The sequence below is a fragment of the Haliotis rufescens genome, unplaced genomic scaffold (assembly GCF_023055435.1).
Source record: "Haliotis rufescens isolate VD_foot unplaced genomic scaffold, xgHalRufe1.0.p SCAF_4, whole genome shotgun sequence".
Classification (NCBI taxonomy): domain Eukaryota; kingdom Metazoa; phylum Mollusca; class Gastropoda; order Lepetellida; family Haliotidae; genus Haliotis; species Haliotis rufescens.
In genome coordinates this window covers 44952148-45067051 of record NW_025964112.1, presented here as the reverse complement: position 1 = coordinate 45067051, position 114904 = coordinate 44952148, and the positions used below count along the sequence as shown (strand labels likewise).

The 114904-nt window shown below is 40.1% G+C and overlaps 6 protein-coding genes across 9 annotated transcripts; 2 read left to right on the top strand and 4 right to left on the bottom strand.

The window, feature by feature from the left end:
* Positions 1 to 26418: 26418 nt before the first annotated feature.
* On the top strand, positions 26419 to 40380 carry LOC124152237. The gene is made up of 8 exons (XM_046525108.2): positions 26419 to 26559; positions 30616 to 30887; positions 33494 to 33710; positions 34253 to 34707; positions 36392 to 36531; positions 38225 to 38388; positions 38552 to 39034; positions 40073 to 40380. The coding sequence occupies exons 1-8, from the start codon at positions 26449 to 26451 to the stop codon at positions 40319 to 40321; spliced, it is 2091 nt and encodes a 696-aa protein (XP_046381064.2). The 5' UTR covers positions 26419 to 26448; the 3' UTR covers positions 40322 to 40380.
* Positions 40381 to 41670: 1290 nt separating this feature from the next.
* On the bottom strand, positions 41671 to 42762 carry LOC124152634 (S-antigen protein-like). Its single transcript, XM_046525629.2, has one exon. It carries the CDS (start codon positions 42760 to 42762, stop codon positions 41671 to 41673), a length of 1092 nt encoding a protein of 363 aa, XP_046381585.2.
* Positions 42763 to 42765: 3 nt separating this feature from the next.
* Positions 42766 to 43500, bottom strand: LOC125372267 (S-antigen protein-like). Its single transcript, XM_048381580.1, has one exon. It carries the CDS (start codon positions 43498 to 43500, stop codon positions 42766 to 42768), a length of 735 nt encoding a protein of 244 aa, XP_048237537.1.
* A 4539-nt stretch (positions 43501 to 48039) lies between these two features.
* Positions 48040 to 72511, bottom strand: LOC124152246 (glycoprotein-N-acetylgalactosamine 3-beta-galactosyltransferase 1-like). 4 transcript variants are annotated; one of them, XM_046525119.2, is made up of 7 exons: positions 72363 to 72511; positions 57024 to 57080; positions 54727 to 54804; positions 53614 to 53676; positions 52817 to 52879; positions 49477 to 50135; positions 48040 to 48935 (listed from the first exon to the last, which is right to left on the bottom strand). In XM_046525119.2, exons 2-7 carry the CDS (start codon positions 57055 to 57057, stop codon positions 48738 to 48740), a joined length of 1095 nt encoding a protein of 364 aa, XP_046381075.2. In that variant the 5' UTR covers positions 57058 to 57080; positions 72363 to 72511; the 3' UTR covers positions 48040 to 48737. The 4 variants fall into 4 exon arrangements, with proteins under 4 accessions (XP_046381075.2, XP_046381088.2, XP_046381081.2 ...); XM_046525132.2 differs by having other exon boundaries at positions 52817 to 52858; XM_046525125.2 differs by having other exon boundaries at positions 72350 to 72502.
* A 12993-nt stretch (positions 72512 to 85504) lies between these two features.
* LOC124152272 (immunoglobulin-binding protein 1-like) lies at positions 85505 to 96764 on the bottom strand. The gene is made up of 10 exons (XM_046525151.2): positions 96578 to 96764; positions 94653 to 94765; positions 93668 to 93752; positions 92287 to 92405; positions 91358 to 91493; positions 90834 to 90903; positions 89867 to 89967; positions 88437 to 88588; positions 87588 to 87730; positions 85505 to 85938 (listed from the first exon to the last, which is right to left on the bottom strand). Exons 1-10 carry the CDS (start codon positions 96689 to 96691, stop codon positions 85898 to 85900), a joined length of 1074 nt encoding a protein of 357 aa, XP_046381107.1. The 5' UTR covers positions 96692 to 96764; the 3' UTR covers positions 85505 to 85897.
* Positions 96765 to 96959: 195 nt separating this feature from the next.
* On the top strand, positions 96960 to 101140 carry LOC124152283 (protein FMC1 homolog). The gene is made up of 3 exons (XM_046525164.2): positions 96960 to 97106; positions 98438 to 98578; positions 100780 to 101140. Exons 1-3 carry the CDS (start codon positions 97041 to 97043, stop codon positions 100894 to 100896), a joined length of 324 nt encoding a protein of 107 aa, XP_046381120.1. The 5' UTR covers positions 96960 to 97040; the 3' UTR covers positions 100897 to 101140.
* Positions 101141 to 114904: the final 13764 nt, after the last annotated feature.

The window sequence follows — 114904 nt, the reverse complement described above, 5'->3', positions numbered from 1 at the left end:
TCCCGACATGGGTACAATGTGTGAAGCCCATTTCTGGTGTCCCCCGCCATGATATTGCTGGAATATTGCTAAAAGCGGCGTAGACCATACTCACTCACTCTTCAACAACACAAAACAAATTAAAGGAAGTCAGCGAGTGATACCCAAAGGCTGGAATATCTAAAGTAACACGTGGCCTATATACGTCACAATGGAAATCCCGTTCTGCACAGGTCACCATAGTTATAACTAACAGTTTGGACATATGTGTAGAAAATACAAGTGATGCTAAACGTGGCACGATGAGGTAAGTCTCACTGTGATATTAACTAGCGCTCACTGGCTACCCGTAATACACTTTACTCTCAAGAAGTTCATTATGATATCCACTCTAGGAACCTTTAGTCAAGGGGTAGTCCATTAGCATAATCGTTGAGTGGCCATACTCACGAGCTAAAAGAAAAAGGCTAAAAGTTGAAAATGATTTGACGCTACAGGAGAACGACAGTGCGCTCCTGAGAGTGAGGTCAGTACTGTTTCCGATGGTGTATGGGACAGTGGTCAAGTTAAACTGTTACTCTGTAACAGATACATATTTCTGTCACAATCGGAGACAGGAGTGTCTCGCAGTGTCCTTAGTTTTGCAAAACAACCTTATACTTGGCCGGCGCTCATGTTCCGTAAATTCTGACTGCAATCTTATGACCACAGATTGGCTGTATGGGTGTGTGGCTGCTTTTACTAGTCCGGACTAATGTTGGTTTTAAAGTGCTGGCGCACTGAGATACCATGCCACCGTCTTCACATAACTACGCTTCTGAGACACAATCTACCCGACTAGGACACATGTAGTATAGTCCGAGCCGACCAGTCCTTGTTTAAACCCACTAACCGAGCGCCAGGCAGCGCAGTGGATTAAGCCTCAGCTTGGATAGCGAAAACTTGATTGCTCGATCCCCGTCCGCTTCATACCAGTAGAGGTTAAAAGATTTGTTGTCACCCTGGCTGGCGCTTGACTTTAAGAGTGAATGAGTATGGTTTTACGCCGTTTTTTTTCAATATTACGGCGGGGGACACAATGGGCTTCACACATTGTACCCATGTCGGGAATCGAACCCGGGTCTTCGGCATGACGAGCGAACGCTTTAACCACTAGGCTACCCGACCGCCCAATTGACATTAAGAGGTGAGCTAGGTGTCAGTGCACTGTGTCTGAGTGGGGTATTCATGATAAAATCTTACCTTTGGACCCGCGTTAATATTACACTTGAAATCATCCGCCATTTCAATATTAAAGTGCTAAATGAAAGTTATATATATAGATCAACCTTTTCGGGTGATATCATTGCAGACATATAGCGATGTGAATGCACGTGTGTGTGTGCGCGCACACTAAGATACCATGCCACAGTTTTCACATAAATACCCCACTCAGACACAGTATACCCCACTCAGACACAGTATACCCCACTCAGACACAGTATACCCCACTCAGACACAGTATACCCTCTAGGACACAGTATACCCCACTCAGACACAGTATACCCTCTAGGACACAGTGTACAACCGTCTCAGTCGAACAGTCCTTGTTTAATCCCATAAACCGATCTAGGCTAAGCGGAGTTTCATACCGGCTTTTACCTTCACACCTCCATAAACGATAAATATATTGAAGTCAATTCTTGATACTAAAGGAGTGTGTGTGTCTCCTTAAAGGGGTGTGTGCTCTATCCACAACCATGCCAACTATGATCGCACAGTTGGAATGGGCGAAGTAAAACATGGTCATCAACGGCGTTGACTTCCGAACGAGGCACAACGACAAACTGCGCATGCCCAGCACGAATGTTTCACGCCACTGTGGACATTCCGTACCACCGGAAGTGACAGCCAAGAAAACGCCTCCTGAACAGGTGACTTCAGAATATTTACTTATTTGACATTGTTTACGTGGTATTCTATCCTTCATTTAATTTTCATTAAATCCTCTTCGTTATATATGACATGCTGAAGCCAGCTTACTGCAGTGATTGCAAAGCTTGCCCAATTGTTATTTCCACATGAAGCAAAATCATTGTTATTTCATTTTTTCTATGAATGTGTTTATGTGTGTGTGTGTGTGTGTGTGTGTGTGTGTGTGTGTGTGTGTGTGTGTGTGTGTGTGTGTGTGTGTGTGTGTGTGTGTGTGCGTTTGTCTGCGTGTGTCTGCGTGTGTGCTATATTATTCTGCATTCGGATATACCCGATTACATTCGTTTTCTGGATAAGTGCAAATCAGATATGATCGTCCAAATGCTTCACCTCGACTCGACCAAATCGCTGTGTAAAGTTGCGTCCCTTGGGTATGTTATATGTGAACTAGCCTGTCTGGACTTATGTCGATCTTTTAATGCTAGCCCACTGTGATACAAAAGTTTAACATGACACCACTCAGACACAGTATACTGACTCCGAACCGGCCAGTCCTTGGCACGGTAACAACACAAGTACATCTTATAACGTATTTTGGTTTGACGTGGCCGGGGATCGAACCCCCGATCTTCCGCTCTCCGGGTAGACGCTCTACCACTGGACCACGCAGGCGGTCTCCAGTGAGTGTTCAATTTATCAGAATACACTCGGATACTGATTATTTTGCTGAGAGTGAGTTAGTTGGGTTTAACGCCGCTTTGAACAGTACTCCAGTTATATCAGGCATGTCAGCTTAATGTCGGAGGAAACAGCTGCGATGACATCAGCTCCAACACCAGTGACGACATCACCTCCGACGCCAGTGGTGACATCAACACCGACGCCTGTAATGACATTGGCTTCGACGCCAGTGAAGACATGCCCTTCGACGTCTGTGATAACAAACATTTATTCTACGACTGCAAAGATGAAAGAAATAAACATACTTTTACTCCCTCTCAGGGGGACAAGAATTTTACAGTACTTCAACCACCATTGAGGATACAGCCACACTAACAATCTCAGTTACAAGTTACACACTACTGATACTAAAAAATGGTAAATATGTACATAAATTCAATATTTATCAATCAGTTCAATTTCATTTAAGAACCTAATTATTAAATGAGGTGGAACATTATTACAAAGATCCATTAATGATGTTGCCCTGAAATATTTATCCATTTTGATGGAAAATTCAACACAGTCAAGCAGGACATGCTTGACCGTGACTCTCTAATCACAAGGGATACAAAACGGAGGATCCACACCTTTCAGTAAATACTCATGTCTATATCTCGAATAGCCAATAGGACATCGTCTGAAAATGATCTCTTCAAATCCAAGTGTAACCGATTGTTGGTTTTATTTGGTGCAATTTGTTAATATCTACTTGGGTGTGCCACTTCTTTTGCATTAGATCTCTGATGCAACATGTAATTACAGGTTTGTAATCGCTGTTGAATTAGAAGTGGTGTCACAGATTTGGTGAGTGCTGCTTTAGCAGCAGCAGCCATTGAGTTACCAATGATTCCAACATGGTTTGGCAGCCAACAAAAGACGATGGTTTTTTTAATTCTAATATTCCATGTAAAAGTGGTTGTTGATAGGAAAGAGAATCAGAAAATTGTGAACTGCTTATTTTTAGAATGAGTATTTACATACTTTAGAGCTGTTATAAAGGCGTTTGATTCTGACTTGTCATTTGGTAATAATGTTTTTGATCCAATTAAAGTGGCCCTTGCAACCACATCACCATCCTTGGATCCATTTGTAAATATAGATCTGTAAGTATTGTAGGTGTTTTGTAAGTGATTGTATTCTTTCTGATATACTCGTATTAGTTGATTAGGGTCTGGTTCTTTAATTTTGTTGATGAAAAATCTACCTGTGGCTTCACCAGATGCCACGTAGGAAACGACAGAAGTTGGGTCGGAGATATGTTATTGCAGCAGACATTTCAGGTTTTACTCTTATGCCCGGGGCTGAATAAGGGATTGTTTCTTATGATACAGATCCTCATAAGCTGGATTACATTGATTTGTGGTGTATTGTAATGATTGTTAGAGGGATGGCTCATCAGCCTCCACAGGCTATTGACAGGAGATGTTCTGAAGGCACCAAGGCAAAGCTTCAGGTTTTGATGATGAACGGTATCCACTATTTTTAAATACTTTTATAGGCTCCACCATAAACGCTTGAGCCGTAATCAAGTTTAGAGCGGATCAGTGTTCTTATTGTTTTTATATCCACACTCCACTTGGAATTGGAGACAATATTTATTCAATCAAAGGCCTTCAGACATTTGTTCATTAAGTATCTAATGTGGATCAGAAAGGTCCAATCATGATAAAACTGTTATGCCTACAAATTTAAGCTTCTTTTACAAATATAATTGGGGTGTCAATAACATTAGTTCTGGGTTTTTGTGAGGTTTATATTTTCAACAAAATTGAATATAGTTTGTATTAGAGGTTGAGAATTTAAAATCATTTATCCTTTAACGTCTAAAGACCATTTATGGATTTTTTTTTAAACATAGCTGCAGTTGCCTTTCAATAGTATTCATGTTTTTGCTGTTGATGATTCTGGTTCTTTGTTTCACGTGAAGGCTTGTTGATTGTAGATCCTCTGTCTGTGATGCTGATGTTGCTTATATTGTATCATCTAGAGATGTTTGAGCTGTTATATCTACTAGCATCTGCTGATAACGAAACCAAGAGATGGTTGTTTTACATCCCGTGGATACTGTCGGCAATAGGTGTGGAAGTACTGTTGCTAAGTAGGAATTAGAAGAAGCATTCTTTTTGCATCCTGAAAAGAGACATTGTTTGTGTGTTTTTAGTATTTTTGATTGGAGGACAGAATCTGGACAAAGTTTTGATGAGGCCAAATGGTCCCCATCACAATTTGCACATTTAATGGCATCTGTGCAATCAGTGTTCTCATGTAAGCCACTACAGTGGACACAGACTGTGCTGAAGGTGCAGGTCTTGCAGGTCACCGTGTCCAATGTTTTGACATTCGTAACATCGGAGAGGGTTTGGAAAATAAACCTCCGCTCCAATATTAAAATACCCAGCTTTGATACATTTAGGAATTTTAGAAAGTGAAAAAGTAAAGAGATATGTGTTTGTCTTGATAACATTGTCATTTTGTTTCCTCGTGAAACGTTTGACAGCTGTAACAGTGTTGCTTTTGAAATTCTGTCTCTTACAATGCCTCGACATGAGCTCAGCTTGTGAGACAGCAACCTCTACATTTGCAAATTGGCTGAGTGGTAACAAGTTTACAGATTGCAGACTACACAAGTATAAAGCTATTACGGAGACGGGTAACTTTTTTTTACTTAACCACAGCAGCCATTGATGGCCTTGAAAATGTCAAACGGATTTAATTTCATGGGCTGATGATCTGATGCTTCGATTACAATGAATCGAGCCAAGAAATCTAATAGTACTTCAGTTTCATCATCTTCAGGATCTAAGTGTTTTAACCACAGTGTTTTATAGACCTAATGAAAGAAAGTGTTTCTGCACCCCTGCTCCCCACTCACGATCGAGTGTCAACAATGATGGTGTTTTATTACATGCGATATCCACAATGCAAAACAGAAGGGATACAGGGGTATTATACTTCAGCACATATGACATGAATAGTTATATTTGTCTACCAAATTTACTGCCAGGCCGGTTGTGCCCATAACAATAATTTAGAGACATACAGAATCAAGCAGGCAACATTACCAGATTGGCCCATGAGCCACCGCCTTCTGGTATAGGACTCTAGGCAATATATTACATCAATCATTAGTGTTTTCAAAGACTAAGACCAAGCAATACATTTGTGAGAAACAAACTACAGGTATGTGCAATAAAATAAGTATTATGCACAGGGCTTGACCAGCTTATTGACAGAACCGGGCCCATTCTACCATCCGCCTAGGCGAAGATAAGGTCAAAGTAGTGAGTTGGGCAAAGGAACTCAGTTCCTGGAACCAGGGGCACAACCAACGGCAAAGGGGTCGCACATTCTACCCCGGGTCCTCAAAGGGGTTACAAAGATGTGACACCTGGATACAACGGTTCCTCGCTTGGACACTGCCTTTTGATGCCTTGAGAACAATAAGGTGATAGTCACATGACATCAAAAGTGCCTCGCTAATGCTGTTGCCTGTAGCATCCCAATGACAACAGCAGGGGCGAACCTTTCCTTTATCAGAGTCAAGTGTGGTTTTTGTTTACATGGTGACTTGTAAGGGATGGACAAGGGGGGACGCACGTATTTTTTTGCATGGGAATATCGTGCAAAAATCGTCAATCGAGACGAAAGGACTGCGTTCCTGCTACGTGCTCAAAACGAATGACGTAAAAATTGAACGGTGTCTCTTAAATGCGTTCCTTTACGTTTGCCTGCCTTTGTTTTCGCAAAATATTTTTTCATTTCACAAACAAAACTTTTGACTTGCCTTTCTTTTGCTGTAAAGTGTATGTTATTGGACATTCTTATCTACTAATTTGTAATTCTTTATTCTGATTTTCAGTTCAATCGCATAAGAACACCTTGTCATATACCAGTATATCAAACATACAACTGCATGCATGTACTCTCTTGTGCCCGGATATTTACTTTGGAAATTGTATTCTGTAAATTATATTTTTTTGTATAACTAAGTTATGTTACGTTAATACAACTAATACAACTAATACAAACTAATACAAGGCAAACAAACAATAGCCTGTTATATCAGCATATACAAGCGCACTAGAGTGCCTTTTGTAAAAATGAAATGTACTTTTGGCCATGTGGCCTCGCATTAATGAATAAAGAAATGAATCTGATAATATTCCTAATCACTCCATGCACTCCCCTGATATACCAAGCATAGTCACGAAGTTGCAAAGATTAAGACATGATACCACTAAAAAGGTAATGTAGAAAACCTGATTATCTAGATCCGGACAGGATGGGTCGGTATGCACTTCATTCGTCACCACTTGCCCCTTTCCGTATATAACACGAGTTGGTCACGAATGTATGGACTTGTGTCAGGGTCTCGGGTTATTTATGTATTTAGTTAGTTGAAGAAGATGAGGAGTAAAAGAAGGCGTTGGATTTTGCATTTTTTTTACGATAAACATGCTCTCAAATTGAATAAAAAAGGCAACAGTTTTATTGTTAAAATGGCATGGTACTTGTCATAATATCGCAACCACACGGCAAGGAGTGATGGATATATTACAATAAGATGTTACTGCCATCTGCTTGCCCCGCGACACATGTGGGGGCCAATTTCATGAAAGTCTGATCTTTTACTCCGATCCCATACCTGTCTGAATGAAGATCTGAGGACATCACGATGGAAAGTCGTGTCAGGTGAAGTCTGAGCGAACTATGACCGTCCAATCAAAACATTTGTGTAGATAAATTCTGGCGTGACCATCATCCAATGACTTATACGTTATAGTCGCCTTGCCTTAATATTTCGACTGAACGAGAATATACCATTAAGTCTCAGGCCATGTCTCTGACGCTATTCTTTCAAACTGCCTGAAGAAACCTTGTACTTCAGACTCATCAAAGACAGATAACAACCATTTATCTTAAACACTATACTGACTTATAAGTGCCTCAGCTTGAGATCATCTTACATCCTTCTTTCCTCTCTTTGAGCCTCTTACTTACTTTCCTCTAATTCTAGTTTCATCAACTCTAACTGCTCTGCAAAGGAGATACCTACGCTATTTGCCAAAGAACAATAAATATCTTCTAATGATAATTAAAACTAGAGGTATCTCGGACGAGCCCTCAAATAACATTTGTCCTGTCACGGAGCTGTGTTCCAGAGAACAGGGTGTCATTAAACAAGAAAAAAAGTAATAATGAAAACGTGGTGATAGGTTCACAGGTTTATCAATATCACCTAGTTATTATTATACAAATCTATTTTTATATTTGTGGGTTAATTGGTGCATGTTGTATAAAACGATTTTATGGATGAATTGGGACTGCTTGATGCCAGATACTACTATGATTATATTTCCATGTGATAAATAAAAGATATGTATTATTATAGCCTTTTTTAAAGTTTAAAACTTAGAATATAATGTTCCTGCAGACACAGAAGACCCTTTATATTAGTTTTAATACATAGCCAGGGGTACTTAAACCAACTACAATTTTTCATCTTATAAATTAAAACAATATATTCATACTAATTTTCAATCTCTATAATGATGATTATATTAACATTGCACTGTCTATATCCAGTTTGCTTTGACAATCATTAGATGATTGCAATACAGATCAAACGTATTCTTAATTTCATTAGGACATGCTTTTTATGTTTCCTCATTCTAAACGCATGTTTCAAATTCCCACATAAACAAATTATTAATGTTATTCCTTTTTCTCTTTACACCAACAGATATCTGCATTGCACAATGACTGTGATTATATAATTTTACATCTTGGTATACCTGTGCATGTGTACTTCTATCAGTGAGTATGATTTTACGCCGCTTTTAGCAATATTCCAGCAATATCACGGCGGGGGACACCAGAAATGGGCCTCACACATTGTACCCATGTCGGGAATCGAACCCGGGTCTTCGGCGTGACGAGCGAACGCTTTAACCACTAGGCTACCCCACCGCCCCTTTGTGTACTAGTAATAGATGACACATGCATGACTTTTTAGCGGTCATTATTCATTACTGAACTGCATGTTATGTCAATAATGATATGTAACATAAAAAAGGACTCTAGTATTCTATCATGTTTAAAGAACCAATCAACTCACTGTGGAAACATTTTTAATAACTAACATAAGTTACTTTGATCTTCGTAAGATCAAAATAGATCCAAATTAAAATGAGGAGATATAATCAAGGAGTCTAATACATTTCAGTTATTCTGTATAAACTCCAGTCGTATAATTCAGGCAATATGTATAGTGACTGAACCTTTAAGTCAAATAACCATTGGCTGAGTGAATTAGTCAATATACATATTGACTGACATTTTCAATCAATATATATCTTGCTTGATTATAGACACTGACTGTAACATATATAAGTATAATCTGTTATATGCAAATACAAATAACATTAATAAATCCATTTATCTACATGGAATGTTTGTTGGGTTCAATTTGCACTTATGTCATCATCAGAATATGTAATTATAAACTTTCTAAATCATTTTAATAGAACTATTTGATAATAATATCTAATAAATAGACTTAATACCACAGGTGTTTTGAAGTACTGTTGAATAAAAATCAGGATACATAGCTACAGCAGGATAGTGTGTGGGTGGTAAGAGAACTATACTATGTTACTAAAACAAGAAGGTACAACTAGGATTTACATCTATATATGTATCATACACATCTTGTATGATTTGTTGTTTGTTGGGACAAATCACTGTAATTTACTAGTATTTTAAGAGCATGAGTATCAGAATTCTGTCAGAAATGGTCGGAACGAGGCGCAGAATAATATGGATAAATCTCTTATTTCAAAGTATGATGACCGATATGCAATGTATATTGCAACTGAGTAACTGATTGCCTGATTAATGCATGACAGATTTCATTTGGCATATTTCTAAAAAATAATGTCTGAATTAAAACTTAAAAATCAGATGTAAGAGGAAATTTTAAAAATAAAAGTATCATTTTTATTTTATTCTAAACGGGGTTTTTTTCATTTTCAATTATTTGTAAAGGCACGGATGTATACTAACTATAGATCAGTGGTAAAGGCCTGTCAAAGATGTGTGTGTGCTGCAAATGTAGGCATAATTCCAATTATATTACATTGCAGTCCATGGTAATATGAGAACTATTTGTTAAGATTTGAATGCCTGAAGGCTTGAAATTGTCGTGGGAAATAACACAAAGGCGGATAAATAAAATGAGTTTGCATTATTTCATTGATGCGATATGTTATAGACATAGAAAATACCGTGGCATATACCGATTTTCATTGCGTTTTCCCCGCTTTCGTCCATCGTAACAATTCGTCTTTGAAGACTCAACACTCCCGGTAACATCGCTGCCTCCAGTGTGGGCGCGGCCAGTACAAGAATTTTGAAATTTGCCCTCTAACCCCAAATATAGTAACGTTTGTACTTTTGTTTATGTCTTTGGGGATGCCATCACAGATCATTTTGAAAAGGTTTACGACTGAGCATGTTTTCCAGATGAATTTACTTTTTTGTTTGTATAATCAGAATGGTTTAAGATTGCAAACTAACCGAAAATCACTTAACTTCCCCGTTACATTCTTACTGTATCAATTACATAATAGTTGGAATGAAATAGAAATTCAAATTGACAAACAAAGAAAATAATTAAGCTGGGGTGAGAGTATTCGGCGTCACGGCAGACATCACTTGTTTGTAAACATAACGGCAGTCGGTTGCGAGTTCAACTCCAAGCATGGTTGTGGTCACCTATCACAGTAGGGAGTTTTGACTGCTGGCAGCGATAGAATAGACAGCTCCGCGAAAGGTCTATCGCTGTGAGGAGCATTAAAAAAGCTCACCCATTTACCTAAACCAGAGACCATATAATTATATGGTCTCTGCCTAAACTAGACAATCGCGCGAAAGTGTGTTTCCTGAATATAGCGCTGAACATGAGCTATCCAACGGCGCTAAAGAGAAGATGTAAGAGAAATAGCTACAAGTTCCAGATAATCCCGCCACTGCACGAAAATCAAAGTAACAAAAACGTTTTCAATAATGTACCAAACATATATGAGATAAGATATATCAAATTCAATACATAATATAAAAAAGTATGCGATTATACAGCTAGAGAATCAAATTTACGGCTCATCAATTCTCTAACAATGAATGTAAAGACACTGGACAACGACCGCCGGAGTATGCCGAATGGTGGCGGGAGCTGGACAATTTTAAGAAAATTGGCAACATGAAGAATAACTGTAAACTGGCAAGGGTGACCTCCCTTGAGCGAGCAGTCATGTTCAACACCAAACACTGTGTTTTGTTTTAATTACTCTCCCCGAGATCCCCGAGGCCAAATGTATAGGTGATCTAACGTCCCAATCGCATGATCAACAACTACAGGTGAAATAGGTATCTCGATCGACCTGTGGAGATTTAGAGTTGGGACCTATCAACATCGTCACCCTCGGAGTTCCCGCCATAGAGGTAGCCATGACATGTACACAGGGTATGGACAGTGGAGGTGAGGTGAAATATAGCGACGTGTGTGTGCGTGCGTGCGTGCGTGCGTGTTAGTCCGGACGGATGCCGATTTATAGTACTAGCACCCTGAGATACCATGCCGCAGTTTTACATGAATAACATCAGCAATGTCGGGCTGCATAGTCCCTATAGTTTCATTCAGCTTGCTCATACCTGATTTAAGCCTTGGAAGACAAAGACAATGGGAGTGAAATTCCTAAATCCCAAGGACAAAATCTGTAAACTTGCTCTACGTGGAGTGAGTGAGTGTGTGAGTTTAACGCCGCTTTTAACAGTATTCCAGTTATATGACGGCGTGTCAGCTTCAAGTGGGAGGAAAGTGATGCAAGTCTCAGACGTTAAACTTCGGCGAAACCCACGAGCACGGGTATGGTGCTGACTAACCTATAAACATAATCCGGGCGAACCGGGATTCGAACCCATAATCATAGGTTTCTGGCGTACCCAAGGGACGCAACTCTGCAAAGCGAACAGCGGCGCCTTAGACGACTGTGCCACCCGTGCCCCTTGGTCTGCGTGGAAAACTCAAGGATAGCGAACAGTGACCTTGTACATGTTATTTATAAGTTTGATGTTGTAGGACTGTGTGAAACATGAACCAGAAACTTTGATCTCTCTGTGGTTTTTAGTGACTATGTACACATTAGTGTTGATGCTGTTAGAACTGCGACACACGGCAGACTCACAGTCGGTATTTCCCTCCTAGTCAGAAAATCAATTATGCGTTATGTCAAGTTTTGTAAAATATGCTCCAATTGTGTATTTGTGTTACTTGATAAACATTTTCTTGACACAGATAGGGATGTACTTTGCGTGCAGGCTACTTTTTTTTGGCGAAAACGGCACCACTATTTTTAATAACGATAAGAACGATGTATGTATGATATATACATTACTTTCATGCTTTAGTATCTTATGTTGTATATGATTTATTTACATTGTCATTTCCAGTCTTCTAGTTATTCACATTTGTCACATATTGTCATCTTCATCACATCCTTGTTCACAAGACTGTTCCATGTAAAACAGAGCATTGTGTTAGCTGCTGAGTCAGGGAGAGTGTGGTAACCCCAGACTACATACAATCATATAATGAACAAGACAACCCGGTATTAGAGGGATAGTCAAGATGTACATGTATTTACTCTTCTTGAGTGTTTACATTCATGGCGGAAGCAGCCGTCACGAGGTTCCCAGAATTCCCTGCTAAGGGAGCAGTTATTACGCTTAAGTGGAAATCACGGGGAGTGGCTTATTGTTTAAACTGTTACTCTATGACAGAGAGGGATGTGGATGCCGTTCTCACAGAGGCCCTGAGTCGGCCCTCCTCAATGAGCCTTGTCTGTACAGGTAGTAGTCTGGCCTCTCGGAAAAGCTCCGAGATGAGCCATTGGGAATAGTTTTCATCAGTTTCAGGTAATATTGAGTTAATTTGAGTAAAGGTACTTAAAATTCAAAGCATATGAAGTTTTCACAATAGGTTTTGCGTATAGGCTAAGTTGGAGTTTTGTTGAGTTTCGGCTAATCTCTAATGTAAACTTGTTTCAACATTTCACAATTTTTCAAGACTCCCTAGTTGATGTGCTACAGCAATATGGAAGTGTTTCAGTTTTGATTGGAGGAGACTTCATTGCACTCACCGGAACAGATATGGATTTTGTAGACGATGATATAATATCAGCGCTGAATAGAGATTATTGTGATTTTATTTGCGATTCCCTGAATATGAAACTACCAACAGATATGGCAAAATGTTGATGACAAGCAAATATGACTACTGGTGTTCTGGGCTCATCAATTACGAAGGAGGAAATTAGCATAGCTTCAATGATATAAAACTTCCAAGTTACCTGGTGAAGATAATTTATTAACTGAATTCTTCAAACACATGAATGGATGTATTATTGCCTTTTATTGAACTGTTGTTTAACATATTGTTTGCCTCATCTTGTTTCCAGACAGCTGGAATGTACCTTTGTTAAGAAAGGTGATTCTAAAGACATTAACTATAGAGGAATATCTCGTCTCGGCACATCTAGGAAAGTGTATACATCTGAACTCAATAACAGATCGACATTCTGGGCTGATTCTTATGAAAAAGATGTTGAGTCACAAGCGGGTTTTAGGTAAGGGTATAGCAGTATTGATAACATGTTCATCCTCCAAGCCATTATTATATGGTTTGTACTGAAACATAGAAGCGTTTCGCCGAAAAGGCTTAATACTCTCACATTCATCTATAAGTGTGTAAAGGACCGAGAACGCGAATACAATATTCCATCACAAGATTTTGATTTCCATTGGGTATAAGACAAGGATGTGTGTTAAATCCACTATTATTTTCCATGTTTATTAATGCGTTAGCTTTAGAAATCGAATCAATTTGTTAACATGGGATACAAATGCATCCGGATATTATACAACTACTTCTTTTATTATTTGCAGATGACGAAGTGCTTCTCGCATATTCTGTATATTGTTTACAAAAAACGTTTTAACGTTCTGGAAATGTTTCTGTGAAAGTCACCAGTTATCTTTGAAATTAGAAAAAAACGAAAATTGATATTTTTAAAAATGGTGCTATACTATCCAAACATGAAAAACTGTATTCGTATGACACTCTGTTTGAAACTGCTCCATTCTATAAATATTTAGGTGTTGTTTTCGCAAGATCCTCATCATGGTCTCAAAACGCTGGTAATGCTGCTGTCCAAGCGAAGAAGATTCTTTGCAGTGCATTACATCTTTTTGTATATGATTAAGCCACTCCCATATGGCCTGTTTTATTTTTTTATACCAAAGTGAGTCCCATTTTACTTTATTGTTCAGAAATATGGGGACTGGATATTCACAAAGAAATCGGAACAATACAAATGTTTGCTTGTAAACGTTTCTTATGTTTTAAAACATCGTCCTCAAACCATGTAGTTAGAGTTGAATGTGGACCATATCCTATGTAAATATTCACATATAAAAGGGTTGTCAAATACTGGTGTAAAATAGTTAATATGCCCGACACCAGATATGTGTAGAAGTGTTACAACGTATTAGTTCTAGATTGTGTAAATGGTGAGAACTAACTGGGCTTCAACAATTAAAGGTATTTTAAACAGGTTTGGTTTCGGATATGTCTGGCAACAAGAACATGTATATAATGTATCTAGTTTTATATCTAACTTTATATCTGATTTTGTATACAGGCTGAAATCATCCTACGAACAAGACTGGCATGCAACACTTTCTTCCAGTTCTAAATTGGTAACCAACGCTTCTTTCAAAATATCCTTTATATATTAAAGAAAATTATCCATTTCAAAATTCCGTGCTGCATTAGCTCATATTAGATGTTCTTCACACCACCTCCGTCTTGAAACTGGTAGATATGTTAAAGAAGTAAATTCAGATAGACTATGTCATGTATGCCAACACAGATACATAGAGGATGAATACCATTTTGTACTTGTGTGTTATGTTTATGACAATCTCAGGAGTTTGTTTATACCCCCAAGGGTCTACTTTTATCCAACATTACATAAATTTAACTCCCTAATGTCTCAAAAAAATCCAGAAACTGTTAAAAAGCTTGCAACGTATGTATACAAGACAATGCAACTAAGACCATCATTTGGGTGAACAATGTATATCAATGTATCAATGTATATATGCTGTTACTCTCTCAAGCAATGATGTAACTGTAGTATTGGCCTATGGCCTCCACTACTTTATAAATAAAGATTGGAACTGTAAAACTGAAAAATTTAAACAGTGAAATAAATCCGCATGGTGATTGGAATGTTCATGCAAAACACCTTCCAGCATGTGGTTGGATAAGGTTTGGTTCATAAATCCGAGACAGAGTCAGCCAACACATAGTCTGTTCCTTTGAGATGCTTGACCTCGAGATTGTTCTCCTGGAGCATTAAGCTCCACTGTAACACACGCTGGTTGGTGCATTTCATACATTTTGGTTGTTGGTTGGTTTGTTGTTAAACGCCGCAATATTACAGCTATATGGCGGCGGTCTGTAAATAATCGAGTCTGCACCAGACTCAATCCAGTGGTTGATAACATGAGCATCGATCCACGCAATTGGGATCGATGCCATGCATCAACCAGGTCAGGGAGCCTGACCACCCGATCACAAATGTATAAATGTTAGGACTATGATCAGTGAACACAGTTACGGGATCGTTGGTGTTGTTCACATAGATCTGGAAGTTTCGGGGCCAGTACTAAGCCTAAGGCTTCCTTTTCGACTGTAGGATAGTTGCGCTGGTGCCAGTTGCACTTCCGAGAGAAACAACTGACCGGATGGTCAAAACTGTTAACGTTCTTTTGAAATAGCCCGTGTTGCTGGCTTCTACCGTCAGCTTGAATGGTTGATCGAATATGGGTCCTGTTAGGACTGCCTTGGATGACAAGAAAGTTCTTTGGGTATCTACAGCAATGTCGCATGGCTCTGTGTGTAAAGCAGTAAGAGCTACCACGACGTTTGCATGAAGGCGGTAATATCTTGCCATACCAATAGAAGGCGCACTTTCGTCTTTGTTTGTGGCGAGGTGATGGCTTTCACATTAGCCGTCTCAGTTGCGACTCTCTGACGTGTCACCTAAGAAAGTCACCTTGGCATGCCCGAACTCGCACTTGTGTAAGTCCACCGTGAGGTTGGCCAGCTGGGGTCGATTAAGCACTTGTCGTAGAGTGGGTGGGTGATCTTTCCAGGAGTGGGAAGCGATGACGACGTCATCCAGGTATATGGTCACTTCGGGGATCTGGTAATATCCCCCGAGAAGGTCCAGCTATCTTATATAGGTGGCGTAACCGATGCAGTCGACGATGCATGGCAGGGAGTGTGAGTCGTCTCTCGGAACTGATTTTATAATCTACAAACAATCTTGACATTTTCCACCTTCTTTTCTCTGCACGTATTTGTGAATAATCGCATTTAGAATAAAAAAACATTATTCGTGGTTGAGTAGCCTTGTCTAAAACCTGCAGGTTCTTCCTAAATTTTATCCGAAGGAGGTGTCCAAAATTCTGTAGACGACTTAATGTTATCTTCTAAATATTTTTTTCTTCTTTTCCCTACTTTCTTCATCTCCTCACCAGCATAGGAGAGTGCATCTCTTATAAAGTCGAAACTTATATCAATATTTGTTTATACGGCATCAACTGTTTTTTCGACTTTTGATGAAAACGTATCTGACCTGAAGATAAGTTACAAAGAAATATTTCTTCTTTAACAGTTCTCCATTTAAATCTAAATGTACTTGCATAATTGACCTCATCATAACCATCGATGTCTGAGTGAAGCGTACGTAAAGGCATTGCTTGTGGAAAGTGTTGTGATTCGTGATGTGTTACCATGTTGATTGCTTCACATAGGTCCAACATATGTACGGTAGAAATTATATAATCATTTACCTGTACTACTAATAAACGTATAGTCCCCAATACCAGCGTCACTGCCACAACGACCATTCATAATATGAATATTTAAGACATAGCACAGGTTATCAAACATTTACAAACGTATTCAAAATATTATCAGCAGAAGTATCTCTGTAAATCAAATGATCTATCAGGAAATCCCTAGACGAGTTATCACGACCTTCAAATAATCCAAAATGTCGTCTTCCACAAAATCGGGTTCTGACCTAGTTCTAAAATTAAAATCTCCACCCAAAATACATAAAACATCATCGGTCTGATTAAAAATATCCAGGAGCTCATCTTGGAACATCAGGGTGGCAGTCGCCTAAGGCGCCGCGATTCGTGGTGCAGAGTTGCGTCCCTTGGGCATGTCAGAAACCTATGATTGTGGGTTCGAATCCCGATTTCGCCCTGATTACGTTTCTAGGTGTGTCAGCACCATACCCGTGCTCGTGGGTTTCACCGAAGTGGTAAACGTCTGAGACCTGCATCACTTCGTGCTTTCCTTCCACATTAAGCTTACACGCCGTGATATAACTGGAATACTGTTAAAAGCGACGTTAATCTCACTCACTCAATTCAATCCAGGTATATTCCAAAATAAGCACCTGAGTCTTATAAACCCTTAGGTTTTTGTGTGTTTGTTGTTTACATCGCAATATTCCAGCTATATGACGGCGGTCTGGAAATAATAGAGTTTGGACCAGACAACGCAGTGATTGATATCATTGGGATACGATGACATTTATCAAGCAAGTCAGGAGACTGACCAGGCGGTCCTGCTGGTCGGCTCTTACGACAAACATAGTCGCCTCTTATGACAAGCATGGGTTGATGAAGATCTATTCTAACCCGTATCTTCACGGGTTCATCCCTAGGTAGTACGGTCCTGCTTGCTGCCCCTAGAGCTGGTAGCCTGACTGCGGGTAGTGGGGCGCGAACTCCCCTCGTTCCTTGGTGGGCTGTTGTTTCTGTCAGAGACCCCACCTCTTCACCCATCCGAAACATTGATTGAAGCGTCCGTAACCCGTTTGGGTGCTGACACAATTTTACCACCTTTGTAAAAATATGTTTAGATTGATCTTCATCTTTACATTTCTATAATTCCTGCCTCTCTTTCAAAGTTGGATCTTGGAAATGACATATGCCTTTGAACTGAGGGAATCTCTCAAACTTAACGACTTCAGCTTATCCTCCACAAGTTTCACCATCACAGGGCGTTGTCTGTCTGTGCTACATTGACCTAGTCTATGTGTCTCTTGGAGCAAGCAGGTCTATATGTTTGGCTTCCCTATGGAATACTACGATGGACATTGTCGCGTTGTCGCCCTTGCAAAAACAAGCAAAAATTAGCCAAAGCCCGACATTGCGACAACGCGACATTTTTCAAGGTCAAATAATGTCGTGTTGTCGCATTGTCGACCCATCAAAAATGTGTAAAAGAGGCGTTAAAATGCGACAATGTCCCTTGTAGTATTCCATACTTCCCTGCCATTGTCGAACACTTCCAAATCTTTATTTTGCAGATTGCATAGGATTCGGAGGTCCCCCTGGAATACCGTACAAAATTATAGTATTTCTTCAATCTCTTCTCTCCAGGTTCTCCAGACGTGTATCAACATTGTCAAAATCATAATAAACATCGTCTATTTTTTATAGACAACATCAAGCCTAATAATATCTTGTTCTCCCTTTTGCGACTTCACTTGATTTCATAAATCTCTGACGTCATACCGTAATGTTTGTAATTCCTCTTTCACTGAACTAATTTCTTTCAATAGTTTATCTTCAGATGTTTATATTTGCTGAATAAGTGCAGATTTCACATCATCCCAATCCTTACTAAATGGGCCAGGGTTCGATTCAATATCACCTGAAAGATGTATTAGCAATGACACACAAGGACAACACGAGCGTAGCCCACCTTGGTCCAGATTTCGATATGAAAACAAAGTATATATGTTGCAATCAGTAGGACAAAAGTCATCCATGATACTGAGTGGTGGATTTGTCAATTTATCAAATGTTTACTTCATCTTATCAACGATGATCGTACCTGGGGTATATATTGAGAGAAGTACTGTGCACAAGAGTAGTCGATATGCCAAACCATGCCCGTTTGTCCATTTTGATGTAGTTGAATAGGGTTTGATTTTCTCAGTCTGCCGGCCCCGGGGCGGCACAAAACATCTGATCCTGGCTCTCCAGACTTCTATAGAGGCCCGCATACTGTCAAAATGTGCTTGATAAGGTTGGCCTAGGTTTCGATTTCAATATTGTTCAAATTGTTGCGAGAGACAAAACCATATGCAACCACTCCCCAAGGGAACTTATTACAAATGTACTAAGTACTAAACCAATATGGAAGATGTTAGTACCAAACTAAAGCACTGAACATGAACTACCTAACGGTACCACTAAAGATTTACAAAAAGATATGTACAATTATTGAGGTGGCAAAAATGACCATAAATACAAAAGAAGTTTCTACGAGTACTAGACAATCCCGCTACTTCAGGAAAATCAAAGTTACAAGAAGATTTTCAATACATGAATAAGGTAGCAAGCATATATGAGATAACATGTATCAAATCAAACATGATAACAGTATGAGAGTATACAGCGAGAGAATCATATTTACGGGTTACCAATTCTCCAACAATGAATGTTAAGACACTGGACAACAACTACCGCAGGACTTTCCCGAATGGTGACGGAAGCCGGCGGGAGAGGGAAGCGGTGCGGGCACTAGACCGTGACAATATGGGTTTTACGAAACGTTGATAGAACCAATCATATGTCAGCTTTTTAAAAAAAATCGTCTTCATTTCAAATCGGAAGTTTCGATCTCCGCATAAGAACATCGCCACAGAACACAGACATATACTCGATAATACACATTTTTGGTGTAGATGCCATGTCACTCAGTAACGACCAATGTATCAAATACAAAACTAAAAGAACGGCTTTATTATTTTGCGCTCGGATTTCACCGATTATATTCAGTTTTGAGATTTCAAAATCATATGATTCCTTGAATGCTTCGCCTCAACGCTGAATGGAGGATTAGAAAGTTCATCCTATAAAGGACCCAGGGTAGAATGTGTCCCCAAGTCCCGATTGATGACCAAACTAAGCCACCTGTTTGTGCTGTGGGTTGCGCCTCTGTGTCAGTGGAGGAAGGGAGTCTGGTTGTTGAGGGCACTGGAGCCAGGAACAGCTGTTCCTTTTGCCCCCACACCTAAGCCGGGTGGTAGAATGGGCCTGGTTCTATCAAGCCTTACCCTGAGCATGAAAAACCTCAATTTTGAAAATATGCTTATATTCAACATGGAAAACATCACACGGCAGAAGGCGGTGGCTCATGGACCAATCTGGCATTATTGACCTCCGGGTTCTATTTGTCATCACCTGTCTGGTAGCGCGGAAATAGCCTCTCTTTTACCCTGTTCGAAAATAAATGCTACCTATGTGTTTTTTGGGGGGAAAGGGGGGGGGGGGGGGGAGTGTAGCCCCTATGCAGCCTCCGTGATTGTACTCAGCTGCTGCGACAACACCGTCCTTGTTGGAACTCCATGGCGGGTTGGGAGCAGGGGGTGTCAAATATCGTTTGTTTCATAATGGTTACCACACAGTTCACTGGTTCTCGCTCAACAACTAGAAGAAGGCATATTGCTACATATACTGCAATATCTTCTGATATCTGTAAAAAATATTGATTAATTCTTGGCCACGATTTCTTGTTGAAAAAGGAGTTGGTGGTGAGCCCCTCAAATCCAACCCCTTTGTAGTTCAAAAAGTATTGAAGATGTATGTGACAATGTTAAAAATGTCACTCGTCTCTGGTCCGGTTCCATGCTTGTGGAATGTGAACGAAACATCAGTCTCTAAACCTTCTCAAAGCACATCATTTTGCAAATACTGAGATTTTTGTCTCAGTACACAAACACTCAATTCATGCACATGCAATGTATGTGACCGTGCAAAGTGCCACTCAGACATGTCTGAAGAGGAAAGTTTAGAAGAACTGAAGCCTCAAGGTGTATCATCTGTAAAAAAGTTCACAAGGAAAGATGGTGACAACATCATTAAAACCAATACTTACCGTTTAACGTTTGCCCTCACAAAGACCCCTTCAAGGATCAATGCTGGTTATTTCAATGATTATATACCAAATCTACTCCGTTGTTTTGAATGTAGACAGTTGGATTTAGTGAAATCCTGTAAAAACAAGTTTGCTCCCACTGCAGTAAGTAGCATGATGCCACTGACTACGGTTACCATAAATGTGCAAATTGCAGCGGAGATCACATGTCCTCTTTTGTGACACAGACCAAAATTCTGAAAAATCAAATTTACCAATAATATCTCATTCACAGTCGGGAAAAAATTCGTAGCAAGTGAATTAACCGCTTCTACTTCTTCACTGGCCTGACCCGTGAAGATCCGGGGTAGAATAGGTCTTCAGCAACCCATGCTTTCCGTAAAAGGCGACTATGCTTGTGGTAAGAGGCGATTAACGGGTGGTCTGGCTCGCTGACTTAGTTGATGCATGTCATCGTATCCCAATTGAGTGGATCGATGTTCATGATGTCAATCACTGGCTTGTCTGGTCCAGACTCGATTATTTACAGACCGTCGTCATAAAGCTGGAATATTGCTGAGTGCGGCGTTAAACAACAAACAAACAAAACAAAAAAATTCACTCGCCTATTCTGCTGTAGTCTCCCCTTCTCCTTTCAAAGCTGATAATGGTTGCCAAACAGCTATTAGCTTTTATGTCAAATGGATAGACAATGATATATCAAATAGATGCTGAAGGCACCAACACTTCATCTTCATCAGCTTCACAAATTGAACCCTTTCTGGAACGCGTGCGTGATTCCCGTGCAACCTTTCGAGTTGAGTTGATTGGTTCAACTGTGTGATATGGCCCTGTGACGCAGGGGTAGCATTATGCAGTTTCAATGAATGCTCGTTCCACCCGTGACGAACAGGTCTGGTTGTTGATGAAATATAGTGATAGCTAAATAGACAGATTTTTTATTCATGCACCGATTGTCTTTAAATGTAATATCCAGTTATGTATGACTGTTTTATAATCTCATACCAACTTTGACTGGAGTAGGTCCAATAGTTTTTCAGATATTGTAGTAAACGTCGGTACCTTAAATTACCTTCCAGACTTATAATACTATAGAATTACCCTTGTGTTATCATGGAAGATTTGAATGGCCATAACCCATTTGGGGCATTAAATGACACTTATACAAAAGGGAAATTATTTGAGGATATTTTCTTAAATAACGATTTGTGCCTGTTTAATGATGTTTCTAATACATATGTACATCTTGGAACTGGATGTAAGACCGCATCATTCAAAGTACGTTTATCCCTCCTAGTATTTTATCAGTAGAGTACAATGTACTTTGGTTTCTTGGCCATAACTGCTGATAATCGCCGGCAGCTAGAGGGATGTCGTAAATCCTGATAGGGTCCCATGAATGTGCCGTGTGTAGTACCGTAAACCCCCTTGGTCCCTAGTATGGTGGCATAACCTTGGATGCTGATGATCTATAGCCCCTTGCCACGATTGGGACAGGATACGCTCAACGTTTCGGGGAAACCAGGTGTCATCACTATTTAATAGTGATTCATAAGATTTAATAGAGATTCATACGATTCAATAGTGATTCATAAGCACATGCTCATGATATTGTCGGAATCGTACAATCTGCTTCTATTCGCAAAGATTTATTATGAATATGGAAAGGAGTTTGCCGCTTATAGTCAATGTTCTATTGATAAGTATAAATATGCCATGTTTACATGAATATCCTACTTAGACACAGTATACAGACACATACTCCGAGATGACCGGTTCTTTTTTTGTGTACCCTAATGCCGAGTACTTGGCAAGGTATAAGCAATCAGGGCGCAATCGGGTATCGAACCAACAAGCTTCCACTCCCCAGGTTTTCACGAAAAGGTGAGCGTATCCTGCCCCATCGGTAGCACCCATCACAAACACATGCAAAGGCAAGTCAATCCGCTACCCTGAAGGGGATAAAACAAGAACCGGAGTCAGTATACTGTGTCCGAGTGGGGTATTTATGTTAAAACTGTGGCATTGTATCTCGGTGGGCTAGCACTTTAAAACCGACATAAGTCTAGACTATTACAAGCAGCCACTCACCCACACAGCTAATCTGTGTTCATAAGCTTGTAATCAGATTTAACTGAACATGAGCGGCGGTCAAGTATAAGGTTGTTTTGCAGAACTAAAGACACTGCGATACACTCCCGCCTCCGATTGTGACAGGAATATATATCTATTATATAGAAACAGTTTATAACATGACCGCTGTCCCATACACCATCGGAAACAGTACTACCCTCACCCCCAGGGGATCACCTTGTTCTTCAGTGTTGTAAAAGCATTTTCAACTTTTAGCTTTTTTTCTTTTAGCTCGTGAGTATAGCCACTCAACGGTTGTGCCAATAGTACCTGACTACCTCTTGACTGAAGGTTTCTACAGTGGACATCATAATGAATTTCTAGAGAGTAAAGTTAATTACGGGTAGCCAGTACGCGCTGATTAAACGACACATTTCGAAATACTGCGATAACAATTTTAAAATATATGTTAATGTTTTGCTCTGTCTTAGCAATCTTTTGCAGCAGAATGTGTGTGGACCGCTGAAAAAGGTGACAACACGGCTACGGGTATGATTAGTTTTTTATCTTTTTACACCTTGAAATGCCAAATAACACCCAAGAAGAACATTGTAAAATATAACAAATATAACGAGAATATGATACGTCATCTGAATTACATTAGACATATATAGAGGATATGCATACGTCAGAACATGATACGTCATTAGAATGACATTAGACATACATAGAGGATATGCATACGTCAGAACATGATACGTCATTAGAATGACATTTGACATACATATAGGATATGCATACGTCAGAACATGATACGTCATTAGAATGACATTAGACATACATGGAGGATATGCATACGTCAGAACATGATACGTCATTAGAATAACATTAGACATACATGGAGGATATGCATACGTCAGAACATGATACGTCATTAGAATGACATTTGACATACATATAGGATATGCATACGTCAGAACATGGTACGTCATTAGAATTACATTATACATATATAGAGGATATGCATACGTCAGAACATGATACGTCATTTGAATGACATTATACATATATAGAGGATATGCATACGTCAGAACATGATACGTCATTAGAATGACATTATACATATATAGAGGATATGCATACGTCAGAACATGGTACGTCATTAGAAAGACATTAGACATATATATAGGATATGCATACGTCAGAACATGATACGTCATTAGAATGACATTAGACATATATAGAGGATATGCATACGTCAGAACATGATACGTCATTAGAATGACATTAGACATATATATATATATATATATATATATATATAAGATATGCATACGTCAGAACATGATACGTCATGAGAATGACATTAGATATATATATATAGGATATGCATACGTCAGAACATGATACGTCATTAGAATGACATTAGACATATATATAGGATATGCATACGTCAGAACATGATACGTCATTAGAATGACATTAGACATATATATAGGATATGCATACGTCAGAACATGATACGTCATTAGAATGACATTAGACATATATATATATAGGATATGCACACGTCAGAACATGATACGTCATGAGAATGACATTAGACATATATATAGGATATGCATACGTCAGAACATGATACGTCATTAGAATGGCATTATACATACATAGAGGATATGCATACGTTAGAACATGATACGTCATTAGAATGACATTATACATATATAGAGGATATGCATACGTCAGTGCACGATACGTCATTAGAATGGCATTAGACATACATATAGGATATGCATACGTCAGAACATGGTACGTCATAAGAATGACATTATACATATATAGAGGATATGCATACGTCAGAACATGATACGTCATTAGAATGACATTATACATACATAGGGGATATGCATACGTTAGAACATGATACGTCATTAGAATGACACTTGACATACGTATAGGATATGCATACGTCAGAACACGATACGTCATTAGAATGGCATTAGACATACATATAGAGGATATGCATACGTCAGAACATGGTACGCCATTAGAATGACATTATACATATATATAGGATATGCATACGTCAGAACATGATACGTCATTAGAATGACATTAGACATATATATAGGATATGCATAAGTCAAATCTACACACTCCCTGGGTCGTGTAAAAGGTAATCAGTAGATAAACCTAACTGTATATATTTACATGTGATAAGTAAACATACCAGACGTGTGGGCTCTAGGTGTAGCTGACGTTTTACTCTCCTCCGACTAAATGGCCAGGGCTACAGTGACAAAAAAAACTACAAATATGGAAATGATTCTAAATGTACAATAACGTTAGCTTCCCTACACAATTCTCTTGTACGTGTGGACAGTATTATCAAATCAGTGCTACTTTAAATACATATTTACAGATCTGTACATAGCACTATCCTAAAACAATAATAAACATCCAGTCGCTATCATGAATGTCCACGCACTTACAATACACTTAACACATGCATGGTAATAGCCTCACAAACATATTCAAATAACTTCCTGTTGAGGAGAATCAGCCATTGACGACATGTATATCTCACACACATCACACCTATTTACATAATCCTATTTATGAAAAGATGCATGCAAAGCTGACCCTAATGAGAACAATAAGGTTAGCCACTCAACCAGGATATTTGACCTGGCTGACACAAAGGAGTAGTGAGTGAGTGAGTATGGTTTAACGCCGCTTTTATCAATATTCCAGCATTATCACGGCGGGGGACACCAGAAATGGGCTTCACACATTGTATCCATGTCGGGAATCGAACCCGGGTCTTTGGCGTGACGAGCGAACGCTTTAACCACTAGGCTACCCGACCGCCCCCACAAAGGAGTAGTGACTGACCCAAACATAACTAAGTTAAAATCTTAAGGTGTATTATCACCTGTTCATTAAACTCCTTAAAACTCGTACTGCAAACAAATAGTAAATGCTATTAATAATACTAATAAATAATGCTAATGCTAATATTAATACTAACTACACTATATACACTATATACTAATACTGACACTAATAACAAATGATAATATTAATATTAATACTAACTACACTATATACTTTATACACTATATACAAAAACTGACACCAATAACTAATGCTTATATTATTATTAATATTATTAATAAAATATAATATAATATAATATAATATTATTTATATAATAGTATGATTTACTGGTTATTTGGACCCGTGAAGATACGGGGTAGAACAGGACTTCAGCAACCCATGTCATGCTTGTCGCAAGAGGCGACTAACGGGATCAGGTGGTCAGGGTCGGTGACTTGGTTGATGAATGTCATCGTATTCCAATTGCGTTGATCAAAGCTCAAGATGGTCCAGGCTCGATTACTGACAGACCGCCGCCATATAGGAGTATTGCGACGTTAAACAAACTGGTTAGTTGACACAGACACACAGAATCTGTGACTGCCACACTATCACCAGTTGGATATCTGGCATGATAGAATTTCCGATTCAGAAGTCCCAAAGTAGAACTATTCTCTATCGAAAAATGATAAGTCATTTTTATAATTGAAAGCGTAGTTATGACAAAGTAATTGTGAGCCTTGCAGGTGCATATAACGGCGATAACGTATGCAGGTCGGGTGGGAATGTGTAGTGCAACCAACTGCTGGTTATCTCTTAAGTGGGCGCCTTCAGATAGAAGAACGTTATATAACACCGTACATTTTGGTTCGAGGTGTGACAGCGATTCAACTATGGTAAGTACAGGTGGCAAAACATTGTATACTCCTTGGGAATTCGAACCCCGATCATTTGGGTGACGAGTGAACGCTGACGTTGGTGAGCGAGTTGAGTTTGACGTCACTTTGAACAGTTTTGCAGTTATATTACTGCGCGTCAGCGTAGTGGGAGGAACGGTTAAAGTGATGTAAGTTGATGTAGTCATTTGATGCAGCTGCAGTAACGGTATATCTGTGATGCTCCATGTAAACAATGTTGGTATTGATTTGCTTCACAGAGGTACGGGCTGTCCATAGTATTTGCCTTAATAGATTCACGATATAAATCTGCATCGCACTTCGTTCGTTTCAGCAAAGTGCATGCGTCGTGATCTGAAGACAAATGCAACATGATTCACTTCCTAAATAAAAGCGACAAAACCCTTTCCATATTCATAGGAAATCGACGCTACGATTCCGACTATATCATGAGCATGTGTTTATGAATCTTCAACAAATAGTCATGGTACCAGGTTTCCGCTAAAAAGTGAGCGTATCCTGCCCCGCCGGTGACACCCATGACAAAATCACAAACCTATGCAAAGGCAAGTTAATTCTTCACCTGAAAAAGCACGGAACATAGGGAATTGCACAGGATATCATTTTTGTCACTGATGCGTCAAATTAGGATAAGCCCTCCACGTGTGTACCATAAAACTTTTTGAAAGCTTTACTGAAGCCTTGAATTTTGTCACCAGGATTAAACAACTTCTGAACAAGAGTTCCATGACGCTCTTTGAAATCTTAGTGGATAAAGCATGCTCGATTATACCTCAAAAGTTGTGAAACGTTGACACCAAAGGCTGGAGCTGTTGGAAGACTGCTCGACATCAAGGGAAAGTTGACTATTGAAAAGTTGAAGTCATCCCTCTTGTCATACAGTCTTGTGCAGAATGTCACTCTGAATCTTTACCCATATATCTAAATATGACACAGATTAGGTGGCCTCACTGGTCTCCCATATTTCTAGTTCAGGTTGGTAAATCGGTGGAAGGAACTTGGCTCATTTGTGGTTATTGAACGATTTCGGATCATCGATATACCTGAAGCTTAAGTTCACTTCTTGTCCACATTTAAATTTACCATGCTTTGACTTTGAAATTCCAATTCATACTTATAAACAAACAGATCAACAAGAAGGGGAGATAAGAACAATGGGTGCCCATGGGGATGCCTACTTCTTGCCTAAATGTCTACCTCCAAATTGTTCATCAATGCTATCAGTGATAAAGTCAAGCATTTCACAACTTGTTTCTCAGAAAAACTGCAGGTGTCATCTGTCATTTATGACAAATTGCCCTGGACCTCTGAAGATAGATATATAACTGTATCTATGGTCACCGAGTTTTGAAACAAATGTCCAATGGATCCAAGGAATAAAGGTTGTCATTAAGCCTGTCATGTAGCATACCAGTGCAAATTTGCACCCTGGGTAAATTTACATCATGTCAAGGGTTTGTGCAAATGTAAAGGTAAATTTACACATGTGCAGTTTACAGAATGAGTTATTCTCACCCCTGTATAATATTTCAAAGTTGGTAAAAACTTTGGCATCGTGGACACATATCTTATATTTATGTTTCTAAAATTATACCGATGATCGGAAGGATCCGCCATTATCAATGTATACCAGGCCGGGCGATTTAGGTAATCTTTGTGTGTGTCTCTCTATGTCAAATTTTAGGGATGTGTGGTCCGTCGATTGCACATGGCACAGTTGATGACCCCTGTCAAACCTAGCTCACATAGCAAGGAGACGCAGTCGTCCATGAGCTGTTTACTAAAAACTCACATACATGGATTCTATCGAACGCTAAAGTTTTGCCAACATCCAATAGGTTTCCATTATTCTGTATCCCGCTGTAGATGCTAACCTTTCTTGTATTTTCTCTACTGGCATTGGTTCTCTTACCCAGTTGTCGGGAGGTTTAAGGTGCACTTGACAGCAAAAGTATGTGTGCATACGACAATTAGTATACCATTCATTGTCAATACCGTTACGGGGGTACGGGTGCCCCAGTTGTCTAAGGCGCCGCGATTCGCTGTGCAGAGTTGCGTCCCTTGGGAATGCCAGAAACCTATGATTGTGGGTTCGAATCCCGGTTCGACCCGATTATGTTTCTAGGTTTGTCAGCACAATACCCATGCTCGTGGGTGTCGCCAAAGTGGTAAACGTCTGAGACCTGCATTACTTCGGACTTTACTTCAACATAAAACTGACACGCCGTGGTATAACCGGAATACTGTTAAAAGCGGCGTTAAACCCAACTCACTCACTCACTCAATACCATTATGGCACACACTTTCTCACCAAGCCGTATCTCTGTCAATCTTTCATACATATCTCTCTTTATATGTTCGTCACAATATGGCTGAGATACTGCCGATGTTACGTCAATTTTTAACTCACTCACTCACTCTTTATATGTGCCAGCCTTTATTGTCAAACTAAGCTGAAAAGGAAATTGTCTCCTTAATCTTCTGCAATATGAAATAAGTCTTCCCATGTTAAATACTTGCCACCAAATGAGCCTGAAGATGTAGCTTTTGCATTTACTACCTTCAATATACAACACCCCGACTGAAACCTTGAGAACGTCTAGTAATTTTGCTTTTACTCACGTGTTCAAATATACACATGTGTACTTTTGCATACGTAAGTAAAAGTTGGCCATTCAAACAGGGCTAAGAGTCAAGCCATACTTTGAGGCTGGTGCATGGTATTGGAAGATTTCTTCCTCAGTTAATAATACTGGCCTTACATGTGGCATTATTTGACGAGGCACTTATACCAAGTTCTTCGATCAAACAATTAATGTAGTGATGCTTACGTATAGTGGTTATGATATGTGAGGCCTTGTCCGTAGGAACAACTACAAACTTTATTTGACAGCTGGCTGGGATGGAATGGGTTTATTAACTTCTGTTTCCGCTTTTTCAGTGTGTGCATTTTACCAATGACAACATCACACACTGACTTAACCCACTCTGAAAGACATTCAACAGGTTCCTCTTGTCTTTAAATATGAGAACTTATATTTTAGATCGTGGAACAATCTTATCTTTATTTACTTATCGAGTCAGGGAAACTGGTGCGCTCACCAATGGCGGCAAAATGTCCGTACTTTCTCGATTATTCCAACCCGATAAGTATTTATTAAGTTGCATGATCGAAAATATAAGAACACATATTGAGACCCCTGAAGATCCGGGGTAGAATATATCTTCAGCAGCCCATGCTTGCCGTTAAATGCGACTATGCTTGTTGTAAGAGGCGACTAACGGGATCGGGTGGTCAGGCTCGCTGACTTGGTTGATGCATGTCATCGTATCCCAATAGAGTAGATTGATGATCATGATGTCAATCACTGGATTGTCTGGTCCAGACTCGATTTTTTACAGACCGCCGCCATATACCTGGAATATTGCTGAGCGCGTCGTTAAACAACAAACCAAAACATATTTGAAGGCAAGTACTTTAGGAAGCGAATCGTGTTGCAATTTTTTTCGTGGCATTACGATCCATGTACATAATGGTTGTCAGTGCTGTGTGTTTCGAATCGGGAATTTATTGGGAAAACACCATTGAACAGCCCGCAACTCTGAAAAGCACAAGTCAACATCCAAATCGTTTATAGGGACAGAGACCGCACTACATTTGACACAGACATTTAAAATTTTGGTGAAACTGAAAGTCGCTGTTCCAGACAAAAAAAGACTGATTAATGTGGGTGAAATCCCAAAGGGGCGCAGGCTGTACAAGTTTACTGCGATCATACGTACCAGTGACAAAGCAAAGATGATGGACGCAATTGGGTTTTCGTTTGTACAAATCGAAACTTCCGACACGAGATCGTTAAAAAATGAAGTCGAATCTTTTTAGAAGGCTAACAACTGTTTGGCTCAGAACCCACGGATCCTTCTTTTAAATTTGGCGATCGAAGTAAGCTCAGGTTCGATGGATTTCCATCTGATTTTAATGAGATTGAAAATGAAGTGCAATGTGTGATGGAAGGTCATGTTCCATGTTACCAGATCCGCTTCGTCAGTTTCGCCTTGTTGGTTTTGACTGGGTACGCGTGTGGGTATGTGCACCCCACCTCCACCACCACACCCTTCCCACGCGGGAACCTCAAGGGCAGGATGGACCAGTTCAATGTCCGGATGGAGGAGATCATGGCGCAGATAATGATGCAGCAGTTGTACGTTGAGGAAAGAATCCGATCTGACGGGCAGTCTGGCATCAAACAGATCAGACAATACCATGACGGCTCAAGACCCTATTATTCTGAGACGCACACATACAGGTGAGTCAGATAGTTACAGAACGATAGTGCCATGACGATACAAGGGCCTTTTATTCAGACACGCACCTTCAGATGGGTCAATCAGACAGATAGTGCCATGACGGTACGTTACCCTTTTATTCAGACACACACCTTCAGATGGGTCAGTCAGAAAGATACTGCCATGACGTTACGTTACCCTATTAGTCAGACACACACCTTCAGATGGGTCAGTCAGACCGATAGCGCCGTGACGGTACGTTACCCTTTTAGTCAGACACGCACCTTCAGATGGGTCAGTCAGAACGATAGTGCAATGACGGTACGATACACTATTAGTAAGAAACGCACCTTCAGATGGGTCAATCAGACAGATAGTGTCATGACGGTACGTCACCCTTTTAGTCAGACACGCACCTTCAGATGGGTCAGTCAGACAGATAGTGTCATGATGGTACGTTACCCTATTAGTCAGACACACACCTTCAGATGGGTCAGTCAGACAGATAGTGTCATGATGGTACGTTACCCTATTAGTCAGACACACACCTTCAGATGGGTCAGTCAGACAGATAGTGTCATGATGGTACGTTACCCTATTAGTCAGACACACACCTTCAGATGGGTCAGTCAGACAGATAGTGTCATGACGGTACGTTACCCTTTTAGTCAGACACGCAACTTCAGATGGGTCAGTGAGACAGATAGTGTCATGACGGTACGTTACCCTATTAGTCAGACACGCACCTTCAGGTGGGTCAATCAGACAGATAGTGTCATGATGGTACGTTACCCTATTAGTCAGACACACACCTTCAGATGGGTCAGTCAGACAGATAGTGTCATGACGGTACGTTACCCTTTAAGTCAGACACGCACCTTCAGATGGGTCAGTCAGACAGATAGTGCCATGACGGTACGATACCCTTTTATCCAGATACACACCTTCAGATGGGTCAATCAGACAGATAGTGTCATGACGGTAAGTCACCCTTTTAGTCAGACACGCACCTTCAGATGGGTCAGTCAGACAGATAGTGTCTTGACGGTACGTTACCCTTTTAGTCAGACACGCAACTTCAGATGGGTCAGTCAGACAGATAGTGTCATGACGGTACGTTACCCTATTAGTCAGACACACACCTTCAGATTGGTCAGTCAGACAGATAGTGTCATGACGGTACGTTACCCTTTTAGTCAGACACGCACCTTCAGATGGGTCAGACAGACAGTTAGTGTCATGACGGTACGATACCCTTTTAGTCAGACACGCACCTTCAGATGGGTCAGTCAGACAGATAGTGTCATGACGGTACGTTACCCTTTTAGTCAGACACGCAACTTCAGATGGGTCAGTCGCACAGATAGTGCCATGGCGGTACGATACCCTATTAGTCAGACACGTACCTTCAGATGGGTCAATCAGACAGATAGTGTCATGACGGTACGATACTCTTTTAGTCAGACACGCACCGGCAGATGGGTCAGTCAGAACGATATTGCCATGACGGTACGATACCCTATTAGTCAGACACGCACCTTCAGATGGGTCAGTCAGAAAGATAGTGCCATGACGGTACGATACCCCTTTAGTCAGACACGAACCTTCAGATGGGTCAGTCGCACAGATAGTGCCATGACGGTACGATACCCTATTAGTCAGACACGCACCTTCAGATGGGTCAGTCAGAATTAATATGCGATGAGGGCATGAGACCCTGGTGTGGGAATGTCGTGGATTCTTGCTCAGTGATTTGCCTTGTCCAGACTACACTCACGCACGCACGCACGCACGCACGCACGCACGCACGCACGCACGCACGCACGCACACACTCGCGTCTTACCTTCAGGTCAAGAATTCATGTAGAACTAACGCCGATGTTAAAGATCTCGAGTCAAAATGTGAAAGAGGATTCTTATCGTATATTTAGGTCAAAAAATATCTTTCTTCTTTGAAATAACTCCTTTTGCCCCTGTGTTATTTACGAAAGAGGCACAGATAGTACGTGTGCTGCTTTTCCAACTTTCATAAATAATATGATTACAAATTCCAAATGATTACATGGTATTTGATTGTCTAACCAAGCGCTTTCTATTGCGTTTCCTTAAACTAACATAAATTTGGCCACGCTCACTAGAAGACTTCTATGTCCTGGTTGACAGATGGGCCAGGCTTGAGTTGCATAATTAATTGCGCCGAACGATGTCTCCCTTTCGTATAGTTGACAAAAGTTAGTTTGTTTTAATGATTATATATGCAGTCTGTAAAGTTATTATTACTGACATTTTTACTTATAAGAGTGAGTGAGTATGGTTTTACGCCGCTTTTAGCAATATTCCAGCAATATCACGGCGGGGGACACCAGAAATGGGCTTCACACATTGTACCCATATCGGGAATCGAACCCGGGTCTTCGGCGTGACGATCGAACGCTTTAACCACTTGGCTACCAGACCGCCCCTACTTATAAGAACTGATTTGAGGAATAAAAGTGAAAACCGGTCTTCGCACTGTGTGTAAATCCGCAGGGCTACGTGTGCACACATGTTTTCACCTTTATACCTGCAGAAATGCTAAAATATATTAAAGTCAATTCTTAATAATACTGATCGTCTCTCCGTAAAGTGGTGCTTCTGCTGTGCACGACCATTCCAACTATGATCGCACCGTTGGAATGGGGGAAGTCAACATGGTCATGAACGGCGTTGACTTCAAAACAAGGCACAACGACTACAAACTGCGCATGCCCAGCACGAAATCTTCAGCGTACCAGGCAACTGAGGACATTCCGTTCCCTGGTGTTCCACCGGAAGTGACGTCTAAGAAAACACTCCCTCAACAGGTGGTTTTGGAATATTTACTTATTTGATATCATCAACATTTCATATAAAAGTTGTGTAATGTCATAGTCACGTTAACTGGTGAAATAATTCCAATATTGATTAATCTAAAAGTTGATCGAAATTACCTATGCATGGGATTGAGGGGAGCTGATTTGACCTCATCTCTTCCAACACTTCACTTGCCTCTGCAACCCACAACCACAGGTTTCTGGCGTGCCTAAGGGACGCAACTCTGCACAGCCTGTTTGGTGGGGACTCTAGTCTGTCCAACAGATCCCGAAACAAATATACTGTCAATGCATGTCCAGATTACTGCAGTTTCTGAAAAGGAAGAGAGTATCTGGACTCCTTTTTACTTCATTTTATTAATATTATTAAACAACTTTCATTTTAGAGACTTGATATTAGTCCGTGGCGATTCATACACGCATGTTTATGGGGTGGTTAGATCCGTGCAGCAGGCCCTGCGTTTGGCGGAGTTTTCTTTTGACGATGGAAATGGTTTGGTCACTTTTATATTTTCCACTATCGTCTTACACAGGTGGCGGAAATGAAAGAATGGTTCCGAGCCTGGAAAGATCAGAACCACAACACTCGAGACTACAGGAAGTACTTTAAACCCGTCCTGTGTTACATGGAAGGAGCATGGACCATGGACACCACCTTCTCTGAGCCCTTCAGCAGCGACCGACACGCCATCGACGCAACCAGCTGGAAGGATCTTCAGGATAAGGTTATATTCACATCCTATACCGGAAGCAAGAGCGTCAAGGAGAACTTCGCCTTCCTCCCTTCTACCATGATTGAAGTGGAACACGGCACGCCCAAGTTCGCCCAGTGGAACTACCGTATTCTGTGCCATCCACTGAAGAGAGACATTCCCTTGAAGTACCTCCATCTCCAAGATGACCTGTCGGCTAGATTTGCTCATGGTCTGACCATGGATGCATACTTTCGAAATGGATCAGCACGATTTTCTCTCTACGATGAGAATGGGTAAGTACTTACTGCTTGAATAGACCGGTCCCTCATCTGAGGTCAGACGTGTGTTGTCAGTTCTCGATTTTTTTTGTGTGTTTTTAAATTTTGATCGTTTAGGTTTTAACAGGATATAATATATTCCAGGTAGGTATAAATTACTGTCAGAATGAAACATTGGCTTACTTGTTGGCTTTGCTACTGTTTGTTGTTTTTGTTGGGGCGCGGACTTCTTACCAAACCTTTCTAGTGGTGTCGGATTTCGTTAAGTGTTTTGGCTAGGTTCTTGTCGGGTGTAATCCACTTCAATATGGATAGCGAAAATGACGGGAATAGGGATTAGGATGTTGATAATCCCTTTGACTTTGAAGAAACGTCTACTGGTGCTGAATTCGCTGAAAATTACAAATTAATAGTGTACGAAAACACCCAAGTGAAACGACCTCCATATCTGATGTTCCAATAAACTTTGGTGTGGTATCTTTGCCTGTTGACCCGAGATTGAGACTTACAAAAAAGTCCAATTTCTTTGACCCATAATGTTCAGAAAAAAGCATTTATGATGTCGATTTCATGGGGAAACATGAAAAAGGCAATCTAGTGATTCATTTCAAATCTTTTGATCAGTTGAAGGCTCTTAATGTGTCCACGATTTGTGACATCTGCGTCAGGGGCTGTGTTCCAAAGAGCTTGAGTTCAAGCAAAGATGTGATGTATGATGATTTATTAAATAATATTGACGTAATTGAAATTGTTGATCAACGTAAAGGTAAAAAATCCCTTACGAGAGAACGAAGAAATCACGACCTGTTTTTTATTGACATTTGACACTCATCCTTTTGAGCGCATAAAGATGCGTTTTCAACATTTCATGTCCGTCTTTTCGTACCCCAGTAATAAGGTGTTACAACTGCCAACAGTTTGGTCACGTATCATCGTGGTGCAAAAGTAAAGTTCCAATATTTGTCCACAAGTTGTAGGGGGGGCATGAGGTTGAAAATTGTAAGGCTGATGGTGTTTCTAAATGTCAACAAGATAGCTGAGGTAACCAGGCTGCCTACCAAGGCTGTGAGAAATATAAGGACGCCGTGTCTATTCAGCGAGTTCGAATTTAAAAAAAGTCTCAATCTTATTTGTTATGTCCTTTCTCTGAACACTGTCGTAGTTTTTATGACCCTCCCTATATTGGTCCTTGATCATCTGGTTACTATAAAAATCAAAGCAGTAATAGAAATGGTTTGTTACTAGTGGGCACAAAGCGTCCAGGAACAAAGATAATGTGTTGTTGCGAGTCTTGGTTTATCATCAAAACAAGAGCCAGTGAGTGAGTTGGGTTTAACGTCCTTTGAACAGTATTCCAGTTATATCACGGGGTGTCAGTTTAATGTGGAAGGAAAGCCCGAACTGTTGCAGCTCTCAGACGTTTACCACAACATCAAAGATCAAACCTATAGTGACGGCCGACAGGATCAAATCTGGTACTCTAACCTACGATCTTAGCACTGATAGGGACGTAATTCTGCTCCACTTGTGGCGACATAGACCACACAGCTACGCCTAGGTCCGTAACGAAATGTAGACCATGGGTCAACGGAAAAGGGCCGACATTATTTATGGTTAGGTTTCAAAGATTTCTGTATACCTTCTAAGAATGTTTGTATTTTATCAGTCTTTCTACATCTACCGTGTGTTTGTCTATCAGCGGGAAGAACTACTCGCTCATGGACGAGTTGATGAGCCAAATTCCCGGCAAGAACAACTACCACGCCAATCTGAAGGAGGACGTCTTCGGCGAGCTACTGTACGACGCCTCAAAGACTGACAACACACCCCTTAACACAGGTATGTTCATCTGACTTGTTATTCGGGGAAGTAGAACTCATGCTTCAAGACCTGTCTTTAAAGGAAGAGTCAAAGAATTTCTGTCATCTTCCCGAGGCTAGGGACTTAAATGACTTTAAAAGCCCAGTTTCCACCCTTGCTGGACTAGGCTAGAACTGTTAGGCTCGATCGAAGCGCCACCAGTGGAGTTATGTCCCTTTTATGTTTCTCCTATTGACCAGATTCCATCTCTGATATCACTTGCATTTGCTCCAAAGAAAATGGCGGCACCCAGTAAAGACAATCTGATCTATAATCAAGCTCTATATTGTAATAAAACGGCTCTTACTTTGCGAAGCGCATCAAATCACGTGATCACCTTGATTAAAAACATGACCAGATTTGAAAAATATCTGTTGACACCGAGTTGATGCTACACATGCTTTGCATATCCTGCAATCGACCGAAATCTGCACGGCAGTTTACGAACCGGATGTTGAATTCGTTACCCTATATTGGTTGGACTATACATAAATTCATTATTCCATTGTTCCAGCTTAGTTTGGCATGGGTGGAAACTAGTCAGTTAACTCCCTTGCCTCGGGAAGGTGATTTCTATGGGAAACACAACACATTTTTTGGTGAACGTGTTGGTTTTTTTTACCTGATGCAAAACACATACATGTACCAGTATATGTGTATGTAACTATGGTTAACTGCGCGTTCAGCAGTATATATCACGATGGACAAAGATACAATTGTGTCTTGATTTTCTAAGGTGAAGATTTGATACTTTGATATTTTATATATTACCTTGTAGTGGAACTGACCAAAATGACACTTTGAGGTAACTGGTGTAGGAGTATAGATTAATATGAATACCCATGCTGAAGTGGGACGGTGACATAATTTGTGATTTGATTTGGGACATAATACTTCAATTCGCAGAAGATGTCCCCATCCAGAAGAATCCCATTTTGTAATATAACTGTCAGCAGGTCACTAACATGTTGTCAGCAGACATTACTTACTTTTTTACCCGTGCTTGACCTAAAGCATGTTCATGTAACTGTAAACAAACAAATCTGGTACCTTGACAGAATAAGAGGAACTAAGTTTGCGTCACAAACATATTAATTTCCTTTGTAAATATAAATCTGGTCAAATTGACCTGCTGTCTAATGGACCGCGACAAACACCGGCTGTGAACAGGTCTGAGTTAAGGCAGGGTTATTAGATGACGTGGTTTTCACATACTATGTTCATAGGAGACCGCCTCTAGTGGAAGAGCGTCCGCCCGGAGAGCGGAAGGTCCGGGGTTCGATCCCCGGCCGCGTCATACCAAAAGACGTTGAAACATGTTACTTGCTGTTACCCTGTCTTGCGCTCGGCATTAAGGACTAGTCGTCTCGGAGTCATTATACTGTGTTTGAGTGGGGTATTCATGTTAAACTGCCGCATGGTATCTCAGTGGGCTAGAACTATAAATCGGCACCAGTCCGGACTAGTACAAGCAGCCACACACACACGTCGCTATATAAGTGCAATAATCTTAGACGCGACGTTAAACCCCATTTCACCTCACCTATTTTCATAGGCGTAATAACGGGAGTGCTCGGTATGCGAAGGTGATTTATGGGAGCTTCCAGCTGAGGCTAATTTGGCACTCCGTGTGAATAATCTTGAAAGTTTACTTTTATCTGTATTTCTCCAGCTTACTACCACCGGTGGTACAAGGTGGGGAAAAGTGGATCGAAACAACAGGTGCTGCACCGTGGTTTCTCCGACCGGAACATATGGGTTGCGCAGACCAACCAGCCCCGCGTAGCGCCCATGGGCGTAGAGCATTGTACCGTCGACCATGTCACTAAAAACAAGGTTTGGCATTTCTGAAATTGTACAGGGGGTCGGCCTCGATTCCACACACGGATGAAGCCCATTTCTTGTGTAACCCATTATACGGTGTGACTATTGTTTTGTGCGGAGTTAAAGGTTCACTTTTTTGGGGTCTAGGGAATTACGGTTCTTGTTATATGTTTAGACGTGCAAGTCCTGGAGCCGGCGCTACACGTACGCCGTACCCCTCGAGGTGATCTACATGAACCCCGTGTTGAGCTGGAACCCACTCAACCTGGAGTTCTGGCCAAAGGGATCACAGGCTCCCGACAAACGGAGGGTGGGAGGCCACACGCCCCAAACGGCATACAACGGTACAAGGTACTCTGCTTTCTACCACACACCTCCTGCAATGTTCACCACCAAGAGCACTGTTGGGGTGCTGGACAAACACAGTAAGGTGCAACAAGTGGTTGCTTCTGGCACTAGGGTCGTCCTTCCCGATATCCCGGGGGTAGGGAAACTCAGGATGCGGTACCCCATCGTGCCTGTCCATGGAGAGGGTTCTGGCGTGTGGAAGGAACTTGACGCCCTCAAGGACATGGTGATGGACATGGAAAAGTACAAGGGACTCTTTGAAAATCCTCTTACTCTCTCCGGCTCAAACAAAGCTAGCCACCCCGTAAAGGTTAGAAAACATTTCCTCAAATATTGCCAGAAATGAAACTGTAGTAGAATATAGGTGTATGCGGATACATGTGGAGGTGATGGAGTAGTGAGTGAGTGAGCGAGTATGGTTTTACGCCGCTTTTAGCAATATTCCAGCAATATCACGGCGGGGGACACCAGAAATGGGCTTCACACATTGTACCCATGTCGGGAATCGAACCCGGGTCTTCGGCGTGACGAGCGAACGCTTTAACCACTATGCTACCCGACCACCCCAGGTGATGGAGTAGATGGAACAAACTAATATAGCTTCTCCACTTGTATCACCCCGTGATGCAGTGGTTCCCTTGGTTGGTTAGTTGGTTTGTTGTTTAACGCAGCACTCAGCAATATACCAGCTATATGACGGCGGTCTGTAAATAAAGTCTGGACCAGACAATCCAGTGATTCATACCATGAGCATCGATCAACGCAAATGGGATCGATGACATGCATCAACCAAGTCAGCGAGCCTGACCACCCGATCCTGTTAGTCGCCTCTTACGACAAGCATAGTCGCCTTTTACGGCAAGTATGGGTTGCTGAAGACCTATTCTGCGTCTTCCCGGTGAGCGGAAGGTCAGTGGTTCGACCCCGTCCGAGTCATGTCAAAGACAAGGTGAAACACGGACTGGTCAGCTCGGAGTCGGTATACTTTGTCTGAGTGGGGTATTCATGTTAAACTGTGGCATGGTATCTCCATGGAGTAACAATATAAAACCAGTACAAGCAGCCACACACACAGGTCTCGGACGTTTACAACTTTTGTGAAACCCGCAAGCACAGGTATGGTGCTACCTAGAAACATTATCAGGACGAACCGGGATTCGAACCCAAAATTATAGGTTTCTGGCGTGTCCAAGGGACGGAAGTCTGCTCAGCGAATTGATAGTCATCAGCTTTAGACGACTGGGCCACCCGTACTCCCTTCTTGAAAAAGATAGAATGACATCTTAACTGTAACATTTTGAATATCAAGGATGGTGTTCTATGTTTGAATGTCATTGTATTATCTTAGATGACGTTGCACCTGAGAACCGGCGTCGCAACCAAGGATCCACCTGGTCCACACGTCCATGACATCTTCTTGTCCCACGACGTTCAGGATACCTTGAAATCTGGACGGCACGTAACGATGTTCACAGGCGAAGCTCTAGGTCACACCCATCAGGTGCTGCTAGACTACAACGCCACGTACAGCATCGTACAGTGTGACGGACGCCCGCACTGCTGGGACGGCCATCCTGCCAGTTTGCATCAAGTGTGAGCTGTTAACGTGGACTAGCATCCTGATGAAGTTCTGAATAAAGCACATGCTAAAACTAACAGCTATACACGAGACATTACTTTTACTGGAGTGAGTTTTCTACCCACTGGCGCCTTTCAACCTCATAAGAAGTTGGGATCAGCTGTGCCGGCTAATGTCGTTTGGGTCAGAGTGAGTGAGTGAGTATGGTTTACGCCACTTTTAGCACTATTAGAGGCTGGGCACCAGAAATCGGCTCCACACATAGTACCCATGTTGGGAATCAAACCGGGTATCCAGTGTGACGAGAGAACGCTTTAACCACAAGGCCACCCAACTGCCCGTCCTGGTCAGAATGTTGTATCAGTGCGACTGACTGTGTGTTTGGTCTTACTCCTTTCAACACTATTTTACTTTTGTTATGGTGTGCCGTTGGGTCAATAGACTTGCCAGACACATGAGCTTACCTGGTCAGTGTATATTTAGTGTGATACACTTAAGTTGATTTTGGGTCACATGCTCATCATAAAAACAATAATCATATATTGATATCATCTCTTCATGTTTCCAGATCGTCACGATTAGGGTTGAAATATTGACGATGTGATGTTAAATTTTAAGTCACTCACTCATGTTTCCAGAGTGAGTGAGTGAGTTAATATTTAAAGTCACATCGGCAATTTTCCAGCAATATCATGTTTCCAGAACATTTTGTAATTTTTTCTTATGATTTTCTTTCTGTACTTATGTAAGATATACATTGGTATATTCACAACCACAACCACTATATCAAACTGACATGACGAAGACATGCTATTAATGTAAATTGTAATAATTATGATGATGATGATGTCCTTCAAAGACAAATCAGTATTCTTAACATCAGATATCTTATTCCGATATGATAGATCTCTCTGCATGAAAATCTGACGACACTTCCAAAGAAGATCGCTTCAGATCAACCCTCAAACTTGGACTGCCCTATCTAAAAGACGGATGCATGGGGTCTTAAGCCCTGATTTCAGCTTTCTAAAATGATTTGGCTCCAGTTTTTACCACCTCAAAAGAAAAACACCACAGAACACAAATATCCCCTTGATGGCATACTTTTGGCGTAGACGCCATTGCGCTATGAAACAATATGATGTATAGATATCCACAACCATATAATAGCACAGTTTCATATTTTGGCACTAGGAACTCCCCCAAAATATTCATTTTCTAGTCAGAGAAATCAGATATGCTTTTGTGAAAAAGATTCACTCACTTGTACTGAGAATTTAGAAGCCTCAGTGATGATTGGCTGATAAGAAGGTTCCCCTGACATGACCTCCAATGGATGACAAGTTAATCTTTTAGATGGTTGTTCATCAAGTGATTATCACCTTGTCTAAAAAAACATGAATAACAAATTCAAGACTATCTTTACAAACACACAAGACAGCAAATACATAGTCTCCTATAAATAACATTCCTCCATCATCAAACATGTCTCGGATACCCAGCATTCCTCCATCATGAACACAGCCCTGGATACCCAGCATTCCTTCATCATGAACATGGTCCTGTATACCAAACATTCCTCCATCATCAAACATGTCTCGGATACCCAGAATTCCTCCATCATGAACACGGTCCTGTATACCAAACATTCCTTCATCATGAAACATGTCTCGGATACCCAGCATTCCTCCATCATGAACACGGTCCTGTATACCAAACGTTCCTTCATCATGAAATATGTCTCGGATACCCAGCATTCCTCCATCATGAACACGGTCCTGTATACCAAACATTCCTCCATCATCAAACATGTCTCGGATACCCAGCATTCCTCCATCATGAACACGGTCCTGTATACCAAACATTCCTTCATCATGAAACATGTCTCGGATACCCAGAATTCCTCCATCATGAACACGGTCCTGTATACCAAACATTCCTTCATCATGAAACATGTCTCGGATACCCAGCATTCCTCCATCATGAACACGGTCCTGTATACCAAACGTTCCTTCATCATGAAACATGTCTCGGATACCCAGCATTCCTCCATCATGAACACGGTCCTGTATACCCAGCATTCCTTCATCATGAACACAGTCCTGGATACCAAACATTCCTTCATCATGAAACATGTCTCTGATACCCAGAATTCCTCCATCATGAACACGGTCCTGTATACCCAGCATTCCTTCATCATGAACACAGTCCTGGATACCCAGCATTCCTTCATCATGAAACATGTCTCGGATACCCAGCATTCCTCCATCATCAAACATGTCTCGGATACCCAGAATTCCTCCATCATGAACACGGTCCTGTATACCAAACATTCCTTCATCATGAAACATGTCTCTGATACCCAGAATTCCTCCATCATGAACACGGTCCTGTATACCCAGCATTCCTTCATCATGAACACAGTCCTGGATACCCAGCATTCCTTCATCATGAAACATGTCTCAGATACCCAGCATTCCTCCATCATAAACACGGCCCTGGATACCCAGCATTCCTCCATCATGAACACGGTCCTGTATACCCAGCATTCCTTCATCATGAACCCGGCCCTGGATACCCAGCATTCCTCCATTATGAACACGGTCCTGGATACCCAGCATTCCTCCATCATGAACACAGTCCTGTATACCCAGCATTCCTCCATCATAAACACTGTCCTGTATACCCAGCATTCCTCCATCATGAACACTGTCCTGGATACCCAGCATTCCTCCATCATGAACATGGTCCTGTATACCCAGCATTCCTCCATCATGAACACTGTCCTGTATACCCAGCATTCCCCCATCATGAACACGGTCCTGGATACCCAGCATTCCTCCATCATGAACATGGTCCTGTATACCAAGCATTCCTCCATCATGAACACTGTCCTGTATACCCAACATTCCTTCATCATGAACACGGTCCTGGATACCAAGCATTCCTCCATCATGAACATGGTCCTGTATACCCAGCATTCCTCCATCATGAACACTGTCCTGTATACCCAGCATTCCCCCATCATGATCACGGTCCTGTATACCAAGCATTCCTCCATCATGATCACGGTCCTGGATACCCAGCATTCCTCCATCATGAACACGGTCCTGTATACCAAGCATTCCTCCATCATGAACATGGTCCTGGATACCAAGCATTCCTCCATCATGAACACGGCCCTGGATACCCAGCATTCCTTCATCATGAACACGGTCCTATATACCCAGCATTCCTCCATCATGAACATGTCTCAGATACACAACTTTCATCCATCATGAATAAAGTGTATACAAGACGATGAAGTCTTGACATTCATATATAAAAACAACAAAACCCTTCCCTAACAGTACAGTCCATTATTAAGAATTCCCTATATATCAGGGGCCACTTTATTTTCTATTAATGCAATGAAATGACCGGAGCTAAATCAACAATCAGAAAAGAAAAATAATTTAGTTTTATTTATCGGACAAACCAATCAAAATGTATGATAAAATAATAATACAGCTCCAAAAGCCACATAAAAGAATTAAATGAATTGTATATAGTTTCCTTATAAGCATCGTATAATGAATATGATGTAAGCAATAAAGTATGTCTAAACTCATGTGACAAAGTCTTCTATGACAGAAGTAAATACATATATATGTTGATGTGAAAACAATATACATCCTGTTTATAATAGAAATAGCCTTTCTTTTTCCCCAAACAGTGTGACAAATAGCGACCGCTGCCATGGTCTAGTGGTAGAGTACCCTCCCGTAGATAGGAAAGTCATACCAAAAAACGTTAAAAGATGGCACTTGTTGTTACTCTGCCTGGCACATGGAAATAAGGGGCTAAAACAAGGACTAGTTGGCTCAGTCAGTGTACTGTGTCTGAGTGGGGTATTCATGTTAAACTGCAGCACAGTGTCTCAGTGGACTAGCACTATAAGGGTGGAATTTGTCCAGACTAGTACAAGCACACCCACACACACACACACACACACACACACACATGCATGCACATCGCTATATAAGTGCATATAATCTTGGATGCGAAGTTAAACTCCATTTCACCTCACCTCAACTCATGACAAATAGATCAACAAAACAACTAGCGAGTAATCAGCAGACATAAACATCTATTCCTATTTTGACTTGTGTGGTTAATAAGCATAGTGCCATGGTACTGTAGCTCACCTTGGGATGTAGACAACAATTTCAAATGTCAACAAAAGCAGCTACTTAACAAAAGTTTCTGTCAGCATGGATACTGACTTTTTTCTGCATAAATGCTGAGGACCAAAACTGAAGACTAAAACAAATGAAAAAACAAAATGTGATGCCATCATGAGAGGAAACATACATGTAGAAGTTGAACTTCCTCTGTCTGGCAATTGAAGAGAAGTTTACATATGAAATATGTACTATGATTCATAAAAAAGGTTTCTCTACCCATGTGTGGTGTAAAGTTTAGTTTTAACTTGGAACTAAGGAGGACGCTTACACATGGGCGTACAGCACATTTATTACTTTTCCAACATACTGAAGTTAAGACTAGCCTTTTGTTTTGCTAGAGATGCTTTTTAGTTCAAATCTGTTACAAGCAGGGTCGTAACTTGAAAATTCTGACAGGACTAATTGCCTATGCCCTTACGTCATGTTTTAAACATAATTAAACACCACAAAAGTTTAGGGTTAAATAAGTCACATTCTATTATCCAAATTGTGTGTGATAATCCAAATTCCTATACAGCAATAAGTCGGATTTGTATTAATGTTTGTATAGAAATTCACGTGAAACGAAACATTCCACAAGGGCCGAGCCTAGCTGTGCTGCTGAGTTCATCGAGTTCTGGGCGTTTTCCGTGGAACTTATGTTTCCACCAGTAACATTTGAATCTACTGCAAGCCATGAAATGGAGTGCTTACCAGTTTGTTATATGTTTGCTTGTTGTTTAACGCCGCACTCAGCAATATTCAAGCTATATGACGGCAGTCTGTAAATAATCAAGTCTGTTCCAGACAATCCAGTGATTGACATCATGAGCATAGATCCACGCAATTGGGATCAATGACATGCATCAACCAAGTCAGCGAGCCTGGCCACCCGATCCCGTTAGTCGCCTCTTACTACAATCAGAGTCGCTTTTCACAGCAAGCGTGGGTTGCTGAAGACCTATTCTACCCTGGATCTTCATGGGTCACCAGTTTGTTGTAGACAATAGGATAGTATAGTCATCAGTAGATACTAACATGAACTGACGACTAGTACAAAGCGGTGAGGTCACCTGATGTGACATGGCGTTAACGTGGGACGAATATGGCGGAGGGAGAGCGATAGCGATCTTGCAGTATGTTGCTAAATGCTAAACTACAGATGTGGTCTTGTAACTTTCCAGTATTGCTCATTCCTGTGGCCATTGGTGGACATAATTCCTTGGGAACAAACACCAACCTCAAACAACTTTGTCATGTTTGTGGCTGCGGTGGCATGGACACTGTGGTTTGTGTGTGTTTGGGGTGTCACCTTTTAAGACTTCACCAAATGGCTGCTGAAAATACCGACAATCGGATTAAAAAAGGGATGCACAGAGACAGCATTGTTTGTTCGATATTGCTTTACAAGGTAGAGGGTGTTTTAAAACATTTTGCCTAACAGGGCAAATGTCACAACTAAATTATGTCTTATAAAACCGTGGATGCCTTTCCTTCTCACAACTGTCAGTGCCATAATGTGATTTAACAGAAAACTGAAAAAATTATTTCATTGATTGATAATTTATGTGGACGCACCATCTTGAAAGGAATGATAAAACAATGTTACCATGGATACATAAGATCGGGGGAAGGAGGTAATTTGAACAGCATCATGATGCCAGCCCACCATAAGTGAGTGGGTTGGGTTTGAGGCTGTGTTGAACAGTATTTCAGTTATATGTCAGCCTCATGTGAGAGGAAATCCTGAATTGTAGCAGGTCTCAAATGTGTACTACCTTGGTGAAACCCACAAGCACAGCTGTGGTGCTGAGAAACCTTGAAACAAAATCTGAGCGGACCAGGATTCTAACCTACAATCACAGGTTTCGGGGGTGGCCATTTGACGCAACTCTGCAAAGCGAATTGGTGCCTTAGACATCAGGGCATCTGTGCTCCATCGGCCCATTATGACATGAGTCAAATGTGTACTTTATGCAGGATTAAGTACTGTCGGCGCCTATGATCATTGTAGCCAAAATCGTAGAAGAGCAATCAAAAGCATGGTCAAAACACAAAGGTCAAATCAATTTCAAAACATTGAGAAAAAAGGAACACAGGTGTTGAGCCTCAATACTAATTAAACTTGTTCCAACTGATTACACATGTACCAAATTTCATTACAATTTGAACAAATATGACCCTAAAGACCTTTTTCTATATGGCTGTAATTTGAAAATATCAGTAAATAGTTTTTACTCAAACTTTAAATTATAGTCATAAAAGTGGTAAGCAGGAACAAAGACGTATATACGTCTTTGGCAGGAATAAACGAATATAATGTTAGAGTTACTTCCCTTGTTACAAGATGGATGTGTGATCAGTGTATCACAAAACCATTCGTCACCCCTCGCCCCTTTCCGTAACCTGCAAGAAGACTCATTCTCCTGTCGATGAATGTTAATTGCGAAAATACGACAAAACCAATCAGAATGCGTGTATGATTTCAAGTTCTTCGTCAAAGAATCACCCAGAAATAATGTTTGATTATACATATGTCTTGCATCTAAAAATATACCCAAGACACAGTTAAATGTGTTCAATCATACTGTATAATTCTGCATGTCCAGATGTGCTTTAAATTGCATCTGAAATATATATAATATATGGGGAAATATATGTGAACCAGTTGACAATTGTTTTAGGACTAACGAGTCTATGCAGAGTCAAATCAAAACAATACAGATTTTGATTATTGATCAGATAGTCTTGATTGGGCGCCGCCATTTTCTATCAAGTAATTGCGAGTCAATAGGAGGAACATAGAAGGGAAATTACAAAAATGCTAAGAACTGAAAGAATTCTACACAATACTTGCAAAAAATCTTTTGTAGGCTCAGAACTTTTCAGCCTCTCCTACATAACCTTGCTTAAACCTGTCAACCTTACCATACAACAGTTATGCAAATCAATTTTAAGCCTTATACAAAAAAAAACACAATTTTTATCATTTAAAAATAGTTCCACTGCCGAAAATAAAAGTCAAATACTTAAACACATCATTAAATGGCTCCCTTAGAGTAAAGGTGACAGTTTGATTTAAAGCTCATATGAGTTACCATTGGCTCTAAAGTCACCATGGCAACCAGACTCAACAGAACCACTGCAACACTGATCAAGTGAAGGTGAGCTATCAAAAAATGTATACCAAGGTAATTACTCTGAACAACATTGGCATATCACAATCATTCCTTTGGCAGTCTAATAAGCAACACGAGAAGTATTTCCATTCCCAAACCGAAGACAATACATGGTAGAAAATCATATTCATTCTTGTTCAATAGGAAGCGCAAACATCCGAATCACGTACAGGGAGACTATGCCTCACCATTTGTGTCAAGGTTTTTTTTATTAATTTGTTTATTGTTTAACGCCACACTCAGCAATATTCCAGCTATATGTAAATAATCAAGTCTGGACCAGACAATCCAGTGATTGATATCATGAGCATCGATCCACGCAATTGGGATACGATGACATGCATCAACCAAGTCAGCGAGCCTAACCCCCCGATCCCTTTAAGTCGCCTCTTACGACAAGCATGGTCGCATTTTACGGCAAGTATAGGTTGATGAAGACCTATTCTACCCCCGATCTTCACGGGCATCATTATATTGATACAACCTACCTATCGTTAAAGCAATACATATATACAAGCTATAAATGGACCCTTTTTCCCTTTTTTAGGTCCAAAATTTATGTTTAACAGTTGGGGAAAAGTTGGAAACTAATCACAGATTGTTACTAAGTGTACCGAAAAGGATGTCTGTCGGCACTAGTTTCCAAAAGTTGTGTTAGTATTAAACCGAGATCATGACTGCATATAAAAGGATAAATGCCACACCATTTTCTCAGACATGTTGAGGTAGCTTAAGGGGCGGTCAGGTAGCCTGGTGGTTAAAGCGTTTCTTGTCACGCCAAAGGCCCGGGTTTGATTCCCCACATGGGAACCATGTGTGAAGCCCCTTTCTGGTGTCCCCCATCATGATATTGCTGGAATATTGCTAAAAGCGGCGTAAAACAATACTCACTCACTCACTCACTCACTGATGTAGCTTAATACCATATATACTATTCAACATTTGCTAAGGACAATACTTGAAAGAAAAGAAGACGATTTGGTCCCTAGCCAATGGTGAGTGGTATATGCTCTTTAGGTCGTTACTTCTGTAATGCATTTTACAAATGGTTCAAGAAAAGCGAGGAATGGGGTCTTCTGTGTAATGTCCCTCTGGTATTGTGGCTGCTGGGAAGAAGTCTTCAAACATGTGGTCAGGGGTGTGTCTCCCATACACGGCCATGCGGTACAGCAGGAACTCAAACTGATACATCTGTTGTGGCGAGATGTAGTGGAAGCTGACGGAGAGTTGGCTGCAACAGGATGGACCCTGGGCAGAAAAGAAAAAGTGTTATTCAAAATATTTACTTGCAGGCTCTCTTTTGTATCATTTGGTTTACAGAGTAATCTTTCAAAGCAGGATGCCAAAATAAAATTGTGGATTCATTACGGTAAAGCAGAAAGTAGACTTTTTGTCATAAACTAACCATGAAAATAATATATCAATCAGTTTTGAATCAAATCAATTTTTTCATGACAAAAATGGCGGCACGAGTGGCCCAGTCATCTAAGGCACCGCGATTCGTAGTGCAGTGTTGCATCACTTGGGCACACCAGAAACCTATGTTTGTGGGTTCGAATCCCGGTTCACCCCGATTATGTTTCTAGGTTGTCAGCACCATACCCGTGCTCATGGGTTTCACCGAAGTGGTAAACATCTGAGACCAGCATCACTTCGGGCTTTCCTCCCACATAACGCTGTAATATAACTGGAATAATGTTAAAAGTGGCGTTAAACCCAACTCACTCACTCACTCATAACAAAAATGGCCAATCTGCCAGACACACAACACTGTGGTCGGAGCACTCACAATATGTATTGGTTCTTTTACTTGGACGGCGTGGAGCTTGATATTATCAAACCAGTACATTGTCTCGTCGAAGCCGAGGCCATGGAAGCTGTTTCTCCCGAGGATGTCTTTGGTCTGGTAACACTGTACCCCTATTGCCTCCATGCACCTTCCGAAGTCAATATCTTCCCCCCAACCATCAGTTACACATAAATTTGAATTTTGGCCGAAATGTCTCAAGGCGGCTTTATTTATTGCATAACCTGCTCCCCCACTCATATATCCACTGTCGACATATCTCTTGAAGTGATGTCCCACATAAACTTTATTTGATGGGTCATGGAATGACAATAAATATCGCAAATTCTCCATTACGAAAAACGCGTCATCATCTGCTTTAAGAAACCAGTCAAACTGGTCCAAATAATGTTTGAAAGCAAATTTGAACATGGCCATAGTTTTGGCAGTCAAATGGTCTCTACCATCTTGAACATTTAAGACCAATGATGGAAGATCCGCCATGATGTCCGAGGTGACGAATAGTAGCTTGGTACATCTCTGTCCCCAGGTCTGGTTGACGGCAAGAGCTCGCGATTCTTCATGCTCTTTCAAGGTCATTACCAAACACAAAATACGAATTTTTTTATGTAGTCCTTGAGCGACACTGTCCTCTGCATGAACTGAAAAATAAGAAATGAAAACACTGTGAATTACTAAATTTGTTGTTTAATGCCCAACTCAGCAACATTCCAGCTATAGGACAGCGGTCTGTAAAGGATTCAGTCTGGGCCAGATAATCTAGTGATCGATCTAATGAGCATCAATCCACGTAATTGGGATACGATGACATGCAATCAACCAAGTCACTGACAACAAGCACAGGTTGCTGGGGACCTGTATTCTTACCTGGATTCTTAATAGAAAGCTGTAAAGACATTGACTTTATGACAAATTGTAACTTCATGAACTACTTTGTATAAATTACCATATTTTCACTTAGAGATATACATGAATATATTTGAACGCACCAAATTCAGTTCTCTCATTTGATAAAACGAACAATTAGCAAAACTGATCCACAGAGAGGTCACAACTAAAATATATGTGTCAAGATTGAAAACCATTCTATAGTGTGGTGTGGAGGATTTCATCTTCTAGCTTGCAATTCTTCATTAACAGGTCTGAATGAATTGACCCCCTGGTTCTTGAGATATCGCACATTGAAAATGATGTCAAGGTCACCAAAATCAACTGGCATCTGGACATCCTCCATATACACCTTGGTGCAAAATATGAATGAAATGTACTAACTGGTTCATGAGATGTTGCGCCAACAATGAATACAAAGTCCAAATCTTAAAATTCTTGTAATGACCTTGAAAATGATGTCAAGGTCACCACAATCAACTGACGTCTGCACATCCTCCATATACACTTTAGTGCTAAATATGAATGAAATGTACTTACTGGTTCATGAGATACCGCCCAAACAACAATTACAAAGTCCAAATCTTAAAATTCTCATTATGACCTTGAAAATGACGTCAAGGTCACCAAAATCGACTGGCGTCTGTACATCCTCCATAGACACGTTGGTGCCAAATATGAATGAAATATCACGCCAACAGTTTGTTCAGACGGAAAGACGTCGTGAATACTATGTCCCCCGCTTCGTGCTATCGCACGGCGGGGGACAAAAAGCCTTACTGGAAGCAGTGTTTGAAACATAAAATTGTAAAATACTGCCAGGCTGCCATCAGAACCAACAGATTTTAGAAGCTGCAGGCCCTGACTTAACACTTCAGTCCCTCATTTAAAAAACTGCAGCTTATAGTGACAAATATTTTGACAACGTAAATTTACTTGAGGCCATATGAACTCCCTAGTGCAATACAACTGGTCCACATGTCTCCTGATTGGATGGAGAAAGGTTTTTGTTTGTTTGTTGTTTAACGCCGCACTCAGCAACATTCCAGCTTTAATAATCGAGTCTGGACCAGACAATCCAGTGATTGACATCATGAGAATTGATCCACACAATTGGAATACGATGACATGCAACAAAGTTGGCAAGCCTGACCACCTGCCCCGTTAGTCGCCTCTTAAGACAAGCACAGTCGCCTTTTATGACAAGAATGAATTGCTGAAGACCTATTCTACCCCGGATCTTCACGGGTCAAGGATAGAGAAAAGTCTCACGGGAAGTGAACTCTCTAGAAGTTTAGCATTGAAGCCCGAAACGGGTCACAGATTCAATTTTGTAGACTTCTATATTTAACTCACTGCAATCAATTGAAAACCATCAATACAAGCTGGACAACGGCTGTCTCTCTTTGTTGTATCTGGCCCATCACTATCTGCCCAATATCTGAGTGTCATGTAAATATTCATATTAGGCAGACCATTTGCAATGTTTGGCTGGTTCAAGGTAGGCAATTACGATGGAACAAGTGGAACACGTGTGGATTGTACAAAAGCAGGTCTTTAATACATACCGTATTCAACGTAATAAGCGCCCCGCTCCAATAAGCGCCCACGGTGATATTTGCTTATATATTGGCTTTGAACAATCCCAATTAGCACCCCTTCCAATTGATCAATGTACACATATTCATTCATGTATAATATGTGTGTTATATGCATCCTTAATTATGGGAAAATAAATTCTGGAAAAATATATCTGTCGTATATAAGCATTTCAGGCTGTCAGCATAAACCACAAAATTTATGATCTTTCAACTTTCAACCAAAATAATATTCTAATAACAGCCCCCAATTTCTAATTTTGAGAGAGCCTGGGCGCTTATTATGTTGAATACGGTAGTTCAGTTATTGCACTGTGGTGGCAGCAGTAGTGAAGTGGGAAATGCTCAGAAAATCAAAGTGTGGCGTGCAATGGGAAATGATCTATTACCATGGTTACAGATGGGTTAAAATATCAAATTATCTAAACAGCCATTACCCAGTGTTAGAAATTGGCACTAGTCCTATAGTCCTTGCCAAACTGCCCCAATAGTTGAGGTATCCTAAGGACTGGTAGAGACTGGCCCTTTTTAAGGGTTTTGCTATATGTTATCATTATAAGGACTAGTAGGCTAAAATTGTTTCTATCGCTCATTATCATGTGAAAAAAATATATAATAAAAAAATAATAAATAAATTAATCTAATGTATTTGTAGCTAAAAAAATAAATTAACAATTCCATAAAAAATGTTATTTAATATAATTCTTAATTTGTTATAATGGATGTAATACAGGTATTAAGAAGTAAAAAAAAACAAAAAACATTTTTTTCATGATAACTTCTACTCGCTACTGTGCAGTGTGGTTACCAGGGTTACAGTTTCACACAGAATATACCTTTAACTTTGTCCGCAGAACCCCAGGAAAAACGGGCGTGGCCTGGAGGAGATGAGGAGACCGCTACAACATGAGCCAGTTTGAGGTGAAGAATCCTAATAGCCCAATGCAAAGCTTTGAGAAGCGTTAAATAAAAATTAGCAAATTCTGGAAACTGATGCAATCTAAATTGATAATGAGAGTGTGAGTGATTGAGTTGGGCTGAATGCCGCTTTGAACAGTATTACAGTTATATCACGGCAGCTTGATGTGGGAGGAAAGCCCGAAGTGATGCAGGTCTCAGACGTTTACCACTTTGGTGAAACCCACAAGCCGAGGTATGATGCTGACAAACCTAGAAACATAATCAAGGCACACTAAGATTGGCCCAGTCGTCTAAGGCGCCGCGATTCGCTGTGCAGAGTTGCGTCCCTTGGGCACGCCAGAAACCTATGATTGTGGGTTCGAATCCCTGTTCGCTCCGATTATGTTTCTAGGTTTGTCAGCACCATACCCGTGCTCGTGGGTTTCACCGAAGTGGTAAACGTCTGAGACCTGCATCACTCCGGGCTTTCCTCCCACATTAAGCTGACACGCCGCGATATAACTGGAATACTGTTAAAAGCGGCGTAAAACCCAACTCCCTCACTCACTCACTCACTAAGATCGGAACCCATTCACAGGTTTCTGGTGTGCCCAAGTGATGCAAGAGAGGATGGACACCTTCCGGACAGTAAGGGGAACACACTGGGCACCGTTTTTCTTTTTCCTCTTTAGACTGGTGTCATACTTGGTGAAAAAACACACACGAAAATTACCTTTAACTTTGTGCACAGAGCCCCAGGAATAACGGGCATGCCCTTGGTTCGAGTGGCCTTCTTCTGCAAAGGTCAAAGAAATAGTTATAGTTTTGTATAATTATTGACATAATCACTTTGTTAAAAGTACTTCCACTTTACTGGTCACATGAGTATAGTGTGTGAATTCCTTTCTTTGTAGCCATCATTGTATGGCTGAACAAGTGCTGAATTTTGTTTATTTGTTTGTTGTTTAACGCCGCACTCAGCAATACTCCAGCTATATGACGGCAGTCTGTAAATAATCGAGTCTGGACCAGACATTCCAGTGACTGACATCATGAGCATCGATCCACGCAATTGGGATACGATGACATGCATCAACCAAGACGGTGAGCCTGACCACCCGATCCCGTTAGTCGCCTCTTACGACAAGCATAGTCGCCTTTTACGGCAAGCATAGGTTGCTGAAGACCTATTCTATCCTGGATCATCACGGGTCTGTGTGCTTAAAGTGGTGTAAAACAAAATTAGCAAATCAATAAGAAGAACAGCTCAATATCTGCACTTAAGACCCATTCATGAGGCACATCTGAACGTCTCAATGTGTGCCCCATGGCACACTTGAAAACAAAAACATTTCTATCCCTACATATTATGTGTTGCCTAAAAACTATGACCTTCTTCTAATCCTTGGCATCAGGGGTTATTCGGTCTATTTTCACTATTGCAAAAGTATTATGCTTTTCAAACGAACATAGTTCAATATTTTTTCTGTGGTAATTATTATTTGCATTGTTGAACCTATATCTATATATTCATTCACAAATGACGTTTCCCTTCAAAATTGATTTCCAAAACGTGGAAATGCAGAAGTGATTTTCATCTCATGTTGTTATCTCCCCTGTATCCATGACTACAAACTGGCGGCGACTAACCATGCAGCGATGCTGACATGACATCATAAGATCTGTATGTGCAATCAGTGTCAATCACTGTCAAACACTTTAGCTCGCAATATATTGCAATACGTATCGCAATACAGATACCAGCACCTTAATATATTGCAATACAATATATTTGCCAATACAAAGCCATACAACAAATGTAGCGAATTATCTGAATATTACATACCTTTCTTTTGCAACAAGAAGAATACTATTAAGACGACTCCCACCACAAACAAGCATTTCACCCATCCAATCTTATACACTGCAAGTAGAACAAACATCAACTATATAGCAATCATCAAATCTATTATCATCATAGCAATGGAGGATCGATTATTCGGTAAAATGCCATATCTCAATACATTTTTCAGTATCATTCAGAAACAATGGTACGAATGAAATTAAGTGATATTTTCATTTTCAAAAGAAAGCAACAATTAACGTTGTGAATTGTGCTTTCTTTTGAAAATGAACATATCACTTAATTTCGGGGCAAAAGGACAATTTAGGGCTAAATTTCAAATTTTAAATCTGCATAAAAAAACTGAAATCCTGGAATAAAAATTATACTATGTTGAAATGGCTGAGTTGTCTAAGGCGCCGCGATTAGCTGTGCAGAGTTGTGTCCCTTGTGCACACCAGAAACCTATGATTGTGGGTTCGAATCCCGTTCGCCCCGATTATGTTTCTAGCTTTGTCAGCATGCACCATACCCGTGCTCGTGGGTTTCATCTAAGTGGTAAACATCTGAGACCTGCATCCCTTCGGGCTTTCCTCCCACATTAAGCTGACACGCCGTAATATAACTGGAATACTGTTAAAAGCGGCATTAAACCCAACTCACTCACTTACAAGTAGCCTTTTGTCTTTTCTCTCGCAAGGTTTGGACTTCTGGCACAATCAAGTATCAAAGTTTGACAGAGTCCTCCAAAATAAGACTTTATGACATATTTCTGCCTTTACATTTAGAATTGTTACGAAACCCAAACATGTAAGTGTTGAAAGGCACAAAGTTTTATTTTTCATTCATGTGAAGACGTCAGATATTTTCCACTAGGATTTAAAGGGCTTCCTCATTTCTTACACGATGTATATATCCTATAAACCATGCAGGGAATGCCAGGGAACTGACTCACTATTTGTTTGCTGTTTATTGCACACTGCACTCAGCAATATTCAAGCTACATGACGGAGGTCTGATCGGGTCTGGGCTAAAAAATCCAGTGACATCGTGAGCATCAATCTACACAATTTGGATACGATGACATGCAACAAACAAGAGGCATCAGAAAGATGACATATCCCCCCTGTAGCTGTCTGCAAAGTAACCACAAGTAAATGTGCAATTCTGTATGTAATGAGTCAAGAGTTGAATGTTCTTGAAGAAACATACATTGTTTACCAATAAAAGATCCACCATGGTCGCATCCATATGAAATGGAAAGTAAAACATGTGTGTTTCTGTGGGTCTTTTATGCAAACAAATGAAAAATTACAAGAAACAATAACTAAACAAGCGTATAGTCAATGAAGTCATCTATATCCTCCGCCCATTTTAACATGTTATGGTCCCAAACCAGGTAACTGTCCCAACATTTCTCTTAGCCCATGTCAAAAAAGCTGCATGGAAATTCTAAAATAAACATTTCTAAAACTCCTTAATATCAAATGGCACCAGTTCAGTATGTGCTTTATATATAGACATGCAATGTTTGGCAAGGAATTATTTAACAGTTTATTTGTTATACTCCATAAGTGAACCCACCCTATATTTAAACTTAAATCCAACTTGTTGCCATGGAAACGTAAAAAATAAAAATTTATAAAATTCCTAAATAGTAAATGGCACCAGTTCAGTATGTGCCTGGTAGACATGCAAAGCTTTATAAGAAAGTATTTAATGTTTTTTGAGTTACACTCCGGAAACGAACACCACCCTTATAGAACCTAGGTCCAACTTGTTGCCATGGAAACGTAAAAAATAAAAATTTATAAAATTCCTAAATAGCAAAAGTCACCAGTTCAGCATGAGTCTGATAGACATGCAAAGTTTTGTTAGAAAGTATTGAATGGGTTTTGAGTTATGTTCCGGAAATGAACACCACCCTTATAGAACCAAAGTCCAACTTGTTGCCATGGAAACATAAAAAATAAAAAATTCTAAAATTCCTAAATAGCAAAAGGCACCACTTCAGTATGTGACTGATAGATTTGCCAAGTTTCGATCAAATACACTGAATGGTTTTCGAGTTCTGCCCCGGAAAAGGAAATGAATACAGATGGACAGACGGACGGACGGACAGACGGACAGACAGATCGCTATATCCCCCCGCATTATATGCCCGGGGGATAACAAGTGAGTGAGCCGCCTCTTTCGACAAGCATGGGTTGCTGAAGACCAATTCTAACCTGGATCTCCACAGGTTCACAAACCCACTGACCTACATACATATGAAGACGGGTAGGTAACGATCGTCTCACCTTTGGGCCATAGTCTTCTGATGTTGACTGTCATTGTTTCCAGTTCCAAAGACTCAGCTGAGAGGAAGAAAGACAAATTATAGTGAGTGAGTGAGTGAGTGAGTGAGTGAGTGAGTGAGTGAGTGAGTGAGTGAGTGAGTGAGTGAGTGAGTGAGTGAGTGAGTGAGTGAGTGAGTGAGTGAGTGTTGGCTTGATGTGCACGGAAAGCCCAAAGCAGCTCCTAGCCGTTAACCTTTTTGTTGATAACCACAAGAAGATGTAGGGTGGTGACACACCTGGAAACATAATCAGGGCCAACTGGAATTTGAGCCCATGATCCACGGTTTCTGGTAAGCCTCTGCCGATCAAATTATGGCGATTGAGGTCAGTTGTTCAACAAACCCAACCATGTTTGTCTTGACACAGTAAGCCTGCTAGCATTCATTACAACTCGATAACTTTTCACGCAACCATTGCCAGGATCAATATGCTAATGTAAAACTAAACACAGCTCCTAAATATTTTCATTATCATCATCCCACACACACCTTCCCTCCCCCCGATCCATTATGGCCAGCATAGGTTGATAGGGACTTCATTTCACCAGAATCTCCAGGGTGCCTTTGTGCAAAACGACCTTTACTACTGTCATAGCATACGAATGCTATGTTGGTCTTTCGACCATAGGACGAACTTTGTCTACCAGACAAAAATAGCTTCGTGTTTGTGTCGATAACGCGATATTAGTTCCCAGTCTGTCCGTGTCTCAAGCTGCATGGTGCGATCTCAGAAAACAAGTGGTTTCCTCAAACTTCTCTCAATTTCCTCACACATCAACAAGAAAGTAGCCATGTTGAAATTTAATGAAGTATCAACCTCAGCCACACAAAGGTTGGGTCGGACCAACCTTTAATTTTCAGCTTAACTAAAGCTACCTTAGCGTAAAGTTGTTTCATGCAACAGGGAGTCGTCCTTAGTTAAAGGTTTTGAGGTTAAAACTTATATATAAGGTAACCTTAGCGCTAAGATTGTTTTGTACAACAGCACCCATGGACATAATTATGTTGGTCATTCAATAGGCCCTACACCATTAAGCCAATGACCTTGAATCAGGCTTGTTTCAATCAGACACAGATTTACCTAGGCCTGCAGCAAATGTCAGTAAAAATTCCCATATTGGAATCTAAAAATTCCCAATTCCTGTTGATATAGTTATAATTAATGTTAAGGATTTTTTCGGTGACTTGTATTTTACAGATAACAGGACCAATATTGAGGAAGCAGTTTAATACTTCATAATACAATATTGTATGGAATGCAATGTTGAAATACCTCAGAATTTGGGAAAATAAGACCTTTAAAAAATCCCAATTTTAAACAAAATGAAGGTTTTTTTCTGAATTTGCTTGCCAGGGGCACTTAGTTTTGAATTCTAGATAAATCCCTGCAAAAATAGACTGATTATTTATCAGTCTATTTATGTGTCTGATTGTGATGGGGTGATGGAAGTTACATATTTTCCTATAGTATGACCTCTGTAATGACAACATTTACATCACAGTTCAGACATGCAGATTTAGGAGATAAACATACTGTGTTTTCAATGTAGAGCTGCGCGTTCGGTTCCAAATTCAATTTAGCAGGGTTAAATCTACAGGTAACCTAGCTCAACATTGAAAACACAGTATGTTTATCTCCATTCTACCATGACTAAATAAAATGCGAACTCTTTGGTGTTAGCAAATATACTGAGTGAAGCGGCATGGGTTGAGTTCAGTGTTTTGAGTGGGTTATCGATCTTAATTATGGAATCACCGAACTAAATATGGTGCTGTATATACTCAAGCATTTTGTTTACACCGTAATACTTCACTCGAACATATGACAGGCATTGAAAGCATATAAGCACGGCAACTTGGTTAGCTAACATGAGGTGGGCATCCCTAAAGAAAACAAAGCAAGGGTTGCAAAGCTTTCGCTCTACATCGCACGTCACCATTATGACGTCATATCGCTCATTGTGACGCAAAAGATATGACGTCAAAGTCGTATATAGAAAAGCACCAAAAGTCCAAGCTCTCTATTGTCTCCAAAACGTAAATACATTCCCTTTGTTGATTTCTGTCGTGTTTTTCTGCACGAAATGTATTGCCACACATCCTTTGAATATTGTAGCAACCGCATCTGTGCATTTTGTAAACTTTAATTGTAGATATATTTATTTAAATATGCCTACCGACAAAGACTGAAAATAGTACTATTCTGTGAATATTAGCTTCCGCGGTGATGCGGCCGTCAAATCAGCTGTTTCAATTAGAGGGGGTTTATTGTGATTTAATAGCCTCTGATTGACCAATCAGAATCGAGTAAATTCCAAATTCATGGTAGAATTCACAATAAAACCACATCGAGCAAACACACACACCACAAAGTAGAGAATACCATATTTGACATAAAAGCCACATCAGTACTCATACCCATCTGTCTCCTAGACCCTAGAGAAAAATTTAAGAAATTAACCCAACTCAATTGTCAGGGCTCTATTTAGCTATATAAAACATGCAACCTATTATTGAAAAATGCAACCTAAAATTAATGTCTACATGCACCAAATACACATAAAAAAAATTCAAATTTTGTGTCTGACTAACCCTTGCTTGACCACACAACATTAATCTTTGAACAAACTCAATACCTCCAGGCTTTATATACTACATCACTAATCCCTGTTATGTATAACTTGTCATGCTTTCTTGGGCCTGACGTCCTCAAACTGTGGGTACTTAAAGATTACTGGATTCAACGTAATAAGCGCCCCGTGTTAATAAGCGATACAGCGATATTTGCTAATATGTTGACTAGTGAACAATCCCAGTTAGCATCCCTTCCAATTGATCAATGTACACAAGACTTATTTATTGGTGTATAATACGCACTCGTGTGCTATATGCATCCTTAATAATGGACAAATAAATTCTGGAAAATATATCTTTTGTATCATATCAGGCTGTCAGCATAAACCACAAAATTTACAATCTTTCAACTCTGTTTTTTTTTCTCACCAAAATTATATTCTAATAAGAGCCCCCTATTTATAATTTTCAGAGCACCCTGGGCACTTATTACGTTGAATACCGTATATGCACATGTTCCCCTACAATCTGTAAATCGAGACACATTAATCAGAGATTAGAGATTTTACAAGTTAAGACTGGTTCAAATAGGGGAATTGCTGGCTAGAAACCAATGTCAAGACAATACTGGCAGGTCGATGTGACATCTCCTTGTTGTCATAGCTGTGTTTCCAATTAAGAACACCAATAAATTATTAACAATTTTATTCACAGTGAGGTTTTGCTTCAACATGGTAATGGAAATAAGGTACTGATTGACATTCAGGCACGGTGGACTGGATGAGAGGGCATCTGTAATCAATGGTGGCATAGAATAAAAAATGCTGGTATTCAACATGCTCAACCAATGTAAAAGATCTACGGTTTGGGACCAACCATTTGATATTTTCAGGGGAGGGGGGGCGGGGGGGGAAGAAAGAAGGGGAAGGGGGGCAGAAAGAGGGGGGAGAGGGGGGGAACAGTGGGGGGGGATTTTGTTCAGCTGCAACTACAAATCCGGATATATCTTTTAAACTATGAGCATGAATATGTTTTTCAAGAAAAACACCTTGCAACAAAGTAAATTTTAGGACAGGCAATTTCTTTTTTTAACAGTCTGAAGCAAAGTAATTTTAATATTCATAATAATTTTGGGTACCTTTTGTTGTTTCCAATAACACCCCCCCCCCCCCCCCCCCCCCCCCCCTCAAAACTGAAATACAGGAGGATTAAGGGGATTAGGGCTGAGGGATTATACATGTAATCTGTTCCTGACAGGTGAATGCTAGTTAGCTCAAAAGCTTAGAAGTTAAAGTTTAAGTGAACACCTATCACCTGGAAAAGATGTTGTACAAACATTAAAAAATAGTGTCCTGTTGTCATTTTACCAAGATGGTCGACATATATCTTTCTTTGAGTGAACCATTCACAAGACCTCACCACCCCAAAATATTTTCTCATCAGAATTACATTCTCACGAGCAATTTAAAGCACTGAGAAGAGGTGTAAATTTTGACTAGCCAGACAAGCGATCTACTTTACTTTTCAGCAAGCCCTTTGTAATTTTAACAGGCCACAAGCCAATTACAGTACTCTTGCTTGAGAGGTGAGGTGAAATGGGGTTTAATCTTGCGTTCAAGTTTATTGTACATGTAGGGTAACGTGCATGGCTGGTCAGATCCTTTATTCACCAGACCATGTTGATGATTCTTGACTATGATTTGTTTGTGTGTTTAACGTTGCACTCAGCAATATTCCAGCTATATGACGGCGGTCTGTCAATAATTGAGTCTGGACCAGAAAATCCAGTGCTTGATATCATAAGCAACGATTCACGCAATTGGGAGTGATGACATGCTTCAACCAAGTCAGCGAGCCTGACCACCCAATCTCGTTAGTAGCCTTTTACAGCAAACATGGGTTGCTGAAGACCTATTCTTCCCTGGATCATCACGGGTCTGTGTCTTATGACAAGCATAGTCACTATTTACAGTAAGCATGGGTTGCTGAAGACCTGTTCTACCCCGGATCTTCATGAGTCTTTATCATGTTTATGAGTAGGAAACAGTGTGTTGAAAAATTAACTCCACGATCTAACTACTAACTGGGATACAATGACATGCATCAAACCAAGTCAGCGAGCCTGACAACCCGATCCCGTTGAGCTAACTGTCAAGACCCTATCTTTATACTGACAACAAGGGTGAGTGATGGTGACTGTACTATACTTAAAAAGTACTCAGAACCAAGTCAGACATATTCACTGTAAACAATTTCAATAAATAACATAAAAAATATCTCGTCTATATGATCAGTATCGCTATAATTCTTTTGTGATTTTGGTGTTTATAATCGTTAACTGTTGTTAATAATTATCATGGGTGTGATATTTTATTGATGTGTAAAGGTCGGCTTCTCATCTAACATACTGTTTAATACATATGGGAGACAGCTGTGTATTCCAAAACTGATCATTAATCATTATCATGAGTGTGATGTTTTATTGATGTGTACAGGTCGGCTTCTCATCTAACATACTGTTTAATACATATGGGAGACAGCTGTGTATTCCAAAACTGATCATTAATCATTATCATGAGTGTGATGTTTTATTGATGTGTACAGGTCGGCTTCTCATCTAACATACTGTTTAATACATATGGGAGACAGCTGTGTATTCCAAAACTGATCATTAATCATTATCATGAGTGTGATGTTTTATTGATGTGTACAGGTCGGCTTCTCATCTAACATACTGTTTAATACATATGGGAGACAGCTGTGTATTCCAAAACTGATCATTAATCATTATCATGAGTGTGATGTTTTATTGATGTGTACAGGTCGGCTTCTCATCTAACATACTGTTTAATACATATGGGAGACAGCTGTGTATTCCAAAACTGATCATTAATCATTATCATGAGTGTGATGTTTTATTGATGTGTACAGGTCGGCTTCTCATCTAACATACTGTTTAATACATATGGGAGACAGCTGTGTATTCCAAAACTGATCATTAATCATTATCATGAGTGTGATGTTTTATTGATGTGTACAGGTCGGCTTCTCATCTAACATACTGTTTAATACATATGGGAGACAGCTGTGTATTCCAAAACTGATCATTAATCATTATCATGAGTGTGATGTTTTATTGATGTGTACAGGTCGGCTTCTCATCTAACATACTGTTTAATACATATGGGAGACAGCTGTGTATTCCAAAACTGATCATTAATCATTATCATGAGTGTGTTGTTTTATTGATGTGTACAGGTCGGCTTCTCATCTAACATACTGTTTAATACATATGGGAGACAGCTGTGTATTCCAAAACTGATCATTAATCATTATCATGAGTGTGATGTTTTATTGATGTGTACAGGTCGGCTTCTCATCTAACATACTGTTTAATACATATGGGAGACAGCTGTGTATTCCAAAACTGATCATTAATCATTATCATGAGTGTGATGTTTTATTGATGTGTACAGGTCGGCTTCTCATCTAACATACTGTTTAATACATATGGGAGACAGCTGTGTATTCCAAAACTGATCATTAATCATTATCATGAGTGTGATGTTTTATTGATGTGTACAGGTCGGCTTCTCATCTAACATACTGTTTAATACATATGGGAGACAGCTGTGTATTCCAAAACTGATCATTAATCATTATCATGAGTGTGTTGTTTTATTGATGTGTACAGGTCGGCTTCTCATCTAACATACTGTTTAATACATATGGGAGACAGCTGTGTATTCCAAAACTGATCATTAATCATTATCATGAGTGTGATGTTTTATTGATGTGTACAGGTCGGCTTCTCATCTAACATACTGTTTAATACATATGGGAGACAGCTGTGTATTCCAAAACTGATCATTGATCATTATCATGAGTGTGATGTTTTATTGATGTGTACAGGTCGGCTTCTCATCTAACATACTGTTTAATACATATGGGAGACAGCTGTGTATTCCAAAACTGATCATTAATCATTATCATGAGTGTGATGTTTTATTGATGTGTACAGGTCGGCTTCTCATCTAACATACTGTTTAATACATATGGGAGACAGCTGTGTATTCCAAAACTGATCATTAATCATTATCATGAGTGTGTTGTTTTATTGATGTGTACAGGTCGGCTTCTCATCTAACATACTGTTTAATACATATGGGAGACAGCTGTGTATTCCAAAACTGATCATTAATCATTATCATGAGTGTGTTGTTTTATTGATGTGTACAGGTCGGCTTCTCATCTAACATACTGTTTAATACATATGGGAGACAGCTGTGTATTCCAAAACTGATCATTAATCATTATCATGAGTGTGATGTTTTATTGATGTGTACAGGTCGGCTTCTCATCTAACATACTGTTTAATACATATCAGGGACAGCAGGTCTCATTGCTGACTTTATTACTGTAGCCATGTGGTGTGCAGTTGGTTCTGTGTATTCCAAAACTTATCGGAACCACAGCAAAAAGTTGGATTGGACAGAGTCTCAAGACTGAATATTGCCGCAGTTCATTAAACATGTAACTTTGTAAATGTACACTGCATATAAACTGTATGCAACCAAAAACAAAAATTAGACTCACCAACAAAAAAACACGAAACATAGAAACATTTTGAGTGAGTGAGTGAGTGAGTGAGTGAGTGAGTGAGTGAGTGAGTGAGTGAGTTTGGTTTAATGCCGCTTTTAACAGTATTCCAGTTATATCACGGCGTGTCAGCTTAATGTGGGAGGAAAGCCTGAAGTGATGCAGGTCTCAAACGTTTACCACTTTGGTGAAACCCACGAGCACGGTTATGGTGCTGACAAACCTAGAAACATAATCGGGCGGACCGGGATTCGAACCCACAATCATAGGTTTCTGGCGTGCCCAAGGGACGCAAGTCTGCACAGAGAATCCCGGCGCCTTAGACGACTGGGCCACCCGTGCCCCCAGAAACATTTTGAGGAGTATGTACATTAAGAAGAGATGTTTCCACTGTGTACCAATAAATGGCAAAACTAACAATCAGTAATGTTACCACAGTGACTTTCTTCTTATCACGATATGTTGCACATGATTTCCAAACTTTACACACTGATCCTACAGGAGTTAAATGGTGCATCTCGAGTCATGAATCTATGACGTCACATGTGACGTGTTCATGAGCGTTAGTTCACACAACATAACAGTATGTTCATGTGTGCATCGATCAATCTCATATCTCTTGTATATGAGTATTTCTTCATATTATACCAACATATATGGTGTTGGCGTTTCTTTAGTCGGTGAGTATATATGAAAACGCAGCACTTTATTCATCAAATACATCTTAAAAGACACGTATTAATAAACAACAATTCAGTTTGGGAGGAATTTGACATAGCAGCTGGGCATTGTATCATTTTTCAATCAAGGGTACACATATCAGTTTCTGCCTCCAACAAAGGCAAGCACCTGTTTATTGTAATGTGATCTCACATGACTCACTCACTGTGTACAATTAATGAAATGATTGAGGATTAACCCTCCTGCTGCACCATGTGTGCATCGTACATTATAGCTTGCAACCTCGGGGTATCACGGGACAAAATGCACTCACTAACCTTTATGATTATTCGTGTTCTCTATATCAGATGTCATTTATTTTATCTAACTATGCACATTTTAGTGATAAAATTTCATCATTTACATTAGTAGCGACGAGTAAAAGCATTGGAGGAACATCAAATCTTCAATACATAACAAAACCGTAGTTGGCTCAATCACTGTTTAATGTAGAACTGACGCTGCCTCACACAGCTGCCTAGGTTACAACAACATAATGACGTCACGCCTAAAGTGACGTCACTGCACGTGCGCATTGGCGCACTTACAATGTAAACATACCTAACATGCACAACATTTCTCCCCCTTAAAAGAAATTACTTTCTACTTCTCTAACCAATACATTTACAATAATCAGAACACAGGACTATGAGCTATTTTCTAAAGTTAAAATTTAACAATGTTACAACTTTCAACCACAAATGATAAACTCATATATATATGATATCTGCTACACATTGCTGAATACTTTATTCAATGACTTAATTGTCAAAACTGTCAGTTTCCGCATTGTGTTCTCACAGGGTTAGTCTATCGGGAGGTTTTCTCCTGATTTGCCTCGTACACGTACTTTTGAACAATTATTCACTGTTTTACGTGATCATTACATGCCTAGACCAAGTGTTATTGCTGAAAGATACAGATTTCACAAGAGAATGCAGACCGAAAACGAAACTGTTTCACAATATGTTGTTGTTTTGAAAGGACTGGCTAGATTTTGTGACTTCGGCGCTACACTGAATGAACGTTTAAGAGATCAATTAGTTCTTGGACTGAAAAGTGTAAATGTTCAAAGAAAATTGCTTGCAGAATTAGAATTGACACTAGAACGTGCAGTTTCAATTGCAAATTCAATGGAATTAGCTGCGAAAGATTCAGAAGAATTGTGCCGCAACGGATTACCGAACGAACAATCACAGTCAGAGGTGTTTTCTTTCAACAACAGAAGATCTAATGCAAGGTATGAACGTTATTGTTATAGATGTGGAAAGCCTTCGCATTTAGCTGATACTTGTAATTTCAAAGATACAGTTTGCTCATTCTGTCAAAAGAAAGGCCATATTAAGGAGGTATGCAAAGCGAAGAAATGGAGTCAAAGGTCAGGTCAAAGTTCAACATCCGGGTTTCGTCAAACAGGAAGTGCTAGCTCCAGCAATGTAAACAGAAACGGTAGGCGTCAAACTTTTCGTGTAAATGCTATCAATGAAGAACTTTGTTCAACCCATGAATATGAAGATGACATTCTAGATGATTTAGGTGACTGTCTAAATCATTTGCTCGCTATTCACGGTGCTGCAGATGTCATATGGGTGACAGTGAATGTAAATGGACGTGATCTAAAGATGGAGTTAGATACTGGCTCAAGAAGTTCTATCATTACTGAAGGCGTTTACAGACAGAACTTTTCAGAATGCAGCTTACAAGAATCGCCAATCCCAATGAGAACATACACAGGTGAGCTTGTCACAAATCTTGGTATCATACATGTTGACGTTCGTGATGGTGAAAGAGTAAACCAGTTACCACTACATGTCGTGCAGGGAAAAGGTCCTCCGTTACTGGGGAGGGCGTGGTTACCATACGTAAATATTGACTGGAAATCATTAGGAAATAATGTCAACATGTGTCACAAAATGTCAAGTGAAGATCAACTCAGTGAAATGTTTGTGAAATACTGTGATGTATTTTCTGATGGACTGGGTACAATTAATGGAATCAAAGCCCATTTAGAAGTGAAAGATGGCATGTCTCCTAAATACATGAAAGCTAGGCCTGTTCCTTATGCACTTCATGATAGAGTGAATGAAGAAATTTCAAGAATGGAAAAAAATGGCGTGATTATCAAAGTAGAACATTCTGAGTGGGCTACACCAATAGTTCCAGTGGTCAAACCTGACAAATCTGTCAGAATATGCGGCGATTTCAAATCTACTGTAAACCTAGCTTTAAATGTGAACCAGTATCCACAAAACAAGATTGAAGACATGTTCGCTCAACTTGCCGGAGGTCAGAAATTCTCAAAGATTGATCTTGCTCATGCTTATCAACAAATGGAGGTGGATGAAGACTCACAGAAACTACTCACCATCAATACTCCAAAAGGACTCTACAGGTACACAAGACTTGCTTTCGGCATTGCTTCAGCTCCCGCAATTTTTCAAGCTACTATGGACCAAATTCTTCAAGGTTTGCAGAAAGTATTATGTCATCAAGATGATATTCTAGTGACCGGTTCAAATGATGAGGAACACTTACAGAACTTGGATGCAGTTTTGTCAAGATTACAACAATTCGGCTTGAGAGTAAAACAAAGTAAGTGTAAATTCTTTGTAGACTCAGTCAAATATCTCAGTCATGTTATTGACAAAGAAGGACTTCATACTTCAGAAGATAAGGTGAAAGCTATCATCAGTGCTCCAAGACCTGAAAATGTGACACAACTACGTTCCTTTCTCGGTGGAGTCAACTACTATGGCAGATTCATCCAGAACCTTTCTACAATCGTTCACCCGTTAAACGAACTGTTGCAGAAAGACAAGAAATGGCTATGGTCAACTGAATGTGAGAAATCTTTCAAAATGTCTAAAGCAAAAATTGCAAGTTCTGATGTGTTGTGTCATTATGATCCATTGTTGCCAATAACATTGGCATGTGATGCATCCTCCTATGGCGTGGGTGCTGTGTTGTCTCATGTGATGAGTGATGGTACTGAACGACCGATTGCATTTGCTTCAAGAACACTGAACAAGGCTGAAGAGGGATATTCACAAATTGACAGAGAAGCCCTAGCAATTATATTTGGTGTGAAAAGATTTCATCAGTATGTGTATGGTAGGCATTTCACACTCGTGACAGATCATCAACCTCTCACTGCCCTGTTTGGTGAGGGACGGTCAGTACCATCATTAGTTGCTGCTCGTCTACAGAGATGGGCATTGATTCTCAGTGCATATGATTACAAAATTCAGTACAAATCTTCCTCTGCCAATGCAAATGCTGATGTGTTGTCTCGTTTACCTCTACCTGATACAACAAAATGTGTGAGTGATGATGTAGATTTGTTCTATGCAAGTCAGTTTGAACATCTGCCTATTACAGCAAGTGATGTGAGAAATGAGACAAGGTGAGATCCTGTTCTTTCACAAGTGTACATGGCAGTGATGAACGGTTGGGATAAAGATCACAGTGAGAACAAAATAATGAAACCATTTCACTCAAGAAGATATGAGCTTTCCATTCAATTAGGATGCATTGTATGGGGAATGAGAGTAGTGATTCCTTCTAAACTCAGAAACGGTGTTCCAAATGAGTTACATGGTGGTCATTTTGGAATGGTGAAAATGAAATCAGTTGCTAGAAGTTATGTGTGGTGGCCTGGAGTAGATGCTGATATTGAAAGTACTGCAAGAATGTGTATTACATGCCAGAATCTTCAAAATGATCCAACAAAAGCTCCTGTTCATCATTGGTCATGGCCATCAAAACCATGGTGTCGCATTCATTTGGACTTTGCTGGTCCTTTCATGGGTCACATGTACCTCATTGTTGTAGATTCTCATTCCAAATGGTTAGAGGTGATTGTTATGAATTCAACTACTGCTGATGATGCTGACAGTGAAAGTGATGAGAGGTTTGTTCGCGAAATATGGATTACCACTGCAAGTTGTTACAGATAATGGTCCACAATTTGTGTCAAATGAGTTTGAAACATTCTTGAGAAGTAATGGTGTAAAACACATCTTATCTGCTCCATATCATCCTGCTACAAACGGACTTGCTGAGAGAGCTGTTCAATCCTTCAAACAAGCTATGGAATCAACTAGAGGGGATGATGCAACATTACAGAAGAAGATTGATAGGTTTCTGCTAGCCTATCGTTCTAGTCCCCATTGCACAACAGATACTACGATAGTTAAGATATGCATTTCTTCGTTTGTTCATTAGGATAGGACGCAGCGAGGATATTCGTGAACAATCATGCAGTCACGCTCTCTGATATTTTCTCACTGTATACTGAAACGCTGAGACCAAGAATAAAGGTTCTAAATGATCAGAAAGGACACTTATGTATTTTATTCGTGCTAGGGTATTCCCAGGGGGTTCCCCATGAATGTGGAAGTAGTCCGTCAGTGTTGACGTCATTTCAAGAACACGATCTCGTAAAAAACGTATGAACGTCAAATTGTGTCGTTCATACACTTATGAACGTCAATTTCGCGGTCATGTGACCGACCTCTTCTCAAATGGAAAAGCCGTATATCGTGTTAACTTCAAATTAAAAAATTATTTGTGAGTAAATACTGTAAATCCAAAACTTTGTGAGTAGGAAAGTATTAAAAAAAATGAGAGTGACACACACTTGCAATAGTTTCCTGATGCGAAGGGGCGGTGGGGTAGCCTTGTGGTTAAAGTGATCGCTTGTCACGCCGAAGACCCAGGTTCGATTCCTGACATGGGTACAATGTGTGAAGCCCATTTCTGGTGTCCTCTGCCAGGATATTGCTGGAATATTGCTAAAAGCGGGGTAAAACCATTCTCACTCACTCATAAAACGACATAAATAAAATCAAATACAGTTAGATGAACACGCCACTCCAACCTACTTTGTGAACTACAACATCGCAGGCATCTATACTTTCAAGAAAAGCTTTTTATCTCACCGTTTCCTACACACGAAAAAACATGAAGATCCAGGGTAGAATACATCTCCAGCAACCCATACTTGCCATAAAAAGTGACTAAGTGTCGTAAGAGGCGGCTAACAGGATCGGGTGGTCAGGCTTGCTGACTTGGTTGATGCATGTCATCGTATCCCAACTGCGTGGATCGATGCTCATGATCTCAATCACTGGATTGTCTGGTCCAGACTTGATTATTTACAGACCACCATCATAATAATAATAATAATAATAATAATTGATTTGTAAAGCGCCTAATATCCATCGACAGTTGCTCACTGGCACTGTGACAAAGTTAAAAAGTAATGTCTATGTACATATGCCAACAATCAGGAGGTCATATAGCTGGAATATAGCTGAGTGTGGCATTAAACAACAAACAAACAAAAATCCTACTCATAAAAAATAACACTTATACCGTTAGTAATCTCCTCCACAAGGAGTAACAACACTTTCCAGATGCTGTTAAGGCTATTGTCAGTTACTCGCAATAATTTCATAGCACAAAACCTTCCAGATTTACAATACTCAATGGCTCAAAAAGCCCTGTCAAGTCAAGGAGCGCCACTCCTAAATAGTGTCAACTGCTGGTCTCAGGTTTGGCGTATGCTACCATTAAAGAGAAAGTTTGATGAATGTAAATGAATTACAACTTCAAAACAAAATATATAGCACTCTAAACAACATACAGAAAACTACGTTAAGAAAAAACATGCTTATGACGAACTGACGGAGATAACAAACCGTTCTTTGTCCAATCCATTCACTGTATATATGCTTATAACAAACTACCGTTATAACAAAGTAACATTAGTGGTCCCTTTGAGTTTGTTATACCGGTAATCATAGTCTATTGTACGTAATTAAGAATGCCAAATATTTTGTCATGAATTTGTTACACATTTACATTCATCAACTTTCTTTTTAAAGGTAGCAAAACCCAAAAAAGAGACCAGGATCATGGCATTCTGTAACTCAGAATTTCATAAAATGTTTGCCTTCCAAATGTTTATGTATCAAAATATATAACAAAATACCCTTGTTATAGAACTTTTCTCATGAATTTCATGCATATTGATTATATCTATATGTACATTGTGTTGTGTTCCATAATATCTATATTGGAAGAAATAAGATGCAAGATGTCAATTAACTTAATCTCCACACCAACCACCTTTTATTCCTCTGCCACAACTGCACAGCACCAGAACACTCCAGCTTTGAGTCAAGTCAAGTGAGGTGAAATGGGGTTTAACGTCAGATTCAAGGTCATAGCACCCATATAGCAACGCACATGTACATTTGTGTGCTAGCCCAGACTCAGGTCAGGTTTTTTTGGCACTGGTCCACTGGGATACCATGCTGCAGTATAACATGCACATCCCACTCACACATTAGATTGTCTCCAAGTGACCTATACTTGTTTCATCCATTCAATGCCAAGCACCAGGCACGGTAACAACAACTCATATCTTTTAAGATCTGACATTTGACTTGTTGACATGTGTACTAAGGTTGGTTGTTTGTTTGTTGTGTAAAGCCGCACTCAACAATATTCCAGCTATATGACGGCGGTCTGTAAATAATCCAGTCTGGACCAGACAATCCAGTGATTAATATCATGAGCATCGATCCACGCAATTGGGATACAATGACATGCATGAACCAAGTCAGCAAGTCAGACCACCCGATCCCGTTAGTCGCCTCTTACGACAAGCATAGTCGCCTTTTACGTCGAGCATGGGTTGCTGAAGACCTATTCTACCCCGGATCTTCATGGGTCAGGGTACTAATTAAGGCACAGGATTCCGTATCTAAAAATAGACGCCCTCATGCATATTCATGACCATCTCCACACGTGAGCCGAAGGCATGAGGGCGTCTATTTTTAGATACAGACTCCTGTGATTAAGGGCACATGTCAACAATGGTCAGCTACACATGGAGTTAGTTACATCCGGAACAAATACTGCCAGTGCAATTGCTTCATGGAAAATTTTCGTCATTAAAACGGTTCCAAGGTAATAATTCCACTGGCAGAAAAGAGTCGAAAGGAACAATTTCACTCCAGGAACAGATACTCTGTGACACCCCACCCCACCCATATCCCTTAATTGTGTCTGCATCTGTGAGACAGCATGAATGTAGCATCAACGGAATTCTGTCAACTAATAATTTTTACAGTGATATACATCATACAAAGTGATGTAACCGACAACGTAATGTATGTACACTTCACTGAATCTTGACAATTGTGTGGCCCTTTAATTAATTGTATATCCCGGCTGACTGGGCTCTTGTCTACCAAAACGACTATGCTCAAAGAGCTAAACTTGCTGCGCGAACCAACCGTGGAACCAGTTTACTTCACGGCAGTGCACTTTGACTCGCTATCATCATCCCGCATAGGATATGGACAGTGACAAAATGATACATACTTATACACAGTACCTTGAGTCCTGCACCTCAATATCTTAACATCAAGGAGTGCACATTGGCATGCAAATGCCTCATCACGTCATTCTTATTCAACGGTGCAGAATAATCAGCTGATACACTCGCCAAACGACCCAAGGACCACGACCCAACCCTCTTGGTCCGCCTTTGCAAGCTCCACTCAGCGTTTATTTTTCAAACACGGTGTGCGAAGCTCTGACATGCCGAGCTTTGTCAAAATAATGCTTCAGCCTGGTTCCCTGGGTATAGCGCAGTGTGTGTGTGTGTGTGTGTGTGTGTGTGTGACATGTATTGTGGGAGGATCACTATATATTCAGTACATCAAAAACCTCTGACACCCCCAGCCTCACCCGCCACCTCATGTAATTAAATGAGTGAGTGAGTACGGTTTAACGCCGCTTTTGGCAATATTACGAGAACATCGTAATATGATCAATACCATTACCCATTATTATTTTTAATATGTTAGTTCTGCATTTAACTAGTGCCAAAACATGTTGCGTTCATTTATTGCAGACCGCCTCCGTGGTCTAGTAGTAGAACGTCCATCCGGATAGCGGAATGTCCGGGGTTCGAACCCCGGCCGCGTCATACCAAAACTTCCAAAAGACGTTAAAAGATGGTACTTGTTGTTACCCTGTCAGGCCCTCGGCATTAAGGGGCTAAAACAACGAGCGGTCGGCTCGGAGTCAGTATACTGTGTCTGAGTGGGGTATTCATGTTAAACTGCGGCATGGCATCTCAGTGGGCTAGAAGGTTAAAATTAGGAGATAAACATACTGTGTTTTCAATGTAGAGCTAGGTTACCTGTAGATTTAACCCCGCTAAATTGAATTTGGAACCGAACGCGCAGCGTGAGGTTTCAAATGTTAAATTTAGCGGGGTTAAATCTACAGGGAACCTAGCTCTACATTGAAAACACAGTATGTTTATCTCCTAATTAGTCCGGACTTGCACAAGCATCCACACGCACACAGACGTACATGCACGTCGCTGTATAAGTGCAATAATCTTGGACGCGATGTTAAACCCCATGTCACACCTTACTTATTGAAATATTGTTTAATGAAAATGTCTAAAAACGCGGTCTATTGGGCTCATTTGTACCTCTATACATAGAATGCCAAAAGGGTCTTTATGACAACAAGAACGAGCTCAAATAGCTGTACCCATAAGAAATTACCAGATTCATTCAACATTTTACATGCACATGAAGTCTGAATTAAAACTCATTCTTTGCCAACGAAAATCATACATCTACTAAATGCGACATGGCGTATCATACTCGCACATCGCCCCCTTTCTGTGGTGTTGTCGTATTTGATAACGTCAAGACAGCTTGGAAATCAAACAAAAAGAGTCAAACATTTCACTCATCCAAGAAGGTAGAGTATTAGATCCTATTCCGTAGAAAGAGTAGCCTACATGCGATCTGCACTGAAAAGACCGATGAAATCCAGGCTTAGAATTATTCAAAATGGCTGAAAGATGCAGGCGTCACACATGTGCTTATCCATGTAGAAACAGTCTAGGTCCAGCAGGTACCTCTGTGTTATGTTTATTTATCCATGTGTACGAGCCATTTCTTTTCCAATTCAAACAAATCGTACATTAAACTTGTGAATCACGACAAGTCAGCAAATCGGGCAACGGAGACACCCCGGTCTGTCTATATAGGACAACACAACAACGTGGCAAATGGCGAGTGTCCATACCCTCAAATAATGGTTGTGAGTGAATGCGTTATGTACCCTGTAACCTGCAATATTATGACGCGGAAGTTGCTATTTGACATTGTGTATATTGTTACCTCTTGTAGGACAAGTATGGGGTATTTTGTATACAAACATTCCGCTTCAGATGCACGGACCATTTCACTGTCATAAAACACATACACATACCTGGGTTATGAGTTTATTTAACTGCGCTTTAAACAGTATTCCAGTTATAAACATCATGGCGTGTCAGCTTAATGTGGGAGGAAAGTCCGGGTCTCAGACGTTTGGCACTTTTTTAAAACCCACGAGCACGTGTATGGTGCTGACAAACCTAGAAGAATAATCGGGGCTAACCAGGATTCGAACCCACGATCATGTTGACATATGGCGTGCCCATGGGAGAAGGGGTGATATGAGGTAAATTTGGGTACACTAGAGTTCTGACGCATACTGTGTTATGGGCTGTTATTGAGGGCTGATATATACTGTATCGTGGACAGTTATTGAGGTAAGCTATATACTGTGTTATGGGCAGTTACTGAGGTCTGATGCATACTATATCATGGGCAGTTACAGAGGCCTGATGCATACTATATCATGGGCAGTTACTAAGGTCTGATGCATACTATATCATGGGCAGTTACTGAGGTCTGATGCATACTATATCATGGGCAGTTACTAAGGTCTGATACATACTACATCATAGGCTGTTTCTGAGGTCTGATACATAATATATCATAGGCAGTTACTGAGGCCTGATGCATAATATATCATAGGCAGTTACTGAGGTCTGATGCATAATATATCATAGGCAGTTACTGAGGCCTGATGCATAATATATCATAGGCAGTTACTGAGGTTTGGTGCATACTATATCATAGGCAGTTACTGAGGTCTGATGCATAATATATCATAGGCAGTTAATGAGGCCTGGTGCATACTATATCATAGGCAGTTACTAAGGTCTGATGCATACTATATCATGGGAAGTTACTAAGGTCTTATGCATACTATATCATAGGCAGTTACTAAGGTCGGATGCATAATATATCATAGGCAGTAACTGAGGCCTGGTGCATACTATATCATGGGCAGTTACTAAGGTCTGATGCATACTATATCATAGGCAGTTACTTAGGTCTGATGCATACTATATAATGGGCAGTTGCTGAGGTCTGATGCATACTATATCATAGGCAGTTACTAAGGTCTGATGCATAATATATCATAGGCAGTTACTGAGGCCTGGTGCATACGATATCATAGGCAGTTACTGAGGTCTGATGCATACTATATAATGGACAGTTGCTGAGGTCTGATGCATACTATATCATAAGCAGTTACTGAGGCCTGATGCATACTATATCATAGGCAGTTACTAAGGCCTGATGCTTACTATATCATAGGCAGTTACTGAGGTCTGATGCATACTATATCATAGGCAGTTGCTGAGGCCTGGTGCATACTATACCATGGGCAGTTACTAAGGTCTGATGCATACTATATAATGGGCAGTTACTGAGGTCTGATGCATACTATATCATGGGCAGTTACTGAGGTCTGATGCATACTATATCATGGGCAGTTACTAAGGTCTGATGCATACTATATAATGGGCAGTTACTGAGGTCTGATGCATACTATATCATGGGCAGTTACTGAGGTCTGGTGCATTCTATATCATGGGCAGTTACTAAGGTCTGATGCATACTATATAATGGGCAGTTGCTGAGGTCTGATGCATACTATATCATGGGCAGTTACTAAGGCCTGATGCATACTATATCATGGGCAGTTACTGAGGTCTGATGCATACAATATAATGGGCAGATGCTGAGGTCTGATGCATACTATACCATGGACAGTTACTGAAGTCTGATGCATACTATATCATGGGCAGTTACTGAGGTCTGACTCATACTATATCATGGGCAGTTACTAAGGTCTGGTGCATACTATATCATAGGCAGTTGCTGAGGTCTGATGCATACTATATAATGGGCAGTTGCTGAGGTCTGATGCATACTATATAATGGGCAGTTGCTGAGGTCTGATGCATACTATATAATGGGCAGTTGCTGAGGTCTGATGCATACTATATAATGGGCAGTTGCTGAGGTCTGATGCATACTATATCATGGGCAGTTACTAAGGTCTGATGCATACTATATAATGGGCAGTTGCTGAGGTCTGATGCATACTACATCATGGGCAGGTACTGAGGTCTGATGCATACTATATCATGGGCAGTTACTAAGGCCTGATGCATACTATATCATGGGCAGTTACTGAGGTCTGATGCATACAATATAATGGGCAGTTGCTGAGGTCTGATGCATACTATACCATGGACAGTTACTGAGGTCTGATGCATACTATATCATGGGCAGTTACTGAGGTCTGATGCATACTATATCATGGGCAGTTACTAAGGTCTGATGCATACTATATCATGGGCAGTTACTGAGGCCTGATGCATACTATATCATGGGCAGTTACTAAGGTCTGATGCATACTATATCATGGGCAGTTACTGAGGCTTGATGCATACTATATCATGGGCAGTTACAGAGGCCTGATGCATACTCTATCATGGGCAGTTACTGAGGTCTGATGCATACAATATCATGAGCAGTTACTGAGGCCTGATGCATACTATATCATGGGCAGTTACTGAGGTCTGATGCATACAATATAATGGGCAGTTGCTGAAGCCTGATGCATACTATAGCATGGGCAGGTACTGAGGTCTGATGCATACTATATCATGGGCAGTTACTGAGGTTTGGTGCATACTATATCATAGGCAGTTACTGAGGTCTGATGCATAATATATCATAGGCAGTTAATGAGGCCTGGTGCATACTATATCATAGGCAGTTACTAAGGTCTGATGCATACTATATCATGGGAAGTTACTAAGGTCTTATGCATACTATATCATAGGCAGTTACTAAGGTCGGATGCATAATATATCATAGGCAGTTAATGAGGCCTGGTGCATACTATATCATGGGCAGTTACTAAGGTCTGATGCATACTATATCATAGGCAGTTACTGAGGTCTGATGCATACTATATAATGGGCAGTTGCTGAGGTCTGATGCATACTATATCATAGGCAGTTACTAAGGTCTGATGCATAATATATCATAGGCAGTTACTGAGGCCTGGTGCATACGATATCATAGGCAGTTACTGAGGTCTGATGCATACTATATAATGGACAGTTGCTGAGGTCTGATGCATACTATATCATAAGCAGTTACTGAGGCCTGATGCATACTATATCATAGGCAGTTACTAAGGCCTGATGCTTACTATATCATAGGCAGTTACTGAGGTCTGATGCATACTATATCATAGGCAGTTGCTGAGGCCTGGTGCATACTATACCATGGGCAGTTACTAAGGTCTGATGCATACTATATAATGGGCAGTTACTGAGGTCTGATGCATACTATATCATGGGCAGTTACTGAGGTCTGATGCATACTATATCATGGGCAGTTACTAAGGTCTGATGCATACTATATAATGTGCAGTTACTGAGGTCTGATGCATACTATATCATGGGCAGTTACTGAGGTCTGATGCATTCTATATCATGGGCAGTTACTAAGGTCTGATGCATACTATATAATGGGCAGTTGCTGAGGTCTGATGCATACTATATCATGGGCAGTTACTAAGGCCTGATGCATACTATATCATGGGCAGTTACTGAGGTCTGATGCATACAATATAATGGGCAGATGCTGAGGTCTGATGCATACTATACCATGGACAGTTACTGAGGTCTGATGCATACTATATCATGGGCAGTTACTGAGGTCTGACTCATACTATATCATGGGCAGTTACTAAGGTCTGGTGCATACTATATCATAGGCAGTTACTGAGGTCTGATGCATACTATATAATGGGCAGTTGCTGAGGTCTGATGCATACTATATAATGGGCAGTTGCTGAGGTCTGATGCATACTATATCATGGGCAGTTACTAAGGTCTGATGCATACTATATAATGGGCAGTTGCTGAGGTCTGATGCATACTATATCATGGGCAGTTACTGAGGTCTGGTGCATACTATATCATAGGCAGTTGCTGAGGTCTGATGCATACTATATAATGGGCAGTTGCTGAGGTCTGATGCATACTATATAATGGGCAGTTGCTGAGGTCTGATGCATACTATATAATGGGCAGTTGCTGAGGTCTGATGCATACTATATCATGGGCAGTTACTAAGGTCTGATGCATACTATATAATGGGCAGTTGCTGAGGTCTGATGCATACTATATCATGGGCAGGTACTGAGGTCTGATGCATACTATATCATGGGCAGTTACTAAGGCCTGATGCATACTATATCATGGGCAGTTACTGAGGTCTGATGCATACAATATAATGGGCAGTTGCTGAGGTCTGATGCATACTATACCATGGACAGTTACTGAGGTCTGATGCATACTATATCATGGGCAGTTACTGAGGTCTGATGCATACTATATCATGGGCAGTTAATGAGGTCTGGTGCATACTATATCATAGGCAGTTGCTGAGGTCTGATGCATACTATATAATGGGCAGTTTGTGAGGTCTGATGCATACTATATCATGGGCAGTTACTGAGGCCTGATGCATACTATATCATGGGCAGTTACTAAGGTCTGATGCATACTATATCATGGGCAGTTACAGAGGCCTGATGCATACTCTATCATGGGCAGTTACTGAGGTCTGATGCATACAATATCATGAGCAGTTACTGAGGCCTGATGCATACTATATCATGGGCAGTTACTGAGGTCTGATGCATACAATATAATGGGCAGTTGCTGAAGCCTGATGCATACTATAGCATGGGCAGGTACTGAGGTCTGATGCATACTATATCATGGGCAGTTACTGAGGTCTGATGCATACTATATCATGGGCAGTTACTAAGGTCTGATGCATACTATATCATGGGCAGTTGCTGAAGCCTGATGCATACTATAGCATGGGCAGGTACTGAGGTCTGATGCATACTATATCATGGGCAGTTACTGAGGTCTGATGCATACTATATCATGGGCAGTTACTGAGGTCTGATGCATACAATATCATGAGCAGTTACTGAGGCCTGATGCATACTATATCATGGGCAGTTACTGAGGCCTCATGCATACTATACCATGGGCAGTTACTGAGGTCTGATGCATACTATATCATGGGCAGTTACTGAGGCCTGATGCATACTATATCATGGGCAGTTACTGAGGCCTGATGCATACTATATCATGGGCAGTTACTGAGGCCTGATGCATACTATATCATAGGCAGTTACTGAGGCCTGATGCATACTATATCATGGGCAGTTACTAAGGCCTGATGCATACTATATCATGGGCAGTTACTGAGGCCTGATGCATACTATATCATGGGCAGTTACTGAGGCCTGATGCATACTATATCATGGGCAGTTACTGAGCCCTGATGCATACTGAGACATAGACAGTTATTGAGGATTGATGCATGATACAGTGTCATGGGCTAATGTTCCTGATCTCTGACGATGTCCAAATAAAACAAAATCAAAACAAAAATATTTTGAACATGTAGAATTTATTTCCACAATGTTGAATTATCTTGAGCATCATTGATCATTGTGATCTCAAGCACAACAACTGCTTATAATATGTAATAGCACTGGGGTTACTGCAATCGTTGTGCTCAGATCCTGTAGAGAAACAAGCCCAGATTCTGATATTCACGAACACAGACATTTTGATTTGTTCTTTTGAGAGTACTCAATCATCCTCTGTATTTATATCTCTATTATATTACAACAAATACACTGGACCCATTCACCACAATAGCTTTGAGCCGCTTTCTAATTGCAGAACACCAAAAATAGCCACCCATTTAAATATGTAGCGTGAGCTAGAGAAGGGCTGTGATAGGTAAGTGATTGGAGAGATAGTGACGTCACTTCCAGAACAAAGCTATGATGTCAAATGGATCCACGGTATTCATCGTGACAGAATTGAGAATTAACATCCTGAATTATTGAGGATGCTACTCAATATAAACAGATGAGTAGAAAAATAATGGCAATATCTATGGCTCTCACATGATAATCCCTGGACACAGAGTTTCCTTTGTTTGACACAGGTAAAAGAGTTGGAATCTTTGAGAGTTTGGATCAGGTAAATCAGTTTGCATTTCTGAAGCACACAGACAATGACACATCAAATACCTGTTCCAGGTCAGGCGGTAAGGTGTTATATATGTAATAACTCCCCACAGGAATTTCTAAATTCCCAATTATTGTGTCATAATTTACACTAAATTGACATTGTAAAACTTGTAAATACAAAAGGTTCAAATAATTTTCAATGGCACTATTTTTCAGCAAGCACTTTATCAAGTCCAGACAATCAGATCACAGGTACTCATCACATTTGTGGACATTTACCGAAGTAAATGACAGGGCAGATGCATGGTGAGACTCAGTGTTGGTCATGATTTATCAACAAGAACCATTCCCAAGCACCTTGAACCAGATCACAGATACAGTAATTATTAATCAGCAGGATATTCAAACATATACACTTTTTAACCATGTTAAGAGTTTCATGAAATAAGATCAAATCCTGTGAGCAACAGTAAAATGAATTTGCCTACTGTATGTCATCCTCTATACCTCCAGGGCTCGCATTTCGGTAAACCTACACTATAACCCCTGGATCCATTCCTGTGGTTCTCTCCATCTCAAATTACCTGCCCTAGATTTTCATTAACATTTTACCGACCAATCAAACGTCAAGATAAGGAAAAAGCAATCTCAATAAAATCAGATCTTAGTTCTTGCTACCGCTAAACAAAGATCTGAGGACATCCCATTTGGGGTCACGTCAGAACAACCTTTCATCCGACCAATCAGAGCGTCGCCTACCAGATCATGAAAGTGACAGTGGGAATGTGATTTCTCATCAGGCATCCTCGAAAACTTTAAAACGGGGTATTCCTAACGATAGTTATGGACTTAACAACTGAATCTATACAATCTAGATCATATATTAGCCATTCGAGAATGTTCTTTTGTTCAGGTTTCAAATTTTTAAGCGAGAATTTGTCAAAATATGTTTCGAAGCGTAGTCGCCAATTTGAAATTAGTGTCGTAAAGCACGAGAAAGCTTCCTTCTGATTGGCTAATGTCAACTACTTGTCAGTAATTCCATTGGTAGGTCAAAGTTTGCCAAAGGTTGGTCTGACGTGACCCGTAATGGGATGTCCTCAGATCTTTGTCTAGCGGCAGTGAGAACTAAGATCTGATTTTAATGAGATTGAGGAAAAAGGAAATGGGTAAGGGAGGACTTGCCACCACCAGTTTTAATGAACATGAAGACGTCCATCCATCAAAATTTGAGAGCATTCTCTTGCCAGCATTCAGTTTTTCAATGTTAAATTTCTTGCAAACTCTATCGTAATCAAAGGCTGGTTTGATAATTGGTCCGTTAGACTGAGTAGCGAAGCAAATCAAACTGGCTAATGAAAATCAAGGGTGGGTAATTTGAGATCGTGTGAACCATGGGAATGGATCTAGGGGTTAGTGTAAGTTTACAGAAATATATTACGTCCCTTGATATATCGAGGATGATATGGATGGTCCGACTCAGTGTTGTGTCATGATCTATCAACAACAGCCATTCCCAAACCCTTCAACCAGACCACAGACACAGTAATTGATATTTAGGAGGATGTTCAAGCAAAAACACTTTTAAACATGTTGAAAGTTCCATGAACGACCAATCTAAGTAACCAATCCTGTGAGCATTAGTTAATGTGTTTGGCTACTGTTGATATTAAAATGAAAAAAACATATAATTTTGTGTGGTCTTATTTCTTTAATAGCTGCATGAACCTCAAGAGATTTGATTTGTTTAAATCAAACTATTCTTCCGACACCATAATGCAGCGGTAGAAATTGGCACTAGTCCTGTAGTCCTTGCGAAACTGCCCAATAGTTGAGGTATCATAAGGACTAGTAGAAATTTGCCATTTTTAAGGGTTTTGCTACATGTTATCATTATAAGGACTAGTGGACTAAAACTGTTAGTTTCTACCACTACATAATGCATCAATGAAATTCAGCAAGTGTAAGACTTGAATCATTTTCTGAAATATTCTGTACTTCTATGATTTTTTAAAGGTAAAAGTACTAAGTAATAAGGGATTCTATGTCTCAGGTGAATGAATAACTTAATGTTAAGTAGCTTATTACCAACCGGCATAATGAGAAATACCAAGTAGAAAAATGTATGAGACTGTTCCTAACTGAAACTTAACTCATATCATCCCACTACTCTGGTAGTATAATATAACCAATTTCTGATGTCAACTAAACCTGGGAGACATGTCAAATGAATTGGTATCAATGCAGCAATATCATTAATGGTACTTTAACTACAGATGCATCAACACACTGTGTGAATTGAGAGGAGTTAGTTTTGAGCCATTTTTTTCAATATTCAAGCAATATCACTGCAGGGTAGTGAGTGAGTGAGTGAGTTGGGTTTAACGCCACTTTTAACAATATTCCAGTTATATTGCCGCGTGTCAGCTTAATGTGGGAGGAAAGCTCGAAGTGATGCAGGTCTCACATATTTACCACTTCGGTGAAACCCACGAGCAGGGGTATGGTGCTGACAAACCTAGAAACATAATCGGGCCGAACCGGGATTTGAACCCCACAATCATAGGTTTCTGGCGTGCCCAAGGGACGCAACTCTGCACAGCGAATCGCCGCGCCTTAGACGACTGGGCCACCCGTGCCCCCCACTGCAGGGGAACCAACAATGAGTTTAACATATGAACCCATGAGGGGAATTAAACCTGTGCTTTCAGCGTGACCAGCAAACGCTTTTCCCACTTGGGTGCCTCAGATCCCTCACTCCCTGAATTGCTACAAGTACAATGGATAAGTGCCTTTCATTTTTTATTAGTTGGTTCAGACTTTTTGCTCAAAACCTTTGGTCTTGTGTTGAAATTATATTACTTTTTGGGTATATAACATAAGACTAGTAGGCATGGCAGGATGAGAATATTTTTCCAAAAGCTCTATTTTTCTTAGGGCATTTTTGTGAAACAAGACAGGAATGTCAAACAAACTATTGTATAGTGTTTTACATGAGAACAAAACCACAAGCTGTACTGGTGAAGCTGTGAATAGCATTTGAGCAAACATAAGCATGTCAAATAAAAAATAGTAAAAACTAACGATTCTAAAGAAAATTCCATATTCCAGATATTTGAGTAGGAGATCTGTACATACCATGCATAACCCCCCAAAACGCCAAGAGATACTTAATCTACCTATCTAGGTGTGTAACATTTTAATGCTGTTCTCATCCTGACAATTATGACATTAGTCCATATGTTATGGCATCATCAGCAATTAACCAAATTACATCCAAGCTGGATTTCAAACTTAGTCATACCTTCATGCAAAAACACCCGTTGCCATGATTGTAAGTACAGGCCAATTAGTAATCCTCCTCCTCGATTGTCCTATTTTCTCACAAAATAAACAATAAAAGCTAAAACAAGAAAACAGACTGTTGAGTGAAATGAAACGGCTGCCTTGTTGTCATATTGAAAGATGAAAGTGCCATTGACACAGCACCAATATAAAAAGAAATCATAAAACAATGCACATTTGTAATTTGAAAATTCACAACAGACAGCAGACAACAGAAAAGCTAAGAAGACTGAAACAATTCACCAGTGCACCATGATGTCACTTGTTTGTTTGTTGCTTAACACAGCACTCAGCAATATTACAGCTATATGATGGCGATCGGTAAATAATCGAGTCTGAAACAGACAATCAAGTGAGTGACATGAGCATTGATCTTCGCACTTGGGATACGATGATGTGCATCAACAAAGCCAACGAACCAGACCACCCGACCAGCCTGACTACAAGAGGTCGCCTCGTACCACCAACAGGCTGCTGGGGATGACATCTGACCCTGAACCCACACAGGGTCAATACTGTGAAATAACTGACTGACACGATAGCAACTAAATCCTCTTTCATCCAGCTTCGGGCTAAGCTCATCACGCCGAAGACCTAGGTTCGATTCCCCACATGAGTACAATGTGTGAAGCCCATTTCTGGTGTCCATCGCCGCGATAATGCAGGAATATTGCAAAAAGCAACGTAAAACCACTCACTCACTCATCCTGCTTTGGTTGCTAGGGACCAAACGGACTCCCTACGAGGATGCTAATTTAAGGTTATCTAAAACTGATAAAGTGTAAAACATTAAAAACACAGCTTTTTGTTTCCTTTCAAATTGACAGAATTTCTTGTTCCCTGTGAAATATATTAATAATATTAATATTATTACATGTTTTGTATTGTAAACAACTGTGTGAGATAGCATGGTGTTGGTGTATCATTTCAGTACAGTTGAAAACATGACTTCATCAAGACGCTCTTTGATAAGGATAGCTATAAATGTACAAGATAAATAAAAACATGTTCTTTGGACCCTCTACAAACTTGAAACCTGTTTCACAATTCAACATGAAGAAGGAAAAATGACCTTTTAACTAATAATACAATGTAATCTTTGCACTAGGCCATCAGATTTGAGTTGTAATCAACCCTTTAAAAATCAGATCTTTGTGATCACTACTGCTACACAAGGATCTGAGAACATCCTATTACAGGTCACACTTTCGCCAACTTTGACCTACCAATGAAAGGACTATCAGGAAGTGACATTAGCCAGACAAAGTTCTTGACTCAAAATTTGAAACTTGAACAAAAGAAATTCTGGAATGTGTCATAAATCACCGAATTTGTATTGCAGTACTTTGGAAAGTCTCTTCCATTTCAAATGATTAACCCATTGAATCTGTCATATAGCCCTTTTCATGTTTCCATGATTAGAAAACACATTTGGACTTTCACTTTCACGATCTCACTGATTGCTCGAATGAACGGTCGTTCTGACATGGTTGGTTGGTTTGTTGTTTAACGCCGCACTCAGCAATATTCCACTTATATGATGGTGGTCTGTAAATAATCAAGTCTGGACCAGACAATCCAGTGATTAATATCATGAGCATCGATCCACGCAATTGGGAAACGATGACATGAATCAACCAAGTCAGTGAGCCTGACCACCCAATCCCGTTAGTCGCCTTTTACGACAAGCATAGTCACCTTTTACGGCAAGCATGGGTTGCTGAAGACCTATTCTACCCCGGAATTCGTTCTGACATGACCTGTAATGGAATATCCTCAGATCATCGTCTGATTTTAATTAAGATTGAATTGCATTACTCTCAAAATATCATGTTACTAAAATCTGTTTGTTGAAATGGCTCAATAGACATGAACAGTTCAAGAATCTACAATCAATTTTTATTTCTTTGAGCATAACGTCTGCGGAGAATATAACCAGCACCACTCACTTGTATTCCAGTACACACATATCTCAATGGTTCTGTGAATTTTCTCAGAGACAGTTCTACAATTACACTTCTATATTCACACTTGACCTTTCATGTTTGTCATCTGTTCCATATGCAATTGAAACACAATTAATGAGTTGTAAGATGTCTCCCGATCGAGCAACAAGGGGAGACAACTCTGTATTTCTTGAAACATCACCAATCATTTTCATGCAGCTACATTGTCCACTCTCAACTCCACTTTCCATGTCCACCACTGTCAGATACCAAAAACTTCACATGATTGCCTGAGTGAACTTTCGTTGTCAACGTGAACATATTTTTCACAACCTCACAACATATTTTTCCTATTTCCCCATCCACGCCTATGATCTGAAATTTTAAAAAAAAACACTTAAAAAAATGCATATTAAATTTTTGTAATATTTGGCAAATTGGCCACAACAATCAAATCAGGTTGTTCTGTGTATTTAGTATTAAGGCATGAGACAATCAAACACAATATCATTGTTCAGGTCTGAATCTCATTTGATACGTTTCATAATGGACTCAAGCACAAAAACACATCTTGTCAAGTTGATTGAGTTTTTATTTCCAGTGTATGTTATCGTATATGTATAAGTCATCGATATTCCCTGTAACAAGAAGGAAGCTTATTCTCATGGACAAATCAAAATACGATCGATATACCCTGCCACAATATGTTCTGTTCAATAGCATAGTGTTTGAAATTATGCATGAAAGTCATGTGACTTAGCATCGACTCAACATGCTGGAGTACCACAGCAGAAAGCAAAGGATTCTGAGATCCCCCGTAAGTCCACTAGTATATGAATGAAACTTCAAATGTGGGATTGATAACATAAACTTCATGTTTAGATCACAATAATATTTATGAACAAACAAGTAAGGATGTCAATGATTGGTTGTTTTGTTGTTAAACGCCGCACTCAGCAATATTCCAGCTATATGACGGCGGTCTGTAAATAATCGAGTCTGGACCAAACAATCCAGTGATTAATATCATGAGCATCGATCCACACAATTGGGATCGATGACATGCATCAACATGATCAACCAAGTCAGCGAGCCTGACCACCCAATCCCGTTAGTCGCCTTTTACGACAAGCATAGTCACCTTTTACGGCAAGCATGGGTTGCTGAAGACCTATTCTACCCCGGAATCTTCACGGGTTGGTGATGAGAGGATGTCAATGAAAGTTGAACAAGTGAAATTAATGCTCAATCCCATGTATGTTTATGTTCTATTTGATACCAGCGCAAAATTAGTCTACCTCACATATCAATACATATGATATTTAAGTCATATCATACATATTGCGATACTAAAGTCCTGATATCACACATATGGTGATACTTAAGTCATCATATCATACTTATCATGATCAATACTTTATTTGTTCTGATTTTGCATGAACTTCCACATGGCCAGGCTAACAAGAGGTTGTTGCTATCAAAATGTTGTGTTTAACTCAAATTAATTTATGTTGGTTTTCTCTAACAGTAACAGTATCATGGGATAATTAGGTTGAATCTGTGATTGGAAGGGGCACAGGCTGCCCAGTCACCTGAACATAGTTATGTCCCTTGGGCACACCAGAAACTTATGATTGTGGGTTTGAATCCTTGTTCGCCCAGATTTTGTTTCTAGATTTGTCAGCAGCATACTCTTGCTTGTTGGTTTCACAAGAGTTAAAAGTTTGAGACCTGCATCACTTTGGGCTTTCCTCCCTCATTAAGCTGACACGCCATCCCATAACTTGAATACTGTTACTTAAAAGCTGTGTAAAACTTAACCTCACTCACAGTGATATCAGCAAGATCCTGACTTCTAAGGGGAATAACTCTGCACAGCCAATGATGGTACATCACTCACACAGCTATATGTAGCATAGCCAAATGTTGAGGTGAAGCTTAAACAATTATTATGGCGCATTTGGCACCGTCAATTGGCCCTTAGACCATAGGGGTCACCATTCCCCTCTATTAACACAACTCACCATCTTTCCAGTCATCCAGCTCTCTCTTCCTCTGCAGCTCCTCGGGTTGGTCTGTCTCCACCTTCCGTTCTTCCTCTGCCCAGTACTTCTCTTCCTCTGCTGCTGCAGCTTCAGGGTCAGCCACCCGGTCCTGGAGACTCATGCTACAGACACAGGGAGCTTTTTGTACTGAATAGTTTGTTTGTTTGTTGCTTTTTTCTTTGTTTAACTCCGCACTCAGCAGTGTTTGAAATAATTTTAGACCCAACAAGGAAGTCAAGCAGGTGACCCATAATTGTTGCTGCCCATCCTCAATGTTACCTGCCCCCATTCAGACATTATAAATATTGAAAAATTGCAAAATAAGAACAAATTGCATCTTGTTTCAGTTGAAACAAGAAACCACCATTATCACAATTCCACACCAAGGGTCCATCTTTCCAAGGCAAGGGAGTTAACTGACCGCAAAAAGTCCAGTTTCCACACTTGCTGAACTAGACTGTAATTTCTGGGCTCGATCGTAGCGTCACCAGTGGCTATTACAAGTTATGTCCCTTCTACGTCCCTCCTATTGACCAATCTGATTCCACCTCTCATATCACTAACAAAATCTATATTGTCATAAAACAGGTCTTACTTCACAAAGTGCATCAAATCAAATCTGTTGACGTTGAGTTGGCAGTACACATGCTTTGCAAATCCTGCAATCGACCAAAATCTGCACGGCAGTTTACGAACCGGATTAGCAATGCGATTTTGATTGGACTATGCATACACTCATTAGTCCAGCCAAAATATAACAACACTTGCTTGCTTGCTGTTATACTCACTGGCAGTAATCGGGGTGCATAACTTAACATCTCAACTTACTTCCCCATCCCCGATGTTGGTGGGTGGAATGTGCCATCAGCCAGCTTCTGCTCGTAGAACTCTTCAATGGTGTAAGTAGGCAATGCTGAGTAGCCGGCACCGAACACCTGCTTCTGCACCATGTCTTTGGTTAATATGAATGGACGGAAAGGCTGGAAAATAAAATACCATATTTCCTTGAGTACTGTGCACACTTGTTTTCCAAAAAATACAGCTTTGTCGAGGGGGTGTGCCTAACTGTCACACACCTTCAACTTGTACAATGAGTCTGGTGTTTTTTCCCAAACCAAATACATTGTTAGGTCGAGATGAACGGATGGAATGGTTGAGAAACAAATTACTGAATTTTTCTTGTATCCAATGCAGATACGTGAGTGAATGAGTGAGTTGGGTTTAACGCCGCTTTGAACAGTCTTGCAGTTGTATCACGGCGTGTCAGCTTGATGTGGGATGAAAGCCTGAAGTGATGCATGTATCAGACGTTTACACTTTGACGAAAACCAACGACCATGGATCTGCTGCTGGCAAACCTTGTGAATATGGAATATGGAATATGGAATATGGAATATGGAATATGGAATATGGAATATGGAATATGGAATATGGAATTCGAGAAAGCCTCATGACGGATGTTGATGTCAGTATTTCACATCAAAAGTATTACGTTTGATATTACAGACCAATTGTAATAACAACCTCATCATTCACTTTACAGTACAATATACTCTATAAACAGGAGTATGACAGGGTATTGGCCTATTGGGATGGGATGTCTTCAGATCTTTGTTTAGCAGTAGCGAGAACTAAGGTCTGATTTTAATGAGATTGAGTCAATATTTCAATACTATTATTCTAAATCCACATCACCATGATTACCACTGGTTTACCTTTACTACAACCATGCAAAGGAAGGGTCATACTGGTCATTTATTAAGGTGGGGGGTGCACAATTGGTCTTGGGACTGTATCATATGTTGCTGCCCGCCCCCCCCACTGTATGTAACATTCCCCCTCCCTGTCAAATACAGGTATCGTGTATACATTGACCCCTCCCAATAATAAATGACCAGACCCTAAATAATGTTCATTATCCCGGTGTTATGGCTCTTTGGACGCTTAAGAAACATTCGTAGTGTTCTCTCTAATCACATCAACAACTGTAAAACATCTCATTCAACTTTCTCTTTAGAACAAGCCATCATCAAAGGATTTACATTTCCTGTGTGATGCTACACCTCCCGTTAAACTGCAAGTCATCGCGATAAACATGGCCACTCGAAAAGGTATGATGTCTGAAAACCTATATGATCCGATGATAATGTTTTTATTTAATAAATTAGAACTGTCTCATCACACCAGGCCAAACCCCCCCCCCCCCCCCCCACCCCACCCCCCCTCCTCCCCTTCCCAATAAATGGGCAGTCTCTTACTTTTGCTTGTTTCTTTGGAGGATGCTCATTCTTGTGGTCATTTGGATGCTTCTTCTGCTCTGCCTTCATCCTTGCCATGTGTTCTAATATAGGAATTTCGGCTGAAAAAGACCATGTTAAAAGAAATTGTAAACAGTGTTTGAACTCAATTATTGAGTGAGTGTGAGAGTTCCAGTTATGTCACAGCATGTCAGCTTAGTGTGGGAGGAAAGCCCGATGTGATGCAAGTGATACACAGGAGCACGGGTATGGTGGTGACAGGCCTAGAAACATAATCGGGACTAACCAGGATTCAAACCCACGTGCACAGATTTCTGGCGTGACAAAGGGACGCAACCCTGCACAGTGAACTGTAGTGCCTTAGACGACTGGGCCACACCTCACTGTTTGTTTAACTATGCACCCTGCACTTATGAGTGAATATGAAAGATGTATTAGTCAATCCAGTCAACACATACGCAGGTCATACAGTAACCCCATGTTCCTAACACTCAGGCCAGCTCTAGAATCTTGATGAGGTGAGGTGAAATTGGGTTCAACGTCGCGTCCAAGATTATTGCACTTACATAGCGACGTGCATGCATATTGTGTGTGTGTGTGTTAGTGGCGGCTTATACTAGTATACTAGCCTATACTACAGACTGTTGCTGATTTTATAGTACTAGCCCCTTGAGATACCATGAGGCAGCTTAACATGAATACCCCACTCAGACACAGTATACTGATTCAGAGCCGACCAGCCCTTGTTTTAGCCTCTTAATGCCGAGCGCCAGGCAGAGTAACAACAAGTACCATCTTTTGACATCTTTTGGTGTGAAGCAGCCAGGGATTGAACCCTGGACCTTCCACTCTCCGGGCGGACGCCCTACCACTAGACCACAGAGGCGGTCACATCTGGATGACATCATGTGAAATGATCAATGTTAGTGTAGAAGGTCATAGAGAGGGTAGTGGGACTATGACTTACTGTTAATACTGTCAATCTCCTCCATACTGCGAGACACCCACTGCTTTAACATTGTAGTGTAGTACTCTCTCTGGAACAGGAGGCAGTCTTCATACCAATATGCATGAGTCAGAATTGATATACATCTGCACAGGCAGAATTGATATACATGTGTACACAAGGCAGAATTGATATACATGTGTACACAAGGCAGAATATATATACATCTGCACAGGCAGAATTGATATACATGTGTACACAAGGCAGAATTGATATACATGTGTACACAAGGCAGATTTGATATACAAGTGTACACAAGGCAGAATTGATATACATGTGTACACAAGGCAGAATTGATATACATGTGTACACAAGGCAGATTTGATATACAAGTGTACACAAGGCAGAATTCATATATAAGTGTACACAAGGCAGAATTGATAGACATGTGTACACAAGGCAGAATTGATATATCATGACAGGCAAACGCTTTAACCACTAGGCTACCTACCGCCCCAGTCTGTCATTATTCTACCCTGTCTCACCTTGACTTCTTCCTCTACGGACTCCTTCTCCATCAGCTCATGCAACTCCTTCATCCTCTTCTCCATCTCCTTCTTCTTCCGGAACTGCTCAATCTTCGACTGCCGCGTACTCGCCATCATCCGCATGTCCATACCCCTGAATAAAACGTTCTAGTACAGACTGGCACCTTTAACAGTTTCACTGCTGCCAAACCAGCCTAATTTTCTATCTTAAAAATAGTTATGAATTAGATGACGCCAGTTAGAAATTTCACATCTGTACTATCTCATATTACATGAATGTTTGAAAATGTTTTTGGTAATCAAACAAGAATTGTTATATGTTTTCAGAGTAGCACTGCTGTGTCCACCTACACTGAGCTATCACATGGTTATCAAGGTTTTTAACTTTGGAAGAACATGACCATATATATTTGATTGTTCTTAACATCCTGAATCCCCGTGGGGATCTGGTTTTGAAATTGGTCTTCGGCAACCCATGCTTTTCGAAAGAGGTGACTAACGGGATTGGGTGGTCAGGCTCGCTGACTTGGTTGATGCATGTCACTGTACCCCTATTGTGTAAGTTGTTCATCACGTCAATCACTGGACATTGTGTGCGCCAATAAACAACAAACAAACAAAGACAAATACAATCCTGAAAACAAGGACGCAGTTGCCCAATTCAGTGATACTGTGAGGACCATGATGGGGTCATCACCTTGGTGCTAAAACCTGAGATGATCCTGGGTAGAATAAGTCTTCAGCAACCCCTGCTTGTTGTAAGAGGCGACTGACAGGATCGGGTGGTCAGGCTCGCTGACTTGGTTGATGCATGTCATCGTATCCCGGTTTCGTAGATCGATCCTCATAATGTCAATCACTGGATTTATAGACCACCGTCATATAGCTGGAATACTGCAGTGTGTGGCGTTAAACAACAAACAAACCTTGGTGCTACAAGACCCATGGCTGTGGCGGCATCATCCCCATCTTCATCAACACAGGCCACATCAATGTCAGTCACTTCATAGTTCTTACAGAGTCGCATGTAGTCCGTGAAGAACAGCTGTAAAATGAAATACCTAAACATTTAAGGCAAGGCTTAATTGGTTTCTGGATCATACAGGGATTAATCTAGACCTGCTCAAGGGCAGATATTCAGGCCCCAAGTCTGGTAAATGTCAGTAAAACTTCCCAAATTTGAATTAATAAATCCCAATTTAAGTGAATATAGTTAAAACTAACGTTCTGGCTTTGTGGAAGTAACTTGTATACCACTAACAACAGGGCAAATAAACTGGATGAGGCCTAAATGCATAGTTTCACATTATCTCACTAAACGAAATGTTAAAATACATCCTAGTTAAGGAAAACAAAAACGTTTTGAACAAAATAATCAGTTTGCCTGCCATGGGCACTTAGAAAAGAATGCTGGATAAACCCCTTATTAACTGACCCTAAAAAAGGAGAAGTGAAAAAAGAATATCTGATAAACTCTATTTATTATTATGCTGAACATGCTGACTGCACATTTACATGTCAAAGAAAACAAAGGTGTATGCAAATTATAATAGGTTAAATTGTTAAACTGCAAGAAAATCAGATTTAACAAATGAGACTAAATTATTGCTATCTGAATCTCCCTTTACAGAATAATACATGTATGTGAAATAACACATTGTTTTTTTATACCCAGTATAATCATGTACACATCTGAGTGAAAAATTATCCCAAACTTGATATTTGAACAATGATGAAAAACATGCTCAATAGTGTTTGACGCAGCACTCAGTAATATTCCAGCTACATCATCATGATAATACTGGGCTGAAAATACTCGAGTCTGGACCAGATAAACCAGTGATGAAGGACCAATGGTCAATGCCATCGATAAATAGATAAGAGGCCTGCCCTGTACCACAAACAGGTTGCTGAGGGCTAATTGTATGTGAAGAGAGGAAAAATAGGGTTTGTGTGGTTGCTTGTACGGACTTATACCAGTTTTAAAGTGCTATCCCCCGATTTACCATGCCGCAGTTTAACATGAATACCCCACTCAGACACAGTTTACTGCATCCAACCAAACCAATGGTTGGCTTATCCCCTTAAATCAGAACACCAGGCAGGGTAACAAGTACAGTACAATCGTTTAACATCTTTCGGTATGACATGGAGAGGGATTAATCCATCAACCTTTAGTTCTCCAGACAGACACTCTATCCACTACACCACAGAGACTTAAGGATCAATTTTATCCCTGAACCAATGCTGTTAAACAACCAATATATTGCTCCTCAAAACTAGGGGAATATAAAGTTAGAACCATACCCGAGCCTTCTTGACGAGCGGAAGTCTTTCTGCTCTAGTTGTCTGATATGTGAAGAAACCTAATAAGGCTGGTAGTAACATGTATCTGAAAAGGGAAAATTCCAGTGACCAAGATAAGGTGTTGGTATGTTCATGATGTTCAGTGTATTACTTCATTCAGATGCTGAAGATATCAAAATCAGTAATTTGTTAATGAAAGGAAATAGTTTCAACATACCGATTTCAGTGTAATAAGCAATTTGTGAGCCTTGAAAATTGACAAAGGGGCAGTTATTAAAACCATACATAACAAGTTAAATATTCAACATACCCTACTCATTGTAACAAGCGATCTGTGAGCTTAGAAAATTGACAAAGGGGCAGTTATCAAAACCATTCACAAGTTAAAAATGTTGTTGGAGATCTAGTGGTAGACAACAAAGTTGTTCAAACATTGATGTACATGATGTATGTCAAACGTTTATATAATAGTTACTAGGCAATAATATACATGATATACTCCAACACTTATTGACGAGGACTTAATACGCCGAATACGGTACCACCAGTACTGAATGAGTTAGAGAGTATGGTTTTACGCTGCTTTTAGCAATATTCCAGCAATATCATGGCAGGGACACCAGAAATGGGTTTTACACATTGTACCGATGTGGGGAATTGAACCCGGGTCCGACTGGCTGACTCTTCGACAAATAGGCTACCCCAGCGCCCCCCACCAATCATTAACCCATCTTTGGGGACATTGGGGATACCAGAAATGAACTCAGGTCGGAAATGAATACATTTGGTCTATGCCATATATGGTTTGTCATGCCAACACTGTAACCATGGCAACCACGAGGCTTTCCCACTGCCTATATGCATGAAATGCACCAATCGAAAAAGAAAAAAGATTAGAAAAAAAAGTTATTAAGAACTCAAGCATTTTGTTGATGCACACTAAGCATGAGCAACGTAATAAATGGAAATATTTGCAACAACTTACTTCAATTCAGAAGAAGCTACTTCATCAAGGCTTTCATTGTCGCTGAAGAGGGACAATTCATTTGTCATGTGCACAGCTTTCTCACACTTCTGGACACCAAAATATATTTTATCCTGCAAGACAAGTTATGAGATCCCATTGTGTGTTTGACAACAATGACTTGTTTGGTCTTATCGTGGTCATTGGAACAAATGTTTTTTTAACTTTGACATGTATCACAATCTTTTTAAGCGGAGAACCTACAGTTTGAGGTTGAAAAAAGAAACCAGACCTAAGATCATGTATATCAGTTTAGACACATTAATATTAGACTTATAAACAACTGGCAGCTAACAAATGGACAATACCTGTGCAAGCTCTTGGTTTGACAGACAATAAGGTTAGCAGAATGATGTTTGCATTTGACCAACTAAAGTGTAAGAACATTTTTTTAAAGAACATTATTGGTTGATTACCTAAGTTTGAAGTGGGATTTTCCGTGACACATGTCGCATAATCCTTTTCATCAAGTTATTATTAATTTTCAGTAGACAGTATTCTTAAATGTACATCAGCATGATTGCAAGTCATTTGTTTGAACTGTTTCCTCTTGTGTGAGTGAAATGTAAGTCATTCATTAACATAATTAAATGTCAACGACTTTTACATTATTGGCATTTACATTAGTTCAGAAAAAAACTACATAACCATGATTGCAATTTTGAAATATGTATCAACTAATTGTTATTTTATTTATATTATATCAGATGCCAGTGATATATTAAAGAATAAAAGACAGCTAGTTCAACTCAGCTATGATGTCATGATGATGTGTTGATTGTCATGTTGATTGTTGATTGTCAACTGAATCTTATATGTTGATCATGGTAAAAGGGAAACAACACTCCAACTTATAGTCTTTGTCAGGTAATCTGAGTGGTTCTACCAGTAATTATACCTATAATAAAGTCATTAACTGAACATCAAGTGAATGGTGACAAATACACAGGTTAGCAGAATGATGTTTGTATTTGAGCGTTATACCATGAAACATGGATGACACGAAGGGAGTTGTAATTGATGCATTATATGCAGTTTGCATGAAAAATAAGGGTTGTTGCTGTTTTGAGTATATGATATGAACTTTATTGTCATAGCAAGCATCATCCTGGGGGTGATTCAAGGGGATTCCCCCTCACTGTCAACGATGGCCTCCCACTGCACCCTCGTTGGTCTAAAGCCAAGTTTGTTTTGTCCCTGACGCTAATTGGCATCTGGTGATTATGCGGGATAAGTATAACGGCATCGGCTAGACGACAAAAAGTTGGAGTGTTGTTTCCCCTTAAGTAAGTAGGTGAGTTCGTCTAGCCTGTTTATTTGGAAGGAAAAACCTAAAAGAAGTCAGAAGTTCAAACAAGAACATTTTGTTATAATGGTTGTGGGTCTTGTTAAAATGTTACAGAAATCTCAATTGTAACTTTTTCGTTTGTTATGTGAAATATTCAGTGACTTTTTCATTCTGGTCATCACTGTTCATGTTGTGGATCATGGATCTTCTAAGTTGTGTGTGCATCTCTGTGAGTTGATTGTAGTAACAAGGAGAGTCATTTCATTACATCCTTGTCTCATTTGACACAAGCGTGTACATGAACAAGTTGTCACACTGTTTATCGTTAAAATTTGTTCTTAATACAATCAATATCATCTTCTAGAATGCCAACCACAGCTTCTAACGACAGACAGTGAGACAATAGATAAATAGATTATCCTGAGATTTTTTGGGATATATATATACACATCATAAATCATGGTGAATCATAGTAAGACGGTAACCTAACGAGACTAACTATTTAAAATTATCGACTGACATTTTGGGTTCAATGGCCTAAATCATTCCCTAGTAGGCCCTATGTATATATCGCTGTACAACATGCTATTCTTATCACCTGGACTTTGTCGTCTGCAAGCGGTTCGTCACAAGTGTCAACGAAGATGAAGATTTTCCAAATTTCCTCAAAGAGATCTGACAGTTTAGAGCCTTCTTGTGGAGCTTCGGCCATCTTTCTATTTTAAGATTCTTACGTTTATGATAATCTGTTACTCATACACAGCTCTCATTACTTCCCTTGGCTGCCATTTTGAAAACACTATCGCGAGACGAGACTTCGATACGTTAAAATATGTTTCCTAGAACGAATTACGATCACATGCCCTTTGCAAATTAATTTCAAAAGACATAAAACATCCCGCATGAACGAGATAATATTTATCGAATGATTTGAAATGGAACAGTTTGTCTTTTTGGATGGACGTTTATTATTCCCTTAAAATATAAATATATTATATATTTCGTTTCGTCCACTATTCCTAACAAAGGTGAGCGAAAATCGAGCACTTGCAACTTGCAACATGGCGTCTGTCAACATTAATTTGTACAGGCAGCTTTTACGTGAATTGCACAGGATTTATGCTAAAGTAATGTCTGGAATTTAACTTGTAAATGGCTTTATTCTCTCTTTAATCACATGGATTCCTGTGAACTAGACAGTGTTGTGACAAATTTAAATTTTAAAGTTCAAACGTAAACTCGACAACATAAGGGGAGATATGATTGTGTCATTTTTGTAGGCCTGTAGATGCTGTCCTAATTGCATGGTTCGATACCCATGATGTCTTCTCACTGGATTGTCTGGTTCACACTCGATTGTTTGCAGACCGATGTCTTATAGCTGTAATATTGCTGAGTGCTGCGTTAAACAACAAACAAACAAAACCATTTACCTTTGGAAATGTATTTTTATAAAAGTTAAGAGCTTAAAGCACCTCTAAGGCTAGCAAAGGGATTCTGGAAGAAAATTTCTTCCCCTGGTCCCCAATATAAACAATATCAGTAGATGGCAGAACATGGAAAAATGGAACAGTAAAAAAAAATGTTATCCACAAAAAGTTTCATGTTCTTCTGACTTCTAAATTCCTTGTAAAGACTTGAATATAATCACAACAGTTTGTGACTTAGTAGTTATTATGGGCAACAGCTACCTTTCCCCATTTTCTATGCTCAGAAAACACAAGAAAACATTAGAATCAAGATCAGAAAAAGACACCACAAGACTTTGTAGCTCACTTAAATGTTGCTGTAATATTATTTTATCTGAAAAGTCACAAAAAGAAAAAACAGCCATAAGAAATATATTAAATTTTGACACAAAGACATCCTCACTGCATGTTCTTTAGATGATACATATCTGGCCATAGAGGGCCAAAATTACATATTCTTAATGGCAGACTACCACGGTAATATTGGAAGGCACAGTTTCAAAACAAGATGTTGAAATTGCAGTGAAATTAAGTTTTAAGTATGTATAGCTTGGCCAAAGTTATGATATGAAAAAGGGATATATGTGATCTAGGAGAGCACATACTTACTGAATATCATTTTATACAAAGTATGTAACGATACATACAGATATGTCTGAGTAATGATGTGGTGATGGGAGATTTCTAAAATTTGATCAGATTTCTGTGAGCATGTTTTAGAGACCTCATTTTAGGGATTATATACACACATTTCAGCTTCTGAAGTCCAAAGGCAATAAGGCTAGATAAATGGTGGTATGTGAAGGTCAAAGGCCTTTCAGCATGTTCAGTTTAGGTTTCTAGCATAAAAATGGTATTTTTAGAAATTCAAAGCTGGCCATCCCATACATCTGCAGGATTGGTCTAATTTTTTACACTTAACGCAAGAGTTGTACTTATCATGCTGCACTGCTTTTCATGATATTTCTGAATGTTTATTTACCTTTCAGGATGCTCCAGTTCTTTCCTACATGAAGGATCAGTTTCGCACACATCAGGTGACAAGTGAGAAGATATGCCGTGGCCAGAGTGAGATGCAGCATATGGGAGCCACCTATCTCTCCCTACTGCACAGCAGGCGTAAACATGAGGCAAGCATGTTCTACAACTAGAACCTTTTGAGTAACAAGATTAGTAACGCTTTCAATTCCTAGGTTGCATGGCTCATTTGACTTTACACACCAGAGTTACTGTCTTTGAGTTCAGCAACAGGTCCAAGGCTTGAATCTAGTTAACTTTGTTTGGTCTGGTATGCTCAACTACAAATAATCCATGTATTTACACTAAAATCTTCTGAAACTGATGCCAAGAGACAATTTCAGGCAAGTAGACACAAATGTTTTTGGCACAGTGAGTGAGTTAAAAGTTAACGCCTCACTGGCATTATTTCAGCCATATAGCGATGGGTTTTTTGGCACAGACTAGAGTTAATATGTTAGATTTGAGACAAACGTAGCCCTACTAAATGTATGATTCATCCATACTTTATGGGTAAATTGTATGAGACTAACATGTAGTCTATGAAATCTCTTATAACACAATACATTTCTCTCCTCTAAACTAAAACAAATAATTTTCCTGAGGTTGAGTTCATAGTTGGAACAGAGCTGGCTAGACTTGCTTTTGTATATATATCAAGATTAGTTTTGTTTTCATGAAATACAAATATTCCTCAGTCATGGTGCAGGACTACATTTGCATCTGTGTTAGGTTTGATGGTATATCAGTTGCCTGGGTCATATCATAAGAGTTTTTGTGAAAAGTAGTAAATTTGTAAATTTTATTGCCAACCATGCATAAGTCCTATATGCCTGTATACTACATCATGTACTGACCTGATCATGTCTTTTTGAGATTTTGTCTGCAGCTATTAGTCTTTCGTGTAACCTAATATTGGCTGAGCTTACTATGGTGTAGTTAACTGGGGTTTACAGGACCTTCATATTTCCTGAAAGGACCCTTGAAATTAGTCATTGGAGATCCTCTGGACCCCTGGTTTCATATGCCCTGACCATCCTTGTCCAATGCTTGTTGTAACAACCTACTAAAATAAGGAGCAGGAGGTGGCAATGTGCGACCTGGCTATTTGTGTTTGCTTTGACCTGACTGACAGAATAATTGTTGTTCCTGCTGTCAACCCCTGTGTATTAGTCACTTACTGGATTCTTTATGGTTTGCCAAGAAATTGTTGGAATTTTGTGGTCTGCAGTGTGAAATATTCACTCACTCGGAGTCTTTTTAATGTCAACTTACCCTTTCCAGTTATGGGGGCTCAGGTGGCCCAGTCATCCAAGGCGGTGCAATTTCGCTGTGCAGTGTTGCGTCCCTTGGTCAGGCCAGAAACATATCATCATGAGTTTGAATCCCGGTTTATCAGCTCCATACCCATGTCCCTTGGTGATAAACATCATTCACTCACTCATTCACCCACTGTACAGTCCTGAAACTTGAATAATTGTATTGTTTTCAGATGGGTTGGTTGGTTGGTTTGTTGTTTAACGCCGCACTCAGCAATATTCCAGCTATATGACGGCGGTCTGTAAATAATCGAGCCTGGACCAGACAATCCAGTGATTAATATCATGAGCATCGATCCACGCAATTGGGATACGGTGACATGCATCAACCAAGTCAGCGAGCCTGACCACCCGATCCCATTAGTCGCCTTTTGCGACAAGCATAGTCACCTTTTACGGCAAGCATGGGTTGCTGAAGACCTATTCTCCCCCGGAATCTTCACGGGTCTTTTCAGATGGGAAGTTTGAGGTAGTAAAACTTGAGAAGCTTCCAGGAAATCACATGCAAGTACATGCAAACATCTCCAGTTAACTTGTGTCTTGACAGCAGATTCAGTGCTGAGTTTACTGCAGCTCATCAAATGAATAACTATAAACATGATTGGAACAAACAAGAAATATTCCATTGTCTAGTCGATATAGAGTGTTTGCGAGGAGAGCGGGAGGTCGGCGGTTTGATCCCTTTGCCACGCCATACCTATAGACGTTTAAAGACTTTACATGTTCTTACCCTGCCTGCGCTCAGCATTAAGGGGTTAAAACAAGGACTGTTCAGGTCGTAATCAGTATACTGTGTCTGAGTGGGGTATCCAAGTTAAACTGTGGCATGGTATCTCAGTGGCTGGCACCATCAGACCGGCATTAGTCCAAACTACTACATGCAGCCAGACACACATGTGCATGCACGTCGCTTATGTATGTGCAATAATCTTTAACTCAAGATGCTGTGAAACCCTATTTCACCTGTCATATCATTATGTAGTCTTTATTTTCAGGAACTCAGTGCACAGTACAAGGGTCATGGAGAGCGAGACATAGAGTCAAGTGCTAATTTGGTTGGCCTCCGCCTTCCAAAACAATTTCAACCAAGTGGTGAAGAACCGACACAATGATGGCAGTGGAAGAACTTGTGATGATGTTTTGATGATTTGTGATGATGTTCAATCCGGAGCTTGTATGGTTTAAACAACATACCAGAATGAACCATTTAGTCTAGAAATATGACTGAAACAATTTTGTTTAGTAATATTTGGAGTTTTGTAATGCGTCAACGATTATGCAAGTCACGGAGATGACATGGAAATGCTGCATGTACTCGAACCTGTATATAGTCTTAATACATAGTATTTATATATAGATGAGAGTCATGTTATTATTTCACAAGGATAAATGGAAAATGTTATTCTTGATTATTATGAAAAACAGAAAAATCATGTAAGAGGCGACTGAGTGACTTGGTTGATTATATGTCATCATGCCCCAATGATGTTGCTCATATGATCAATCACTAGTTGTCTGGTATAGATTAATTACAGGCTGCCATCATGTGTTGTGTTAAACATCAAACAAATCTATTTTCTACTAGTCACCTCTGTGGTCTAGTGGATAGAGCGTTTGCCTGTAGAGCGCTTGGCCTCAAACCAAGATGGTACTTGCTGTTTCCCTGTCTGGTGCTTGGCATTAAGGAGATAAAACAAAGACTGGTCTGGGTAGGGTATTCATGTTAGAGGCATGGTACCTCAATGGGCTAAAACTATAAAACCAGCATTAATTCAGACTCCTGCAAGCAATACTCATTTGAGAACTACTATGTCGAAATTTCTATCCCAGCTGACTGAATATGCAGGTACTACATAAATAGTGTTTATGAGTCCTAGATTGTCAATTATATGACCAACAGTTGGAAACAACTCAGACCAGTAGTTCTTGGGTGAAATCAGAAACCGTATATTATAAGGTCTATGGTGAAATGAAACACAACATTGCTTATTCAAGGGAGATAACTCGTGTTGGTTTAATGGCCATGGTCATAGGCACCCAGAGAAACACCCAAAACCCTTAAACAAGAAAATATATAACATTATGTTTACATGAAATCACAGAAATACTCATGGCATTATCAGTATGTGTTACTTTCTGCTAGACAGAAAGGTTATTTGTCCATACAAATTGTTGAGAGAGCTGAACACAGAAGTTACTGTTGCAGCAATGTCTGTACTATTTAATGAAGAGTTGATCTCCCTGTGGAGGTAACTTATGCAGCTTTCCAGTGAAACTCAAGTTTCTGACAATCTCGCAGAGTATTGAATGTTCAACATGTATTAGTAAGGATTGTCACAAACTTGAAAATAATTCACTACTGTCCTTTGTCCAGATTGTGGCCCAAATGGTTATAGGTCAACATTTTACAATAGTCATCCCTTGTCCCATCAACATTTGTGGTGTCTGGGTTATATCTCAAACAGATAATAAGATGTATATCTCAAACCCCATGAAGGACAGCCTATATGTCTGTCACTGCCTCAGAAATTCAGTTTTTTAAGACTAGTCCAGGGGACAAGCATAAACCTTACTTCACTTGTGTGAAAAATTAAAGCATTGAAAACCCTTTCAGCATTACAGCCCTCAAATCAAGAAGGGCTACCATCATTGGATTTTTGTCCTTGTCTTCAGCAGATTTAGTAGTCTCGGGCCAGCAGATTTGTGTGAATTTTGGTGGGGGGTGTGGCGAGCAGAGAAATTTTATTTGAGACTGAATAAGTTTTTCAGTCAGCACTTCAAGACATACAATCATCCGGAAACATCTGATAAACATGTTACATGGCCACTCTTAAAGGGGCGCTGGACACAGGGCCAATTCGAAGTCCTGTTTGACAGCTTCCATAGTGTAGAGGATATAGCATCTGCCCGGGGTGTGGAAGGTCACTGTCTGAGTGAGGTATTCTTGTTAAACTGTGGCATGGTAGCTTTGGTGGGCTAGCACTGTAAAAATGGCATCAGTCAACTACAAGCAGCCACACATGCTTGTCACTATCTAGTACAGTAACTTGAATGCCAGATTAAAGCCTATTTCACCTCGCCTCAAGTCCTTCAATCATGACATTTTTTATATGTTTGTACAGATTGTATGATTTATTTCAAACAGTAAATGATTATCCTACAGCAGTGAGTTGGATTTAACACGCTTTGAACAGTGTTCCAGTTATATCACAGCATCTCAGCTTGATTTTGGAGGAAAGTGGGGCAGGTCCCAGATGTTGGCAACTTTTAATTGAAACCCACCAGCCCGAGTATGGTGCTGACAAACCCAGAATTATAATGGGGGGTTGGGGGTAATCCGGGAGTGGAATACACTATCATGGTATTCTGGCGCAGCGAATGGCTGCATCTCAGACGACTTGCCCACCCTGTCCCCTACCTTCAGTTAGTACACAGAAACTCAGTCTCAAACAACTCACATCACACAAGACAGGACATATTGGGGAAGTTGGACAGGTTCAGTTGCCCCCTTGGTTTCTGGGTTGATGGATTTCAGAATTGTGACCAGAAAGCTAGTTAAAGTGTGATAAAGGTTAAAGGTTTCTGACAAATATCGATGCACTTGAAGCACATTCAGTTGTTGATAGGTCAATGTGGATATTTGCCTCAGATAAACAATATAGACAAGGTCAAAATGTAAAAAAAAAGAATTTCAACCAATAACATCCACATCTATTTATAGATATGAACCTAAGACATACACAGCGACAGATCAAGTTGTTGGCCATCATTATCAAGGTCAAAGTAGATTAAATTCTTAACAGAAATATACTGTCTAGAACTAAAACTAATTGAGTTTTCCAGAATGAATGCAATTATTTCCACTTCCTCCAAAACATATTCGCTTTTTCCTCGTATTCTGGTCACGAAGTGATTCTGCGTGACACCAATATTTACTATGGCACCCAACAAAGGTCAACTATAAGTACAGCAGACCAATAACATGAACTATTGACGTACAAACACTGCTTAATCAGTATACTAGACCACAATCAAAGTAAGAATCACGCGTGTCTAGTGATTTGATGTAGACTACATAACGAATTTTCTGTGGTCAACTAAAACACGATTTAACAAATTGAAACTTGTCATGATTGGGTTTACCATAAGAAAGAAGACTGCCCTGAACTTTTGTTTGTTTGTTTGTTGTTTAACGCCACACTCAGCAATATTCCATCTATATGACGGCGGTCTGTCAATAATCGAGTCTGAACCAGACAATCCAGTGATTGACATCATGAGCATCGATCCACGCAACTGGGATACGATGACATACATGTATCAACCAAGTCAGCGTGCCTGACCAGCCGATCACGCTATTCGCAAGCATGGGTCGTTTCCCTGCATTAACGGAGACGACCCTTCCGTTCAGGTTACACTTGGTGGTCTACTGTTCCTGGCCGGTAGCCTACGTCCTTCGGGCATGGGTTCAATGAGCTGTTCAGAGTTGTTTCCCTTGTCCGTCATGTTCGATTGTGAATTCGAATGCCTTTTTACACATATTTTGGTTTGTCAGTGCCGTACACGTGACCGTTGAGTTCCCCAGACACGCCGTGATATTACTAAAATGATATTTATTTAAATATATGTTAAACCCAGCTCACTTGCTCGCCCACTCCCGTACGTGGTGGCAGGTTTGAATACAAGGTAAAACCAGAGTAACGTCCCTTGATGTGACGAAATAATACCCGAGCTCCTTGGCACCATCTTCCTGAGGCAAGGGAGTTAACTGACTATAAAAGTCCAGTTTCCACCCTTGCCGAACTAGGCTGGAATTGCTGGGCTCGATCGTAGCGCCACCAGGACCGACTTGCACAAAGCGACCTTGGCGCTAAGATGATCGTAACTCCTATTCTTTAACATAGGCTTACAGTAGTCTTAGCGCTAAGATCGCTCTGTGCAATTGGGTCCTGGGCCCATTTGCGTGATCTTAGCGCTAAGATGATCATAACTCCCTTACTTTAACATAGGCTTACAATAGTCGTAGCGCTAAGATCGCTTTGTGCAAGTGGACCCTGTGGTTATTACGAGTTATGTCCCTTCTAAGCCTCTCCTGTGGGCTAATCAGATTCCACCTCTCGTATCACTTGCATCTGTTTCAAACAAAATGGCCGCGCCCAGTCAAGATTGATAATCTGATCGATAGTCAAGATATATATTATGATGAAACGTTTCCACGTGGTAACTGGGCTTTCATAGTCCGTTAACGCCCTTGCCTCGAGAAGATGCTGATTACCAACATGGGTAACGCGTACAACCGTTGTCACGCCTGAAAACGAAACCCCCACTCCCCATATTCGATAACTGTCAATAACTTATTTTTTTTATCCCAGTAAACGTCATTGAATGAGCTCAACGATATCGACCGAAAACTAACTATGGCTTGTATAACAATAGGATATCAATCTATATCTAACTGTGTGTGTCGAAACAAATGTCAGCTATGACTCAATTCGGTTATATCTATTGGAAAGGTGGGCATTAGCTCTGTGCATCCAATATTATACACTTGTAATGTGGCCATTGCCGTCCACACTGGCTGTTGACCTAGGAGCAAATAGGTAGATTGATGGTCTCACAACTTGAAGAGCACATGGCTATTCCATTGATTATAACCACACGTCCTTGCTCATCTTTCCGAGGCAAAGGGAGTTAAATGACTATAAAAGTCCAGTTTCCAAGATGGTCCATTGGGAACACGTAGTACATAGACTGATGGCCATACTATCCGCAAAGCACATGCATGGCTTGTACGTTGATGTATGACAATACCAGCTGCCAAACGGCTAGTACGTTGACGGATTGCCATTACAGCTGCTGAATACGTGGCTAGGACGTTGAGGTATGGTCATACCAGCTGCTAAGCACGTCGCTAGTACATTGAGGTGTGGTCATGGCTAGTACGTTGATGGAAGGTCATACCAGCTGCTAAGCCCATGGCGAGTACGTTGATGGATGGCCATACCAGCTGCTGAACACGTGGCTAGTACGTTGATGGATGACCATACCAGCTGCTGAACATGTGGCTAGTACGTTTATGGATGGCCATACCAGCTGCTGAACACGTGGCTAGCACGTTGACGGATGGCCATACCAGCTGCTGAACACGTGGCTTGTACGTTGATGGAAGTTAATACCAGCTGCTGAACACGTGGCTAGTACGTTGATGGATGGCCATATCAGCTGCTGAACACGTTGCCAGTACGTTGATGGAAGGTCATACCAGCTGCTAAGCCTTTGGCGTGTACGTTGATGGATGGCCATACCAGCTGCTGAACACGTGGCTAGTACGTTGATGGATGGCCATACCAGCTGCTGAACACGTGGCTAGTACGTTGATGGATGGCCATACCAGCTGCTGAACACGTGGCGAGTACGTTGATGGATGGCCATACCAGCTGCTGAACACGATTCCAGTACGTTGATGGAAGGACATACCAGCTGCTAAGCCTAAGGCGAGTACGTTGATGGATGGCCATACTAGCTGCTGAACACGTGGCTAGTACGTTGATGGATGGCCATACCAGCTGCTGAACACATGGCGAGTACGTTGATGGATGGCCATACCAGCTGCTGAACACATGGCGAGTACGTTGATGGATGGCCATACCAGCTGCTGAACACATGGCGAGTACGTTGATGGATGGCCATACCAGCTGCTGAACACATGGCGAGTATGTTGATGGATGGCCATACCAGCTGCTGAACACATGGCGAGTACGTTGATGGATGGCCATACCAGCTGCTGAACACGTGGCGAGTACGTTGATGGATGGTCGAAGCAGCTACTGATCATGTGGCTAGTACGTTGATGGATGGTCATCGTTCCTGACCACTATCAAACCACAGGTTGGTGGGGGTCTATTCTAACCCGGAATAAGCACTCCCATGGACAGGTGCTCAATCACTACTGCTGGAAGCGCCAGTAACTCACCCAACTTTACTTGACAAAGTACATATTGTTAGTGTTTTTACAATAAGCATATGTTACTGGAGGCCTGTTCTAACGTGTATCACCATCGGGGGTACACTGTTGGAGGTGAGGTTAAATGGGGTTTAACGTCGCGTTCAAGATGTCTGCATGTCTGTCTGTGTCTGTGCATGTTTGTTCTATCCCGAACTAATGGCTGCTTTTTTTATTCTAGCCCACTGCGATAACGAGCCGCAGTTTAACATGGATACCATATTCAGACACAGTATACTGACAACGTGCCGACCAGTGTCCACATTGTATCCACTTTATGTCGAGCGCCAGGCAGGTTAACAACACGTGACCTAGTTCGCTTAGGCGCCGTAATTAACTGACATAACTTAAATACTGTTTAAAGAGTCGTAAAACACAACTCATTCACTTCAGTATCTGAAACAAACTGACCGTCTCCGTTTTCTCGTGGTAGAGCGTCCGCCCGGAAAGCGGAAGGGCCAGGGTTCGATCCCAGCCGCGTCATATTAAAAGACGTTAATAGATGATACTTGTTATTACCCTGTCTGGTGCTCGGCATGGTCGGATCGGAGTCAGTATACTGTGTCTGAGTTGGGTAGTCATATTGGACTGCGGCATGGTATCTCAGTGTGCTAGCACTATAATCAGCATCAGTCCGGACTAGGACAAGCAGGCACACACACACACACACACACACACACACACACACACGTACATGCACGTCGCTATATAAGTGCAATAATCTTGGACGCGACGTTAAACCTCATTTCACCTCACCCACGAACTCTAAGTAGCAAAATTCTGTAAGTATCTTTATTACTTGCCCGTGAAGAGATCACCCGTTTAATAAACATATAGCTTTATTACACATTGTGTAATACCAAAACGCGTGCTTATGTACTCTCGGAACATGTTTCACGAACAAATATTGAAAGCTCTCAACATCGCTTGGCTTATTCAACGACATTGCGTGTGGAGTTGATAGATCACTGAGAGGAGCTTATGCACACTCGATGACCCCAGCAACCTTGTTGCTAGGCTGACGTCACATGGCATTGTTTCGCCGATGGATCTTGCAACAAAATTCCACAAATTACGTCATCGGGTATTGTGACGTTACTGAAAACTTTGAGGTGCAAGGCCCGTTCCAGAAGGCGATCGTATTGTAGCGCAACGACAGTCGTTGGTCTAAGTTAAAGTATGTGAGATGCGAAAGTCTTAGCCCTACGATAATTTTGTGAATTCTAAAGGTAGACCCGTTGCATGGTATGAAATTCATACGTTTCAACTTTTGACGTGTTTGAAGTATTATTCTGTTAAACTCAATTGGACTATGTCGTGGATCATGTAGGTGTCAGCCTATTCATACTCAACAGTATAATTAAAAAAACGTTATAAATTGCAAGTAATAAATAAAATACTAAACTCGCTCCCGTGTAAAACCAATTTATGAAACTCGTGAATAGTTGTGGTATCTGACTCGCTTTCGCTCGTCAGATACCACAACTATTCACTCGTTTCATAAAATTGGTATTACACGGGAGCTCGTTTAGTATTCTATATATATTACCTATTCACTAAAATACAATTATCAAAATGAATTATTATTATTATTATTATTATTATTATTATTGGTCACCCTAAGCAACCACAGAAAGCCCCAGCGAGCTCACCGGGTGGAATTATTCTTGAATGGAACCAATCACCTAATGTGGTGGAGAATAGCCACCATTCAAGCGTCAAAAGATATTATTCGATCCCACGAGTGACGATGCCCTACTCCTTCAGTGTTCCCACTTGTTAAAGCGGTTGAAACCGCCCCAAGCAGCCTGTTATCAGCAGTGAAGGCATGCGCAGTGCTGTATGTTGCCGGTTCATGTCAATGTCGTGGACGGTGGCGTTAACACCATAGTGTGACAAAATGTCAATCAAGGGCTGAACCAGTGTCGGCGTACGTGTGGATATCAAAGCCATTGTTTTGAAAGTTAATTAAACATTTGTCAAGCCAGACAAGCGGGCCAGTATTGTGTTTTACCAATGTCATGGTTTGTTTTGTAAAACAATTTTGTTGTGTTTGCATTGTTAAACCCATATTATTTATTGTCTTGTCTGTGCATTTGTTTGTTTCAACATTTGTGATAAAAAAAGGAATAACTGTTCATTTTCTAAATATTTTCTCTTTTATGTAATTTAAGGTTTTATGTCATTATTTATCCCATTTAAACATGTTATTAAACAAAGAGTTGGTGAAAGTTATTATGTGGGGTTATGAAACTCCATTGTTACAATATCCCAATACGAAGTAATGACCTGTCACAAAAAACAAAACAAAAACTTTCGCGAACACCTGGTATCGTTACTATTTCACTACTACTTAATCGAGTCTGCTTTATGCCGAGATTTGTATTGGATGTGGAAAGGGTTTAGTCGCTTTATATATACATATGACAGGGAACCTATTTGTTATTCAGAGCAAATTTCAACGGCTATGCAAAAGAATGCAAATCTTGGACCCACAATGCGACAATGCGACAACGCGACAATGTCCCTTCAAGGATTCCATACCCAAGGAAGCTTTCAAAGTATACCCTTCAGCACGTGTACTTCATAGTAACAAGTAAAACCTCCATGATTACCAATCGTTGTTATGATGCAGGGAGGCACAGGCTGGATAAAACTGTTCATGTTATGGACAACTGGTTATTAAATCTATCGACTTTCTGGAAATGCCGCAGCGAATGACCCCATCTCCGAAATTGGTCAATTTCTATGATTATTTGACTACTCCACTCTGTCAGGCTGCATTCTAGCCCATGCCTTCATGTCGTTATTAAGCTTACACAGTTACCGTCGACAACATTAGCGAGTTGACAATGTCAACATTTGTCTCTGTCAGTTAATCCCAACCCTCTACAACAAGTTACCAGTGTGACTGATGACACTGGCATGGTACACCGAGCGGGTGGAGGCAGGAGGGAGGGGGTCTCATGGTCTGATAGAGATGTAATGGCAGCCCATAACCAGACTAACATCTCGTCTCTGAAATGAAAATATTTCACAGAAAAAAAACAGTTGTTAAATTTCAGTAAACTACGTGTATAACGAACACGCTTATAACGAACTACGGTTATAACGAACTAAATTTAGTGGTTCCTCTGAGTTCGTTATAACCGTAGTTTACTGTATCTTAATTATATATAGTGAAAAGAAACCAAGAGACACTCCATTTTCTGACACTGCAGTAATCTAGACTTGCCCACTGTTATAGACTTGCATGGGTTCTGTTAGGTATATTTGTTTCAGGGTCTGTATGACTAACCAATAGCCTAAATGAGCAGAATTTCAGAGGTTTTCGGTTGTTCCTTTTTGTTATTGGGTAAGGCTTTAGTGCTCAGTTCCAAATTAACACAAGAGGTATCAAATCTACAGTTGGACCATCTCAAATTTCAACAGTAGGTTTGTCTCATAAATGGCCACCAGGCCCGCTACAACAGCACACCGTTAATTACACAGACTTCATGCCAAACTAACTAAAACAACTGAGCATGTAGTGTTTGAAAAACTATACGATCCCTATCAGCAATGTTTGTTTGTTTGTTTGTTTGTTTTTGTTTAACGCCGCAATATTCCAGATATATGACGATGCTCTGTAAACAGTCGAGCCTGGACCAGACAATCCAGTGATTGACATCATAAGTAGAGTAATCTACATTTATCGACGCACAGTTGGGATACGATGACATACATCAACAAAGCCAGCGAATCTGACCACCCGACCCCGTTAGTCGCCTCTTACCACAATAAGCAAGCAGTGGTTGCTGAAGACATTCTTACCCGCAACATCAAGGGTCCCATCAGTAATGAACTAAGGTTTTCAATTTGAAAAAAAAATCAAATCAAATGGCTACCGTAGCGGCACTCAAAACCATTCAGCTAAATGGTGAATAAAACACTCATTATGACAGTGCATATCCATGTTTTAGTTCTAGTTATAAATGTGTATAGTTTTAATGGGGAGATAACTCAGCTACTACAATTACCGTATTCGACGCGGCCAGCTCTAATAAGCGCCCAAGGTGATATTTGCTGATATATTGGCTTTTGAACAATCCCAATTAGCATTGATTCAATCCCAAACCGTTCGATCAAAGTAGACAAGACTTATTTATTTGTGTATAATACGCACTTGTGTGTTATATGCACCCTTATGTACGGGCAATTAAATTCTGGAAAAAATATATCTGTCGTGTAAGATAGGCACAGACTTTTCTTTTGTATCATTTCAGGCTGTCAGCATAAACAACGATCTTTTAACTCTTTCACCAAAATTATATTCTAATAAGAGCCCCCAATTTCTAATTTTGAGAACGCCCTGGGCGCCTATTACGTCGTATACGGTAATTCTTTACGATCTAGTATGTGATACTGAAAATCGCAAATGTTCTGCTTTCCATTTCGCAAGCTGTCTTTAGATGGACTATACAACGATTATCTATCATCCTATATACATAAAAAACTTAGTTCTTTTACCGGATACGCTATCTGTCTGCGGAGATTGTTCATCACAACGCCTCTGAAAATTTGCTGACTTTGTCTATGCTATGCAACCCTATACATCCATCAGATCGATACTAACTGAACTACGGTAAAATATATTGCTTAGGTTATTAATACTTGCACGGGTTCACTGATATCAGTTCACTTCTTACAAATAAGCCTACGGCATAAAACATCAGATTTATTCATATAATTGGCCATTGTAGTTTGAATAAACACTTCCCAACCGTCGACACGTTGAGACAGTAAGTGGAGATACACCATCTTATTCGGGGATGTGTTGTATGGAACAATCTCTCTCACCTACTTGCGGCTGAATCGATACGAAGGGCGCTGGTGTTTATGAATCCGTTGTCTGAAACAGCTTGTAGATCAGCAGATTTCTCATTCTGACTCATATAAATACTGATTTGTTCGGGGAGTTGCCAAGGTTCCTTCCCATTGCCTTATGCATTTATTCTGTATCAAAATGTTCGTTCTAAATAAGCATGATACCATGTTGTATATGCCCATCTATAGATAAGACGATATGAAAGAGCGCTTTCGTATTTGATTGAAATTAGTTTTAAATTCAATAGACAATAAATGAAATGTCTAGCTTACCTTAATCAGAGGCCATATGTCGACCATATTTGAAACATGACTACCACGGTAGCCATATTGATAAACAGTGTTTCCTTCTTTTATCTGTGTCTTTGTATAGCCTTTTGCGTTAGTGGTATGAAGTGTTACCTCTTTGTCGACATCTCTGAAAACAAAGTTTGTGAATTTTTTTCGTAGATATGATCCCACCAAACACGGCTATTAATACTTGCACGGGTTCACTGATATCAGTTTTCAATGCTGGACCAGGCAGGATTGACCTCCAGCAGTATGTGTAACATCTGACATTCCCGGTTAGAATTGGTCCCCAGCTACCTATGCTGGTTGTAAGAATGTAAATGTATGGCGACGTGGTTGATAGTGTGTCATCGTACCCCGACCGTGTGGATCGCAGCTAATACTTGTTGGATGTTAATCGAACTCAAAAAGTGGTTCTGGTAGGTATTGAGTCCTGCGTATTCATACCTATTGCAGATGTATAAAATACCCTGGATAATCGAGGATGTTTAACGTGATGCATAAGATTAAATATAGAATGCTGTTTCATCGAAATGCTGCTACACCAATGCAGTAAATATATACCACAAGCAAACAAATTAACATATAAACAATTCTGTATGATTTCGGACATAGCACGTAGTAGCATGGTTCCTAGCTATTTAAAATCTGTATTTATCGACATATTCAGCATTAAAAAGCCTTATCAGCTTCAGTGCATGAACCGGAACACTGTATTTCGTCCGATGAACTCCAATGGGCATCCTATTCGCCTGAAACAAAGTAGTCTATCAAAAGTAATGGTTGGTGCATTTCGAGTATGTCGATTTGCTGACAAGTGTTATGCATATATTACACACTTCGTCCAGAATGTACATATATTCTGTTTCGCTTGCTTTCACATGTCCTGTACATGATGTAAGGAGATTCAAGAAGATATATATGTTCTGGAAGTATTATATAATATAATTCTGTAAAACTAGAATACTTTTTTTACACGACAGAGCCCGAGAATGTATGATTTGACAATTCTTACGTAGCTTTGACAGACATATTTGTAATTAACTTTTCTCAAACGATTTTTAGAGAATTCTGGTATCGACCTGTCACACCGCCCTCGTATTAGCTTTATGAGTAACACATGTCCAGGGGAGCATGACCTGCACGTGCATCACGCACCCTCTCTTCTTGTAATATACCAAATAAGTTTGCCCATATTCTGTGCACCGCCATCTCCTCTCAAACGCGTTTTGTGAGTTGGTTCAACTTATCCTAGATTACCAGTAGTTATGACAAGTCCATGACCCTCGACGATTTTAAGATCAAGATCTCCTCTGAAAAACAACATAGGTCAAAGGCTTGCTAATGTTAAGATATTAGAAAACACTTCCTGCAAATCTCTAAAATCTTTCTTTTAGACATATTTTGGCAATACCCATAAGTTTAGTGTTGTTATAAACTCAATAAATGAAAGTGTTGAAATGAACTAAGCCTAGTTCTCTTTCATATGAACACATATTTTATGAAAATAAACTTTCATATTGATTTCTTATGGTTTTGCAAATTCTTAAATTATGCATATCCCGTGGGCTAAATAAAAAGGGCCGTTATCATACCTTGTCCTCATTTTTGAATTTTTTTATGATCGCAGCTGTCTGTTGAATCCGTAAACAAAAAACTTAATAGAGCATGTCCAATGCTTTCTAGTCGGTTTGTGCCACATTAAACAATTGAATGCATCACATTTTTTTAACTTCCATCTTTGTGAAAAGCCATTTTGTTAACGTAGTTTGCAATTCTTAGTTTGTTCATGAATGTATTTTTATTCTATGAACGTAATGGCCTTGTAATTTCGGTAAACATTTTTCAAATCATCTTGACATTAACAGCGTATTTTGCCCACGTACTCCTCTGCAAAAAATGCACATCCCTGGGGATTCTAGGTAAGCATGAAAGTCCCCAGCAGCCTGTGCTTGTCGTAAGAGGTGATTAAATGGATCGGGTGGTCAGGCTCGTTGCATATCTGACTGCATGTCATCGTATCCCAATTGCGTGGATCGGCGCCCATGATGTCAACTATGTTGTTGTCTGTTAGGTGAAACAGTAAAAAGTTAATTGAGACTCAATGCGCTCGATATAACCTTAGCGGTGTCTTGTTATGGTCCTGACATACTACAATTTGGCATTGTGGTGTCTGGAATCACTGGCCCCTATCTACGAATAACTCGAGATATAGTTTCCCGTGAACGTCGATTTCTGAATAGTTGCAATCCTTAAATGTCATGTATTCATGTTCTCCCAACTTCTAAATGCCTTTCAGAGACTACTTTCTCTGATGACATTGTGAAAGTCAAGCTAAAACCTCTTTAAAATAGCTTCACCAAAATTTGCTTCTGTAATCGTAATATAAATATGTCAGAATGTGGTATTTCGTTATTGTTATTGCTTATGTGAAACTTGAAATGTCCAATATAACGTTACTAATTTCAGGTGATAAAGAAATTCCACGAGGCTCTGTTCCCACCGTTAACTGAGATTGTGCCTTTAACAATTTATTTTTTTAAAATTTGGCCATGTTATATTATTAACAAGGTCAAATAACACTAGATCTATAAAATGCACATCCCCTTTACATACGTTATTAATAAATGATATACACGCCTTTTGTAACAAAATGGTGTAGTGACGTTTAATCTGAATACTAGTAGTTGAAAGCCGAAAAGCTCGCAAAATTAACATCGCTGCACACTTTTGCTTTCTATAAGGTGAGTTTTGAAATCAGAGAAGCTCAATCATTAGCAGTTGCCGAGAGATAGAGAGTGTTCAGTGAATTGGTTCCAAGTCAAATCCTATAGGTTAAAGCGTTCTCTTGACATGCTGAAGGCCCGGGTACAATGTGTGAAGCCCATTTCTGGTGTCACTCACTCACTCACTTACTTACTTACTTACTCTGGTTGGTTGGTTTGTTGTTTAACACTGCA

Coding starts and splice junctions, on each gene's coding strand:
- LOC124152634 (XM_046525629.2), bottom strand. CDS start 42,762: ATGTTTCATGATGAAGGAATGCTGGGTATCCAGGACTGTGTTCATGAT.
- LOC124152272 (XM_046525151.2), bottom strand. CDS start 96,691: ATGGCCGAAGCTCCACAAGAAGGCTCTAAACTGTCAGATCTCTTTGAG. Junction 92,406..93,667: donor CGCTCGTCAAGAAGGCTCGG/GTATGGTTCTAA, acceptor TTCATTTTACAG/CTGTTCTTCACGGACTACAT. Junction 90,904..91,357: donor CCGTAGAGGAAGAAGTCAAG/GTGAGACAGGGT, acceptor CTCCTGTTCCAG/AGAGAGTACTACACTACAAT.
- LOC124152283 (XM_046525164.2), top strand. CDS start 97,041: ATGGCGTCTGTCAACATTAATTTGTACAGGCAGCTTTTACGTGAATTG. Junction 97,107..98,437: donor TGCACAGGATTTATGCTAAA/GTAATGTCTGGA, acceptor TTTACCTTTCAG/GATGCTCCAGTTCTTTCCTA. Junction 98,579..100,779: donor ACAGCAGGCGTAAACATGAG/GCAAGCATGTTC, acceptor CTTTATTTTCAG/GAACTCAGTGCACAGTACAA.
- LOC125372267 (XM_048381580.1), bottom strand. CDS start 43,500: ATGCTGGGTATCCAGGGCCGTGTTCATGATGGAGGAATGCTTGGTATC.
- LOC124152246 (XM_046525119.2), bottom strand. CDS start 57,057: ATGACAGTCAACATCAGAAGACTATGGCCCAAAG. Junction 53,677..54,726: donor CTTCTTGTTGCAAAAGAAAG/GTATGTAATATT, acceptor TGACCTTTGCAG/AAGAAGGCCACTCGAACCAA. Junction 50,136..52,816: donor TTCTGCGGACAAAGTTAAAG/GTATATTCTGTG, acceptor CTTATTTTTCAG/TTCATGCAGAGGACAGTGTC.
- LOC124152237 (XM_046525108.2), top strand. CDS start 26,449: ATGTGTAGTGCAACCAACTGCTGGTTATCTCTTAAGTGGGCGCCTTCA. Junction 34,708..36,391: donor TCTCTCTACGATGAGAATGG/GTAAGTACTTAC, acceptor TTTGTCTATCAG/CGGGAAGAACTACTCGCTCA. Junction 39,035..40,072: donor AAGCTAGCCACCCCGTAAAG/GTTAGAAAACAT, acceptor GTATTATCTTAG/ATGACGTTGCACCTGAGAAC.